At 33.7% G+C, this 144,179-nt stretch overlaps 1 pseudogene; it reads left to right on the top strand.

The window, feature by feature from the left end:
* Nucleotides 1–60,867: 60,867 nt before the first annotated feature.
* On the top strand, nucleotides 60,868–92,721 carry LOC140598431 (band 4.1-like protein 3 pseudogene; annotated as a pseudogene).
* Nucleotides 92,722–144,179: the final 51,458 nt, after the last annotated feature.

The following is a 144,179-nucleotide window of genomic DNA, read 5'->3' as shown; positions in this document are numbered from 1 at the left end:
GGAAAGGAGAGACTTTATTAAATTAAATGGCATGGCATTTAAGACATTTAAAAACTAAAGATAGAAAATAATCGTTAGGCTATGATATGTAATATAATTGCTCTGACAACATAAACAATGCAATTTTGAGTTAAAAGATATAAAATAGTTGTAAACATGCTTTCTGTGCTTAAGCAGCAAAATGATAATAGTAATAATATTAGTCACAAATGATAATAAACACAACAAACGTAATTCTAACCTCCTGTTTCCATAAAGTGTTTCATTTTTACATTTGGGACATACTTGTACTAACAAAGTAATAGTCTTTGTGCATTGAAAATTGAATGGACATCCTAATTTTATCTGGCAATCTTATTGGGGAAGGTGTATTTGTTGGAAATTCAAAGAAACATAACAAGAGAAAACATGATACTGATATGCATCCTGTTTGGGACCAAAAAAAGCAGTTAACATTTTCAGGAGGATCGGGGAAATGTGAATATGGAATAGATTTGGAAAATGAAAAAGTATTGACATGGACAAAGGTTATTGTTAACTAAAAAATATTAAGCCATATTATATAAAATGTGATATAAATTTTGTAAACTATAAATATATGTTTATATAAATACAGAAAAAGATCCTGAAAAATACACTTTTAACAGTAGTTTTCTTTGAGGGATAAGAAAATGTGGTTAATCATTTTGTTTTTATGCTTTTCCGTATTTTCTCTGCTTTTACTATGTATATGTATACACATATATACTTCTTTTGTTATGATATTTTCCATTCTCTATCTAAAAGTGTTGCATGATAAAGATATGGAGATATATTATCTGTATATGTATTTTCTGCTCAATTTCCTTTTGAACTTAAACTTCTAAAAAATAAAATGTGTTAAAAACAATATATAGGGACGCCTGGGTGGCTCAGCGGTTGGGCACCTGCCTTTGGCTCAGGTCGTGATCTCTGGATGGAGTCCCGCATCGGGCTCCCTGCGAGGAGCCTGCTTCTTCCTCTGGCTATGTCTCTGCCTCTTCTCTCAATCTGTGTCTCTCATGAATAAATAAATAAATCTTTAAAATATATATATATATATATATAAACTAATATGTAAGTAATTCTTGATTTCATGTTCTCATCATAATCCATTTTTAAAAACATCTGAATGAATTTTAAGTCAGAAATTTCAGATTTTCCTCATGAACTCCTAATTATATTTCTCTTGCCTACAGTATTTCAGACCATGCTATCACACTGTTTTATAAAAAAAAAAAAGTATGTAAATTGAAATTTAATATATTTTGAAGTTTTCTTTGGACCATAAACTTCTAAGTATTGAAATATCTTCAGAACTGAATTATCATTATGAATATTATTTTTAAAAGCTAATGAAAATATATTTCCATCTGACTAAAATGATAAAATTATAAGGGGAATATATCAGTAAATGGGCCAATGGAACTGCTTTCTTTCAGTGATTTAATGTATCTTATGGAGCATTCTACTTGCAACTAGGTTGACATTAATTCACAGAAATGCAAGCACCAATGAACAGAAAATATGGGGCTTCTAGAAGTGTAGGTCTTATAGAAAGTAATTTAATGATTATTATTGGATGTATTAATTACCACAGAATATGTTAGAGTTATTCTAGTAAATAATAAATGGAATAAAAAAAGTGAAACAAAAGGAGTGCCTGGGTGGCTCAGCTGATTTAGTGTCCAGCTCTTGGTTTGGGCTCAGGTCATGATTTCAGAGTCATGAGATTGAGCCCCATTGCTTCTGGCTCTGTGCTCATTTGGGAGTCTGCTTAGGGTTCTCTCCTTCTCCCTCTTCCCCTTTCCCAGCTCATGCATACTCTCTCTCCCACTCTCTCTCTCTAAAATAAATACTTTTTTTTTAAGTGTAGAGAAGTAGTTTGTTGAGTGAAAGCTGCTCTCGATAACTCTTATCATTGTGTACTACTTCAGATTACCCCTTAGGAGCCAGTAGAATCTTTTGTAATATTGGAGGTTGGAAAAGGCAACACCATTACATGAAAAATGTCATAAAAATTGTTTTAGTTCCCTTACTCTATCATCTCTCTATACTCAGAATATCCCAAAACAGGTAAAAATATCCCATCTCTAATGTCATGCTTCTGTTTTAACAATTATATGTTTAACACAGGAAATGATTAAGCCTCATAGTAGTTCATGTTGGCTTGGAAGAGTAGGCTTCCCAAACTGATATTTAAAGTTGTCCCTTTTTTGGGAAGGTTTTACCTCTTGAGACTAAGTTAAATCTCAGAAAGAGTGAGAAGTAAGGCCTTTTTTAGTAGGTGGAGACAGAGTTATGCCTGAGGGCCTTCTCTAGTTGAGCAATTTAGGAAAGGGTAAGTACAAATAGAAGTTGAAGATCTGAACATTGATTCCCTTAAAGCACTTCATGCTGGGATAAACTTTTTGGAAGATCTTTTTGTACTCCAGGGGTTCTCTCTAGCCCAGTTTGAAGGACACTCATAAAGAACAAAAGCAATTTAGTTGAAAAGGTGGTAGCTGGAAAGAAAACCCAGTACATAATAGAACACAAGAGAAGAGAGGATTTAAGAACATGAAAGCATCAAGGGTGGATAACTTTTTTCCAGGCATATGGGCTATGAATAGAGAATTGAAATATATTTAAGAAGAGTAGTATCAAAGGGGGCTGAGTCCACTATCCTATATCTGAAATAGAAAACCACAATGCTGAATGTATTGCTTACTATACTAATAAAGAACCATGCTCAGAAGGACAGTTCCTCTGAGCAGGGAAGCTTGCTGGGTTGGTAACAGGTGATATATTAGTGACTGGGTTTTGGTGGATTGCCTGAAATCCAAGTCAAGTTGGTGGGTATCTCCAGAAGAAGTCTCATTCAGATAAGACTGTTCTTGACTGGTTGTCACTAGTCAGAGGTGAGTTTATTGGAGAGACAAAGTCTTGATTCTCTCAAGAATCAAGGACATTGAGAATAGTACATTCAGAAGCAACGGGATAGTACAGATTGGATGGCTTGCAAAAGTATGCTCACTGAGCGAGGTGTCCTTGATCACTTAAACTGGTTTAAAATCAATTCTAGTAGATATTTGGTATCATGGCCATGGGAGAGTTTCTTGTCTAACAGCTGTCATCCTATTTTTTCGCTTCTTTGCCTCAAAACTTCTCAAAAAGAGTTGCTGTAATTCATTGTCTGATTCCTTTCCCTCAAGTTTGTCTTATAATTTACTCCGTTTGGGATTTTTTCCCATCTCCCAACACAAACGCTTTCATCAAAGTCATAGATCCTCTATGCTGTTAAGTCTAATGGTCAGTCATGAGTTCTAATCATGCTAACCTATTAGTGGCTTTTGAACAAGTGGCCACTCTTCCCTTCCCAATATTTTTCTTTTTCATTTTGCTTCTGGAGCAATATGCTCTTTTAAGTTTTTTTTTTTTTCTTCCTTAATATTCTCTTCTTCTCAGTCATCTTTGATTCTTTGTTTTCATTTTTATCCTTGGAGTCATCTAGTGCTGGTTGCTTGAAACTCTTGTTTTATTTCAATACCCACTCCTATGGTGATCTAATTCACTCCAGTGGCTTCAAATGCCTTCTATACACTTGAAATTTCTACTGAATATGACACAAGTGTCATGTATCCATGTATTCCAATTGCTCACTAAGTATTTCCTCTTGGTGACCAGTTGTGGCCTCAAAATACTCAAAAGTGCATTCCAAATATCAATCATTAAATTTCTCTGTAGCGATTTTCTACATTTTGATTATGATAACTCTTAGAAATGCTTAGGCTCCAAGTTGAGCATTATCTTTAGCTTATCTTTTCCTGAAAAATATTTGTATCCAATTCAGCAGACAATCATTTTGAAAAACAAAATCTGAAGTCCAATTACTTACCACTATCTATCCCTGGGTCTCAGTCTTTATCATCTTTGACTGTATTATTGTTGCACCTCTTAACTGCTCTTACTGGCTTTCACTACTGAACATTTTTATTCGGTCCTCTACACAGAAGTCTGAGTGATTGTTTTAAACATATTTATGGTGCCACTTCTCTGCTCAAAATCTCCAGTGATTTCCCATTTCACTCAAAGCAAAAGCTAACATCCTCACAATGGTCTAAAAGGTCCTGTCCCTGTTTTCTTCTTTGATTCCATTTACTACATCCCTCCCTCTTACCCACTCTAGCGTTGCTACACTGACATCTTTACTTTTTCTTCCATTTATCAAGAGTGCTCCTTCTCAGGATCCTTGTACATGCTGTTCCATTCACTTCCCATGATATTCTCTTGGCTTATTCACTCACATTTTTGAAATCCTTTTTTTCAGAAGTTATTTGCTCAGTGATACATCCTCAATGACCTTATGAAAAATTACTTTCTTCTTTTATTTTTATCACTTGCTGTCCTCTTGACTAGCTTATTTTTTCACCATAGAAGTTACCATCTTATGAATTCCTGTACAATTAATTTTTTCCAAGAAGGAAGATTTTTGTTTACTATGTTGACTGCTGTATCCCATGATATAGGTTATTCTTTGACAAATAATAGGCATCAAATAAGTATTTTTTGAATAATAAATTTGTGGTAAGGGAACTTTTGTTGATAATGATAATTATGTTCTTAAGATAATAAATAAAATTTAATTTATATGGTGTCAATACACAGAAAGGAGTTGAAAAGAAAGGAGAATCGTGTTAAGATTATTTATCTAGAGATATGAAAAATTGTTACATGCAGAGTACAGATAGAAGACATTAGGAAGGAGGGCCAGTCTATTTGAATCAGAGGATGGGAAAAAAGAGTGTTTATGGGCACATATAAATTTACAGATTTAGTGGCTAGATGTTAAAGCAATTTCCCATTTGAAAGTTTCTTTTGTTCTCTGTTTACTTTGGCAATATTATCATACTTTCAGAATGAGCTGGGTATTGGAAAACCAAACTTCAGAATAAAGTGTAAAATAATTGAAATAGTTGTAGAGCATAGAGAAAAGCTGAATAGGTAAAGTAGACTTTTTGAGAAGTATACAGTGATGCACATTATATATGGTAGATTGGTATGCATTATAATGAAATCAATCTACCATTTTCATTGATCCTCTGCAGAAATGTTGAATAGTCTGGGATCCCAGCTTATTTATAGTAGGATTTTGTTTGGAAGATTGTATAAGAATACAATGCGGATCCAAGAAAAATGATAAACATCTCAGTAAAGTGATAGTTAATAGATTGACCAGGGACTTCAGACTGCAGACTGGAACATAAGTTAATAGGAAGAGGAAAAAAAAGTGTAGTAGTATCAAAATCCTGTGAGTGTAGAAATTATTAAAACTTTTAGAAGTTTAGTAGTCTGGAGTGATGATTGTGGGCATGATAGGTAAATACAGAGTAGAAGAGATGAGCAGATGGAGAAAATGATAATCCCCTTTTGAGATTGGTGATTCACACAGATCAGATGTCTAGTTTGGGGACGGAGAGAGAGTCTGGGATCCAGGTTTAAAGATCATTAATCAATAATAGTGGTATATTCATTTACATATCTTTTTGGTAGATAAAATATATTTTTAAAAGTAGAGAGAAGCACAAGTGAGTGACAAGAGTTCAACATTATAGTTTTGCTTGATTGTTTTGTTTTACTTTGTTTTTAAAGAAAATAGTTCAGATTGCCAGACAGGGGTCTTGGAGCTAAGGCAAGAATGATTAAAGGCCAAAGAACTGTTTCCTCAAAATCTGAGCTATTTTTGGTTGATCAGGGGCAGCCTTCTTTTCTGGGGCTCTTGGGAAGACAAAGTCCTTACTGAGAAGATAGATTTCATTTCAAGCACGAAAAGGTTATAGAAGTAGGTGATTTTACGCTTCATTAATAAGGAACTTAAGTGTCCATAACAGAAAGAAAGGGAGACTAAGGGTTTTGGTCAGAGAAAAAGCAAGAACAAAGCAGTAAGATGAGAGGACAGAGTATAAATACTGGAGTGGAGACAGTGGGAGAGACTAAGGGAATTTGTTTGTGTTGAGACTAAGGAAATGAGCAAGAGGTTCTTGACATACTTAGCTCTTTGTCAGGCTAATATTGAACAGTGTCCTCTGGATGGTATAAATTAGTCAGCTCTAAATTCAGCTGTAGCCAAACCTCATTTCTCCTTGATCTTCGGGGATGAAAGCCAGCAGGGTATGAAGAGTGATTCTGGTGGCTACCCAGCTAGTCAGGCCTGATGAGGGATGTTTTTTTTTTTTTTTAATTTTTATTTTCATTTTTTTTTGTGCTCAGCCTTACTGTTTTGATAGTGTTTTCATAAATATATGAGGAGACTTAAGAGTTTTGGACCCTAACAAACTTACATTCTTCCTAAAGCATTAAGATAGGTATGAAGTCCCATTTACCTGGTTTCTGTTTCTACCTATGTCTGATAAAGTGGATTTAGACTGACAAAAAGTAAGCACAATCTGGATGTGAAACACAAAATCTAAAGGCATTAAAGGGAGAATTTTAAAGGATAATTTTGGAAGGGAGAACCATACAAATAGACATACTGAGCTGTATTTTTATTTTTCAACCCCAAAATATTTGTTGGCCTACAGATAATTATATTGAAAAACTGTTTATCATCATGATCATAATATAAAACCCTTGTATTTTGGTGTTTAAAATATTACAAAGTATAACATTTTTAAAATTTAGTGTATAAAAATGCATCCTTCATGTTATCACTATATAAAAAAATATTAAAAATATACAGATTAGGGACGCCTAGGTGGCTCAGTGGTTGAGCATCTGCCCCCACCCCTAACCCCCGGGGCCTGGTGCCAGAGTCCTGGGATTGAGTTCCAAATCTGGCTCCGCTTGAGGAGCCTGCCTCCCTCTGCCTCTCTCTCTCTCTCTCTCTCGTTGTCTCTCATAAATAAATAAATAAATCTAAAAAAAAAAAAAAAAAACAACTACCGATTGAAATAAGTAGTCATGCCACATTTTATGCAACCTTTTAAGTTCTGTGTTTAATATCTTCCTGAAAAAAATTTTATGAGACATTGAAATCCTTTTTTCTTCAATTTTTTTATTTTTTTTATTTTGAGTACAGCTAATTCACAATATTACATTAGAGAAAATATCAAAGTAAAATGATCTCATTTCTAGCAAATCTTTAAGATGGCTATTTTATTTATAAATAAATTATAACTATATTTTGTAGATAATTTCAAAATGTGGGATTTAAAATGTTTGTTTTAAATTATTTTTTAACAAAGTAAAATTAATCAATTTTCATCACTTTTGTATTAATCTTAGATTTTTGCATTATTATACTTAAATTTATCTGTATATAATATAAATTTATTATGTCTGGTCTTTTTTTAGAACAATTATGAAATATTTTATATCACCAATGTGTTCTGTATGTTGAGTGTGTGTGTGTGTGTGTGTGTGTTTAAGATTTTATTTATTTATTCATGAGAAGCAGAGAGAAAGAGCCAGAGACACAGGCAGAGGGAGAAGCAGGCTCCATGCAGGGAGCCAATATGGGACTTGGGATCCCGGGTCTCCAGGATCATGCCCTGCTGAAGGTGATGCTAAACCGCTGAACCACCCAGGCTGCCTGTTGAGTGCATTTTGAGTATTAGAACTTCATACCATAAACTGGATTACTGGATCCTAACAATGTGATACACTGGAAGAAATAGAAATAAAAATCAGTTTGTCGACATTCTTTTAAAAATTTTATTCCTAAAATAATAGTTTGATCTTTGGCCTCTCACCAGGAAATATCTATTCCACTCTGTTCAGTGATGCCTAATAATTCCTTATCGGGTTACAAAATGTTCCAACACTCAATTAGAATAAAAGACCCAGTAAAAATACATGCAGGAAACATAAAACATAAAAATCCTCAGTCCAGAAAGGAAAAGAGCTATTCCTTTAGTGACTAGATAGTGCTAGAGTTCTACTTAGCACCATATTGCCAACAAAGAAAATTAAAGTCCAGGGAGAAGGCATAGATGATTGGAAGAACTTAATTAAGCCTCATTTTCATTTTGTAATCAGTATAATAATATACTGCTTTCTATTGTGTATCATGAAAGATTTTTACAGATAAAGGAAAACATTTATTTCAGTGTTCCCTTCCCTGCCTTTTGATCTTATTTCTAGTAGGCATGATACCACCATAGCAATGTGCATCTTGACCCCTCAGCCTACTTATATCATCTTTGTATTAATTTGGATTAACTTCTTCTAATGGGCTTCTATCAGATATATCTCAAACTATCATTCTATTTAAATGTGGTATTCTAAGTCTCATACTTTCAAATCATGTTTTCTGTATTTAACTATATAAGCTAATTAATTGGCACTTAAAGCATACCATTGGTACTAAATGAATACCATTTATTCCATTGTGCCATATGTATTGACTATTTTTGCTTATCAAAATTCTGAAAAAGGTATCAAATAGTTTCTAGGTTTTTTTTATTTGTATTAGCTTTTATATGCTAAAGGATAACCTCCAATTTATTTAACTGGTAAAGATGTTCTTTGTATAAGAGGTATTTGATGTCTAAAAAGCCTGTAGTCTTTTATTATGGGGCATTCTGGCCATGATTTTCCCAGAAAAGAAGTTACATTTTCCAATTAGAAAGAAGAAAGAAAAAGAAGAAAGAAAGAAAGAAAGAAAGAAAGAAAGAAAGAAAGAAAGAAAGAAAGAAGAAAGAAAGAAAGAGAAAAGAAGAAAAGAAGAAAGAAAAAAGAAAAGAAAAGAAAAGAAAAAAGAAAAAAAGAAAAGAAAAGAAAAGAAAAAAGAAAGAAAAGAAAAGAAAGAAAAGAAAAGAAAAGAAAGAAAAGAAAAGAAAAGAAAAGAAAAGAAAAGAAAAGAAAAGAAAAGAAAAGAAAAGAAAAAGAAGAAATTCTAGTCCTGAAAAATTTAACCTCAGTTTTAGATCTGGAGTCCATGCTGTTTTGATGATGTCAAATCCTAGTAAAATAACTTCTTGGTGAGAAAAATGCTTATGTGTGTGCGCGCGCGTGTGTGTGTGTGCATGCATACATTTATTGCTTTTCAACTCACCACATCAATAATTCTAATGTCACAACAAAGAATCTTTGAAAGTATAAAAAGTTACTGATAAAACGATTCTTTTGTAAAGTCTTACTACGAACAAATTTTCAAGGACAATCAGGAAAACTGCATCTATAGAATTTTACTGAAAATATATGAATGTACTACACTTAACTTCTTGATTATTTCTGTTCCTGAAACATAATAAAAGTTTGAGTAATTGAAATCTAGACAGTCTAAATTACCAATTAATCTCAAAATTGGGTTATATCATTTATTCGTTCTCATTTATGCAGAGGCAAGTGCAAAATTACTTTAGCAAATCTTCCCCTTATATCAGTTTACTTGTTAATTGTCTCATAGTGTTTCTCCTTTGAAATAACTCACTTCATAATTTTTCAACAATAAGAGCTAGAAGTATATCAACAGTTATCATTACATAAATATCTATCTTAATTACAACGTTCACAATGATACTAACATCTATATTTACTTGGCATATACCATTTCCTGGGTCTTGAGCTAAATTCTTTAACTGTGTTAACTTATTTAATCCTTACCACAATCCTATGAATGGAATATTTACTATTATCTTTCTTTTATAGAAGTAAAAACTGAGTCTTAGAACATTTACATTAATCATCCTAAACTGGATAAGAAAATATTAGAATTGGGATGTAAATTCAGGTAGTTTTACTTCAGACACAAAATCACAAATACCACTCCTTCATCTTAAGCAGGCCAGTAATGTGCCATACTAAAGTGATTTTCTTAAGTTGTGTATTTTATCATATCATGAGGTATTTTTAAATTTCTCATGCCTTTTTATTTTGCTGTATATTGGTGATTTAAATAAAGCAAAATGGCATGACAGAAAGGGCTCAGATCGGACTTTAGTCTTTATTTATTTATTATTCATTCATTCATTCATTCATTCGAGAGAGAGAGAGAGGCAGAGACACAGGTGGAGGGAGAAGTAGGCTCCATGCAGGGAGCCTGATGTGGGACTCGATCCCAACACTTTGGGATCATGTCCTGGGTCAAAGGCAACCGCTGAACCGCTGAGCTACCCAGGCGTCCCCATGTTAGTCTTTTCTGATACTTTCCAGTCTTTCTGAGCTGAACTTTTCTACTTTTTTTAACCTGTTGAAAATACTATTGGCCATCCAATATTATTGGAAGAGGTGACATTACAAAACAGTTAGAAAAATAAGTTATAATCTATACATTGTATATACATACTGGTTGTTAACCTTAGGTAGGACCATTGCTCTCCAAGTTATGTGGAATAAATACATATTTAGATAATAAATAAATAGGTTGGCTGCTGTATATAAATTCACAAAATCTTAGAATTTATTTTTTCTTCATCTGCTCATTTTCCATGTTTTTTATGTTTAGCCAATAACCTCCAACCAAAGACCAAGTAAAATAATTACTATTTGATAGTTAATTACCAACATGTCGCCTCATTTTCCGAATAATTGAGTGGATGCCTTCCTGATTCTACTGGAGCTCCAGTATGTCACTCTGGAAAGTGACATTTCTCCTGCCCACCACCTGACATGAGTCAGCCTTGTGTTGTGTAAAGAGAAGGGAAAAGACAAAAAAAGAATAATATTTCTATAATTTAAATAAATAATAAATACATAAATTCTAGTGTATAGACAAAAGATGTAATTCATTTGCATTAAAACAGGCTCAACTGATCACTCAATATATTTTCCTGAGATATTTGCATTTTATCAAAGAATAAAAACTTTCACATAAAGAAGTGAATATCTAATATTGATTTTTAAGAATTGGAAAATTGACAGAACTTCTTTCCAACCAATATATTTCTTTTGAAGGGAAAGTTGTTAGACATTGGGTATTTGTGACCTTCAGATTTCCTTGACATTAAATCCTTAAGTCCGTTTTCTTACATAAAATATGATTTTTAATAAAATCCTTATTTCAAGACTGAGGAGTTCAGTGAAATAAGAATTACAGGGGTGCCTGGTTGGCTAAGCAGCTAAGTATTTGCCCTCTGCTGAGGTCGTGATCTTGGGGTTTTGGATCAGGTCCCCTATCAGGCTCCATGCTTGGGAGGAGCCTGCTTCTCTCTCTGCTTCTGCCACTCTCTCTCTCTCTCTCTCTCTCTCTGTCTCTCATGAATAAATAAAAGTAAAATCTTTAAAAAGGTCAAAGAAAAGAATTACATACAGAAAAGTATTTCAAGCTACAATTGTCTATAGGATTTCAGATAAACTACCCTGACTTATGGACATTGTTCTAAAAATTTTTGCATGCAGTAATTTAACTTGTATAATAATACTTGGAGTTAGGTTATTTTCTCATTATACAAAATGAAGAAACATGGGTACAGATGCTACTAAAATTCCTCTCAAGTTACACAGCTAGTGAGTGGCGGAGTTGGACTTACAAGCCTACGCATGTTGCATTGGGAACCACTATGCAACACTGCTTTTCACGATTTAGCATAATTATTGTTTTGTGCTGTATCACACATTTCTCTGCTACCCCTGGAACTTTTCATATTAGCCAAAGAAGTACCAGAAACCGACTGGAATTGCCTTACATGGTGGTTTTTGTTATCAAACTTTAGAGTTTCCACTCTGGAATCATCAGAAGTGCACTTATCTGTGAACAGAGAAAATAGACCTTTCCTCTTATCTGTCCTTTTAAGGCAACAAATGTGATAAGATTCCTTTTCACTAGGGCAGCTTGCTTATTTCTGTTTTTTTTTTTTTTTTTTTTTTACAAACCAAGTTAACATTTGGCAGCTATTTTACCCACTGATGACATAGCTAATTCTACAGTTTTTCTCTTCAGTAAGAAGGTATGTGAACAGCTCTTCACCAACCTAACCAAACTGTCAGTAAATAATCCCTCCCCGTGTGAAGCTCCCTGTTTAAATTGCTTTTGAAGAGTTTTATTCTCTGCACATTTTTATTTTTTAGGTAATCAACTTTTCTGAACTTAATCAGGAAATATTTTTTGTCAATTAAAAACTATAAAAGGGAATGAGAAATAATGTTTTCATCATATCAATTTTTCCCTTTAAATGCTCTCAACAATCTCAGGTCTATGTTAAATAATATTTTAGTAGCAAATGAATGTAAATAACAAGAATGTATTTTAATTTCTTATAATAGTTTTTTTTTCTTATAGTGTTCTGGAGATTTTTCTGAACATTTCCATTCATATTTATTGAATATAATGATTTTGATAATCAACAATGTGCATTATGAACCCCACTTCTACACAGTAGTAAGCTGTGCAGTTTCAGTGTTGAAGAAAGTGTGATAATATCTCGTGAAGAGATAATACATCTCTTTCCATAGTGCATCTTGTCAGAGTAACTCTAAGCAATTAAAAATAAATGGAAAAATACTGTTCTCGGGAAATATTGTTTCAGTTAGAAACAGGTACATCCATTTCACCGTTGGAAATATTGACAACAGAGTGAGGTTAGATCAGGTTTTAAAAGCCCAAATTTTTCCAAGAATAGTCCATGCATTCTATAGACTTCCATGTGTTCTAATTGCTAAGTAACTCTTCCTTTCTTTTCCATATAATTCAATCCATAAATTGATATTCTCATGCATCATTTTGCATTACAGTGCAAATTTAGGAATGTCAATGGAGTATAGTACATTAAACTGAATCTTGGACTAAGATTTGAAAGAACAAGTTTTTAGTGTTGTCTCTACAGATTTTTGTCATGTAACTCTAAGCAAGTATTTTGCATTTTAAAATCTTGTTCTGCAATAATAGATATGATTGCCTTGCCACTGTCAAAGAGTTTTTAGGGAAACAAATGAAATAAATGAATACAGATTGATGCTACAACTATTACATACGTGCAATTTATGATGATGATGAATATGATTAACATCAGGATAATGATAGTAATGATAATATGATGAAGGAAGCAATATATTTTGGTAATAAACAATCTTCAAGAAATAACCATTAAAAATGTTTATTTTAATACTTTCTGGCTTTTTCACCATAAGTTCAATGAACCATTGTAGGTAGCCTTCTGTTAAATATATGATGATTTATTCTTCGAGGACCTCTACACAATTTTGGTAAAAAATATTTAAAATCTTTAATCCTTTTCAAAATATAAAATAAAAATATTATAGTTAGAAATCTAATATTCATTAGTATGGTTTCTTTATAAAAAACACAAATATATGATTTTTGTGCACATAAATTTGCATAATTTCATCATCAATTTTATATAATTTCCCAAAATTGGGCTCACAGTTACTTGGAGTAAGACCATTCATATAAATGCAGTACAAGGCAGCCGATAACAGCAGCATGTCTTTTCAGATCTTGGTATGGTGATCTTGAGTATAATGTATACAGTCTAACTATGGTAGACCTGTCTCTATCCCAAAGCCAGTTTGAAAATAAATTGAACCAAGTTAAAAGAAAGGAATGGAAAAAATGTTTAGTCCCAAACTAAGAAAGTGATCTTTATTTACAGGCTCAATCATGAATAATAATATTTATATCAATAATAGCTAGGATGCTTTGTGTAATTTCCGTAAGATTATTTGTGTGGAAAAAAATTAAAAATTCTCTATAATATTCATCATTAATACTTCTTTTACAAGCGTACTAATAGAGTGATGTCAGTTGTGTCCCTACTTTTGAGAAAGAAACCCCCAAAGCCAGCCATATATAAAACAATGAAAAAAATTGACAAAACTGTCGGAGTCAACATCAGCAGGACCCTGGAAACTAATCAAAAGCTTTGGGAACACTTCTTCGGGAAAAACAAACAAACAAACAAACAAGCAAGCAAAAAATAGTGAATCTCATTAATAACAGTGAGTTTTGTGGTATTTTAATTTACCTTATATTCATGTTCTGCTCCCCAGCACAGGGGTGGCCTTGAAAATAACAGCCCATATCCCCAGTGCTGGTGCAGGAAGATAACTGAAGCTCATTCACAGATTGTTTTTAGGTGACATGTCTAGTGACTTCATAAAAGTCCCACTCAAAAGGTTGTCTTTATTTCACCTAACTGGAGCTTGATTCTTACTACAGCTGCTATCCAGGGACATTTGTTTAAAATGCTTATAGGCATATGTTTTCGTTTTTGCTACTGAGTCAATAGTTAATAGTTGGGGAAAATGATTAGCTCGTCAAAAAGCTTTGAAGGAAAGGCTCGGGGTGAATTGTATTGAGGAATAAAGGATCTAAAAAGCTTTGACATATTCCTGAAAAACTGGAAGAATATGCGCATGCCCAGGGCTGTGCCCATGCCTAGGAAAGACCTAAAAAGCCCTAACCTCTGATATCTGGCTGAGCGCGAGACTGCACAAGCAGAAAGTGAAGGTTAAAATAGAATTATAAACTTCTTGGTTGAGTTTTAAAGGTATGCCCTAACACATACAGAACCACTCTGCAAACCCACACACGGAATTGGGAGGTTTTTTTTTTTTTCGTCCTGGTTCAAAGCATTTAAGGAAAACTGTCCAGTCATTAGAGAAGCTAATAGAATAGAGATTTCAGTGGTTACATGTGAGAAAAAATACATATCTTATAAAATTATTCCAGAGAATTCATTAAACAAACTACAAATACAACAAGCAGCAACAGCAAGCTCTGCAGAGAAGGGAAAATAGGATTTCCAGAGCTGCCACATTATAGTATTCAGAATGTCCAGAATTCAACAAAGAGCAAGGAGATATGACCCATACATGAGAAAAAAAGTGATCAAAACAAACAGAGGAACCATAGACACGGGATTAGCTAAATAAAGACTTTAAATCAGCTGTTTTTAAGAGGTTCAAAGAGTTGAAAGAAACCTTGTCTAAAGTACTAAAAGCATACGTTAAAATATTATCTCACCAAATACAGAATATTAATAAACAGATACCAAACAGAAATTATGAAAGAAAAATTATAATTATGGAAGAAATTATTATAAAGAGATACCAAACAAAAATTGTGGAAGTGAAAGATATAATCGAAATGAAAAATTCTCCAGACTCAACTTTCTGTAAGAATGCAAACAAAAAAAAAATCATTTTACTAGAAGATAGGTCAATTGAAATGATCCAACTGAGGAAAATACAGAAATAAAAATGAACAAAACCTCACTGACCCATGGGACATCATCTAGTATATTAACGTACATAATGGGAGTCCATGAAGGAGGTCAAATAGAGAAAGAGACAGAAATGTTTGAAGAAATAATGACAAATCTTTCAAATTTGGTGAAAGATAGTCATTAATTGATACATCCAAAAATTTCAACAAACTACAAATTGAATTTTTAAAAAGTATGGCTACACAGACCATGATCATACTGATGAAGTCAAAGACAATGAGGGAAACTGGAAAGCAGTAAGAAAAAGTGATTTCTTACACGCGAGGGATCCATAGTAAGATTTACATGTGCTGTGTCATGAGAAATCATGGAGGCCAGAAGTCAATATGGAATGACATATTCAAACTGCTTGGAGGAAGAAATATCTGTGAAACCATAAATTCTATATTTGTAAAAACTTTCAAAAGTATTGAGAGTTTTTTTTTTTTTAAAGCTTTTACTAAAGCAGCAAACTGTCCAAAACTTACAGTCTGAGATTTATTTAAAGTCTTTTCTTCATTTGTGGAAACAAATAGTTTTTCTTGGAGAAAATGGCTCAGCATTTGTAGTAATGTTGCTTCATTAATACTTGACTTGATGAGAAGTTTTGCTTCTCTAGAAACAGTAGGGAGAGACAGAGAGAGAGGGAGGGAGACAGAGAGAGAGAGAGAGAAGGCAAACAAGCAAGAAAGAAAAGGCAAAGAAAAAAGCAAGAAAAAACGAAAGAGAAGGAACGATTATTTTTTATTATATTTATATAATATTATATTTTTTCTCCATTTATTAATTTCTCCTTTCTACTATATCGGCAATTTTAATACACAAACATGTTAGTATTTTTTAAAGGAGATTATTTTATTTTCAATTTTTTTAAAAAATATTTTATTTATTTGAGAGAGAGAGAGAGAGAGAAACAGAGCAGGAGCTGGGTGAGGGGCAGAGGGAGAAGCTGATCCCCTGCTGAGTAGGGAGCCAGATATGGGATGTGGGGCTCAATCCAAGGACTCAAGGATCATGACCTGAGTCAAAGGCAAACATTTACCTGCCTAACTGACTGAGCCAAGCAGGCACCCCCACATGTATTAGTATTGAATACATTGAATTGAATACATTTTACTTCAAGTAATAAAGTTATCATTCATATCACATAAATCCTCCATTTAACATCAGATTTTCTCAAAAACAAGTCATCTGTTTTATTTGTCTTCATATTTTAGCTCATATTATCTTGTCCAAATGTTTATCCAAGCAGATGTTTCTTCTCATAGTTTGAAATTTTTCATTACTGTTTTACTAATGCCCTTGACTTCTTTTCTTTTCCTTTTTTTTTTTTTAAAGATTTTATTTATTTATTCATGAGAGACACAGAGAGAGGCAGAGACACAGGCAGAAGGAGAAGCAGGCTCCATGCAGGGAGCCGGATGCAGGACTGGATCCTGGGATCCCAGGATTCTGGGATCACGCCCTGAGCCAAAGGCTCAACCACTGAGCCACCCAGGCGTCCCACCCTTGACTTATTGTCAATTTGCATATAACTCAGCCTCTCAGTAGCCTTGATATGGTTGAAACTTCATCTTTATTATTTTTTATTCTCAATTTTCTCCCTATTATAGCTCATTTGTCCCATGAATTAATATGCCAGTTTTATACATATTAACTGCAGAATCTCTATTTTTAACACAGATATCGATTAGGGAATCTGACTCATAAATAACTGCCCCTGTGAAACCTCCATTTGTGTGTCTAAAAGTATCTAAAAATTAACATGATATAAATAGAACCTTGATTTCTACATCCCAGCCCTAAGTTTGCTTCTACCCAATTCCTTCTTATATTACTAAATGCTAGATTCATCTACCCAGTTACTTAGGCTTAGATAGAATTCTTGTCATCTACCAAATAAATCATATCAAATTAATATGAAAGATCCATTACATATTTCTTAAAATATAGAATTTCCTCACCACAGCCATTGCTCTAACCTTCGTTCAGGTCACCATCCATTACCACTCGCCTGGGCAATTTTCTCCAGATCTCCGAATGCTATACCCACCTCCACGCTTTTTCTCCTATAATCCAGTCTCGGTCCATCTCCAAAAACAAGTCTAAAAGGTAATCTTAAGTACAAAATTATGCCTAATTACACCTCTAATTAAAACCCCCTAACGCTTTTATATCTAATATATCTAATGCTGTGATGTCAATTGAATTAAGAGATTGTGTGAGGACTAGAGAAAATCCTCTTTGATGTACCTTTCTTAAATTTGACAATCATGTACTTTATATATTTTAAAATCTTGTCACTACTCTCATTTAAGTTATAACAATCGAGAATATAAGAAACGTATCAAACAATGAAATGAGTTAGCACAGAGGGATATTATGGTGATAAGAATAATGTTAGCCACAAGTGCACATAAGAGATACCTGCCAAGACTACCAAGTTGATATTTCAACCAATTTTACCAGCAATTTTAGGAGGGAGATTTCTTCATGTTAGAGGGGTTTCTAGCATTTCAGAATGTGCTTGGTAAACAATTGAAAATATGTACAAAATTGTATTTACAGAAATATTTTCCAACCTGTAATGAGACTTAAATTATACTTCTACAATTCTAATAGTACTCTGATAAAATGCAAATAGCACGAATATTGTAATATTTTTAGTCACACTAACCTAGCGAATTCATGGTGAGAGATAAGGGGAAAAAAAAACATAACAAAGTAATGAGTTAAAAAAAAAGGTACAAATATCCTTTGATTGTGGCAGTGCTGAAGCAAAGCTATGGAGCAGTACGAGAGGTCTCTGTGCCTTTCACAAATATACGGAAAAAGAGGACATAGTGTATAAGGTCACCACACTGAGTTTTGTAACTTAAATCTGTAAAGAAACTGTCTTATCTTCTGGTTTTTGTGCCTGGGTTTTTTTCTTTTGTTTTGCTTTGTAGTTAAATTTATGTTATTTGTGCCTACTTGTCATAACTAAACCTAATATTCCTTTTCTGGACTGATTTTTCTCAAAAAAATCAGGAATAAACTGATTTTTAAGTCAAGTAACATACATTTAAAATTTAAAACTCAAACAAAGTTTCTAGAATTATGACCCCACCAGAGAGCTTATGGTCCAGTCCCACCTCCACTGTGCATAGTTGAGGCTCTTACTTCCCTGTTTGCTGTCCCTGTCCTATGATCACATTTAAACATTCCCCTTTTTATTTACTTACATTTATTTTTGCATTCTGACAACTCATCTCCAAGGAATATTGTTCACTTTTCTCTTGCTTATTCTTCACCAAGCCAACACCTACACTGAAGTGGTAGGTCTGTACAAATGACCAGATTTCTCATGTCACCTTCAAAATGCAAGTATTACTCTATGTCTCAGTCTTCAAGCATTTTGGCATAGCTACTATGAGAAAATGATCCTGTTATGGTTTATGGTAATGTAACTCTTTCGCCTCAGAAAGTTAAAATTACCCCTTACTACAGCACAAAAAAATAGTCATTACACTTGATGTTATAGCCACTGGAATGGAATAATTTTTTGTCTTATAAACAATAATGCGTTTTTAGGTTTTAGTATCATTACACAGCATGCTATTTGATTAATGTAAAGCAGATAAATAAATAACAAAGTGCAATGATTAAGAGAAGAGTTAAGATTAAGAGTGTATGTATAGTGTATATATATATATATATATATACATACGTTATATGTGCATGTATACATATACATGTATGTACTTATGTACTTATACATATATAATACATTTATTTGTATTTACATGTTATACATGTATTTATGTGTTACATATATAATTGTGTATACATATGTAATACACACATTTATATATCCATATATATATGTGTGTGGATATATCTGCTCATGTCTATCTCTGTCATCTAGCTATCTATTTTGTAACATTTATCTATCTATCTATCTATCTATCTATCTATCTATCTATCTATCATGTATCTATCTATCTACCTATATCTATATCTATCTATCATCTATCTATTTAGAGGGAGAGAATGTAAAGAGGGTACAATACTGGGTTAGGTTGAATGATGGCCTCATGGTTCTTGAGTTAATATAAAGATGACAAAACACACACATACATACATATACACTTAAAAAACAAAATAAACCAAAAACCTTAGGCATCTCATGCAGCACATATAGAACTGAAAATTAATTTTAAGGGGACTCTTGGGTGGCTCAGCGGTTGAGTGTCTGCCTTTGGCTCAGGGCGTGATCCTGGAGACTTGGGATCGAATCCCACATTAGACTCCCTGCATGCAGCCTGCTTCTCCCTCTCGCTGTGGCTCTGCCTCTCTTTGTGTGTATCTCATGAATAAATAAATGAAATTAAAAAAAAAAAGAAATTTAGTTTTAAAGTGCCAATTTTCTAATTTCTATGTTTCAATACAATTCTGTTTAGAGTGTATATTAATATGTTTAGGTTATTTTTAAAAATTTTTATAGGTTGAGAAACAAGGAAAAGAGTTCTATAAATGTAAATAGTTGTTTGCTCTTCTGTGAAGAATATGATTTTCTAGAGTGTAAATATCTAGTTTAAAAAAATAAACCATTCTGTAATATAAAAAGTGTTACCTTCTATTTATTAACTTTGTTGTACATAATCATAAAAGTATTAGTAATACCTTTTTTTGACTGAATTTCCCAAGCTACATTATATTTGTGATTGTTAATATCACAAAATATTACATAATTTCTAGTGTGCTGTGAACCATATTTGTCTATTTTTTATTAGAAAGTCTATTAAACTCAGTGAATCATACGTCTTTGCATAGGTTCAATTTACACTACCTGGTAGTTTTTTAAAAAATGTTATATTCAGTATCCCTGATCCAAAGTAGAAACAAAAGCCAACAAACATTTCCTGAAAATTTTCTGGCTCTGTAATGTGGTTTCTTACTGTTTTCCAAAAGAGCTAATATATTAGCATATTGATGAAAAAACTGAATTAATACATTCAATAGGGCAATTTTCATGATTTCCAGCTAGTTCATACAGGATAAGTAAAGTATAATACCTTCAGAAAATCTTAAATTTAGATTATAATGATCTATATTGAAGTGTAAAAAAATACTATATACATGCTGCACAGTCTCTATAAACATCTTTGTTTCCTAAGTAAATGATTGGCATTTGATTTTGCTAGAAAAATCCTCTAGCTTGGTAAAACACTCTTTTCCTTTAATAGTCTTTGATTGACTTTATAGGTCTATAGATTATATGCAAAAAATATATTCTCATTTGTGAACAAAAAATAAATGGAGAGGTAAATCATCATCATCAGCAGCAGCAGCATCATCAATGTACTTTCCTATACTTGAGAAATCCACATTCTGATGTAAAAGACAAACCAATGAGCAAGTAATTTTAGCAATGTGCAAGTGCCACAGAATGTTCCAAGTGGTAAGGGAGCAAAAAGAAAGAAATCTAACTTTTTTTAAAGACTTGAAGAAATTATAGTGATGCATAAATGTTGCCCGTGCAGCCTCTGTTCCTCCTCTTTTTCTCTTTATAACATATTCATATTTTCTTTGGCAGAATCAGTCATTAATCAGTAGACAATATTTATGAATTCCCTGTGGTATTGATCCTTCACACATGTCCAGCAGTGGAGACTGATTGGCAGAAGTTAATTAGTTCAAACTCATTTATCCAGCCGAAGTGATTGGTCTAGATTTATCAAATCAGAAATTTTGTTTAATCACGATAAAATCTGACCTACATCTAAATTATAGGACTTGAAAGCGGAATATGCAACTATTGTGTCTGGGGTATTTCACCTTCTGTCTTCACCTAGTTCTTTATTTGATTCTTCATGTCTAACTTCATTCATCACTCATGAAGGATGCCTTATGTCCTTCTCAAGTCAACTATTCCTTGAAATAATACAGTTTTTTATAGCACAATTAGCCTTTTTCTCTTTGCATTTGTAATTTTACATAAATTTGTTTATTTGGTTAATGACATTCACCCACAAAAACTACCACCTTTCAGTCCAGGAACTATTTCTTAAGAAGTTTTTTGTGTCCCTGTTGTATAACCTAGCACTACATAACAGGTGAACTGTAAAGAAATAGGCACATTCAGTACATCTAATTTCTGTAGGCATTGGATGTATATGTTTTTCTGTTGCGTTAATATCATTGTCTTCAATTAAGCAGATAAATCTTTCCAGCTTTTAGTTTTGGGGCAGGTGACAGCATTCTTAGATCTTTTCTCAGTTAATAAATACTGGGCCAGTGACCAGGGACATCTATTTTTCAAACTGAAGCTACCATGTGTAGTATTCCAAAATTTTAATTCATATTTTCTAATTGAGAGAAGAACTTCAATTTTCCCTGGAAAAAGTTTTCCTCATGCAAGACTATCCGCATAAGCAGAACTGACTTAGAAACCCACATATTTTGTAAATATAGTTGCCCATTTGAAAATCCTAATGTGTCCATAGAAAGCAATCTCTCTGTGTTGGCTCTCTAAGAAATAATGGAATGATAGACATATAGAACCATAGCTTACAAACCTTAATTATATTAAACTGATCTCTTTCTAAAGTAAAGGTTGTCTTCTAAATGATAAGGTTATTTTCCTCTGAAGAATTTTTGAATTTTAGGAAGAAACATTTGAGAGTGCTTAAAGGTATTTTAAAATGTTTCCCAAACCTGATGTCAAGATTGAATAAAATAACTTCATTCCTACAGCTTTAAAAACTTAACTAAATACTCAAGCACATTCAAAAGATCAGGTTTTGTAGACTTATTCAGAAAGATTCTTGAAAAAACATACATAATGGAATGATTTTTCTTCAAAACTTTATGTTTGGGAAATAATTCTCAATATGCGACTTTTTAGGAAAGGTACTCGCTACATTTTACCCTTTCAGTTGACATGTATGTGAGTTTGTATTGTTCATGCCAATAGCAACAAAATTATTTTGATTATTATTTAATTACTATTAAGCCTCACTGTCTTAAATAAACCAATGATAATACTGCTAATTGTCCACCAGTAGTTCTCCTTTTGGGTTTTAGTTGGGCAGGTGGTCATTAAGCTAGAAATACTCTTCCCAGGTTCCATTACAATTCAAGTTCTGCCCAGTAGGACGTGAGATTCTGAAATGACGTGTGCCACTTCAGTGACACGAATTTACAAGCATGTGGATGTTCTCCATATCTGTTATGTCTCACTGCTTGAATGACAACTATAGTGGGCCACTTGGAGCCAAAAATAGAAGCTAATTGCATTATGTGCCCTCAACCTGCACTGAGCTAGAGTTAGATAAACAGTTCTCTCTTTTTAAGTCATTTTCTGGTGTCTTTTCCAAGCTTCCAATTAATTAATAAAATGAAACCTCTCATATTATCTATAACTTAGTAGTGTAAAGCTGATATTAAACAATCATAAATATTTTCATTTTTTAACAGAAATATTCACAGTAGGTCATTTTATAAAAACAAGTTTTATTATAAGATTTTTAAAATGTAATTTTGCAATTTTAAATTTAATAACAATTTTATCTTGTTTATGTTTTATACTTAGCCTCATTTTATATCGAAGCATATTGTTTTGTCCTTCATGATAGTGATGTGGAATTTTCATATGTGGATTTTCTTGGGAGTAAAAAGTGGTTTAACCTAAATAATAATACTGAGTAAATAACCATATAGATGGTACATAGATATGGCAAAAATGATGAAGACAGCACGCAAATGATAGTGCAAGAAGCACTTTCAGTATGTTAATGCTTCCTAGCAGGAGGTTGTTTAAAAGAATCAGATCTGGGCAGTCCGGGTGGCTCAGTAGTTTAGCGCCACCCTCCACCTAAGTGTGATCTTGGAGACCCCGGATCAAGTCCCACGTCAGGTTCCCTGCTTGGAGCCTGCTTCTCCCTCTGCCTGTGTTTCTGCCTCTCTCTCTCTCTCTCTCTCTCTCTCTCTCTCTTTCTCTCTCTGTATCTCATGAATAAATAAAATCTTAAAAAAAAAAGAATCAGATCTATCTATATCTCTGCCAACACTGTGATTTAGACTCTGTCTTAATTTATTCTGTGGGTAATATTCTCAGATTATTATGGTGTTAGTAAATGTAATAAACATCCCAATCCAGTAAGATTGTAATGTGGACAAAAATAAAATATTGCTTTGAGACTGCAAATAAATAGTTCTTGAATAGTGAGTATTCATAAGTGTGGTGTAGAACGATGTGTTCTGATTAGCAAAATTTCCCCACAAATTCAGATTCTATTATTTATGTAATGCAACTACTACAAGAAAAACATTTCTGATGATACGTAACCCTGAAACTATAAAATCATCTTCATTTGTACATCAACTATCACTAATTCATCTCTACAAGCATAATCATTTACAGTCATGTTTAGTTAAGAAATCATCAAGAGCACCTTTAGTGGACTTATGTAAAAATCCAAAATCATGACTTGCTGTTTACTATAGAAAACAAAGTGATAAAGAAAAAAAAGAAGAAGAAAGAGAATAAAGTTGTAAGTAAAAATTTAAATGTTTCCCAAAATTTAATTATGAAATTTTAGAAAAAGGAAGTCCATAGAAATGACAAAGCTGTTTTTAATTGATACAATGATTCTGAATTTGGACACTGGCATTTGAACATAGGTGTTACAACAATTAGAATCAAAGGACTAAAATGGGTTTTCATAATATTGGTGCACCAAAGTGAAAACACACACACACACACACACACACACACACACGCACGCACAAAAAACAACCCTTCAGTAGTTCTTAGGCAGTGATAATCAGGTGAATTTAATTTTTCAGTTGGACTGACCTGTATTGTTGAAAAAGATACCCTGTAGGTTCCTTACCATTTGTTTCTTGATGATTTAGATTAAGTAAATACACATCCTTTCCTTTAGTATTTCAAGCAAGGGTAATAAAGTTCTGTTTTGCAGAACCTCTGAGCATTCTCCAGCCATTCTCTCTTTCTACTCAGGACTTGTAGTTATATGGCAACAGCAGTTACTTGACGGATACTTGCTTGGACAGGTATTGGCTAAGTCAGGCATCACTGCACATCATAATACAATTTTAACTTCGATAAAAATTTAATATTTTTACATTTCTAATTTTTTTTTATTTCATTTACTGAGTTTCCCAATTCTGCCTCCTGTTTTATTTAACAGCTTAATAAAACTTGTGAGGTTTATCCTTTGGATAGGCTTTAGGGAATAATTTCTTTGTTCCATTTTCTAAGGAAGAGCTTTACGATCCAATAAGAATTATTGCTAACCTGCATTTATTCTTAAGGGAAAGAGCATACAGCCTGATTTAATATGGAATTTAATTATCGCTAGCATTAATATGTGATGACCACTAAGAGAATAAATCTTTGGAGAAAAAAAGAAAAAAAAAAAACACAGAAGAATACTTCATTCACCTTAAAGTAATATGTAAGTTTGCAAGTGGTTGCTCAGGTAAAGCTATTGTGCCTATATTTTCCTTCTTTCTTTTTCTTTCTTTCTTTCTTTCTTTCTTCTTTCTTTCTTTCTTTCTTTCTTTCTTTCTTTCTTTCTTTCTTTCTTTCTTTTTTTGTTGTTTGTTTTAGCCCCTTTGAATGATGCTGATTTTTTTTAATCCAGCTATTCTTATTTGCTACAGCTTTATCTTATTATTGGCTAGGCCATTTTCTCCATTCCTGTTCTTACACCTTGAAATATGCCTTTGAGAATTTAAACTTTAGTTTGATATAGCATTTAGGTCACTATTCTAAGTTATATTGAATTTAATCATGGGGTCACTTGAACCAAGTAGCTTTGCTGTTTCTAATCTACTAACTGCACATTTTCTCTGAGATTGGATAGAACCAGTCCTATTAGGATTTTTGACACAGAAGGTCAATAATTCTTTCTTTCATCCATAATTTTATATTTTATTGTCCTACACTTTTCAAAAGTTTCATGGTTTTTGTGCAGAAAAAGAAATATCCTATCACTAAACTAGATTGCCCTTTATTTGGTTTTCTTTATGTTATCATGGGACTTATTCTTCTCAAATTCAAGTTTTTCACTTGGTAATTTGTCTTTTATCTTTTTAATCTATAACATGTGTATATATAATGTTACACACATAGTGCACATTCATTTCTATGCAGTTTTGAATTTGAAATCATGTGATTTAATTAATTTGGATTTTAACAAAAATGATAAGGTAAACAATTTACCGAATGCACTTTTGCTATATCTTCATGAGGTTTTAAGGGTAACAAAAATTCTGTCTTATGATGTTTTCAGTAATTTTATGTGAATATAAGTAAACCTATGTAATATTAAACAACAGTAGATTCTTTATAGTAGATTCTTTTTTAAAATTACATATTGGGTAATTGAACATATCTAAAATTTACCTTAAAACATGGAGAAGTGTTTCATAATTTCAATTAGAAAAATAACTTCCACAGTAAAAGCTGAGAAGGCAAAACCCCATGATCGAGACCAGATGGAGACACCATTTTCTTTGACTTTGGACAGATTGTCAGGCTTAATAGTAACTAGTAACTAATAGTAACTAGTGATATATTTATAGTTTACAAACTCCTTTAAACATTGCATTTGGTCTTTACAACACACTAGTTCGGAAAAAACAAATTGAGATTTAGGATGTTATATGATACATATGAATGTGGTAAAACATTTTACTAGCAAAACCATTCAATAGAATTCAGGTCTGGTTTCTTATCCTGTATGTTTTCAGTTACAGAATGCTGCCTCCTTCAAAAAAGGTTAGTGACTCTGTTTCCAAGCATATGAAAATTTTATGCTCTATTAATAATAAATGAGCAACTACCTTATAGTGTTTTTATGTAATGAATATAAAGTAAGAAATATAAACTTGATTTTAAAATTATAGAACATTTATCTTTTCAAGTTTATTTTTAAAATTGTAGTAAATGCTTCTTTAAAGGCAAATTGCCTAAATACACCAATTAAAGATAGATCTTGTCAAAATGAGTTCAACGTATATAACCCAAATATATGCCATCTACGTGAAACTTACTTCTGATATGGCATGAGCAAATTGAAAGTAAAGCGATAGGAAAAATACATATAATATTAACATTGATCATTGATCATGATTTCATATCATGAAAACAGGTTGTCTTTTAGTTTTGTTGACTGTAACTCCTAACTCGGGGAAGCGAACTAGGGGTGGTGGAAGGGGAGGAGGGCGGGTGTTGGAGGGGAATGGGTGACGGGCACTGAGGTGGACACTTGATGGGATGAGCACTGGGTGTTGTTCTGTATGTTGGTAAATTGAACACCAATAAAAATTAATTAAAAAAAATATCATGAAAACAGGGGTGGTTATATCAATATCAGATAAAGTAAATGTAGAACAAATAAAAAACCAATACAAATGGACATTACATAATAATAATAGGGTTAATCCATAAAATATATAACACTTCTAAATGAATTTGTACCAAATGACAGAGCTATGAAACATCTGAAAATTGAACTAAAAGAAGAAATAGACAAGCAGATAATTATAACGGTAGACATCCACACCCCTAGGGGTCTGAACAGCTGATAGACTAATTGGACAGAAAATCATCAAGGATCTAGAAGAATTTAGCAACACCATAAAAAGAGAGAGAGAGAGAGAGAGAGAGAGAGAGAGAGAGAATCTAATTGATATGTAGAGAATACAGATTGATTTTTATTAAACATTCGGTTGAACAGAACACACATTCCTTTCAAGTGCCAATGGGACATAGACCAGAAGAGACCATATTCTGGACCATAAAAACAAACCTCAACAAATGTAAAAAACAAAGTTACATAAAATCATGCAGAGTATGTTCTCCAACAACCATGAAAACATATAAATCTGTTACTGTAAATAACAACAAAATATCCAAACACATGGAAACTAGACAACACATATCTACATGGGCTGTGGGTTAAAGGGAAATTCTCTGGATATATATATAATATATATATATAAACCCACTGCACTAAATAGATTTGTGGAACATAGCTAAACAAGTGCTGAGAGGGAAATTCTGAACACCAAATGCCTACTGGAAAAGAATCAAATCAATAATTAAAATTCCCACCTCAAGATCCTACCAAAGAGGAGCAAAATAAATCAAGCAGAAGGATGGGAAGGAAGGATATTAAAGAGCAGAAATCACTGAAATTGGAAACAGAAATACAACAGATAAAAATCCGTAAAATAATTATATTTTTGAAAAGATTAATAACAGCGAAAAACCTCTAGCAAGGCTGACAAAAAAAAAACAAGAGATAAGACAAATTTCTATTTCCAGGTATAAGACAGAGGTATTAGTACACACCCCGCACATGACAAGAATATGGAGATACTACCAATAATGCTACACAGGTGCATTTGACAAATTAGGCAAAGTGAGACAATTTCTTGAACACAAACTATCACAAGTCACTCAATAAGAAATGGATACTGTGAATAATTTTGCGACTTCTAAGTAAATTGAGTCTTTAATAAAACACTCTGAAACAGATATTAGGAGGCCCATATGGTTTTGCAGGAGATTATGAACAAATGTTTAAAGAACAATCAGCACCAATTCTGCACAATCTCTTCCAGAAAATAGATGAGGAAGAAATAGGTCCCACTTTATATTATGATGTTGGCCAAACAAAAACACTCCAAAAACGAACAAAAACTTGCATTTTGATGTTAAACTAAAATATAAATAAATAGCAAATATTTTTAAAACTCCAAATACTTGGAAGTTTAAAAACACATATCTAGAAACTGTCTCTAGTGTCTCTTTATGATGGTGTAGGGTGAAAATTCTAGGATATCCTAAGAAATTTATGGTAATTATGTGAGAATAATAAGGACTTTTTAAAAGGACACAGACTAGGTGGTCTATATAGAAAAATCAACTGCAGTCTATAACCAGAAATAAGTACTTTGAAAATGAAATAAAACATTCACAATAGCATCACTAAACATAAAAATCTTAGGAATAAATTCAATGAAGTGGAACAAGACCTCTCCACTAAAAACTACAAGTTTCTAATAGCACAAAATATATATTTACCCTAAAGTTTGATAATTTCAGGATTATGGTTTACTCAAAAATATGAAACAAAAAAATCCACCACCATTATTATACCCCCAACACAACCTCAAAACATTCTCAACTATGTAAATACTAGATTGTGCTAAAAGCTACATGATTTTCCACAAATTCTACTTAGAGATGTAAGCTATGAAATAATAAATGAATTAAAATAAAATTTTGTGATAAGAAAATTGTAGGGGAACTGACAGTTGATATCTCCGCATCAACTTATGATTATTAAAAGTACAGAATGAAATATATTAGATGCAAAACATCATCTGAGTTTTAAAATAGTTAAAAGCAAAATTCATTAGTTAAAATGTGGACATTTCTGCTAATTCTATTTAAATTCTACATATGAATATTTTATATGATACGTATTATGGAAAACAAAAACTGAATGAACATTTTTGGAAAAAATACTCATTCCAATCTAATTCTTTCTCTCAACCTTTTTTTTTTCCATTATGTTCTGGGTTATTTTCTTAGTGGTTGCTTCAAGGCTTACTATGTACAGCTTAATTTTTCATAATCTACTTCAGATTTCTGCTAACTTAATTCCAGTGAGATTGGAAATGTTCCTCTATAGCTCTGTCCCCTGATTTCTCTTTCAGTGATATTCATGTGTTTACTTACATATGCAATTATTACATATAAATAATACACATAAATTTATATAAGTATATATACATGAATATATTTACATGTATATAGTATATATTATATATACCTTATATCTATAAATGTTACAAATTCTATAATACATAGTTAAAATACTATTTTGAATATATTCATGTCTGTTAAAGAGGTTGAAAAATAAAAGGGAATCAAGAACATATTTATAGAATTTGTTATATTTACCTTGTTTACCATTTCTGATTCTATTTATTTATTTCTTTGTGTTAAAAATAACACCTTGTGTCATTTTTTTACTCCAATCACCTCCTTATGTTATAGGTCCAATGATATAATTCTACCTATATGTTTATACAGTTCCTGTTTAAATCAATCAAAAAACAACAAATACGCATTTGTGCTGTTCTTATAAATATATAATTATCTCTAGAAGTGTTCTTTGACTTTTAAATGATTTAAATTTTCATCTGGCATACTTGCTAATAGCCTAAAACTTCCCTTTATTATTTTTTGGAGGGCAGGTATGATATGACAAATTCTTTCTGTTTCTATCTGTGAATGGATTATTTGCATTCACTGTTGGCAGGTATTTTGCTGTCTGTAAGAGTTTTGGTTGACTTTTTTTTTCTTTCTTTCAGCTTGTGGACTGTCATCCCACTGCCTTCTGATCTCTATTGCTTCTGATGAGAAACCAGGTCTTTATCTTACTGGGCTTCCTTCATACATGACAAGTAGATTTTCTCTTGTTTCTTTATTTCTTTTTTTTTTTTAAGATTTTATTTATTTATTCATGAGAGACACACAGAGAGAGGCAGAGACACAGAGGGAGAAGCAGGCTCCATGCAGGGAGCCCCACATCGGACTTGATCCAGAGACTCCAGGATCAGGCCCTGAGCCGAAGGCTGACGTTCAACCACTAAGCCACCTAGGCGTCCCCCTCTTGATGCTTTCAAGATTTTTTGTTCTTGCTGTTTTTGGCTTCCATCATGTTTACTATGATATGAGTGTGAATCATTTTGTTTTTATCCTGATGTTCACTGAGCCTGTTGGATGTGTGAATTGTTTTCCATCAGCCATTATTCTAGTGTCTGTTCTTGATCTTCCCCCCCTCTCCTTCTCGTATTTCCATATGCACATGATAGTGCATTTAAAGATGCCACACATTTCTCTAAGCCTCTCTTTATTTTTCTTCATCTATTTTCTATTTTTCATATCACTTACTTTCAATTGATCTAAATCCCAATTCACTAATTCTTCCTTGTGCCAGTTCATCTAATTTTGGCCCCTCCGACAAATTCTTAAGTCGATTATTTGTACTTTTCATGCAAGATTTTCCATTTGGCATATTCCAATTTAAAAGTATTTACAATGGTTAATTTGAAATATCTGTTAAATCTGATGTCAGATCCCTCTTACTGGCAGTTTCTATTGCCTCTTTTTTTTTTTTTTAATTTCAGTGTGTCAGGCTGCTGTTTCTTTGCATCATGTCATAAAATTTTGTTGAAAACTGGACATTTTATATAATATATTATAGAAACTCTGGATACTTATTTCCTTTTGCCATTCTTTGTGTTGTTGCTTGTTTGTTTGTTTTGTGACTTAGACTATTATGCTGAAGTCTATTTCCCCTGTAGTGGGAAGAGTGTTTTTTTTTTTTTTTCCTTTTTTTTATTACTATTATTTTTTTATTGAAGTTAGATTTGCCAGCATATAGTATAACGTCCGTGCTCATCCCGTCAAGTGCCCTCCTCAGTGCCCATCATCCAATCACCCCATCCCCCTGCCTGCCTCCCCTTCCACTACTTTTTTTCCCTTTTTTTATTATATAAGACTTTGATATTACTCGAGAAAGCAGACTTAGGTTTGCTTATGGCTTAGGTTTGAGATGGCAGTGGCTTTAGCAGAATAATATTTGACTTTCTCTTTTCCTGATCTCTGGTAAGCTGTCTACTTTATTTGATATTATACCATTGCCCCTTAGGCTCTCGTACTTCCCGCTGATTGAACTATTGACAATGCACTAGGACATAAATTGCATACTAGTCTCATCCAATTATATTTTGGCAGAAGTAGTTTTGAGGTATCCTTGAGGTTTTCACTCCAGGGGGTTCTTCTTTGCAGTCTCTTACCCTGGTTTTCTCTGGTGCACTGGATTGCTACGGTTTAACATGTTGCTCTTAATTACAGGGAGCTGGTACTTTCAAGAGTGCATTTAGGTTGCACTTTCCATGCTCTGCTTCACGTAGTCACTCCTTTGTGGAAAGCCTTTGTTTTATGAATGGTTACTTGTGCTAGGCAAATTATCTGAGGCACTATTCCAGGTTCTGGGCCTGGATTGGCCTCTGTTCCTTTTATCTTCCCTCTTTCTGCCTCTCTAGATGTGGTGTGTCACTCTATGAGTGAGCTGGGAAGAGTTCAGTCGAGGCCTCAGTATACTTGAGCTGCTTTGCCTAGGGAAAGATTTTGTCCTCTGGGTAGGGGCTGGGTGGAAGAAGGGATCCCCTGACCTCTGAGCTGCACTTAGCAAAAATGTAGCCTTTCCAACTTTGGGTTAGAAGGGATGTGAAATGCTGGAGACCTGCCACTCATGGAAAGATAAGGTAAGCCTGGATTGGAGTGTGAGGGGAGATCTAGGACTGTCTTCATTTTCTCAGACATTTCTACCCCAAGTGAAGTCTCCATCAGGCTCAGATGTTGGGATGGGAAGGGACAGAATAAAATAGGTGGTGGCTCAAAAGTCTCATTGATCACATTGGGTTTTAGTAGACTTTCTTGAAAAAAAAAAACACATTTTTTCATTAACTATATGCCCTTAGGGCAATTTCCAGAGATTTAGAATAGCTTGGTTTTTTGTTTTGCTTTTAATAATTTTTTTCATTTTGTTTTTTGAGGCGAATGGACTGGTGAACTGCTAGCTTTCAGCCTGGAAATGGAACTCAACTTTCATTTTTTTTTCTAATACATGACAAAAACAAAATCTACATTATTTGCAAAATGATGTAGTAGAGCACCAGACATTTTCAAAACCTATAAAAGCATACTCAATAAGAGGATTATTAATATGGTCAACCTTGAAAAGTACTTCCTCAATAAAACAGGATTGCTTCATACTCTGCAGTCTGTTTTTATATTTATTAAATAGCATTTCTCCATATTCTAATGTGCATATTCTTCTTGAATCCTAGCTTGCTGAAATGCTTTATCCATTATTATTATACAACTAATTGAATTCTGCTCTACAGCACATCATGACACATTCCTATTTGGCACTCTACATTGAAAATCTTGTCATAGATAAATATCTTTGGGTTAAAAAAAGAAAACAAATTGTACAATTTGATAAATAATAACTGATGACACAGCTCGAAGAATCCTCGGTATATATGTGTGAAGTAGTCATCAGTTGAGAACAGACTTGCCTCTAAAATGTATATAAATAAATCAACAATTAAGAGTGAAAAATGAAAATGTAAAATAATGTAAAAAATAAGTGACCTCATCCAGTAAAGAGTAAGGAAGATCTGGCTAAGTGCACTATAAAAAAAATGGAAAAAATACACAATATAAATTCCATTACATAGAAAATCTAAAAATCATTCAACAAATAATAGTTCATGTAAACTTTGAATAAAATCAACTGAGAAAAAAGATATAAGCTTCAGTCAATGGTTTAATAACCCTACTAAATCAAAGAACTAGTAGGGATTTGTGCAATTCTAAAGATAGATGAAGATCAAAATATAAGCTTTATAGGACTATTGTTGAATTTGATAAAGTTATAGCAATTTGAAATCTCTCCCTCAACTATGGACAGTGGGATCCATCTGTGGATACAAAGAGGTCTCAGATCAAATGCTTACCTAGCCAGCTACTTGAGAATTATCACTACCGTCTAATTATATATTTTACTACAGTATTACCCTGTTCTCAATTGTAAGCTGTTTTTTATGGCTAGAAGCCTACAAATATGTAGCATTCTTCTGGAATGTACATCTAGGTTTCAAGAAGCAATTCTTCGATAATTCCTCTCACTGTGTCAATAAGATAAAATAAGTGAGAAAAAAATAAGGGTACATATAGTTGGAAAAGAAGCATCAGGAGGGAAATATTTGTGGGTAAAATGACATTTCTGATATGTTTTAAAGAATAGATAAGATTGTTTCTTCTTGCAGCTCAGTTTTTACCTCAAATATTTTGATGCTGTGCTGCTACATGCATACGCATTAAGAATTATGTCTTCTTGGAGAACCTGCTATTTTATTTTCCTCAGCCCCTCTTACCTCTGATCATTTACCTTATTCTGAAGTCTGTTCTGTCTCAAATTAATGTAGTCACTCCCACTTTCTTTTGATTATTTTCAGTATGGTGTATATTTTTAGTTCCCTTTACTCTGAGTCCATATGTATCTTTAAAGTTGGTTTCTTATAGAAAACATACAGTTACATTTTCTTTTTTGATCCAGTCTGACAATCTGTCTTTTAATTGGTGCATTTAGACACTGACTTTAAAATCATTATTGATATAACGACATTTATATCGACCTGTGTTATTCAGGCTGCTATATTAAAAAATACCACATACTAAATAACTTAAATAACAAACATTTATTTCTACATTCCTGGAGGCTCGGAAGTCCAAGATCAAGTGCCAGAGCTACAGTGTATTGTGGCAGCCTGCTTTTTGGTTCATGGATTGCTATGTTCTGTGTCCTCACAAGCTGGAATAGGCTAGGAAGCTCTCTTTATTCTCTTTTTATAAGGGAACTAATTCCACAATTACCCTCCCCCCCCAAAACTCACATGACCCAATCACTTCCCAATGGACTCATCTCCATATATCATCACTTTGGGGGTTAGGGTTCGACAAATGAATCTGAGAGGACACAAGCATTCATCCATAGTTCTACCATATTTAGTACTGTTTTCTATTTGCTGTTCTTGTTCTTTATTTCCATTTTTTCTTTCCCACTCTTTTCTGCATTTTGTGGATTTAATTATTTATTTATTTTATTTATTTTGCATTTTGTAGTTTTAATTGAGCATGTACTATGAGTCCACTTTCTCTCCATTCTTAATATTTCAGTTATGCATTTAAGCTTTTATTAGTGGTTGTTTTGGAATCGGCAAGTTTCTGTCAAAATTCAGTTTCTGATAAGGACTCTTTAATGGTTTGCAGATGGTTTATCCTTGCATGGTCTTTTCTCTGAGTGTACATGAAGAGAGAGAAATTGAGAGAGAGAGAAAGATAGATTCTTGATTAAAAAACCAACAGTCTCATTAGGTTAGGATCACATGCTTATGATCTTATTGAAACTTAATTACCTCCTGAGCTCTACGTCTAAATATGATCACATTAAAGGTTAAGGCTTCAACATATAAATTTATGGAGGGCACAATTCAACCCATAGCATTCTAGTCCTGATCCCTCCAAATTCATGTTGTTTTCTTTGCAAAATACATTCATTCCGTTTCGACAGTCACAAAAGTCTTAACTCATTGTAGCTTCAACTGTAAAGTATAAAGTGCAAAAATTCTCTAAATATCATCTAAATCAGGCACTGGTGAGATTTGAGATACGATTCATCCACAGGCAAAATTCCTCTCCAGCTGCAAACCTATGAAATCAGACAAGTTAGGTGCTTCCAAAATAAAATGGTAGGACAGGCATAAGATATATATTCCCATTATAAAAAGGAGAACTAGAAGAAAAGAAGGGATGATGGGTCACTCTCATGCAAATCCAAAAGAAGCAAGGCAAATCAAATGGATTTTATAGATGGAAAATTATCCTCTTTGATGTTGTCCCCTTCAATGGGCAATGGGCAACACTGCCTGGGGCCTTATGTGATGTCTCCATTCCCACAATTCAGCTGGGAGTTCCCTCCCCTGTGGTGATGCTGAGCCACCCAACCCTCAAGGCTTCTGGTGGGATAGCCTGGCCTGCTGAAATGAAGCAAGAGGAGGCAGTTCTGGTAATTTCTGAATCATCTTTGGTACCATTCCCCCCTTTTCTTGAAGAATAATGCACCATTTTAGCCAAATAGCTCTATTGTCCAGGACTGTAGAATCCCAGAAGTATGAAAGCCTTCCTATCTCTGGTCCTTTTGGTCCAAACTGGTAGCATCTTGGCTGCTATAATTTTATCTCTGTTGTTGACTTATGTTGTGATGGCTGATTAGATCCATGATGTGCACTCCTACCAACCTCCATAACCAATGGTTGTTCAGTAACATTCTTAGTATTTTCTTCAGAAAAAAAACTTTCTAATTTTTTGTGGTATGGATTTTTTGCAGAAAATTTTACAAATCTTCAGATTCTGGTTCCTATTTGCTTAACAATGTCTTCAATTTATCTCTCTTTTCTCATATTTTAAAAGAAAACAGAAAGGAGAAGTAAAGCCAGACCTTCAACATGTTGACACTGGGAAAACAATATGGAGGTTTCTCAAAGAAATAAAAATAGAAATATCATAATTCCAATAATTGCGCTGCTATTTACCCAAAGAAAACATAAACATAAAAATATATGCACCTCTATGTTTATTTCAGCATTATTTACAATAGCCAAGATACGGAAGGAATGTAAATGTCCACTCATCAATGAAAGAATAAAGAAAATGTGATATATATATAATCACAATGTACTCAGCCATGAAAAGGAAAGAAATTTTGCTACTCACAAAACCATGAATAGACCTACAGGGTATTATCCCAAATGAAAAAGTCAGACAGAAACAGACAAATACTGTATGATTTCATTTATATGTGGAATCTACAGAAAAAAACAAACAACAATACTAACAATAAGAGAGAAACAGACTTATAAATACTGAGAACAAACTAATGGGTCCTGCAGGGGGGGAGAGGTGGGAGGATAGGTGACATAGGTGAAAAGGATTAAAGGATATAATCTTCCAGTTATAATATAAATAAGTTGCAAGGATGGAAAATTTAGCATAGGGAATATAGTCAATAATAGCGTAATAACTTTGTATTCTGACAGGTAACCGCACTTACTGGGGTAAGCATTTCATAATGTATATAATTTCTGAATTACTATAGTGTATACCAACAAATAATGTAAAATTATATGTCAACTGTACTTCTATTAAAAGAAGAATAAAAAGCGCATTAAGAGGTTTATTTGGGTAAATTCTTCCATTAAAAGAAGAATTATTTCTTAATTCTATAGAATTAATTAAAGAAAGAAATAATTAAAAATAAATATTTTTTTCTTTTTCTTTGACTTTCTGCAGTTTGAATGTGATATGCCTCGATTTCTTTCTTCTTTTCTTTCCTTCTGTCTTTCTTTGTTACTTTTCTGCTTGGTGTTGCCTAAGCTTCTTGAATCTACGGTCCAAGTAAGTATCTGTCATTAATTTGGGGAAACTTTCAATATTATTGCTTCACATATTTCTGCTATTCCTTTTTTTCCTCTCTGTTCTTGTTACACATATGTTACATCTTGTGTAATTGTTCCACAGTTTTTAGATATTCTATTGTTAGTGGAGGTTTGGGCTTTTTTTTTTTTTACCACTTTTTTTTTCTCTTTTTCTTCCCATTTTGGAAGTTTCTTTTGAGGTATGCTCAATTTCAGAGAGTTATTCCTCATTGCCATGTCCAGTCTATGCATGAGCCCATCAAAGACATTCTCCATTTCTGTTACAGTGTTTTAAATTCCTAGTATATCTTTTTGATTCTTTCTTAGAATTTCCATATCTCTGCTTATTTTGTCCATCTGTTCTTGCATATTGTCTACTTTATTCATGACTATCTTTAGTATATTAATCATAGTTGTTTTAAATTCCCAGTCTGATAATTCCAACATTTTTGCCATGTGTGAGTCTGATTCTGATGTTTTGTGTCTCTTCAAGCTGTTTTTGGCCTTAGTATGCTTGCATTTTTTTTTAAATTTTTTTAGAGCCAGACATGATATAGTGGGTAAAAGAAATGCAGCAAATAGGCCTTTATTTGATGGTAAAATGTAGAGAAAGGGAAAGCATTTTACAGTCCTATGACTAGGTCACTGTGTTTTGGTGAGCTTATGCCCTTCCTTGGACTTTAAATTCACAAGTGCTTTTCAGTTTCCTGCCATCCCCTCGGGTAGGACTGCATGACTAGAGTTGACAGGAATTGGGTTTTGCCTTCCTTCACGTCAGTTAAACTGACAAAACCCCAGTAATCTAGGTTTTGGTAGAACAGTTTCTTTAGAAGACCAGCCTTGTTAAAAGAACAGAATTGTCTGCTGCATTTCATAATCATTCCTTTTTTTTTTTTCTTGTGTCCTGCTGGAAGCATGAGGAGATGTTTTCTATGATAGTCTATGTGAGAACCAGTTTAGGTTTCTGTAGGTAAGACTCAGGGAAGTGTGAGAAACCCCCAGGACTCATCTTCCCTGAAGTTTTCAACTCTCAGGTTTGTCTTCACTAAACCTACAGCACTTTGTCAATTATAGTTTAGGTTTTCCTAACTCAATATTGGCTCCCGTGGAAATTTCTGCTCAGGTAACTTGTGATTCTCCGATCACCTGTCTGCCTCCAATTTTGAGGCAGCAAATTACTGTGTGACATCACTTCACTAATGGATCTAAGAAGAGCTGTTGACTTTTTAGTTTGTTCAGCTTTTTTCTTATCAAATAGGACAGAGTGATGACTCCCAAGCTTTTCACATGCTGGACCAGAAACCAGAAGTCTGGATACAATTTTAATTAGTGCTGATGGCGCATTACTTTTAGTAGGGAGATAAGTAAATAATAATAATTGAAAGCGCTCTTGTGGTGCTTAGGATGTGAAAAATTCTCCTAAGCACTTTGTGTTCCACAACAACCCCATAAGGTATTGATTTAGAAATTGAATACACAACAAAGAAACACAAGAGGAGAAAAATAAAGGTATGAATAGAGATGTGCATACTTTTCTCCAAAAATGCAGAGCACACAGAAGATAGGATTTGAACTTAAGGCAAAAACCAAAGTTGGAGATGATATTTTAAGTTTATTGTAAGTATTTGATTTAACTGAGAATAGGAAGAGACTAATATTTTTGAGCAGGGAATTTTATTTTAGAAAATCTTCGTCTAACATTAAGATCTAGGACCAAACAACCTCAAAGCCATGTATGTCCAGTGCTGCTTATATGATTCAAATAAAAAATAACAGAGAGCAGAATTGTTACTATACCACTACCATTAATTACTACTCCACATAGACTATTGCTATCACTGTCACCACTACTATTGCTAATACTAACAACAAACAATATTTATAAAAGTTTCCCATATGCAGCCATTGTCCTAAGACTTTATACATGTTACTTTATTTTATTCTGCAGTAATCCTTAAAGCAAATTTATAAATATACTTGACAACCTCAAAAATGTAGAGAATATAAAACTTGCCCAAAGTTACTCAGGAGATAAGTAGTGGAGCTGAAACAAAGAGGGACCGATGTCGCAGAATTACTTTTTAACACTGTTCCTCTGCTGAGTCCAGTCTCAGTGAGAATGAAGGAAAGATTGTTCTGGTTGGGGTTGGCTGCAGTATCCAAAACACAAAAGTATCTGGTACTTATCCTGTGTTCAGGACATATTGAGCTAAAGAGTGAATACATGAATAAACTGCATCACACATACTTTAACCTCTTTGTCAGTTTTTAAATTCTCATGATAAAGTCCTTCTACAAAAAAATATATGTATATATATTTATATATATATATAAATTATATATATATAAATATATATATAACATGTATATATATTTTATATATATAATATATATATATTAAGGCATTTTCTGTGTGACTATCAATATATTAGAATATAGAACCAATTTACATTGCCCTAAGAGGTACTTAAGAGTGTCTCTGTCCTACCTAGTGGATCACTGTGGTTCTTATCACTTTGTATCAAAGGCAGGGTTTAAAATTTAACATTTATTACTCATTTACTCATTAACAATGAAGATATTTCATTTTTTAAAAATTCTATTGCCCATGTGTATTTTTTTCATTGAGACGCCTGCTCATTTTTTTCATTCTATAGAAAATTATTTATATGATTAAGGACGTTAACCCCATATTCTTATAATACTTGTGATTTGTGATTTTTTCTTGAATATACCAATAACATTTTCCATTTCATGTATTAATTCAAATAAGTTCTACTAAATCAGCATTTTTTTCTTATTCTAAAAGTCATTTTTAAAACTACAATGCTTCTGTAGATTTTATAAAATTCATTATTGTTTTTTCCACCTATATAAATGAGGAGCATTTTAGGTATCAATTAGAGATGGTCATAATGAACCTGGTGAAGCATTGTAACAGTATAAAGAATCTCTGAAAGAATGAAAAAGAACATTATAATTTATTCTAATCCATATAAAGAGAAAGCTTTGGTAGTACTAAACAAACAAACAACAAAAGAATAAAGATTCAAAGCACTGGGGGAAAAAAATAGAGTAGGGTCTCCTAACACAGAATTTCAATATTCTTGCCATTATCAGTCTTTTTCTGATGGAGAAATTTTAAATAAAATGTCTTAACTAGGTATCTCTGCCAATAAAATTGACAAGATAGTTGCAAAGAAGCTTTCAAATCCATTGCAAAAGCAATTTATATTCAGTTTACACCCATCTACGGTTAAAGAATAACATCGGGATTTAGCTTTTTCAAAGTAGTCTTAGAATGAATTTCACCAACATTGATTTAGTCAGTACAGTAAAAGTATGCTCTTTATGATTTTTCCCCCCTCAGGTGTATATATGCTTTATATTATAGCAGAATTGGAAAAAAAATCCATATCTCTTCTACAGATATCCTCTGGCATATATGTAAGTTTGCTTAAAAAAATACCAACTAACCTTATATAATTAGCCCACCAATTTACTTGAATATATATATATAATGTTAACATTTATGAAACCTAAGACTTAGGCAAAAACAATGGAATTCCAGGATCTCCCACTGCTATAAAGTACACTTGCTTTTCCTTTTTTGAATATTTTTGTTGTCTTGGAGAAGCTTACAACATTTCATCCATGTTCTTCTCCAGTTACATTCTAGAAATATAGCAAATGATGCCTTCTTGCAGTGGCTTCCACCCGACACTGGAAAATGAGATTAAAGCTCTACCAGATGGGTAAGAAGCACTTATTTAATCTTTATTGTTAGCAGGAAATGGTGTTGATCCATCTCAGCTAGATGGTAATTGAGCTAATAGAAGATGCTGGGGGGACAAGGAATAAAAGGTGTGGGAGGACTTGAAAGTGATGTACCTATTTTATATAGAAATGAAATCCATATCATATTTTAGCTTGTGATATGTAATGATTTATAAGAAACATGCATAGCAAAGATAAATTGTATATAAATACATGTTAAATCTCTTAATATTCATTATATATGTTTATAATTTCTGTATTGGGATTGTCCAGAAAAATAAAAAACAAAATCAGTATGTAGATATACAGATTAATTTTATTTAAAAATACATTATTTTAGATTTTACCTCACCTGATTGTGGGGGCCAGCAAGTCTGAAATTTGTAAGACAGGCCATCAGGATGGAAAGTCAAACAAAAGTTTAAATTGTAGTCTTAAGTCTACAATTGGTAAAGTGGGCAGGCAGGTTGGAAATTCAGGCAAGACTTCTATGTTACAATCTTAAGGACAAATTCCTTCTTCTCAGGGAAACCTGTTTTTGTTAAGGACTTCAACTTATTGGATGGGGCCCACCCAGATTATCAAGGATAATCTTTACTTAAACAAATTATTGATGTTAATTCCATCTACAAAATCCTACCACAGCAACATCTAGTGTTTGGCCAAATAGCTAGGGACCATGACCTAGATAAGTTGACATATAAATTTAACCATCACCATTTCAGAATGTGGTAGATACCTCACCTCAAGATTTACATATGGCTGCAATTATTTATTGAATCTAATAATTTCTTAAGCATTATATATTTTAGGTACATTTGAGTGTTTGAAAGTATTTATGGCAAGTAAAAATAAGGTCTGAACTACAAAATAATTAAAAAATAATGAATTAAAACAAGATAAAATTTCAGCAGAGTAAATGCTCAGAGTGGAGGTATAAAGAACATTCTTAAATTGATGTTTCCTCAGATTTCAAAGTAACTTTCAGTTGAAAAGCCATAAATTATTTAAAGAGTAGTTAAAGATAAATCACTAAAGAGGAGCTAATGAAAGCTTAATAATTATAATAATTAATTAAACTGAAAATAACCTATAAAGTGAAGGTTTTAAACCTTTTCTGTAGAGTATTTGCCTAAAATCCAAATAAACAAAGTGCCAAATACTTAGATTACTTTTTTAATTAAGATAGAACAAATATTTAGTCATTCCTTGAGTTCACAGATAAGAACCATAAAAAGGGAGATTATTGGGAAGTGAGTGAAAATAATAATAGTTTTAGTTTGAACAAATGGGTTGACCAAAACAATTAAATTTATTCTCATTGTCATATCTTATGTTCCTAAGCTAAATTCTCAGGTGACTTGATTTCATTTAAAAAGTTTTCAAATGGTTCTCAACCTAAAGCACATTTTAAAAGGAATTGATTAAGAGAATACAGCAGTATTTTACAGAACTCAGGGGTCATCATATGTATTCCCCTGTGGAAAAACCATGTGCGGGCAAAGACAATCATTTTAAGAGAAATAGCAAATTCCACTTACTTTTTGAGAACAAATTAAATCCATTTATGAGGAAAATCCTTGAAAATCTGACAAAGGTGAGCCATCAAATATCCATACCGATGAGACAAAGTTTATGATTATTTTCCTCGTGAGAAAGAATGCCTCTCCCTTATTTTTTCTGCTTCATTTTCCTCAAACCAGCAACCACACACTATCCATTGTTGTGTTTCCAGGATTGATCAGGAACAGTGTAGACGGAGACGGAGATTACTTAAGGGACAGGAAGCCATTTCAAGCGGCATTAAAACTTGATTATGTTTTAAAATAAAAATTGCTTTATGAATTATTGAAATGTGATTTGTTTTAAATTAGATGTTGTGATTACTATTTTCATGAGTGACTACAATAATCATATCAAAATAAATTAAAACTAGATAAACGTAAACTGCCCTGTATTCAAAGCAAACTGTAAAAAAATAAAAGCAAACTCTTGGGATTTCTGTTCTCACTGTGGCTGTAGTTGGTTTTGTATTGTCAACTCTGTATTGACCTTTAGTCTAAAGGAAAATTATAATTAATATACCTTTACCCTTCTTCTTGGTACCATGATCTTAAACATGGTACTTTTTCTTGATTGATTTAAAATGTGCTGTGCAAAAGAGATGGACAATTACAATTCTATGTGTGCTCTTAAACTTGTCTTGATGCAACCACATAAAACACACAATAAAGAAAATAGGCAGGAGCTATTTTCTTCATTCAACCATACTTTTAAACTTTTACTATTGATTATTTGGTATGTGAATATTAGAATTTAGTTTAAATACAAGTTATGAAATATTTTCCTTTCTGTAGTTCTATATAAATGGCTACATGAGTTCATTTGATTTCAATAATGAAACAATGATATATATACAGACCCATTTATTGATATTTTTCCTAGAAACTTAGCTTGTTGATAGAGCCAACCTTCTTAAAAAATAAACATCATTTGAATTCAAGTGCACATTACGCCTCATACTTGCATTTAAGCTTAATTTTTGGAAATAAAATTAACAATTCCCAGAAACCAAAATGAGCATTGAAATAATGAATAAACTTGTTTTTTAAAAATTTGGGGTTTGGGTTATATTAATCACAATCCATTTTTTAGTTACTAACAATACTGAACTGAGGTACATTAAATGAAATTAGTGAAATGGTTCACCATTTCACTAACCATTTCACCACTAATTGAAATGGTTCAAATGAAACAATTGCATGTAGCTATATTTTCATACAGTCATTCTCGATCTCAAATTATTCACTGGTCAATATAGGGTCATGCAAAGATTTTCAAATTATGATACACACCCTCCTGGGGGGGGGGGCAGGAGAATATACACTGGGGCAGAATTTTGTGAGAATAACTATCCAGGTCCTTAACTTCCATGTAAACTCTTTTCTAAAACTGACTTCCAGGGGACCACACCTGTAGGCAATGCTCATTAAGTTTTTCCTTCCTATCCCTCCTATCCTAAGGTCTTCTTCCTGTTGCCCTTTCCAACTTTATAGGAAGACATACCCCTTTATCTGGAGTGCTTCTGTGGTGTATAAGGGTGGAAAATGCTAGGGTGCTAAACAAAGAACAATTTAAAATATGTATGGTTGTGGAGCTTCCTGTGATCTAACCACCACAAAGGTATGTCTTTCTTCCTTTCACAGATGACACTAGCAAGGGCAACAAAACAGCATATTTTTTTCCTCATAGAGACATTATATTGCAAAATGTGCTGAGAGTGATGACTGTTTTTATTTAATAACTTCACTTTTTCTAACCCTTGATGATCATCCCTGGGCAGGGTCCCCCCACAACAGAAGGCAAAGACAGCAAAACTAAGTATTGAGGGCAGTGGTACCTTCTGACATCCAGGTCACAGACCTGTGGCAAGTTCAAGTCTTGACTAACTGCCTTAGAATTAGAAATCAGAATCTAGATAGTTGTCTCAGCAACACACATTAGCATGTTTTTCTGAACTGAAAAATGAAAGCAGATTTTTTGGATAGAAAATCGGTCTGAATTGGCTGATTCATTTGACATTGAATTTTGCCTTTGGCAATTAGGTTACATGCCACACATTTTCTCTAAAACGGGATTAGTTAAATCTCACTTCTCAATTTTTGAGGAAACATACTTAAGCATATTGGCAAAGGTGTTTTGAAATGCAAAAATATTTTAATTGACCAAGTCCTAGAGTATCACAATGCTATAATGTGATAATGTAACTTTCTCAAATAGATGCACATATATAAATGGCTTTTCTAAAATGCACTCACATGTAATTTTAAAACTTTAAATAACAGTAATATAAACGTTATTTATACTGCATTGGTTTTTGTGAAGACTGTAAGACTAGGGTGCTGGGATAGCTCAGTTGGCTAAGTGTCCAGCTCTTGATTTCATCTTAGCTCAAGATCACAGGGTCTTGAGATCAAGCCCCATGTGGGGCTATACTCTCAATGGGGAGTCTTCTCGATATTCTCTCTCTCCCTCATTTATTCTCTCTCCCCCCACCCCCACTCATTTGCACTCTCTCTCAGATTAATAAATAAATATTAAAAAATAAAATAAAAATAAAGACTGTAAGACTAAAATATTGTCCTTGATATCACAGTAAATTAAAAGTCAACAATAAAAATATCATTTTGAATTTATAAGGAATTGTTTACAAAATCATGTCTATAATTCCTTTTATCCTTAGAATATTTGATAGCTAATTAAAATGCAATGTATTATTGTTTTCTAAAAACATATTTTGTTTATAATTCTTCCTGGTGATAATAGTCACCACAATTGCATTTTCTTCCTGAAATAATGTAAAAATGCTTCATTTGGTCAGATTTCAAAGTAATATATGAGAGGTAGAGGGAAAAAAAAAGCACATTAAAAATTCAATTCATAAAAATCCTTGGGGATCCCTGGGTGGCTCAGTGGTTTAGCATCTGCCTTTGGCCCAGGGTGTGATCCTGGAGTCCCGGGATCGAGACCCACATTGGGCTCCCTGCATGGAGCCTGCTTCTCCCTCTGCCTGTGTCTCTGCCACTCTCTCTCTCTGTGTCTTTCATGAATAAATAAATATAAATCTTAAAAAAATGTCCACAGTTTTAAAAATTCTCCCTGTCATAAGTAATCTTTATATATAATATCTCATTTTACACTTCAAATTCTGAGTTAATACTATTTTATCCTCATTTTACAAGGAAAACCTTAATTTCAATAGCAAAGGTATTTCTTTCCACCCACAAACCCTGCCCACCCAATCATTATCCTAATCTGCTTCATATGTTGAGTGGTGGTTTTACTAATCTAATTATATGTATATGTATCCCAGAGTCATGTGAATATATTCACATCATTTCATGTGAGATGTTTTGGAGATATAGCAGCTGCCTGAAAGGGACTCTGTCTAGCATATGATGAAAATAAGCCATAAAATTGCCCTCAATATTGCAGGTCTACCAAATGACACATTGATGGAGACTAGAATCCTTATTAAACAAAACTATCATTCCATTCTTTGGAACTGCATGACTTCACCACACCCCACGTTAGGAACCTGTGAGAATGATGGGAGGCAATAGATAGTGGTAGTTAAGAGTGTAGAACTGTGAAATCATAGGGCCGGGATATTAATCTTAGCATTTCAACCTACTAGCCATATGGCCTTGGAGCATAGCATTAAGTATTCTACGCTGCAGTCTCCCTGCTGGGGACTGTAATAGCATTTGTAACCTCATTGTTTTGAGAGTTAAATTAGGTCATTCATCGAAAGCACTTAGCTTAGTGATTGGATATAATAAACAGGCCCAAAATGGGTTATCAACTGAGACATTTTAGATTCATTTTCATACTGATCTTAATTTGGGGGATATTTTATTGTTAATTACCACTGTGCCTCAAATAACTAAATTGCATTTAGTTCTTATTTATTGCAAAACAAAAAAACAAAAAAGAACAAAAAACAAAACAAAACAACAAAAAAACAAAAAAACAAAAAAACCCAACCCAAAACCAAAACCAAAAAAACAACTCTTTTAAGGGAAGTGGCTTGTTTTGGATATTTTCCATGACTCTTTTTATTGGTATGATACCTATAGCTAGTTATCATGGCTAATAAGAAAAAACTGAATCAACAAATATGCTAAATCACCACTTTTTTAAATTAATATATAAGACCAAAAAAAAAGAAATTTTAGAACTGAAAAGGTTTTCTTTAATACTTTAATTAGAAATGTATATAGATCACAGCTGCTATTCATCAAGTCAGCCACACACCTGTCTACCACATTATTTTAAATCAATTTTTTGTATATTGATGTTTGCAACAAATGCATCCATCTCTCATTATAAAGCTTTTCAGTTAATGTTTTATGTTTTTTAAAAACCTACATTATATGCTACATGGCTCATTTGGCAAGAGCTACATTTTGCATTCTTAAAATGATGACTTACGCTATAGAGCTATAGAGATAAATTTATTTGGGAGAAAAATAAATGTATTTCATTATATAATATTTTGTTATGGGAAAGTTTACAGTGTGTTTAGTAGGAAACAGGTGTATATATACCTGCTCAACACTGAGTCTGAGATATCTACCTTTTAAGATTCATGTCTGATTTGTCAATAAAAGAATTCTATTTTAATAAAGTAATTGAGAATACAGTGTAAATTTTTTCTTTGCTAATTGCTTTAGTACTTAATTACCAAAGAAAACAACCTTCTTTTATTACCAATAAGTTAAACATATATATCAGGGTTCACTATTATTTTCTATTAAAATTTTTAAATTAAATCACTATATAGGCATATAGTATATGCCGCTTATCTGCTAGCACTATGAACCCCCTCATAGATGATCTGTTTAAATACACTCTTATATGACCTTAATAAATACAATTTTCTTGCTAACTTTATTTGTTTGAAAGAAAACATGCAAATAAAATAATAAATCAATTTCTTATGGGAACAATTCAATTTATTTCTCGTATATCCTTATTCTCATTTTTCATTTATAAAGGCACTTAAAATACTAATGTCACTTCTCATACAATTTGAATGATTTTTACTTAAATTAACTTTCAACTTGAAAATACCTACTTAATAAAATGTATTTATGCTCACATTCTTTGGCTTTTCAAATTAGTTCTTTTCTTTTGGCCTAGGCTCCTTTCCCACCCCAAATCTGTCTTATTTTTATGCTTATTTCATGGTGTACATTATATTAAAATAGATGTTGTTTGTTCAAAATAGCTTGCCTCTCAGTCTTCAAATTAATTTATATGTATTATATATATATAATTAAATATGTATATATGAATGAAATACTCTTTGAGGTAAAGTATATAAATAACCATGTCCTTGAAATCTTTGGCTAAAAAGAAAACACTGAAGAGGAAAATGGTGCAAGGTCATTGTGAATAATTTGGTCTAGAAAACCATTAGTACTGAAATATAATCTTTTTCCTACTAGCTAATTAAGATTTGACAGATTACTTGACTATAATGAAACTCAATTTCCTTATTCTGAAAAAGGTAAATTTGGGATCCCTGGGTGGCGCAGCGGTTTGGCGCCTGCCTTTGGCCCAGGGCGCGATCCTGGAGACCCGGGATCGAATCCCACATCAGGCTCCCGGTGCATGGAGCTTGCTTCTCCCTCTGCCTGTGTCTCTGCCTCTCTCTCTCTCTGTGACTATCATAAATAAATAAAAATTTTAAAAAAAAAGGTAAATTTAAGAAAATTAGGATAAAATATCTACTGTGATTTTATTTAAACCTACATATGATATACATATGACATATATAAAATATTCTTTTTTAAAAAATATTTATTTATTTATTTATGATAGAGGGCTTGTATTTGTGCGTAAGGATGGGGCGACAGAAGGAAGGACATTCAGACTCCATGCTGAGTGCCTGACACAGGGCTTCATCCCTGGACCCTGAGATCATGACCTGAGCCAAAACCAAGACTTGGACACTTAACTGAATAAGCCAAGCAGGTGCCCCCTATACAAAATATTCTTAGAATTCCATTGATATATTACAGATATATAGGATAGTTATTTTATCTAGAAAAAATGATTAATTGGATAAATCTAGGTTATGAAAATGTTAAATACAAAACACATTCACTCATGACCATTCGAATCTTCCTTAATTCCAGGTCCTTTTGTCTAAAAAATAAATAACTCTGCTAGGCTACATGACAGTGTCTTTGGTGATGTTACACATATTCTTTTTGGTTTTAGAGTGAAAACTGAGGCACACTTTGCCTGTTCTTCCATTTACATCCACAACCACCTTCCTCTCCCATGTTTCTTGTAACACTTTCAGCTCATGATATAATAAAATCATTTCCTTACTTTTCTTTCTCTATAGCAAAGAAACTATAAATAGGTTCAGCAAAATATGGATTTTTCAAACCTATAAATTTTGAGAGGGACATAGAAGCTAAAAATAATTTAAATTATATAATTTTAACAATGTTCATTTACTGAGAAAAAGTGGTTTTATAGCTTTGATGGACATATGGAATTTTCTGTTAAAAATAGATTCTAAAATTAAAATTATTTTTAAAATTAAAAATTAAAAAAAGTACATTTAAACCAAACAAAACAGAACTACCTAATTTAATTACCTGAACCTTTAAATGCAATAAGAATGAATATTTCTTTTAGTATCATTCACATATTATAATCAGATTCTTATAAAGTGACTTTGCAAACATCTTGAATTACTATAGTTGAAGAATGCTTTTTTAATACAGTCTTAGTAGGTTCATATTTAATAAAATCATCCGGAATCTTCAAAGTTGTAATTCTGTTGAGTTAAATTCAAATTATTGATGATTCTGTTCTTTCCTCTTTTGACCACAATATTTTTAAATGATATGTTCTGTATACACATGATGAAACAGTAACAAAACCCCTGGTGATGTTGCTAAATGGAGAATAATTTCATTTCTATTATTTTTAACATTAAATGTAGAAATATTGCTGCTCAGGTATTTTATAAGTTAATGCCATCTTAAAAAATATTTTAGAGCTCCAAAATTATTCAAATAACTTATTTATAGGGCTCCATTGAATGTTTCATGAATTGGGTTGCTGGAAAATCAGTCATTCTAGATATTAGGACATTTAGGAACAAATTATAAATTAATTTTATTGAAAGTTGGGGATTGATGAAAATTTTCTCTCCACAAGTCTAGATATTTCAAACCATGCTTAAAGAATTTCAAATTAAACATTCTGCACTTTTTGTTTATTTTATTCAATTTCTATCATTTTTAGCAATATATTTCAATATTTTTTTGTTTTTTAAATTATTTCTTTTCAATAAATATAAAAGCTCCAGATGTTGAAGTGTCAGTGATCACTTTATTAAATAATTTAATTAAGGATTTTTATCTCTAGGGGGTGCCTGGGTGGCATAGTCAGTTAAGCGTCTTCCCAGACTCCTGGATTCAGCTAGGGCGTGAACTCAGGGTGGTGAGATTAGCTGGAGTGGGGTTCCATGCTCAGCGTAGAGTCTGCTTGGAACTGTTTCTCCCTCTCCCACTGTCCTTCCCCCTTCCCTCTCTCCCTGAAATGAATAAATAAATCTTTAAAAAAAAAAAAGATTTTTTAATTCTTTCAAAAATGAGAAGGCTTAGTTAATTTTTAAAAATCAAGACAAGTTTAGGATGCTTATGCTGGTATCTAATCTAGTTCTTTAATATTTTAGGAATTCATATTATCCAAATGATAATGGGCAACAGAGAAATAAAGCAGACCATATAATGCTGAAATATATTTTTATATTTACAGCTTCATTTACAAAAGTGCCCAAGTTATATCAATCCGATAGTATAATATAAATACAATTTAAAAATTATTGGTAACTAGGGCAGCCCTGGTGGCTCAGTGGTTTAGGGCCACCTTCATCCCAGGGCCTGATCCTGGAGACCCAGGATCCATGGAGCATGGAGCCTGCTTCTCCCTCTGCCTGTGTCTCTGCCTCTCTCTCTCTCTCTCTGTGTGTCTTTCATGAATAAATAAAATCTTAAAAAAAAAATTCTTGGTAACTTAAAAATTCTATTTTGATTCAATAAATATTTCAACTCTTTTGGATACAATTGAATTTTGAGTTCCCTTCAATCAATAATAAGTGATTCTCTACTCTGTAGAATTCTTATGTAGAAAGAATATTTTTTCTAATTGTATATTGTGGTCAGCCAATGTTTTTAATACTGTAACTAAAAATAAATCAGTAAGGACATGTATCTTTAACATCAAAACTTTTTACTGCATTTATAACAGCAGTAAAATCATGTGTTTCACTTTGGTCAAAATAAAGTTCCAAATGCTTTTTTCTGATTCTATAAATAGGATGAAACATTTAAATCATTTTATCCATTTGAACCATTGAAAGAAAAAAACTGTTCTAAAATTTGTGCTACTAAACTATTTACTAAGTTCTTGTATCGAAAGAGTCAACAATTACACCCAGAACATAGAAAGCTGGAAGAATCTTTAACAACAATAGCAATAAGGACAAGATCTACAAAATCATAACTTTTTTGAGGCCAACAAAGAGCTGAGGTTGCATGGCTGTTAAGTATCCTGCAATTCATAAAAAGTAATATTAAAAGATAAACTGAGGGGTATTAAAATTTGAAGAGTTTCTTTGAGGACAATCTGTTGTAATCTGATAGTGTCAATATGTTAGTGGTTGGCAGCCCTTTGCGTACAGGGTTAGGAGAGAGACATCACAATCGAGGAAGTGCAGAAACAAAGAACAGAAATGATTTGATTGGCTACAGCTTCAAACCTAGCTGGCTCTGATTGTCCTTAGGCGTTTTGATTTCCTAACCTTGAGGCATTTAAAGGCTCAGATTTTGGTTTGTCTGTGTAGGCCACCATGGCATTGGAGTCCTATCAGTCTAATGGCCTCCTTGTTTAATTCATGTAATAGTAAGCACTTCCAAAGAGAAACAGCTTGCAAGCACTGGCTCCCAGTTGCCAGAAACACCATGCAAGTGATGGAGATGCATTAAGGTAAATTTTTAACAAATGGCAACGGGCTGAGAATGGGCTAGCTTGAAAGTGCAGGAACCCTGGCAGCCTCAGACACCAGGGGTCCTTCCTCGCAAATCTTTCTCTCGAATCTTTACTGGGAGCTCAAGAGAATGGGTGATGGGGTGCCTGGGTGGCTCAGTTGGTCGAGTGTCTGCCTTCAGCTTCAGGTCATGGTCCTGGGGTCCTGGGATCAAGCCCCATGTCGGGCTCCCTGCTCAGCGAGGAGCCTACTTCTCCCTCTGTCTTTCTCTCTCAAACAAATAAACGATCTTATAAAAAGAGAGAGAGAGAGAGAGAGAGAGAGAGAGAATGGGTGACAGTGAGGCAGGACCCTGAGGATATTTTTCCAAACACGTGTCAGTCTGAAAGAGGTGTGTGGGTGCTGCTGCGGGAAAGGCAAGAAGCTTGATGCTGATTCTTCTCCTCTCCACAACTTACAAGTGTAGCTGCTGGGGAAAGAAGAGGAAACACTGTTGTCCCCAGGACCCAAGGGAAGAATGGATGATGCAGGAGGAAAGGAAAGGACAAACAAAATAGGCCAGGAGTGGTACCTTACCAACAGAGGAGGAGAAAACCCAAGAAAACCCCAGCTCAGCATCCCAGGGCATCAGCAACTATAATGACATGAGAGTGACACTTGTCAGGATAGTCCTGCCCCACCAACGGCTAGTCAGCAGTCAGGTACCAGTGACGGCCTTCCACAGCTAGAGAAGTGGCAAGAATGTGAAAAAGACCCTCGCAGAGCCAAGGAGCTGTAGAGCCACAGGCAAAACCTGAAAGCAGAGGATGAAGCAGAAACATTGAGAAGAAGTGACTGGAAAAAAACTGCTCCCTCCTTAAAAGCTGGAATGCTGTATATCAGGGACATGTCAATTTTCATCAAAAGTATCTTCTAGAAGTGAATGGGAAAAACTCTTGTGCCCTTGGGTTAGCAAAATTTTCTAGATATGATCCCAAAGGCAAAGCCAATAAAATAAATCATTATTAAATAGTCTTCATCAATTTTTTTTTAAATGCCCTTTCATTTGCTAGTCAGTGAATAAAATGTCCAGCCACATGTAGGTCAACCTGTTTACATGGTGCACATCTGATAAAGAATTTGTATCCAGAATATAGAAAGAACTTGCAAAATCACTCTAAAGAGAAGAGAAAAACAATCCGATATAAATAAGCCAAATATCTGAACAGAGGGTACACCAATAGCTGACATAAGAATGGCAAATCAACAAATGAAAATATGATACACAGATGGCAAATCACGTGAAGAGATGCTCAACGTCTGAGTCATTATAGAAATGCAAATTGAAACCACAGTAGTACACTACAGTGCAACTTCCAGAATGGCTAAATAAGAGGACTGAGCACCCTAAGTGCTGCCGAGGTTGTGGAAGTACTGGAACTTCATACATTGCCGGTGGGAATGCAAAATGGTGCAGCTACTTTGGGAAAAAGTTCAGCAGTTTCTTAAGATTTAATCATTCTAGGATCCAGTTAATCTCCTTCTATTTGCCAAAGAGGAACGGAAGCATGTGCACGCATCCACATGCACTTACTGGGACACAAGGCAAAAAAAAAAAAAATTCATGAAACGTTCAGATCAGACTTCTCAGGCTGCATAGCCAGAATATTCAAGCTCTTTTTTTTTTTTTTTTACACATATTTCACATTTGCATCTAATGATTTCTCATATTTCCCACTGGTTGGTCATCTGTCTTGCCGCTAAATGTGTGCATCAGGTCATAGCATGAATCACATCACGAATGCCTGGTACACCAGTGATCAAGAGCAATAATACCCAATCCCACCCCCCACCCCCCAAACCAAAACTACCTGAGAGCATGTGGAGGTAGCATCATTGGACCCTTCATAGCCAACCGGTAGTTCATTTTTCCAGTGAGCACTCTGCCTGCTATCCTTGTAAGACTGACTTTAGTTGTAAAATGTGGGGAGAAGAGCAATGAGTTACTGCTGGTGTCTCCCCTGCTTACCTGAGTTTTAAAATGAGAGCTCTATTCACTGTGCGTATATCTCATGCCATCCTAACGGAGAATGTGGCAAAATTCACACTGCAAAGCAGAGTTCTAACAAACTAATTTGCAGCTTATTTTGATTAATTACTAATAAAATACTTTGTTAAGAAATGAAAATTCTAGGGCAGCCCAGGTGGCTCAGTGCTTGAGCACGTGCCTTCAGCCCAGGGCCTGATCCTGGAGACTCGGGATCGAGTCCCACATCGGGCTCCCTGCGTAGAGCCTGCTTCTCCCTCTGCCTGTGTCTCTACCTCTCTCTCTCTCTGTGTATCTCTCATGAATAAATACATAAAATCTTTTAAAAAAAGAAATGAAAATTCTAAGGCAAATGTTGGATGCCGAGACTACAGTCATGCATTGAAGGGATGCCTGACACACTGCAGCACACAGGACTCTTTCAGTGGATTTCATATCATAGACATATTTTCCCCTTCAAAGTGGTTTGCATCCTCAAATCAGAATTGCATCCTCAGACCTCAAGATTATCATGCTTGATACATAGTTTCAACTCCTTATGGATTCCAACTACTCATAGATAAGGTAACAAAAATACCCTGCGAGATTTTTAAGGAGTGCAATTAGTAAATGAATGAAAATTGTACTTCAATTATCTCTATTTTCTTTTCTGTTCTTTCTGCTCTTCTGCCTTAACTTGTGCAAGACTCTAAATTGGCCTGAATGAAAATAAATTATCATAACTTCGTGTGTTCAAGTTCCTTCTTTTTACTCTTCCATAGTGAGGATAGTAGTATGGTCTTCAAGTGGATTTAGATCACACATGAAAGATAATGTTTGTATTTAATATAATTTAAAATAAGTAAAAGTAACAATTTTTAACGAATATTAAGAACCTTCAATAACTTGAAGCATGTTTATAATCCCTAGTAATCTGAAAATTTAGCAGCAAAAGAATAGCTAAGAAAAAGCCATTAACCTTAATTTGGAACTCTGGTAAAATAGAGGGGATTAGATTTTTGAAAACATAACTCAGCACAATGTTTGTTATTAACAAATGGTAGAGAGGAATAAATATTCTAGAGATTATCTTTGATTTTGATAAATGGAATAAAAAGACACTGTTGTGAGAACTGCATATGATAATTTGTGGGAAAAATTTTTTAGAGGGATTATATTGATGTAAAGTATCAATAATCATCACACGGTTTGCGGTCCCTCATACAATTATTAGATACACTCTGAGACAGTGGCAAGTGTTCTCTGATATTCCCTCAATAAGTCCATGCAAATACTAGTTTGCTATTTAAAATTATAAACCTCTACATGCAAACTCTCCATATCTGGGCTAATAAAATATCCTGGCCTCAAATAAAGTAGTCCTTTTCTAATACAAGTCTTGCTAATGAAGTGGTGGAGGCTGGGAGGAGCAGTAGATTGCTCTGACTTTAGAAATTGTGTTTCCTTAGGATAATACTAGTTGTCAATATTTCCCATTATTTTATGTAAATTAAGAAATCTCATCCATTTCCCCTTCTGTAATATATATTTATGGGTACTTTTCTTTCTTCGTCATATATATTATATTACATAATATAATATATATAATGTAATTTGTTAAGTTCAAAATATCCTCTTACTTATTCTTTCATAAGGTAGATTTTAATTCTGTCTTCAAGCGAATATTGCTTACTTTCTTCCTATTTGATAGGTTATCAAGGTCACACTTAAATACTTGAAAGCCTTTTCTCAAAGTATTGTCTTTCCTTATTATCTTTGGTTATTATCTTTTCCCTTTCCCTTTTCTTATCTTTTTTCCCCTTAATATTTTCTGAAACTTAGTTCTGCATTCTGTTTTGGGTATTCTATGAATTTTATATTTTATCTCTTTTATGACCCTTATATACCCTTGACTTCTTTTTCCATCTTCTCCTCCAACAAACTGAAACAGCATTTTTATTACACAAGCCTTCAGCAATACTTTGCTAAAGTTTGTTTAATATGACACTGTAGACAGATTTTTTCACCTTTTATAATTAATAAATAAAATAATTTTGACTATGAGTGATGTAACAAAAATGTAAGTATAAAATATTAACATATTAAAAATTATAGGATAGGACAAATTTTTATTCTAGACTTTTGTTTATATTAAATTATGAATCTGGTTAAAAAGTAATACTCTTCTATTTACAGATTCTCCTAATTGACTACATATCCATATTTCCATTTTCTTTAACTAATTAGCAAAGATCTACTTAAAAATAGCCTTTTAAATCTCTATAAAGATACATCTATTCATTTCTCTTTTCCTTTTATTCACAAACTATATACTATTCCATAAAATAAAAGAACTTCAAAATGTGTGCATATAAATCACAAAACTAATAAAAGATACAGTAAGTGATAATAATTTAAAAGTCCAGCAGTTTTACGGGCACCGGGGTGGCTCAGTCAGTTAAGCATCTGCCTTTGGCCCAGGTCATGATCCTAGAGTCCTAGGATAAAGTTCTGCATTGGGCTTCTTGATCCTCAGGAGTCTGCTTCGCCCCTTCCCTCTGCTTCTCCTGCTTATGCTCTTTCTCTGTCAAATAAATGTAAAATCTTTAAAAAAAATAAAAGCCCAGCAATTTTATATTGATAATATGGATTGGTTCACTCAGTATTTACTTTGATCCCTTTTAAACATAACCCATAGTGCAGGAGTAGGATATAATGAATGTTAAACTACATTTCCTAGACCTTTTGCTAATTAAGATTTTAGGTGGGGCTTAGATTGACCCATCAGCTTTTGAGGAAAGATTAAGTTCCAGGTAGAAAGAAGTATCTATTTTGAAGATGCCGATTTGGAAGACAAAAGTGGTTTGGGGTGCAGCAGCTATGGTACTGATATCTTGATCTCAGTGATTGCTTCCTCTTCTTGGCAGAGGAGAATTGGTATTATAAACGGCACTTCATAGTTGTGCAACCTTAGGATCATGAGCCAGCAGATGGTACCCCCGGAAGTCCACTTCTGCAGTGGGGATTGGTAGTTGCTCTAGAGGTCCCACCTTCATGGTCATGCCATAAGGTAGCTATGGCTTTAAATAGCTAAGATGGTACTGTTGCTAACAACTAAAAGCATTAAATAATTGAATAATTGATATCAATAATAGCTACCGGCCACAGATTCTCAAGAAAACGTGAGGTTGGAATTTGCTGGTAGGTTTACAGGTATCAAAGTGAGGGAAAAATTAGTCCATTAAACTCGGTGTTTAGTTACTTAGATTATCAATGATGTGCACCTGTCACTAAATAATATAAGCTGTTAAAGGCAAGATTTGGGGCCAAATCTTTGCTGAAAAAAAATCATTAGGGGTTGTACAAGGAATGAAAAACTATGGGAAGTCTGGATTCTTTAATTAAGCAATAAAGTCATTTAAAAGAAGAAAGACAATAAACTCTACCAGTTTTTAATCCTTATCTCAAAGCAAAATCAGAAAATGAGGGCTTTTTTATGGCTAACCTAAAAGAATTATCTTATTTATTATAACAGTAGACTTGCTGTACCTGAAATCGAGATTCTAAGCCTTATTCTGTGGGCTGGTGAATTATGAGGTAGCTTCCACTTGCCAGATATCTTTAGTGGAAATAGAAAATTTATGGAAATAGATGGATCCTAATATTGTAATAATGGCATTTAATAAATGGGATGACTCAGAGTACTTTGAAATATCCAACCTCCAGCAAGGTTCTCCTGCTTGAGTAAGACAACCTTCCTCTCCAACTGATGAATCACTCAGATATTGCTTTGCAAGAGCAAGTCAGGTATTCCTAGGTCACCCTTCATTTGTTCCAGATTTAAATTAGAGGGCAGAAATCAAAATACAGAGGGCTAATTATTAAGTTGTACCTTGAATGAAAGGCTTACCTACTAGAGAGATACAAGATTTCATTATTTATTAGGGGAATCAAGAGAACAACATATGTGGGAATGGATTCTAGAACAGGAAATGACAATTTTAGAGCAGAATAAATTTTACTGATATGAGCATATATTCTAGACACATCATATGAAAACGCTATCTTGATTTTCTGAGGGTATTTCTAATGATCAAAGCAGTAGATGAAAAACAAATTTAGTGTTGGCTTCCAATAAATAAGATCGAAATGCCAGAAATTCCTTGATATAAAGTGATCACTACTGTCAGTCCCATTTTCAAGCACCCTGAATGACAAGTAAGTAAGGGACCTCAAGGAGTATATTTGGGTGTCCTCATGACCAGGAAAGAAAGATTACAATTGGAGGTTTAGATCTACGGTGATTTTTGGATGTCAGTTAATTGTTTTCATGAATTATCAGATACTTGCATAAATCAATATAGAAAATGTAGGGAGATTCATGCAGAAAAAAAACTTACAAAAATGCATCCAGGCTATGAAAATTTTTCTTTCAATATGAGTGTCTAATATCTTTGTTTCATATCTTGAAGAACATCTCAATAGTCAGGTTAACAGTATGATTTCTTGACAGAAATCATATTTCTCCAGCCATCTCAATGCCGGATCAAATGGCTCATGCAATTTTCTGTGGTGACGGGAATAGAGATTACGCACTGGATCAACAACATGATTTTTCTCTCTCATTGGTGATCAGTCAATTACTACTGCTAAGTGTCTAATCTGCTAGCTCTGACAAATGATAAATTCCCCAAATGACATGTTTCAAGGAGACTAGACCATCACTGAGTGCCAAGTTAGGTATATTCTTGGTCTTTTTCTACCAGGAGGAAGCAGTCACTTTCTCTTGTTCTTTATTTTTATTAGTGTTCCTCCCCAACACAATTCTTCCGGAAATAACAAATACGGACCTTATAAATACTTAACACACCATCCTGATCATTCCACGCCATGATGTCCCAAAGATGGGATTTATTTTATATAGAAAATGATGAGAAAATGATGAGAAAATGAGCTTCTTTGTACCCTGTGCCTCATATGAACACAAGCTCATTTTCTATATAAAATAAATCCCATCTTTGGGACACTATTGTGTGAAATAGTACTCCTTGAAATGGATTAAATGATTAAATGAAGCAACTACCATCATGGACTGGTAGCAGAGCCTCTTAAAACCTCAGTTACAGTGTCAGCACTCAAAAACATCTTGCAAGTTAGCAGTGCTGTTGTGAGATACACTATTTGTTCAAACCAACAGCTAATATAGAATGATCTTTCTTTCATAGTCAACGTATATGATTCCCAAACCAAGGACATGGGAGAGGCATCTCTCATTTATTATATTTGATAGAACTACATGAATTTTCTTGTTGTTGTTGTTTTCCATCTTTACTATTTTGGACTTAGTTTATTTGGAGGTACCCAAAGGTCTTGGTACCCAAAGGAGACGTAATTATACCAGGGTGTAAAGCAAGTTTTAGGTTTTGGAGTTGTCACTATAGTCTTGTGGCCATTTTGGACTATATATGATCATAACAGAACAGGAAGAGAAAGGGGTTGGCTTGGGAGATGGATCCTGATGATCAAGGGAAAATAATGATATTGTTGCCAAAATGGAAATGGAGGTATATTTTTGGAATTCAATTATTTCTCAAAGTGCTTCTAATTGCTTCAATTATCAATGTCCCCTGATAGATATTAATGGAGAACAGCATCATACAATGCATGCAGACCCAACGAGTGCTGCAAGGGCAAAGATTTGACTCACCTCAAGTGTTGAAGAAACAGCTTAGCATGCTGGTTGCTGGCAGAGATAATGTGGTAATGGTGGGAGGAAATGAAGACTGGCATAGGTGCTCATTATTTTTTCCTTGTTCTTTTGCATATCTATTTATATTGATTAAACTTTTTCTTTTGTTATCTCCCCTGCCCCCCCTAGGTTTTTTAATCAGGTGTGGTGTTGTTTAAATAATAATTTAGTGGATGGAGAGCTTATAAACTATCGAATGGAACTATAACTGAACCAGAGGAGAAATTACCTAAAGGTGATACAGTGACTTAGGAATTTCTGGATGCCTGTTTCCATTTATAGATGCTGCAACTGCAATGCATTATACTTGCTTTTGTTGCTGTTGTTCTTACCAGAAGCTTAAATATGGGGAAAGTGTATATGTGTATATACATATACACATATGTATATGTAATTGAATATACATTCAATTACATGTGTATATGAAAGTGTATATGAAATTGAATAAATTTCATATTTATTCAATGTGTATTGAAGTGTATATGAAGTGTATATGAAATTGAATAAATAAAGGAGTTGACTGTAGAGTGATCATGTGTTGGCTCATTAATACTGATTCCATAGCCCTTCCAGAATTTCTTCCCTCACAGAATGAATAAGTTTATAAATAACATATCCCATTGCCCTTTACAGCTAGTATTTCAGATATTATTGATCGTCTTCCAACCCTCTTCCATATACTCTTTCAAAATTAATTTTGTATTGATATACATGGAGAAAAGACAGAGAGGAATTTTTTTAAGGAATATTTTTAATGGCAGGGATCATGTTTAGGACTGATGTTGTTAACCTATTGTTTTGGTAGCTGTAGGCAGCTTTCTGATATTCTACCTCTTGACTATTGCAGAGCTTTTACGCAGTGACTTACTTATGCAGTGTAGCCCCAAGAATGTTTATTTTTATAATTCTAAAATTACAAATGTATTTGGACAATAAAGAGTTGTCTCTGTAATTAATTATGGGTTTCTCCCATTTCTACTGCTTTCAAAATTCGACACGGTAATTCTTCGTTTAGACTGAAGGAAACCTAATATAACTATCACAGGTGTCAAAAGCCAGAAATAAAAAGTATTTATCATAGCCTAAAGGCAACTCTACTGAAATAAGTAGAAACATCAGACTAGCTCTCATGGGAGTATATTCATGTTCTCTTACGTGAAGCATGTGAAGGATTACAGTTGCTCTAAGCTTTAGGAATATTTAGAAACAAAGCATGCCATGGGATATTATAGGTAGTAATAAAATAAATTATGTTAACTTCAAATTCAGAAATTATTCCAAAATTGAAAGTGACAAAGTAAAACTAAATTCTAGAGATATATGGGGGCAAAATATTGTGGATTTTCCTTATTCATTTGTACAGGTAGTAATAAAATAACTGTTTTTAGAACTATATTTATTTATTTACTTATTTTTATTTTATTTACTTTTAAAGACACATTTATTCAGCATCATGATCAGACTATTTACATTTATCAACAGCAGGGGTGCAAAAAAAAAATCTACATTAAAACTCTTTGTTGGTTTACACTTTCCACAGAACAGAAACTAAAATAACCTGTTATACAGTTAGTCACAAATACAGTCCTGGAGTTTCTGCCCATACACATGAGTATTGTCTAAAACATGTCTTCTTTGTAGCAGCGAGGCCCTGCCACCACGGTGCTTGGCTGAGTTCACAAATCTGTTGTAACCTGTAGCTTCCCTGTCACTTCTGTGGCTCTCCTCTCCTGCTAAGTTTTGTTTCCTGGCTGTAATTAAAATCTTCTGCCATTGCCATAGCTGCTGTTGCTGCTGGAACCGCCATTGCCACCTTGGTTTCGAGGTTTGGCAAAGTATTGGCCTCCACCACCATAGGGGCCAGAGCTTCTGCCTCCAAAACTTCCTCCTTTCATGGGTCCAAAATTTGAGGATTGATTGTTGTAATTGCCAAAATCATTATAGCTTCCACCATCTCTAAAGTTGCTTCCATCATTACCAAATCCATTCTAGCCATCCCCATTGCCACTGTATCTACCACCACCTTGACTGCTACTGAAGCCACCTCGACCACTGAAGTTCCCTCCACCACCAAAGTTGTCATTCCCACCAAAACCAACTCCATGACCACCACCAAAGTTTCCAGAACCACTTCGGCCTCTTTGGCTGGACGAAGCACTAGCCATCTCTTGCTTTAATAAGGCTTTCCTCACTTCACAGTTGTGGCCATTCACAGGATGGTATTTTTGGATGACAGTCTTGTCCACAGAGCCATGGTCATCAAATATCACAAAAGCAAAACCTCTCTTTTCGCCACTGCTTTGATCAGTCATGATCTCAATCACTTCGATTTTCCCATACTGTTCAAAATAATCTCTTAGATGATGTTCTTCAGTGTCTTCTTTAATGCCACCAACAAAAATCTTTTTCACAGTTAAGTGGGCACGAGGTCTTTGAGAATCTTCTCGAGATGGCCCTTTTTGGTTCCACAACTCTTCCATCCACCTTGTGTGGCCTTGCATTCATGGCTGCGTCTACCAACTCCACGGTGGCATATGTAACAAACCCAAAGCCTCTGGAGTGCTTGGTGTTTGGATCTCTCATTACCACACAGTCCATAAGCGTTCCCCATTGCCCAGAATGGCTCCTCAGACTCTCATCGGTTGTTTCAAAGCTCAAACCTCTGATGAGGAGCTTCTGCAACTGCTCAGGATCTCCGGGAAACTCTGACTTAGACATGACAGTGGTGGGAGGGGAGACTTTAGTGATGCTTACTCGGCAGTGTCCAGGGGCAGAAAAAGCTAGAACTATATTTGACACATACACACACAGGTTCTTTATTAGAAAATACAAAGGGCTTTCTACACTACTAGATTATGTAGCTTTTCAAAAGTTACTGTCGGTAATTTTTCTGCTTTAAATGGGCCTCTGTTGGTTGCCGAGCAACTTCCTAAAATGGGTTGTGAGTGGTGTGTCATCTTAGTGTGTTACAAAAATGCTACTGGCATATTGTCCCCACCTTAGCCCTCACACCATTTCAGGTAACCTTATTTTCCTTTCAAACCTCTATACAGATAGTGATCTCCAAAATTTTTCTTTTTCACTCCCTGAGGACAATTCTAAATTGGTGCATAACTTCTGAGCTCCCAAGATACCTTATTTGTAAATGTTTTATGTACTTAGCGCCGATGTGTGATCATTGCTAGTTGGTTTGTTGACTAAACTATCATGTCTAATGAGCATTTTTTAGAGCTCTTTATCTTATTATCCAGTACAGTCTCCAGCACAGGGCTGTGCTTAATCAGTGTTTACTGATGAATATTGACTGCATACATCTTCATCAGCAACCCTGATTGAACGATGCAGCAAGTAGTTTCTGTCAGTTGAGAACTACCATTAGATTTTTGTGCTCAAATCATTTATCTTATGCATTATGTCAAAGATCAACTCATCTGCATTCTAAAGCTCCTCCTTGTGAAATGTGACATCATATTATAGCTTAAGTTGCTTTAATCAGTTCAACATATCACATAATAAACTTCAGTGACATAAGAATTTGATTAGAAGAGGTAGAAGAAAGATGATAAAGATGATAAATGGCCTCGGAAGAAGGAAGGTGTCATTTTGAAAATTGATTTAGCAATGGAAGTTGAAACTTAAGGGAGCAATCCAGTCACCTAATGCGCACAGCCTATTCAGATGCAGTTTGCACAGGTGTTTTCTTATAGTGTATTCAGGTTGCTCTAACAAAATTAACAGACTGGGTGGCTTAAAAACAACAGACATTTATTTCTTGCAATTCTGGAGGCCACAAATCCATGATCAGGATACTAGCATGGTAGGAGCCAAGGCCCTCTTCTAGGTTACAGATTACATAGGGTATTCTCACATGGTAGAGGGGGATTAGTAAACTCTGTGGGACCTGTTTATAAAATCACTAAGTCTATTCATGAGGGCTCCACCTCATAACAAAAGCACCTTCTGAAGGCCCCAACTAATACTATCTCAATGGACATTAGGATTGCAATATATGAATTTGGGGGGGGGGCAAACATATTCAGACAAAAGCATGCATTTATACTAGATTAATTTAAAACTATGGTTGGGTTATGGCAACAGGGAAGAAGGAGAAGAAAAAAAGGATTGCAGACAGCTCTTCAAAGTCAGAAGGCAAGAACATTTCTCAAGGAGAATTGTCCAAATACAGCAGGACCTAGTCAGAGATGGGAAGTGTGACAAGTACTAGCTGCTAGCTGGGTTTTAAGGAGAAATGTGTCCCCACAAAACAGATAGACCATCAATGACCTATTCAAGTTGATTTATTGACTGCCGTCTTTCTTGAAATGGGGTACTGATTAAACGATATAAGTAGATGATACACATTTGAAACTCTTTATTAACAGTAAGAGTTAATTCCAATTATCACCCTATGGATGTAATGAAGCTGTTAATCTACTCTCTGTCCTACCATGATAGGTTTAGGAATAAAAATGACTCTGATATTGCAAATGGATATGATGAATACTTCAAGTACAGAGAGATTTTAGAATTTAAAAAACAACCAAAAAAAGAGGCAAAGGTTTACGTAGTTGCTGCTACTCACAGCTTTTGTCTGATCTAACAATTTAAATTTTGGGATATGATACATACCAGATAACTTTTAATTGGAAGTAGTTAAGTAACCATTTGGAATTATTAAATGTTTCCTTATTTGTTATTATCAAATATGTTGCTTATGTATGAGGTAACATTATTTGGAGCCTTCAAAGCAATATTCCTGAATTTAATTTCGACTTGAATCGCATATATGAAATCAGATACTCTCATACAGACCAAAAATGGCAATTTCTGGGTGATTGTTATATATGTATTGGTCTTAAAGGCTACGTTTGTACATTTAAAGGAGATTAGAATGACATGGAATAAACGAGATAAATGATATGTCTGTAACTAACAAAATAAAGTAATATGTGCTAAGAAAATTATGAGCACAGTTTTTCATATCCTCAAATTATTTCAGAGAACTATGAATTCTTTACACTGTTGCAGATTGTATTCATAAAACTCCTTTTTAAAAATGGGTTTTATTTTTATTAAGGAATTATTTGTGTATTTGATTTTGCTTTAATGAATTACCCAAAGAGACATTCTCACTTCTCTGGTTGCGGAATTACTTTGCCTGCAGTAGCTCTCTTAACAGTTACTATTTATATACAGAACACTGGGTGAAGTGTATAAACTCTTCATTTTAGTCATGACTTTGTTTCTAAACAGCTACTTAATACAAATCACTTGACATCTGAACAGTTCACTATCAGCAAACTAAGGCAGATGAATTATAACTTTTTTCCCCTTCTAAAATTTTATAATCATGTTAATTATACTACTGGATATTCTTTATAATTTTATTCCAACCATAGTAATACTATGAAAATCCTGATTATGCTGTTGTTGTTTTTTTCTCAGAAAGATAGGAAAGCCAGATGGAAATGAATGAATGACTGAAATATAATTAGATAACTGTAGGATATATGCCACAGGATCTGTCTCTAGATCATTTATTACAATAGAGACTGCCATTTGTATAGATCTCTTTTCCCATCTTTTGAAAAAGGAACTTAAAATCTTTGAACAAATTGAAATAAAGAATTTCACCCTGATTTCAACAAACTTGGTTTATTAGAGACTCCTCTGAGAACCTGAATGCAATACACTCTTAAAATAAAACTAATTAAATACAATTAACCTAATATTTATTTTAATGAATAAATAAGTAATTTCCTATAGCAATGTTGAAAAATGAGTACCAGATATGATTCCAATCTTATCAAGTGTCAAGATCTATTTAACTAAAAGTTACTTAAAAGGTTTATTTTGATCTTAAAATACCTAAGCCCTACCCATTATTTCTTGCATTTTAACTGACAGAGATTTATAGAATTAATATATATATATATATATTAATATTTGGCACTGCTCATGAGTCTACAGATCAACTGGATGGTTCTACTGAACTTACACAGGCTCAGATCACCTGACTAGAATCACTATTGTATTTGATAGGTCAACTCCCTAGGCTTATGCTAGGATAACTTCACTCATGTGTAGTGGTTGGCTGTCCCTTGGCTGTATTAGCTGGTATAGGCTGAGCTAACAGCATTGTTCAATAATCCAGGAATTTAATATTGGCTTATCCAAATTTAGCAAGGGTTTGAGAAAGAGTAAGTAGAAACTCAAAAGATCTTTTGGGTCTAGGCTGAAAATTGACACACCAACCACTCTCTTCCATTCTATTTTCCAAGGCAAGTCACAAGGCCAGCCTAAATTTAAGGGGTGGAAAATAGACTCCATCCCCATAACAGCTGCAGCTGCAAAGTGACATTGCGTAAGTCTTGGATATACAGCACTGATGAATTGAGGCCACTTTTTAAAGCAACTGATCATAAAGAATAGGGGAAAAATACATAGCTTGGAAATAGAACCAAATCTATCAAAGATATTAAACTATAATGAAAGATGCAATAAAGTAGTCATGGAAAATTTAAAAATATATTGTTACAATATTAAAGTTTGGAAAAATAGTTTTGTACATTAATATTACATATAGTATATATATTTTAATCATATCTATATTTATATATCCATGTCATCATAACATGAGTAATGATAATTTAAATTCTGAAGTGCCAAAAATTTATTCAAAAGACACAAAAGATTTATTGCATCTTTAAACATTGAAAAGAACGAATCCAGGCCTAACTCAATTTGAGCCTTAGCAAATCTACCCATCTCAAAATATGGAGATATTAACAAAACTTTTAAAGTTTGAAAATAGGGATCCCTGGGTGGTGCAGCAGTTTGGCACCTGCCTTTGGCCCGGGGCGCGATCCTGGAGACCCGGGATCGAATCCCACGTGGGGCTCCCGGTGCATGGAGCCTGCTTCTCCCTCTGCCTGTGTCTCTGCCTCTCTCTCTCTCTCTCTCTGTGACTATCATAAATAAATAAAAATTTTAAAAAATAAATAAATAAAGTTTGAAAATAAGTTTACAATAGGCACAAAACAGTTGACTAATTTTTAATTACAAATTTAATATCCAATTATTTTTGAAATAGGAAGCCACTCTCTCAGGTTGATAATTTTGGTTTGATGTCAAAGAGCTCTTCATAACATATAACTCAATAAAAAATTTACACATTTCTTAAACTCTTCATGCTACTCATGATAACAATTGTTTTTACTTAGAAAATAATAGCTAAAACATTGGACATTCAAAGAGTATTATTTTATATAACAGAATTAAAGCAGTTAGAAAGGGCTTCAGGAATTTTGAGTAAAACTTCTACAATGAAATAAAAATATGAAAGGATTGTGATCAATGTATTTCCTATTATTCACAGTATATTAATTTAGAATATAAAATAATTTAGTTGACTTTGAATCAAGCAATTAATTTGCGCCAGGTATTTTACTAAAATGATTACATCTAATTATTATAACAACATTTTGAATACCATTTTTAATAAGATTTAAATTTTTTTTATTTTTAAGATTTTAATTTTTTTTAATTTATTTATTCATGAGAGACACAGAGAGAGAGGCAGAAACACAAACAAAGGGAGAAGCAGGCTCCCTCTGGGGAGCCGGATGTGGGACTGGATCCCAGGACTCTGGGATCATGACCTGAGCTGAAGGCAGACACTCAACCACTGAACCACTCCAGGTGTCCAATAAGGTTGTATTTTAGAGCAGTTTTATGTTCAAAGCAAAATGAAGGTACTGAGATTTTGTATTTCCCCTCTGCCTCCACACATGCATAGGCTCCCCCATTACCAACACTCTCCACTGTAGTGGTTCATTTATTACAACTAGTGAACCTACATTAACACATCGTTATCACCCAGAGTCCTCAGGTTTTATTAGGATCCATGCTTGGTGCTGGATATACTGAGTTCGAACAAATGTATAATGACATGCATCTATCATTATAGTATCATACAGAGTCCGTTTCACTACCCTAAAAATCCTCTATGCCCCACCTATTCATCTCTCCTTCTCCCAACTCCCGGTAATCACTGGTCTTTCTAGTCTCTCCATAGTTTTGCCTCTTCAGGTGTGTCATAGTGTTGGAATTACATTATGTAACCTTTTCAGATTGGTTTCTTTCACTGAGTATCATGCATTTAAGGTTCTTACATTTCTTACATGTCTTTTTATGGCTTGATAGTGTATTCTTTTTTAGTGCTGAATAGTATTCCATTGTGTGGCTATATCACTTCTTGGCCTTTTGGCTAAGATCAAGTGTAGCACTGTATGGATATACCAGGTTTATTCACTCACCTACTGGTTGTTTTCAGGTTTGGGCAGTTATGAAGAAAGTTGGTATAACATCCACATATAGGTTGGTTTGGGGTTTCTTTTTTCTTTTCTTCTTTTTTTGGACATAGGTTTTGATTCATTTGGGTAAATACCAAGGAGTATGATTGCTGGATCATAAGATAGAGTAGGTTTAATTTTGTAAGAAGCTGCCAGTCGGTCTTCTAAGGTGGCTGTGCCATTTTGCATTCCCACTGGTATTGAATGAGAGCTCCTGTCTCCCCACATAGTCACCAGCATGTGGTTTTGTCAGAGCTCTGGATTTGAAAGTGTGTAGCAATACTTTCATTCCACTGGTGATATTAGATGCAAGGTGTCTTTTTATATGCTTATTTGCCCTTCACATATCTTCTTTAGTTATTATTATCATTTTGAAAATAAAGGATATGAAAATCAGAGTTTAAGTAGTTTGTCAAGGTGACACAGCTGAGAAAGGTTGAGAGTTAAATCCTCTATATATCATCCAATTTCAAAGCTCATGCTATTTCTACCATAATGTAGTGTTCTTTGGTCCATCCCAACTGTAATATTCCACTATTTAGAGATAATATATTTGAAAGTCCTTTCCTGAGTTTATATTAAAGTAATTAAATGACTCCTTTTTAGTAGTTTCTCAGAAAAGACTATCCAAAATATACGTTCTTATTTGATGCTTTTTCACGTATGCAAATATTGGGGACGACACTTTGGCTTCTTCCAGTATACCATTAACCAAGGGATCCCTTTACCTCCTTATTTCAAAGATAATATCCCTAAACAACTGCAAATACTTTTACTTTAATAACCCAAGATCATAAGAAACATCACACATTCAACCATCATTCAGTTATTTAATAAGTTTTAATTAGGCACTCACTGTTCACCCTTCCTTTATATACAGAAGAGACAATGAGATTAAATATGGTGGTAACATTGTGAAGAAAAAAGCAGTACTACAGATAAATGCTAATTGACTTCAAGAAAAATAAAGGCAACTACGAACTGACATATTCCTTTTATTCAAATAACAGCTACAGTTTTGAATATGAACTAAATCCAAAAGAAGTAAAAATTAGAGAGGCAGAATGAATGAATTAGTATTGTTAGTGTAGCTTATTTGTTTTTAAAATGCAGTCTAGGTAATAATAAAAAGAAAAAAGCTGAGCCAAGGAACAAAAAAGGCATTAGATCTTCATTATTATGTCTGATTGTCAGGAAAAACTAAGATGTAGGTTGAGGTCAGAGTATCCTCTTGTGTTGTGATAAGCTTTGGTCAAATTTATTACAGAAAACCAAGCTATATAACGATGTGTACTGAAGTGGAAGATTAAGAATAACCCCTAGGTGCACATGGGAATCTCCTGTACTCAAATAAGTAGGTAATAAAAGATTTTTAAAGATTTTTCTATGTATGGGAGTCAACACTCAGATTCACAGATCCTGCCAAACTTGAAAAATCAGGGTCAATGCAATTGTATTCTTTATCTTGCATCTCTATCAAGCTTTCTGTTTCAAAAAATTGTAAAAGTTACCCATGTTTTTCTAAGGGGATAAGGAACAAATCATAAAACTGGATAAACGCACAGGGCTGGAACTATCTTGCTCAACTATTTCTTTTCTTCTTTGGGATTATTTGCTTTCAAAGAGGTTGCATTCTTCTCTGCTCCTTTATTCCATTAATTTAAATTATGGTGAAAATCTACCTAAAATAAGAAGCCTATAGGTGTACAACCAACTTAGGACAAGATGAGACTGCTTAATTTGAACGTTGCATGAGAATACCCTTTGCTGCCAAAAATTTAAGTTATAAACTTGCCATTGGCAGTTAAAAAGGAAAATGCTATTTTGATCTCAATCTGCTCGAGTCCTATTTTTGCTTCTTTACACTTTAGAACTCAGAGAGAGAAGATGGCTACTATTTATTGGACTCCTTCCAAATCTACAGGTATCAGACATGTAAATTATTCACTATTTACTCTGGGTTGTTAGAGATGTAAATTTCTCCATAGCTGGGATATTAAGGAGTATCTAGGGAACTATACCTGTGAAAGAGGGAGGCAAACAGGAGTAGCCAGCAGCAGCTGAACTGTAACTCAGTACAACAGAAGCCTCATCAACATCATGGGCAGTTATACTGCTGGGATGACCCTCAAGAGATTTCCCGAACTAGCTTTTTTCATCCTTGTACCTTTCAGTTATTGGATACAGGCCCACTCTTGGGAGGAATCTTAGCCTTCAGAAAAAGAAATCATGTGGGACTAAAGAAGAAATCATGTGGTCAACCACAGTGTTCACTTACTTCATATAATCAGTTTACCCTTTCTGGAAACTGTTAGCTCCAGATTCTGGTTGGTCTCTTTGTCTGGGGAAACTCACAAGAGGATGGTTAGCAAGATGAACTACAGTCTCTGCCACTGTAGCTAGCCTGCCAGTTGCAACTGACGCATAACCTTCCATCTCTATTGCCCTTTCTATATCTTTTACTGTTTACTAGCAGTTTTAATGGCCTGGAAGGCTTACCCAGGCTCTTATTCCTGAGTATTCTTTGGCCCTGGTCACCATGCCCTACCCAGGTCTGATTGCCGCACTTGCACATTTCCATCTCACCTGGGCAGAGCACTCCAAGAGATGATCCAAGGAATCAACAGTGCCAAACCCATTCTTACCTGATCCCATTGTGAGGCCTCAGTTCTTCCTCTTTCTGATGATCAAACTTAATTTGTCCTACCAGGATGATGTCCACCCTCCTTGTCCACAGGTCTCCTGTTCCAATTGGTGGTCCTATTAAAATTGTAAAAGGAACCTTCAAACAGCCCCCATGGTAAGCAGGAGCTCTAAAACCGTAAAGCCCAGAAATGTAGGGATGAATTATCTTAGGGATCTTAGGCTGCCATAACAAAATACCACAGAATGGGTGGTTTAAACAACAAAAATTTATTTTCTTACAGCTCTTGATGGTGGCAAGTCCAAGAACAAGGTTCTGGTAAGGCTTAGTTTCTGGCGAGAACTCTTTTCCTGGCTTGCTCGAGGCGGCCTCCTTGTTTTGTGCTCACGTGACCTTACTTCAGTGATGCATGCAAAAAGGGAAAGCTAGCTCTCTGGTGTCTTTTCTCTTAAGGAAACTTATTCTATAAAATCTGGCTCCACCCTTGGGACTTTATTTAATATGATTACTTCCCTGGAGGCCCTGTGTCCAAATACTCAGTCCACACTGAGAAATGGACTTTGGTATATAAATTTTGAGGGAACAGCAACATTCAGCCTATAATACTCTCAAAGTTAGTCACTGAGAGTGTTAAGTGTGTTCGTGATCCCATGTGAGGTAAATAATCCTGTCTGTTCCAGTGGAACACAACATCTCTGCATTTTCTGATAGTAGTGATTGTCAAGACTCCATGGGCAAGAAAGACAATAGAATATATGTGGATTCTGATCAAGATGAATTGCTTCTCCTTCTGGAGTAGAAGAGAAAAAAATATATAATCAGCTTGCCACCAAGTGCTTAGGTGTTCTCTTTGAGGCACTGTGCCCAGTCAAGGGTTCAGTTGCTGGCAAGCAGGACATTCATTGGTAAAAGTAGTTACCAACCTTGTTAATGGGGACCCATGTGTGTGGTCCATAAAAAAACCCTCCATCCTGACAACATAGTCACTTTGTTTTATGTGTCCTGTGCCAATACTGGAATGGTCACTCAACAAAACTGATCTATAGGATGCCATCACTGGCATTTGGTAAGTCATCTCCCTTCAGCCAAGGCAATGCCTGAAGAGGGTGTGATCTATTAACCCTTAGCAGGCAATACTCTTGGCAGCCAGGGAAAGTATAGCTCAGTCTTGAAGGGGAAAATGTTTCTGGTGACAAACCATGTCATATCATTTATAAGCATTATTTACATGTGACTTTTTTGATTAACCACACCGTTCATTCTATTCAAAGCTTTCAAGCTAGGCATAAATTTAAATATTTTCTGATTTTGATTAATCAAGTTTCCTACTCAAAGTTATAGAATACTTAAGATTTGAGAACAGTACACATACAGTTTGTTATTTTTTTTGAAAAAAAAAGTTATTTGTACCTTTTCATGATCCATGTATGTTCCTCAAAGCACTAGCCAATCCTATGGCACATCTTGACAGTATACATCCTAATTATAGGGTGTACTCTGCTTTATATAATTCATACTTTATAAGTTAGTTGTTTATTTGAATCAGCATGTAAATGAATATGTAAAAGAAAATGATTTCTAATTATATTCAGACATCATTCAAATGACAAATGCATACATGCTTATTTAAATAAATATTTAAATTCACAAAGATTACTAAATCCAATAACTGAGTCCGGACCACTTTGTCATCCAAATCTGCAATGCTAAACTCACTTCAATTGCATAGCCATATGAGAACATTTTTATTGTTCTTTTCCTTCTGTTCTTTTCATTCTTCCTTTCTATTACCCTTCTTACCTTCCTTCCTTATTCTTATGTTTTCTTTATTCCTTCCTTTTTAAGTTTTAAATTTTCTGTAACATTTTGCAATCTGTTATCTGTTCCTGTCTTAACAAATTCCTTAAGCCTTTTCCTATAATAGTGACCTTAAATGGTCTGTGATCTATTTGTTAAAAGCCTGATGTAGCCTGTAACCAATTCTATATCACATTTAGATGAATAGGGACACCTGGGTGGCTCAGCAGTTGAGCATCTGCCCTTGGCTCAGGGCGTGATCCTGGAGTCCCGGATCGAGTCCCACATCCGGCTCCCTGCATGGAGCCTGCTTCTCCCTCTGCCTGTGTCTCTGCCTCTGTGTGTGTGTGTGTGTGTGTGTGTGTGTGTCTCATGAATAAATAAATAAAAACTTTAAAAAAAAATTAGATGAGTAAAGTATCAGTCCCTACTACTCAGATAGGAAAGCCATATAAGAATGGTCTTTGAAAAAAAAATAACAAAAGGAATGGTCTTTGTATAAAAAATTAAGATTTATTAGCACGATAAGCAGTAACTGCAGAGATTTTAGATTCTTTGGACACATGGAAAGAGGCCTGAAGCCTCGATTATAATTAAGAGCAGGGTGCCAGAACCAGTCAGTTTCGTCTAATTAAGAGTATGGGGGATTTGGGGTTTTTTAGTTGGTTGACTGTTTGACTAGTCATTTGGTTGTTTAGCTGGTTGCTTTCTGGCAAAGATGTGGTGGAAGAACCAAGAAGACACGTGGAGATTGAGAAAGCAAGGAAGAACAACATAGAGCAACATGGTGGGAGGGTAAAAGTTGATTTGAGCGAAACATCAAACAAATTTTTAAGAACAGGTGTGTGTAATATTCAACTTCATATGTAGTTGTCAAGTTATAGATCTCTTCCATGTATCCATTAAAGCTATCTACAGAGGAATGTGCCTTTTACGAAAATTACTTATTTCAGCAAAAGTGTATACATGTCCTGTTTAAAAATGTTAACTATTTATGAATCTTTCCATTAAAAAGTAAAAATGCTCTTTTCTCTCTGGACAATGGAGAATATAAAAGTAATAATGCAGGATCCCTGAGTAGCTCAGTGGTTTAGCGCTGCCTTCAGCCCAGGGTGTGATCCTGGAGACCCTGGATCGAGTCCCACATCCGGCTCCCTGCATGGAGCTTGTTTCTCCCTCTGCCTGTGTGTGTCTGTCTCTCTCTTCTCTCTCTATGTCTCTCATGAATAAATAAATACAATCTTAAAAAAATGGAATAATGCATGTAGAATACTGAGAATGGTCCTAAATTAAATTAATTCAGCAGAGGCAAGAGGTCCCCTTTTTGGTGGGACTTTGAAACCATTACCTTAAATGGTCTATGATCTATTTGTTTACAAATGTCTGAGAAGGCATGTGGCTTTCGATAATGCGTGAATGGAAGTTAAGTCAACTTTAGGTATAGCTTACAGAGAAGAATCACTTTGGCTGGAAGAAGAGTTATTTTGTTAAGATTTTTCCTATTCAGGCATTGACTTATATGACTAATAACTGTTGAGCACACATGGTCCAGGCAATATAAAGGCCACTGTGCATGCCGTGGTCAAGGAGACAGACCCAGTCTTGGTCTTCAGGAAGCTTATAATCTAGAGAAGACTGCAAGGAAACAGCAAATATGGAATAAAAAATAAGCAAAATTTGCAGCTTGTGATATATGTTACCAGGGAAATAAAAAAGTAGTGTGATTGGTAAATCAGAGTGATTTCATGCATAGGGAAAAGGAAATGCACTCTGAGAAGAAATTGGAGCAGTAGAGTGATAATATAAAGAAGCAGTCAATATTAAATTATTTAAGGGGTGTCCAGGTGGCTCAGTCGATTAAGCCTCTTACTTGGTTTTGGTTCAGGTCATGATCTCAGGGTCTTGGGATCCAGCCCGATGTCATGCTCCCTGGTCAGCAGGGAGTCTGCTTCCCCTCTGTCTCCTCTGTTCCTCTCCCTGTTTGTGCTCTCTCTCTCTCTCTCTCTCTCTCTCTCTCTCAAATAAATAAATAAAGCTTTAAAAAATAACTTGATCTGTAAAATTATTTTTGAAAATTAAAAGAGTAGCTTTGGGATAAGCAAAACATCAGGTTAAATTAAAAAAGCAAAGTTTTAAAGTAAATATTGATAGTAATCTTTTTCCTGGAGAATAAAATAAAATCACTTGGACTGAGACATAGGGAAAAGTGAGGAAAGACTATTAAGTAGGTTTAGAAGGAGCCAACAGATGCAAAGTCCAATTTAATGTAAAAAAATAAAAAAAAAATCTTCAATAATTTCTGTGGATTCAGGCTACTACTCCTGGATAATCACTGTTATAAATTTACTAAACATTATCGTTACCATTATTTGCTTTGAAAAGTTTGCTGTAGTCTGGATATGTGCTGATTTAATATCTCTAAAACTGCCTTGTTACAAAGTAACTTAAAATGTTAAATACACATAACATTCCTTTATTTTTTTTATTTTTTAGATTTCTTTATTGGAGTTCAATTTGCCAACATTTAGCATAACACCCAGTGCTAATTCCAAGTGCCCCCCTCAGTGCCCATCACCCAGTCACCCCAACCCCTCATCCGCCTCCCCTTCCACTACTCCTTGTTCATTTCCCAGAGTTAGGTGTCTCTCATGTTTTGTCACCCTCACTGATATTTTCACTCATTTTCTCTCCTTTCCCTTTATTCCCTTTCACTAATTTTTATATTTCCCAAATGAAGAGACCATATAATGTTTGTCCTTCTCCAACTGACTTATTTCACTCAAGACAATACCCTCCAGGTCCCTCCACATCAAAGCAAATAGTGGGTATTTGTCGTTTCTAATGGCTCAGTAATATTCCATTGTATACATAGACCACAGCTTCTTTATCCATCATCTTTCACTGGACGCCGAGGCTCCTTCCACAGTTTGGCTATTGTGGACATTGCTGCTAGAAACATCGGGGTGCAGGTGTCCCGACGTTTCATTGCATCTGAATCTTTGGAGTAAATCCCAGCAGTGCAATTGCTGGGTGTAGGGCAGGTCTATTTTTAACTCTTTGAGGAACCTCCACACAGTTTTCCAGAGTGGCTGCACCAGGTCATATTCCCACCAACAGTGCAAGAGGGTTCCCCTTCTCCACATCGTCGGCAACATTTGTGGTTTCCTGCCTTGTTAATTTTCCCCATTCTCACTGGTGTGAGGTGGTATCTTATTGTGGTTTTGATTTGTGTTTCCCTGATGGCAAGTGATGTGGAGCATTTTCTCATGTGCATGTTGGCCATGTCTATGTCTTCCACTGTGAGATTTCTGTTCATGTCTTTTGCCCATTTCATGACTGGATTGTTTGTTTCTTTGCTGTTGAGTTTAATAAGTTCTTTATAGACCTTGCATACTAGCCCTTTATCTGAGAGGTCATTTGCAAATATCTTCTCCCATGTGTAGGTTGTCTTTTAGTTTTGTTGACTGTTTCTTTTGCTGTGCAGAAGCTTTTTATCTTGGTGATGTCCCAATAATTCATTTTTGCTTTTGTTTTTCTTCCCTTCATGGATGTATCTTGCAAGAAGTTGTTGTGCTCACAGTCAAAAAAGGGTGTTGCCTGTGTTCTCCTCTAGGATTTTGATGGAATCTTGTCTCACATTTAGATCTTTCATCCATTCTGAGTTTATCTTTGTGTATGGTGCAAGAGAGTGGTCTAGTTTCATTCTTCTGCATGTGGATGTCCAATTTTCCCAGCACCATTTATTGAAGAGACTGTATTTTTTCCAGTGGATAGTCTTTCCTGCCTTGTCAAATATTAGTTGACCATAAAGTTGAGGGTCCACTTCTGGATTCTCTATTCTGTTCCATTGATCTATGTGTCTGTTTTTGTGCCAGGACCACACTGTCTTGATGACCACAGCTTTGTAGTACAACCTGGAATCTGGCATTGTGATGCCCCCAGCTATGGTTTTCTTTTTTAATATTCCCCTGGTGGGCAGCCCTGGTGGCACAGCGGTTTTGCTCCGCCTGCAGCCCAGGGTGGGATCCTGGAGACCCTGGATCGAGTCCCACGTCGGGCTCTCTGCATGGAGCCTGCTTCTCCCTCTGCCTGTGTCTCTGCCTCTCTCTCTCTCTGTGTCTCTATGAATAAATAAATAAAATTTAAAAAATAATAATAATATTCCCCTGGCTATTCAGGGTCTTTTCTGATTCCACACAAATCTTAAGATGATTTGTTCTAATTCTGTGCGAAAGTCCATGGTATTTTGATAGGGATTGCATTAAATGTGTAAATTGCCCTGGGTAACATTGACATTTTCAAAATATTAATTCTTCCAATCCATAAGCATGGAATATTTTTCAATCTCTTTGTGTCTTCCTCAATTTCTTTCAGAAGTGTTCCGTAGTTTTTAGGGTATAGATCCTAACCTCTTTGGTTAGGTTTATTCCTAGGTATCTTATGCTTTTGGGTGCAATTGTAAATGGGATTGACTCCTTAATTTCTCTTTCTTCAGTCTCATTGTTAGTGTATAGAAATGCCACTGACTTCTGGGCATTGATTTTGTATCCTGCCACACTGCCGAATTGCTGTATGAGTGGGATGGAGTCTTGGGGTGGAGTCTTTTGGGTTTTCTATGTACAGTATCATGTCATCTGCAAAGAGGGAAAGTTTGACTTCTTTGCCAATTTGAATGCTTTTTATTTCTTTTTGTTGCCTGATTGCTGAAGCTAGGACTTCTAGTACTATGTTGAAAACAGTGGTGAGAGTGGACATCCCTGTCCTGTTCCTGATCTTAGGGGAAAGGTTCCCAATCATAACATTCTTTTAAATGCAGATGCCATCTCATGATAAAGTTAGTGAAAACCTCATAGTTGAAAATTTTTAAATTTCATTTCTTTCATAGAAGTTTAACGACAACAGGAATTGCTCTCTCATCCTAAATATAATAAATAGAAAACTGAATGAAACATTAGAAAGAACTGTCTTCAGACTGGCCAATGTGTAGCAGAAGTTGCTGAGCCTTGAGAAGGAGTTGAAACTCCAAGAGCCCTGCCAGTCTCTCTGAATTAAAGAGACAAAGATCCTGTTTTGAAAAAGACTAGAAGCTAGATTATTCTTGGTACAGTCCCATAAAGGAGATAGCTAAACACAGAATGAGCTCCAGAAATATGAGGAGTCCACTTACATGTTAAGTACTATCTGTGCATAAAGCTAGAACTTGAAAGTCCTTAAGATCAAGGAAAGAACCACCCATGAATAAGCAGGTCAAACCATTCTCAGAGTGTGTGGGGCTAGGAAGAGTTTCTAATCCCAGCAGCAAGAAAAACAAAATCTCGTAAAGACAGGGCATTGAGTAGACACCCGCAGAGGGCCATGCCCTAGTACCCGGGCTAGGTTGGACCTAGGGTAAGAGTACTCCAGACTCACCTAATCATATGGAAAAGCAAGTCTCTAAAAGATGGAACTGATCTTCACTAATTTATGTGTGTGCAAGAACAAAGTCCATATTTTGTGAATACAACACTCAAAACACAAAATCCATGATGTATAATATCCAAACAAAAGTAGTCAGCTAGTAAAGATGCAATAAAATATAAAATATAAACAGTTAAAAAATTAATAACAATTACAAAGAAGATAAAATAGGAGAATACCTTAAAATACCTATTATAAATGTTACGACTATGCTCAGGGATGTAAAGGAAAACTTGAACAGAGTGAGGTAGAAAATAAAAGATAAGAAAGGACATGGATAGAACTTCTATATATGAAAAATAAAGTGACTTAAAGAATAAACATGGAGTGCCTGGGTGGCTCAATCAGTTCAGCACCCAACTCCTGATCTGGGCTCAGGTCATGATATCAGGGTGGTGAGATGGAACCCCTGCAAGGGGCTTTTTGCTGGGCGTGGAGCCTGCTTAAAATTTTCTCTCTCCCTCTGCCTCTGCCTCTGCCCCTTCTTTCTGAAAAACAAAAACAAAACAAAAAAACCCAAAACAACAACAACAAAAACAACAAACCCCAACCAACAACAACAACAACAAACCCCAACAACAGCAACAAAAAACCCCAAAACATCAACAGGAAAAAACAGATATTTTATTTTCTAAAAATAGTGGAAACTATAAAACCCCAAATACAAAAAGGTAAAATAACTTCATGAGAACAAACGTAAAATAAATCACTAATAGAGCAAATGGCTGAAAACAACTAATAAAAAGAATCTATTAAAGCAGTCAAACCAAAACCAAACATTATATATGGAGGAAGAAAAGATAAAAATTTTATACCCAGAACTCCATACCCAGTAAATTTTTTTTTTAAATAAAGGTAAATAAAAGAGTTTAGAGAAATGAAATCTGGGAGAATTCTTTATTAATTTACCTGTAATACTCGAATGTTTTAAAAAGTCTTTCAAGCAAAAGGAAAATAATCCCAAGTACAAATTTGTATATACACAGTTGAAGGAATAACGTCATGAATGGTAGATATGGTGTTCCCTATTTTTAATATATTTAAAAGGTAATTGACATTTATTGTGTTTAATAGTATGTTCTGGGGAGATCCCTGGATGGCTCAGTGGTTTAGCATCTGCCTTTGGCCCAATCGTGATCCTGGAGTCCCAGGATCGAGTCCCATGCCCAGCTCCCTGCATGGAGCCTGCTTCTCCCTCTGCCTGTGTCTGCCTCTCTCTCTCTGTGTCTCTCATGAACAAATAAATAAAATCTTAAAAAAAATAGTGTAATCAAAGTGAAATGAAGCCAGAAATAGCACAAAAGATAAATCATTTCCCTAAACATCAGTGACCTAAACCAAAACAATTGAATTAAAACATAATTTAATTTAATTTAAATAATATAATTCAAATATTCCTGATATCCACATTAGGAATGAAAAGGTTAATTTAATTTTTATATATTTAAGACTTTGTTTAATATTATTTCAACATGTAATCAATAAAAATCATTGATATAGTTTGCATTTTATTCTACATCATTGAAATATGCAGGGCATTTTACACTTATAGCACATATTTCAGTAATTAATTCAGCAACATTTCTAAGCTCAACAGTCACACATAGCTAGTGGCCACTATACCAAAGCATGTAAATATAAACACATTAATTAAAATACAGTCATGGGATAGTAATGATAAAAGGAAAGACCAAACAACAACAAAAATATGGCATCATGAATATGAACAGCATTGTCAGATAAAAGGGAAAAAAAGACCACACTGTTCCAATAAAGTGGTTTAAATATATACAGACACGTATAATAAAAAATGAGAAAATATATACCAGCCAAATACCAACCAAGAATGTTAGTATCAGATAAACTATACTTAAGAACAAGACATATTACTAGGGATACAGTGGATCACTTCATAATGATAAAGACTTCATCCGTCCAGAATAGCTAATGAACTAGCTTGTTTAAATATCTAATAATAGAATCTTAAATATATGATAAAGCAAAAACCAATGGAAACTTCTGAAGCTATTGTGCACATGTAAGATATTTACAAATGTGTGTGGTGCATATACACCAATTTTTCCCCGTGGGGTTTGTTTTCCATTACCATGTTGTTTGACAGAAATAGATGAAAGAATAGGTGGGAGAATGAAAGTATAATCCAAGCATATCTTCTCTAAACTGTAAATATCAATTGATGATATGAAAGTAAATAATGCCCTCAGAGATTTTTTAAAAAATCATTCTATAAATAATAAATACTACTAATAAACTATTTAAATATTAATATAATGAGAAATGACAATATTTGAAGGCTGAAAGTTGTTGTTTTACTGAAGAAACTGAAGTTATGATTCTTAGAACTTATGCAGTGGACATAGAAATGACTAGAAGCATAGACTGACATGTGCATTATATGTGGGAATTTATCACCTTTCATTGTCTCAGATAATACAAGCATGATTCATTTTGAGAGCGGAATAAGAATTTCCTCAAATGGCTTCTTACTTATAGATATATCGGGTACACTATAGTCTTCCATCAGTAACTTAAAAGGAAAATAATCAAACTTGATTACTTACAAGGAAGGTAGAGCATAAATATATGATTGCAAGTCACTGCACTCTATTTTTTTCTGATTTTCTGTGATGATAAAAATTATTGTAAATTATAATTCATTGTTTTTGATTTATCAACCTCTTTGTTTATATTGTATAGAAGTAACAACAATTTCACTGACTGCCTAATGAATCATTTTAAATTATCTAATACACTTATGGTTACAAGTATTTTAAATATTATAATGTAAAATAGATATAAAAATCAATTACAAACATTTGCCATTGAAATATTTAATATCTGAATTGAAAACCTAAAAGAGCCAGTATATTTTAATGAAATGCAGGCATAAATTGGTTGGTAGAAAATTATATTAGAGGACAGAAATACTCTGTTGCAACCTGGGCCAGTCACTGTAATAAATTATCTCATTAATCTCACAATAAATTCTTGAAGGATATACATCAATGCTCATTTTACAGGTGAATATTCTGAAGCTGAGAAAGTTTAGGTCGCTGGCACAAAATCACATTCATTTTTCCTTAGAGTAATTTTTATATATTTCAACTTTACCCTATTATCTTCAGTCAGGGTAAAGAAAGAAAACTCATGTAGTGTCAGTGAGACTGTTGGTATATTCAACAGAACAAGGTGCTAAGGCAAGAACAGCTTGGGGTGGCTGTGACTTTAAAACTTCACAACTTGGTAACAGACTGGAAATGTCCATGATAGACATTCCTCCAAAAGTTTGATGGGTAATAGTGTAAAAGAAGAGCAGAATTTCTCTCTTCCTTGATTCTAGAAAAAACAAATTGTTTACATAGTAGCATGACTATTTTTAATTTATTATATAAGTAATAGTAGTGTTATTATATATAATAATAGTGTTATTATACTATTAAATGCTAAATTTATTCATATAGTATTTGTTCATATCTTATAAGCAGAAAAATATGTCTCAATAAATACAAATTCTTTTTGTTTGCTGGGAAAAAAATACACAAAAAGCAGTCTTTGCCTACTGAATGTTCCTGCATCATTCTATTCTATGGTATCACCTTGGCTTGGAGGGCACATAACAGTTTTGTAGCAACTAGAGCCTCCCAGTTCAGCCTTAAGAAATCTCCAGTATAGTCATTCCCCTTTCTCCATGTGTATGGGGCTAAGTTCCTTTATCCTCAGTGGATGCTTGAAACTGGGAATAGTACTGAATATACATATGTGCCTGCGCGCACACACACACACACACACACACACACCAAATTGTTTTTATAGTATTAAATATATATACTATATATATAATTATTTTTCCTATGCATGCATATTTATGATAAAGTTCAACTTATAAGTTGGTCAGAGTAAGAGATTTAACAATAATTAATGATAAAATAGAGCAATTATAACAATATGGTGTAATAAAAGTCATGTGAATGTTGTCTCTGTCCCTCAAATATTGTACTGTATTCAATCTTCTTGTGATGATTTGAGATGCTAAAATGCCTACATGATGAGATGAAGTGAGGTGACATAAACATTGTGACATAATGTTAGTCTACTGTTGACCTGCTGACAATATATCAGAAGGAGGGTCATTCGCTTCCGGATGATGGCTGACCAGGTGTAACTCAAACCGTGGTTGAGGGGCAATGACCATGATTCTGAAAACTGAGGATTATTGTTGCATCAAATAAATCCAGTGAGAATGGATTCTACTGGCAGGTATAAAATCTCCACCTTGAAAAATGATTGGGATTGTATATCCTCTACTCCTTCGTTCAAACATATGCCTGAATGACCCATGTCTCAGCATGTCATTCAAACATGTATGCATCTCATTCTTGCAATGAGACACACACTCAAATGTATATAACTGTATTAATTCTTTGAAATTATGACAATGCAAAGACTATAGCTCATTGCGGCTCTACCTGGATAAATAAAAGGACTCTGGAATCTGAAAAAACATGTTTTGTGTTGTTTGTCTTATATAAAATATATGACCTCTAGCATGTTAGTTTCCCTTACTTCAAGGGGCCAATATTGTCTGATTTATTGATTTCTCTAAAAATTAAAGAATATATCTAAAAATCTTGGCTCCTAAGAAGGGTTTAAAAGTCAATTTATTTATTTCCCTTCCTCACTAGTTTTAAATTACTAATTTCACTACAAGTTGCCCTAAACAAAATATACATACCTCAGTGTCAGAAAAGTTAAAAACGAAACAAAACAAAAAAACAAAAGCCTTCAATTCCTTTTTAATAATAAAAACTATACAGAAATAGATGATTAATGTAAAACTCTGGACCAGTGTAAGTTATATAGTTCTTTCCATTGATATCCATTTCTGTTTTCAGGATGATGTGTATATACATATTTTGCTAAGAGGTCCATGTAAAGATGGAGAATATCTTCAAATAAATTTATTGACCTCCCTAAGTCAAATAGTTGCTGACTTAACACATAATTTTGTTTCCGTTACAAAATTTATACATACTGTGTTGTATATTATCAAACTGTAAAATATTAGCAGACCTTGACTAGCAGTTTTTTTTTTTTTTGACTAGCAGTTTTTTTATTGTATTTACTTAAATTGTTATTTAATTACAACATATAATCTTGAGTACAGGTGATAGTTAACTATATCTTGAAGCATTTAAATTGTCCCTGATAAAATGGTTTCTCCCTTGTAAGATGATTTCTTTGCTAATGTCATGGCTAGAATAGGGTTCAAGTTCAAATGTGTAATGCTGTCTCTTGAGTAGCCAGCCATAAGCTGTGGTTCCTTGGGCAGAGGTTTTGTTTAGTTTATGCCTGGGCCAAAAAACCAAACCAAACCAAAACCAAAACCTAATAACCAGGTTTGCTGAATGGCAGTAATAGTTATATGGGATAACTGAAATAAATAATAAAATATGACATGGAATAATGATTAATATTGCAAACCTTTCAGTGTAATACTTGAAGATATTATGTATAGAGCCTGTATCATTTTTTTTGAAGAAAATTGTCTCTCATGGTTTCTTTTTAAAAAGATAACCTAAGATTGAAATTCACAGTTGAGGTGCAAAGTCTTTCTTCTTTTAATTCCCCAAGTCCAATTCATTCCAAATAGTAAGTTCTACTGTTGCAAACTCATTTTCTTATTTCATACATGTGAAATGTAATAACACCTGAAACCGGGGTCTGGCATACATAAATCAATATTTTCAACTATAAATGTCGTTTTCCCCACAGGTTTTGCTACTTTTGATTTAAGAATCATCATGGTTCAAAGTACAGGTTTATTCCTTAGAGAAGCAGGTTATTAGCTGCAAAATAATCACCCAGATATGAATCATTGAACAACTGCCCTTTCAAGTTAGCTGTATGTTAAAGGGAAATCTATGCAATACGCCCATAAAGAAGTACTTATTTACTAGGTGCATAACTAAAGTCATTAAAGAAATCTAGCAATAGATTTAAGACATCAAATAAGCAAAATACTTTACAAGAGGCTAGAATGTTAATGTCATGATAATGTTATGCGATGTCAAGAGCAGTTAATTTTGCATTTCCAAGGGTAGGCAGCATGATCTACACTTTCCTTAAAGGCTCATTGTGAGACTTGCAATGGTTTTAATTCCCCTCTATCTCTTTATGATGACATTACACAAAAACAAAGGTGGCGACAATTCAAAAATAAAGTTATTTATTTCATCATGTTAGTGAACAGATTATCTTGGGCATGGACTCTTGTTGAAATGTTAAAACATTTAATGGCCCATATGAAGACTACTTGATAATAAAGCAAGTTGATTGTTGCTCTGAAGAGGAACATCTCTTCAGAGATGCACTTCAATTTCCAGTGCATCTAATCGTATTACTACATGTGTACATGAATCCTGACAGGTGTAGCTCATAGTCCCTTGGGTTACGAACTTTGTCCTTTGGAAGAAATATGAGATTGAGCAGGAAAGCGGTAAAATCCACTATTTTTCTCACCTGCCTTCAGAACAGCCCAATTCATTAGTGAAAAACCATCCTGTTTTTGCCCAGTACTGAGAGAACTCCTGGGGCAGAGGATTTTCATTCAGTGCTAATATAGGGAAAGTCTCAAACAAACAAGGATAACCCAATTTAGCTGATCTTATTTACTTGTATTCAGTTGGACCAGGTAGATAATGTAAGCCTGAAGGAGTTCACCTTTCTGTTCTATTTACAAATAGTAAACTTGATCGTTTTCAATGATATTATCTATTTCTCCAGGGCCCAGAGACTTTAGCAGTAGAGCATATCAACTATTTTGCATATCAAGACAGACCTATGCTCCTGCCTTACCCTATCAGACTTCCACTCCCCACTTAGAGGTACATTCAATAATGCCTCTAAAATAAAATAGGTGCCCATCATTGATAATCTAAGTATCTAAACACAGAGTTTAATGGGCTAATTTTTCCCTTACTTTGATACCTGTAAACCTAACAGCAAATTCCAACCTCAGGTTTTCTTGAGAATCTGTGGCCGGTAGCTATTATTGATATCAATTATTCAATTATTTAATGCTTTTAGTTGTTAGCAACAGTACCATCTTAGCGATTTAAAGCCATAGCTACCTTATGGCATCACCATGAAGGTGGGACCTCTAGAGCAACTACCAATCCCCACTGGAGAAATGGTCTGCCAAGTCCATTTTTTTTTTTTTTTTTAGTAAAGTGCATTTGTTTTTTTTGTTTGTTTGTTTTCTTGTATATGTTTTTCTTAAAAAAAAAAAAAGAGGAAAAAGAAAAAAAGCCTCCTCCTTTCCAGCCCCCAGTGTCCACTGGGTTTGGAGAGGTGGAGTCAGGGCCAGGTCCTAGGAGAAGGTGTGGGAGTAGAAGGCAACAGCATTGGCAGTATAGTCCATAGGGAGGAGGTGCCTGATGTGCCTGGCCCCGAGGCTGGCCCCACCCAGGGCAGACAAGTGTTGCAGCTTCATCAAGGTGCAGGGTGCCGAGGGTACTATCTGCTGGCTCATGATCCCGAGGTTGCACAACTATGAAGTGTTGCAGTTAATTTATAGTCGACTTTATTTTGCCTTCTACATCTGTAGCTATTCAAATGATCGACCTCTTTCTCTTTCACAAGCAACTTCCTCTAACAGGATATTTTCTTAGTTTTAGGCATTATATTCCACCTCTATGATTTTTGTCATATCTGATTACCAGCTATGCTGATAGTTCATTAACATTTGCCTTTGTCTCAGCTATCCTTTTTAAATTAAATTCCTTATATATGAATTAAAGCCTTAGCCAAACACAACGGTCTCACAATCTATGTTTGTTTCCCTATGAACCAAATTCAAGTCATTTGGTTAAGCTTTTGGTCTTTGGATTCTAATATAAGGTTGGAATGTCCAGTTTCATACAGCACAGAACTGTTAGAGAAGAGGGTCTCTAGTGCTGTAAGGCCCTCTGTCTTCTTTCTAAAGGGTGTTTATTTTTGGTATTCACAGCATTGTGAGTTCTGGGCTATAAAAGTCACCAAAACAAATACATGCATATCTCTGCTGACCACATATATTTGGAAAACTTAGGGAGAAAGTGAGGGGAATATTCTAAATTAATATTGACAAATAAAATAGTTTCTTAATTAGCAAACAGCTAATTAAGGGTTGGCAAGTCCCATCTCCTTTTGGTAGTTTTGTTTCTCCCTCTGAAGTCTTTCTTAATAATATGCAAATTCATTTCATCAAAGTTTTACCCATTTAGTTTTTTTTATTGTTCCTGATAAAAATGTGAGAGATTGGCAAAAGAAATGATTGAACGTCTTTTCAGAAGAATGATGGGCACTTTCTGGCAGATTCTCCAGAGATTATGATTCCACAGGGGTGTCTACTTTAGATTGATTGGCTAGTGCCTAGGCTATTTTACACCTTGTAAGGTCAAAGTTAAATTATAGTTAACTTAAACAATGGAAAATTTTCCTGCCCACAGAAAATGCAAATGATTCTTATGCACAGATATCAATTTTGCCCAGTAGAGAATATAAATCTCCATAAGTCAGATTCTCATATATACTGGTTTTAACCATTAACTGGTTTCCTCATTACAAGTTGAATAAAATACTTGGCATAAGTTCGTTATATATTTTCATTGCTGTATAAAGTTATTTAGATCAAATGTCTTTTCTCATCTTTTAAAATGAATCCCAAATGGCTGTAGAGCTGACTTTGCTGAGTTTCCAGTTTGTGTGTGTTTATGTCTGTGTGTTTTGTAATGACTGTGTGTTGGTTGTGAGTGTGTTTTCCTAATCCACCATTTAGTGATAAGCTATTTTCTATCTGTGGCAGCAGTGATTGGGGATATGGGGGTGATGGGGATTAAGTGGTCTTTTCACTGGAGAGGGAGATCAAGTCTTTAATGGATGATATAAAAGATAAAGTATTTTAGGTTTTTCATTTGTTTGGATGTTTGTTTCCCTGTGAATGAAAACCAGTTAGGACTTCCATGGTCACTGGAAAGGAGAAAGACTGAAATCTGAGCAGGTAAGTTTTTGTGTTTTCTTTTGACTATGGCTGAAATTTATAACAAGCTCTCTATATGCACGTGTATGTGATACCTGCAATTCAGGGAAGTGTTTACCTCTGCTTGGTGAGTGTGAAATATTTTCTTACTTCTAATAGATATTAATAAATGATATTGTGTGTTCTGACCCATTTGTGGAGATAAACACCTACCTAAATAAAATATTACCTAAATTAAAAGAAAGTGTAAAAAACGAAACTTTTATGCTCTAAATATTCTATACCTTTAAGAAAAAAATTTTTTTACATTAACTGCCTTCTCAGATATAGTGTAGCAACCTAAATTCATATAGGTAAGGTGAATCTTTGGGTAAATCAGACTAGCTTAATAATTTTGATTTAAAAAAGAAATATAAGAGCTTAATAACTTTTCTATGACATATCACTAATATTTAATATTATATTAATTATTATATATTACTGATGTAGAACATTATAATAATAACTATGTATTCTATATATATAGAACATACTATAAAACATAGTATATAATATTAATAATTAAATGTTATATGATATATAATTACATACCATATTCTCAGTATATATATTGTACACTAAATATAAAAATAACAATTTATAATAAGTGTGTTATACTTATATATAATAATATATAAGTATAACAGAAGCATATGTTTTAATAATCTATTAGGCATTAAATTAATCTAGAATTTTGATGCTTTTAGAAACAAACATTTATTCCATTTAGTACTCCACCATTTTTGTGGGTCAGCAATCCAGGCACAGCTCTGCTGGGTTTTATAGTTCCATATCTCACAAAAGGCTACAACCATGACTGATGTAAGAAAATAGCATAGTAGGAAGCACCAAGAATTGCTCTTTCCACCTAGACAGCAATTATACTGGCAGAAACCGTCAGAAGTTGACTATTTGGGAACTCAGAAATTTACTTGAATGCTGGCAGCTTCCAGGAGAAAACTTGGCGGCAAATTGTGGTTAATTTCCATCAATGTCAGCTTTTAGCATAGTAACCATCACCCATCCCAAGTCCTCCAACCCCTACAGGCAGCCATGCTCTAGTGTGCTTGCTGGAGACAGGTTGAGGAATAAAGACCTTGTACTCCAAGTATTGGAGTTAACTGTTCTGATAGCTGATTATGGCTTTTGATTATTAAGTGCAATTGCAGAGGCTGGCCACCATTCTTTCAGCCCTCTATTGGCTGGAATACAAAGGAGCATCATCTGTTTTTCTTTTCTTTTTTCTCTTTTTCTCCTTTTGGGAGCCAGACACTTAAGGACTCGTATGTTCAGAAGCAACCATATATATGGTGAAATTTAAAAAACAATGGCACAAGACCAAAAACATAGTCCCAGAGAAGACTTGAGATATCCTTAAGCTTTCACAGTAGGATGATTGAAGCCCCCTTTCATAAACAACAACAGCAACAACAACAACAATAACAACAACAACAACCTACCAGCCAACCAAGCAAACAACCAAACTCTGAGTAAGGATAGGAATCTAATTTCTAAAGCTACTGTATTACAGTGTCTAGATGCTTTCTTTTGAACCAAAAATCAAAGGCATATGACGAAACAGGAAAGCATGGCCCATTCAAAGGAACAAAATAAATCAACAGAAACCATCTTTAAGGAAGCCAAGACACTAGACTTACTAGACAAGACAACTTAAAAAAAAAGTTTTAAAAATGCTCAAATAACTATAGGAAGATATGAACATAGGAAAATGATATATGAACAAAATGAGAATATGAATAACTCATTCTATGAAGTCATCATTGCCTTGATTCCACAGATATAGAATTAGAAAATACATGATCTCTTGTGACTGGCTTCTTTCATGTGTTCAAGGTTCATCGATGTTTAATATATATCATCACTTCATTTCTTTTTACTGCTTAGTAATATCCCATAATGTAGATATATATCACTTGTGTTATTTCATTCATCAGTTAAAGGACAATTGGGTTGTTTCTATATTTTGGCAATTGTGAATATGCAACTATCTGACTACAGCCATGTGCAAAGTTTTATGTGGACATATATTTGCACATACTGGAATTATAAAAATGAGTGGAATTACTAGGTCACATGGTTTTGAGAACTCCCAACGCGTTTTCCAAAGAGTTTCTTTTTTTTTTTTTCATTTTTAAATTTTTATTTAAATGTAGACTATTAGTCAAATGATTGGAAAATCAATAATGAAAAATAGTGTTTTAGAGTTTTTCTCCTGGTATAGTGGCGCTTGCGCTGCAGGGGGCTGGGGACATGGCACTCCTGTGGCACCAGACTCAGCTCAAGGGGTTATCTGAGGCCATGTGGGTCGAGGGTCCTCTGTGCCCAGGCCTAGCCCCCAGCGTACTCAGGGAAGACCACTAGCCCACTCCTCAGCCTCGGTTCCTGCGGGCCCAGCTCTGCTTGAGCTCCTCTGAGGAGACACTGTCCCATATCCTGCCCCATCATAAATATGTACAAATCCCTGCACAGTCTGGGGCACCAGGCCCAGGCAGTGGTGCTTGGCACTTTTCATTTAATGTGAAATTTTACCCACCAGACCCTGCCCAGCTATCTGAAGACATCACCAGGTACTACCTCTGCCTACAACTGCGAGATGACATCGTGTCTGGAAGGCTGCCCTGCTCCTTTGTCACCCTGGCCCTGTTGGGCTCCTACACTGTCCAGTCCGAACTTGGAGACTATGATCCAGATGAATGTGGGAATGATTACATTAGTGAGTTCCGCTTTGCACCAAACCACACAAAAGAACTGGAAGATAAAGTGATCGAGCTGCACAAGAGCCACAGAGGAATGACGCCAGCAGAAGCAGAGATGCATTTCTTGGAAAATGCCAAAAAACTGTCCATGTATGGGGTTGATTTACATCATGCCAAGGATTCTGAAGGAGTAGAAATTATGTTAGGAGTTTGTGCAAGTGGTCTGTTGATATATCGTGACCGTCTGAGAATCAACAGATTTGCCTGGCCTAAGGTTCTCAAAATTTCATACAAACGGAACAACTTTTACATTAAGATCCGGCCAGGAGAGTTTGAACAATTTGAAAGCACCATTGGCTTTAAACTGCCAAACCATCGAGCTGCCAAGCGTTTATGGAAAGTATGCGTTGAACATCATACATTTTTCAGACTGTTGTTACCAGAAGCACCTCCAAAGAAATTCCTTACCTTGGGCTCCAAGTTTCGATACAGTGGCAGGACACAAGCCCAAACAAGAAGAGCCAGTGCATTGATAGATCGTCCCGCCCCCTACTTCGAACGCTCGCCCAGCAAACGCTATACCATGTCTCGCAGCTTGGATGGAGCGTCAGTGAATGAAAACCATGAAATGTACATGAAGGATTCTGTGTCTGCTGCAGAGGTTGGTACTGGCCAGTACGCCACAACAAAGGGTATCTCTCAGACCAACTTGATCACCACTGTGACTCCGGAGAAAAAGGCCGAGGAGGAGCGGGACGAGGAAGAGGACAGACGGAAAAAGGCAGAAGAAGCCACGCCGGTCACAGCAGCACGGCACGAGGGAAAGGTACATCTCCCAGGCTCCCTCTTAGGGCTTGCCTAGACCTTGAAGAACTACTTAATAATTTTGAGGCTATAAACCAGGAATGTGCTAAGACTTAGGGTAACTCGGGGCGCCTGGGTGGCTCAGTCAGTTAAGCGGCCAACTTGACCTCAGCTTGGGTCTTGATCTCAGGGTTGTGAGTTTGGGCCCCGTGTTGGGCTCCACTCTGGGTGCAGAGCCGGCTTTAAAAATAAAAAAAAAATAAAAAAAATAAAAAAAATAAAAAAGAGGCTGTGCCATTTTACATTTCAGACAGCAATGAATGGGGGTTTGAAATTCTCAAATTTCATACCAACACATATTCTATTTATTATTATAGCCATTCTAGTGGGTGTGAAGTAGTATCTTATTATGGTTTTGATTTGTATTTCTCTGATTTGAGCATCTTTTCATGTACTTATCTGCTCTTAAAATATATCCTTAGAAGAAATGTTTATTTAAATCCTTTGTCCATTTTAAAAATTAGATTGTCTTTTATTATTGAGTTGTAGGAGTACTTTATATATACTGAATACAAGTCCCTTTTGAGATATATGATTCATAATTTTTTCCCATTCTGTGGGTTGTGTTTTCACTTTTTGATAGTAGTTCATTATTTTTTGTTATTAAAAAAGGCTATTCATTTTTATGAAATCCATTTTATTTTACTTTGTCACTTGTGCTTTTGATGTTATACCTAAAAAGAATATTACTTGACCTAGGTTCACAGTATTTTCTCCTATGTTTTTCTCTAAAAATTAAAGTTTTTTTCAAGTTTTACATTTAGGCCTATGCTCCATTTTGAATTAATTTTAATAAATGCTGTGAGATAGAATTCAAACTTCATTCTTGAACATTTGATTATTCAATTGTTCCAACGCCATTTGTGGAAAATTCAATTTTCTCCCATTGAGTTTTATTGGCATCTTTGTCAAAAATCATTTCATCATAAATATAAGAGTTTATTTCTGGCCTTTCAATTCTATTCCATTGACCTACTTGTCTGTCTTTATACCAGTATCACACTAACTTGAATGCTGTAGCTTTGTAGTAATTGTGAAATTGGAAAATGTGAGTCCTCCAATTTGTTTTTTTTCCAAGATTTTTTTGCCTATTTTGGTCCATTGTATTTCTACATGAATTTTGGGATCAGCTTGTCCATTTCTGGTGGGGGAGAAAAAAGCCAGCTGGGATTTTGACAGTGATCGCATTGAATCTGAAGGCCAATTTGGGAATTACTGACAACTTAACAGTATAATATATTCTCATCATCCATAAACATGGGACAACTTTCCCTTTATTATATCTTTGAAGTTTTTGTCTACAATGTCTAACATCTGGACTAAGCAGTGTTTATAGGCTTCATTTTTTCCCCTGTGTACATCATACTTTTCTATTTTTTGTATATCTCAATTGTTACTTGAAAACTGATGTTTTTTAGATAACATATTTAGCATCCCTGGATAATAATTCCCTCAGTTCTCTCTTCCTTGGGGTTTTGTGTTCACGTTTGCTGTCTTTCTGGTCACTTACTTGTTTAGTGACTTGGCTGAATTGACTCTTGACACCTTTTCCCCCTATGGTGTAAAGCCTCTGATGCACTTATTCAGATATTTCTTGTTTTTATATTTTAGCTCTGGAATAGCTAAGCAATCTATCAATCATAGATTCTTGTCTATAAGCCCCCTTTACCAGTTAGGTTTTGGCCTTTTACCAGTCGATACATGATAGCATGGAGTCTACTTTTATAGTTCAAGGCTTTTACTGTTCTCTCCTTCTCTCTCCATTATTCTCTCCCTCTCTATTGTCGATTAGTAGACATTTCCCTGTGTGATTACTCCTGAGAAGGCAGTCTTGGTTAGACATATGGATGCAGGGATATGCGTGATTTTATTTTTAAGTCCCAGGTATTGCCCCTACCTCGGAGTGTCATAATGTTCAGCTAGTGTTCAGCAAGCTGTACTTAAACCCCTAGTGATAATGAGTCTTCTACCTTTGGGTGATTAATGTGTGTGTAGGTCAGGAATGTTATCAAGTCTGACACACCGTGCTTGTCCCCGTGTAGGTACCACCCGATGCACCTACACAGTCTTCCCAAACCCCAGTATTGGCTGGGATCCTAGGAAAAGTCTTCCAGGCTGTCACTATCTCTTAAGCTTTTAAATGTTGTTTTTTTAATATTTTTTTATTTTATTTTTTTAGCTTGTTATTACTCTTATCACAGAGCAATACTCTTTCCCCTAGACTCTCACTTAATTTTTTTTAGTATTAAATTGATTATAAATATCTTTATGTTGAGGTAAACCTAGATGTCTTCCAGACTTTTCAAACAAAATGTATTTACATTTCTACTTAGTCTTCTGCACAATCCTGCTTACTCCCCCTTTTTAGACTAGTTGATACAAAATCTAACACAGTACCTATTTCTGAGGGCTTTGTCAGCAACATATTTATTTTAACACATTTATTGTACAGTATTTATTGGTATGCCTGCAAGCCTGTTCGCTTACCAGGAGAAGGAATTACATCTTTTTCAATTTAAATGAATGAAAACTAACTCGATGAAGAATAGAGACAATAGAATCAGATTAAATACACATGCAAAAGATATGTGAAATATAACATTGAAAAGCTTCATATAATTTCATATAATCTAATTCTCTCTATATATCTAGAGAGAGAAAGAGACATAGGAGAAGGGAGATAATAAATAAATAAACTTCTATTTATCTATCCTGGCATTTAGTTAGTGTCATAAAATTTGCTAAACTGAGCCCTTCCAGGGCACCTAGAATGTATATATATTTAGTTCTTACTATTGTGATGTGATTATTTGTAGAACTCTGACATATTTGGCCATAAACTATCGAAGAATATGTATTGTTTGTTTTGGTGTTCCTGGGCACTTATTAATTATTAAAATTCATGGTAATACCATAATGCGAGCTGCTAAATAAATTAATGAATAAATTAATGAATGAATATGTTACCTATGATTACTAGTCATTTGGTGCTTTTATTTCCCACAGTATATTTAGTACTTTTATTAAAAATATTTTAACAATAAAATTATAGAAACTATCGATGTTGCATTATGACAGAAAATTATCACAAGTTAGATTATAGTAGTTTTATTTTTTTTTTTTAAGGTGCAATTCTGGTAAAGTGCATGCCTATTGGTAGGATAAAAATCACAAAAAATTTCCTGTCAATGATGAAGTAAAACCATTTAGTTGGGTGGCTAATGGACTACCTAGATTTGTTTTCTTTATTCCTAAAGAGTTATCTCCCCACAAAATAAAAATACTGAGGACTTAAAAATAACTTAAGATCATGTATTTCGGAACAATTATATTTCTAATTCACATGTAATCTGATTTTTCTTAATCCTTTTATTCAAACCTGATATTTGCTTATTCCAAATGTTATTTCCCCCTCCCACCTCTCTAGATAATTAACTTGTCTTAAGTTTTGAATTTAGATTTGAAAAATATTATTTAACATAGTTCCATATTTCAAAGTATATAAAATTTAAAAAGCATTTATAGAAGACACATTTGCCTGTCTCTTGCATGTTAAAATATCCTGATAAAAATTTTTAGTCATGTGTTTATTAAAAAAATAATAGTTAACTTAAATAATAAACATTCTAAGACTTTTCCTTAGTTTTTTTTTTAATTTTGCAATATAAAAATTGAAAAATGATAATGCAAAGTTTTACCATATGACAATTATTACAATTTGAACTAAAATTATTAGGAATAACTTTATACAGGAAATAAAAGGTGTGTATTCTTATCCTGAATTTAACATCAATAGTTATCAAGTGTTACCTTGATATATCCTTATGATTTCATAATTTTAGCTAACTAGGTTGAAGATATTTCTAGTGCATGTTTTATGTTAAGGAATGGAAAATTAATTTGCAGAATTTGCAGCATTATGTCTGTCACTGATGAATAGTGCTAAAAATGTGTATGAATATGTGTTAAGTTGAAACATTTGAAGGAACACAATACTATTGGCAAAAATAACAGATTGGATGTATTTGGTGATATGTGGTCAGAGGATCACAAACTCCCTGCCTATGAAGGTAATGGAGAGGAGGGGCTTGGTCCAAGGTGATGGATAGGAAGATCCTGAACTTACTTCCCATGGAGACACTGAGAACACCACTGTACATAAAGACATTCCCTCTGAAACAGATCTGAAAACTTGCTGAACAGCTCCTCCACGATTAATGATAAAAGGGCCACATTAAAACAGGTAGGAGAGGCAGTGATACTGTACCCCACTCCCAGAACAGCACCCCATAACTGGGAGGATTTCACTAGGCAGCAGCTTCTCCCTAAGGAGTGAGGGGTCATGTGCCCCACATCAGGCACCCCAGACCTTGGGACTTATGCATAATTGATGGAAAGGTAAATTGGTACAGCCACTGTACCATTTCTACTACTAGGTATTTATTTAAGAAAACAAAAAAACACTGATTGAAAGGATACATGCTCCTGTATGTGCACTGCAGCATCATCTACAATAGACAAGCTATGGAGACAACCTAAGTGTCTATCAATGGATGAATGGATAAAGAGGTTGAGACATATTCACGTACCTACGAGACAGCAGTTCTGCATCCAGGGATAGACTCCAAAGAATGGAGTCATGGGGGGACATGAGCTAGAAGGTTTGCAGCAGTGCTGTTCATAACAGCAAAGCCTGGGAAACCAGCTAAATGGTTATATATATATATATACCATAAAAAAGAATGAAATCTTGCCTTTTGTAACAACATAGACAAACCTTTAAGGAATTATGCTATGTGAAATAAATCAGACAGAGGAAAACAAATACCATATAATTTCACTTAAATGTGGAATCTAAAAAACAAAATAAACAAAATGGTACAAGTCACAGATACAGAACACAGAAGTTGTTGCTAGAAAGGAGGGGGTCTGGAAGATGTCAAAAGGACAATAAACTATTAAAAATTAAGAAAAAATAAAAACAAAGAGAGATGAAAGGAATCACAGGTATATTCGGGAAATAGAGGCTTTTAGCTGAATTTTCTAGAAACAGCCACAGATTAGTCAGTAGAGTATAAAAATATAAAAAAGAAGAAACTGAACAAAATATGATTTCCATAATTCTTTACTGTGATCAAGAGGAAATATATTTTTAATTTTATAAAATCTGTTTTTCCTTGTCAAAAAAATAAAGAATTGAATTTCAAAATTATTGTCCTATATATTTAGGTATTCAGTTTAACTCCTCCAGGCCTAGAGATGACAAATAGTAGACCATATGCAAAAATTTGCATGGGTCAATTCAGCTGGTAAGAGGATAATACTAAAGAAACTAGAATAAATAGCATGGAGAATCCAAAGCCTCAAGCAGAATGAGATAAAATTTTGTGTATTGGGTTCTGCCTTAAGTGCTTTGCCTGACTAATTCATATAAGAGTCATAAACATACGACATACATACTATAATCAATAGTTTAAAAATTAATAAGCTAGTATGACCAGTTTATGTAAATTACCATTATTGTAATTTATGTAGTTGTGTTGATATCCTGCATTCTTAAATACAACACTATATTCATGCTTAAATTATTTGAAGCTCTGTCACCAGTAGACAAGAATCCAATGACATCCCTTGAAATGCTTAAAACAAATGCTAAGTTGCTTAGAGTTAAAGCTTTCCTTTCCAGTTAGCTGAAGCATAAATAGTTTAAGGGAGATAGATTTAAATCTTAACCAAAGTCACAGGTAAATATACTTTCTAACTTTAATCACATCGAATCCAAATCCATAGCCTTGAAAATTTGTAGGCAATTCTTTGGGTTTTTTGAAGAGTGCAGAATTATATTCTTATTGAAAATCATAAATAACAGTTTTCTAATTAAAAGAATCTCTCTAAAATGCCTAAAACTATTTCTACATCAATATCATTATTGTCATGATCACAAGATTGATTACGAAAATATATGAGAAATTTGGTAGGCAAAGATCTGCTTTAAATCATTGTTAAAAGTCTGCTTTCTAAAAAAAAAGTCTGCTTTCTAGATTTTCAATTCTTTTCTTTCTAAAATATTTTAATAAATAAGTATCTGAACGCTACTGGGCATGCAGACAAAATAGTGTGAAGTGTATTAGCTTTTTAAAATCACTCAAAAGGATGAAATTGTAAATCACATATCTTCTTTTTCAATCCCTTAAGAAACACGTTTAAAATATTACAAATTCATTTCCACACATTTATAGAGGCGACCCTGGCATGGAGATTTGGACAGTCACACTTCTAACAGTAATGCTCATTTTTCAAGGGCTCAGAGGAGTGATATCTGCTTGGCCATTTGCACCATAGCAATGAGCAAATATCCTTTTACTGTGTAACGTTTCAGGAAATATTGTCTAATATACTTATTTTCACATCACAGATACTGTGTTTTCTACAAACAGAAGGTTGGTGGCCACCCTGCAAAGAGCAAATCTTTGGATGCCATTTTTACATCAGCATTGTTCATTTCATGTGTCTGTCATATTTTGGTGATTCTTACAATATTTCAAGCCTTTTCATAATCATTACATTGGTTATGGTAGTCTGTGATCTGTGATTATGACTTACTAAAAGCTCAGATGATGGTTAGCATTTCTTAGTAATACTTTTTAATTAAGGAATGCACCACTAATGGACTACGGTATAATGTCAACTTTTGCAAGCACTGGGAAACCAAAAAAACTGCTTGCCTCGCTTAATTGTGATATTTGCTTTATTGTGGCGATGGAAAATTAAACCCCAATATCTCCCAGGTATGCCTGTATACCCATGTGTCAATGTAAGTGTTGAACTAATACAAAATAGTTTTAATTTAGTAGTGACTCACATATTAGTCTCTACAGATAATAACAACCGAAAAATAGTAAGAAATGAAGACTTTTAAGATTGACTATCCTTATAAAGCACCATGGATTAGTTATAGGAACTGTTTAATCACAATATTTTCTTTTTTTTTTTTTAGAGCAAATTCCATGCCACTTTCTTCTAAGACAAAGCTAATGGAGAACATATAGCTTGTCATTACATACATATATTTATGTGACCCTTGAACAATGGGTTTGAACTATCAGGTCCACTTACACATAGATTTTTTTAATATAAATATTATACTACAAATATAGTACAAATGTACTTTCTCTTCCTTATGATTTTCTTAATAAATTTTCTTCTCTCTAGCTTATATTATTGTAAGAATACAGTATATAATATATGTGACATACAAAATAAATATTAATCAACTGTTTACATTTATGATAAGTCTTCTGGTCAGTAGTAGTGTATTATCAATTGCTTTTTTGAGGAGTCAAAATTTCATTATGTGAAACTGTACGGGGGTCAGTGCCCCTAACCCCTATGTTTTACACACACACACACACACACACATAGTTGAAAAGACTTTCTGGCTCAAAATTTGTATGAATTAATATGGGAAAAAAATCTATCTCTAAAAAGTGACATCTGTGTGGTTAGAGAATGCTTTTTTTTTTAAGATTTTATTTATTTATTCATGAGAGACATAGAGAGATAGAGACAGAAACATAGGTAGAGGGAGAAGCAGTTTCCCTCTGGGAATCCTGATGTGAGACTCAATCCCAGGACGCCAGGATCATGACCTGAGCTGAAGGCAGACACTCTAACACTGAGGCCCAGGCATCCCTAGAGAATGCTTTTATAGCATCTTATTCTGATGATTCTCAAGTGTTTCAATACATTGCTTCCAAAATGAGCTTTTATAACTCTCAATCTACTTATTTTTTTTTCCAATCACACCTTGCTCAAATACTAACTGTAACAATACCTAGAAGTAGCCATATAAATGATGAACTCATGCTGGTGGAAGAAGAGATTGTTAACAATTTGTTTGTTATAGTGTCTGCAAAGGCTTAGACTACATTTTGTTAATAGGCCTGAAAGGAAAAAAATATATATATATCCTTTTATTCTATCTTGTGATCCTCTCTAAGGCAAGTGAGAGGCATTAGAGGATAATCTAAATATTCATGATATCATTTCTTTCATAGAAAGGTAGTAAGAGATATTTCATTCCATGGTCATCATAGCACAACTTAATGCTAAAAAGTAACATAACAGTGGAGAGTTTTGAAATACCCAGCATGGTAATCATAAACCCTAACATATGATAAAGTGAAAAAACCTGTGAAAAAAACATTGATATGAATCTTTGCTGATTGGAAGGAGTGTAGGAAAGTGGTTGAGCATATTGACTCTGAAACTCTAATTTCTGATTAGAATCCTGGATCTGTCATAAAGTAGCTGTGTGACCTGATTTAAGTATCTCTCTGTAACTAAGTAAAAATAGGGATTATATTACTACCCATCCTCTAGACTCTTTCTGAGGATTAAATAAGCAATTAGAATAATGTCTAGTTCATTAAAATCATTAGCTATTATTCTTTTTTTCTCATATAAATAAAGTTTTTGGAGTATTTTGATTCCATAAAAATAAAACAGAAAGGTATTAAAATATATATTATTAAGAAATAAAATATTTCCAGTTATGCATCACTGTTTAGAATTTAAATACCCTCACCAATCCCAAATACAGTAAAATTCCATATCTTGAACACTGTATGTATGTGACTATAATATTACTTTGCAAAAAATTATTAATTCTGTAGGAAAAAAAATATTAATGAGATGTATTCTATGAGAGGTACCAATTCCTTTTTTCTTTTTAAGATTTTATTTATTTGTTTATTCACGAGAGACACAGAAGGAGAGGCAGAGACATCGGCAAAGGGATAAGCAGGCTCCTCCTGAGGAGCCGAATGCGGGACTCGATCCCAGAGTCCTGGGATCATGACCTGAGCTAAAGGCAGATGCTCAACCACTAAGCCACCCAGGTGCCCTTGAGGTATCAATTCTTCATCCTACCAATTTCTGTTTTTAAGCCACATCACAAGAAAATAAAGATAAATTCAGAATATCCTATTTTATAAAGTCATGAAGTACAGAAATCGCACAACCTACACAGTTACAAAGTTGGAAATTATAAGTGTATGTTCTCGTTATTATCTTTGTCTTCAGAATAAATCAAGTTTCTGCATTTTTTCTTCTCATTATTATGCTTGTCATAAGAGAGAGCAATCGGAATTATATTAATACACAAATGAATTGAACATTATAGCACCATGCTTCATAACTTTGATATGTTTCAAGTCTGTACTTGATTTTTTGCAATTTCATTATACCTTGTCACATTAACAAACCTGTAAATACTAACTCAAACACAAGACACCATTGCGAAGATATATCTTTCCTATTTTCTTATCTTTTTAGCTCACATTAGGACTCAAGTATCAAATATTAGGTTTTGACAAGGATCATATAAATCTGTAATTATAGGATGTAATGCATTATGTAGGCAAAAGGAACAAATTTTATATATTAATATGTAGTATGAGTGTCAAAATAAAACATATTTAAACTTGAAATAAAGAGAAATATAATTATAATCTTAGGAGAAGCTACCTTCCTAGAGTGTAAGGAAATATTCATGACTATTTTGTAAATTCATAAGAATTGGAGCAGACATATAAGCAATTTTTTTCACATATTATACATACAAAATGTTTTAAGTTGCAAGGAGAAAAAAATCAAATTACAATCTTTAATACAGTTGAGGAATTTCCAACTTCCTTCATGTAATTGGGTGGTCATAGAAATACCAGATGTATGTCACATTTGATTCAACATCTTCTCTCCAGTAGACTACTGTAATAAAATATGTTATGTGCAATCTAAATAAATATTTCAGATGATGTTAATGTACTTTATGACATGAGGATTCAGGATACTGAAATTTATTCCTTTTAAAAATAATGCTAAAGATTCATTTAGCTTAAATTAACACTTTAATAAATTTCAACAATCTAGTTAGTTTATGCCAGAAACAAAGGTGATTAAATAGGAGTAAAAGAGTAATTGGTACATATACCTGAACATCCTAGTGCTTCAAACATCAAAATTATACAAAGACCGATGTACATGATGTATTACCGTGATTGGATGCCGTTCCACTGATGTTTGACTAATGAAAAAATCTATACAATGATCAACCCAACTCCATAGATGAGCTCTGAGGTCATCAAGTTTCAGAGTAACTACCATAGGTAATGTAATTATAAAATTTTTCACTCTTTGGGGATGCGTGGGTGGCTCAGCAATTGGGCATCTGCCTTTGGCTCAGGGCATGATCCCAGAGTTCCAGGATCCAGCTCCTCATCCGGCTCCTTGCATGGAGGCTTCTTCTCCCTTTGCATATGTCTCTGCCTCTCTCTGTGTGTGTCTCTCACGAATAAATAAATAAAATCCTAAAAGAAAAAAAAATTCATTCTTTGAACAATGAAAGAATCAAATGGCGAAGGAATTGTCAAGGAATAGATTGTTCTACAATCAATAATAAATACAATGATATGATTAAAGTTACCTGCTACCTTATATATCACATCTAAAGTTAAGGCAAAAGCAGTTTCAAAATAACTTCTTAAAGATTGAAATATTAAACAAAATGTCTCTGATGGTATTTATTTATTTATTTATTTATTTATTTATTTATTCTTTCTTTCTTTCTTTCTTTCTTTCTTTCTTTCTTTGAGAGAGAGAGAGAGAGGGAGAGTATGAGGTGGGGTGGGGAGAGAGGGTGGAGGGAGAGGAAGAGAAATCCTTAACAGACTCCCCTCCAAGCACAGAGCCTGACATGGGGAGTCTATCCCAGGATCCTGAGGTCATGAGTTGAAATCAAAAGCCAGACACTAAACTGACCAAGCTGCCCAGGTGCCCCAGTTTCAATTTATCTTAGAAATTTAGTGAGCATTTTAGAACTCCTAGGGAGAAATAGTGAATATATATTATATTAAATAATTATCTTGTGTTTAACTGCTCATGTTCTATTTGTGGCCCCAACACATTCTTTTCAATGACTTTTTGATTAAAATACAATATGAATATTTTAGTTCAATCTACTTATTTCCATCTTAATATCTCAGAATTTACCCCACCCCAAAACAAAACAAAACAAAACAAAAATAATTTTTACTTCTTTTTTTTTTTTAATTTGTGGTTATATTCTTCTTTCTCTGAATTTGTTCTTGCACTTTTTAAAAGGCTACTTCTTGTGTACATAACAGTTATATAGAGATGAAACTTTTGTTATCTCTTCTTCTCTCAATATTTAACAAATACTTATTGAGCATCTGGTCTGTACCAGTGTACTTTCTATCTGATATTGAAACTACTTTATTTACGGATGTAATTCAGATGTTTATGAATAGGCTTCTGAAATCCAGTTTCTATTGACATAGCACTAAATTCATTAAATGGCTTAATGTTTTTTTTTCACATTTAGTATTAAGACATTTATAACAATTACAATATAAATAGGTAGATGATGGTAGATATATGATAGAAGCAGAGTGATGAAAATATAGTGATAGAGATGTAGATATACATATAGAAAAATGCACATATATAGAAAATCCCATTTAATTCTAATGTTTTATTAGTTTACAATTTACTGATTGAATTTTTGTACTAAAATTTACCAATCTTGTTTTGGTTCAATATTATGTCCTGTATACTCATGTGTATAGTTATAATTCCAAAAATATTATCAATATATGTGCTTTTTAATGCCTATACAATATAACAAATATATGAGAAGCAAAACAAAATCATAATATGACCTTTATTAACAATGAAAACAAATGAAAATTTTATTTTTATATTATTTTTTTAAATTTATTTTTATTGATGTTCAATTTGCCAACATATAGAATAACACCCAGTGCTCATCCCATCAAGTGTCCCCCTCAGTGCCCGTCACCCATTCACCCACACCCCCCGCCCTCCTCCCCTTTCACTGCCCCTTGTTCGTTTCCCAGAGTTAGGAGTCTTCATGTTCTGTCTCCCTTTCTGATATTTCCCACTCATTTTTTCTCCCTTCCCTTTTATTCCTTTTCACTATTTTTTATAGTCCCCAAATGAATGAGACCATATAATGTTTGTCCTAGCCCGATTGACTTACAAATGAAAATTTTAAACAAACTTTTAAAAAAAGTATAACATATTTACAGATACATTCATAATTCATTAGACTACAATAATTTTTGCAAAGTGTAAATACCCATGTAAGGAGCAAATAGAACACTATTTGCATCTCAGAAGAATTTCATCTCTTTACCCACCATACCCACAAATATTTCCTATCCTTATCCTGCCCACTCACTGGAAAACATCATTCTGAGTCAAGACCAAACAAACTACTTGTTTCATAATTAATAGAAAGGGATTCATACAGAATATACCTTTTTGGCCTGACTTCTGCTGTATGTAATATTTGACAGATTCATTTATAATATTCATTCTCATTATTGTGGTAAATATTGTCAAGTAGATTTACAAAGTAATAATCCCACATCATATGAGTCCAGTTGTTCCTCTCTCAAACTTGGTATTTTTTTCTTCATTTTAATTATTTAGTTGGGTGTGAATTAGAGTCTAATTGTGTGGTTAATATGAACTACCCTGGTGACTAAAGATATTAAGCCTCTTTTCCTATGCTTATTGACTGTTTGCATCAACTTTTTATTTATTTATTTTTAAAGATTTTATTTATTTATTCGTGAGAGACATAGAGAGAGATACAGAGACACAGGCAGAGGAAGAAGTAGGCTCCCTGCAGGGACCCCAATGTGGGACTCCATCCCAGGACTTCGGGATCATGTCCTGAGCCAAAGGCAGGGGCTAAACCGTTGAGCCAGCCCCGGATCCCCTCAACTCCTTTATATGGTGTCTTTTCAAGACTTTTAAAAAATATTTTCAGTTTTTCTTTTTCCTTCCCTTTTACCTACAGATTTATAAAAGTTCTTTGTACCTTCTGCATTTTTATTCATTGGATATACAAAATAGAAATACATTATCCCACCTTACATTCAAAACTTATAGTCTTATTAGTGTCATGTGATATACAGAGGTTCTCGATTATTTTCTAATTCAAATTTGCCATTAAATATTGCATTTTCTGCTCTTTTTGCATAATTTATGCCTATCCCCAATTCATGAGGATTTCCTATATTTTCTACTAACATAATATATCCTGTTTATCTTTTATATATAGATCTAGAAATCATTGCAAATTCACTGTTGTTCTGATATTGCTTTCATTTAACTAATTCATTTATTAAAGACTCACATTTCTCCACTGCATATCATGGTCCATCTTGTCATATATCAGTTGACTGCCTTTGAATGAATCTGCTTCTGATTTCCCATTATTTTCTGTTAATCTACTTCTATGTCCTTCAGCTGATACTACAGTGTCTTAATTACTGTAGATTTTAAGAGCTATTGGTATATCTGACAGTATACAGACTCCAGCTACATTCTTCAGGATTTCCTTGCTGTTTGGTCCTTTGTATTTCCATAAAATTTTAGATTCACTCAGCATAATACCCTCCAGTTCCATCCACGTTGAAGCAAATGGTGGGTATTTGTCGTTTCTAATGGCTGAGTAATATTCCATTGTATACATAAACCACATCTCCTTTATCCATTCATCTTTCGATGTATTATGCTGAGTGAAATAAGTCAATTGGAGAAGGACAAACATTATATGGTCTCATTCATTTGGGGAATATAAAAAATAGTGAAAGGGAAAAAAGGGGAAAGGAGAAAAAATGAGTGGGAAATATCAGAAAGGGAGACAGAACATGAAAGACTCCTAACTCTGGGAAACGAACTAGGGGTGATGGAAGGGGAGGTGGGCAGGGGTGGGGGTGACTGGGTGACAGGCACTGAGGGGGGCAGTTGATGGGATGAACACTGGGTGTTATGCTATATGTTGGCAAATTGAACTCCAATAAAAAGAAAGAAAGAAAGAAAGAAAGAAAGAAAGAAAGAAAGAAAGAAAGAAAGAAAGAAAAAATTTAGATTCAGCTTATCAATTTTACATCAAAAAATCTTTCTGATATTCAAATGAATTTGCAATGGACCTAGAGGTAATTTGAGGAGATGACACTTTTTTACAAATATCAAGTCATCCAACATGAACATGTTGTAATCTTCATTTATTTAAGTCTTCTATAAATTATCTCAGAAATACTTTTTTTTTTACTGTTGAGTACAGAAATTTGCCACAGCTCTAATTAGATATGTTCATAAGTATTTTATATATGTTAATATTAATAGAAATCATGTTTTGAACTTCGATTTCAATTTGTTGTTACTATATAGAAATATATTTCTGTAGTAACCTTGTATCAATAATCTTTTAAAATTTACTTATTAATATTACTTTGTATTCTTTTGATGATGTGTAAATTGAGAGGTAGTCTCATTGCACTGGAAGAAAATTGTGGCACATTGAAGTCCCCATCCGAATTTCTTGAATGTTAATACAAACTTGCATTACTGGAATGAGTCCATCTTGTTCACTAAGTATTAATTTTAATTGTATAGATGTAGTCTGTTAGCTACACAAGGTATATTGATCTTTCATTTTACTGGTTGAATTTTTTTTCATCTTTTCATTATGATATATATCATATCTCTATTCACTAGTTTGAGGATTGCTCCTTATTTTATACTTTGGAAGAATTTATGTAAAATAGATGCTACTTATTCAATAAAGCATTGTTCAGATTTTCTATTTGCTCTTGAGTCCATGTTGATAATTTGTGTTAAGTTTTCTATTTTCTTCCCCCAAAGTTATTCATAATATTCTTTACATTTTATTTATTATTTATTTATTTATTTATTTATTTATTTATCTTTTTTTTAAAATAATAAATTTATTTTTTATTGGTGTTCAATTTACCAACATACAGAATAACACCCAGTGCTCATCCCATCAAGTGCCCCCCTCAGTGCCCGTCACCCATTCACCCCCACCCCCCGCCCTCCTCCCTTTCCATCACCCCTAGTTCATTTCCCAGAGTTAGGAGTCTTTATGTTCTGTCTCCCTTTCTGATATAAATCATTTGTGAAAATCTTTCACATATTATTTTTTTCTATTCCTCTTACTATCAACCTATAACTATGCTCTCCTTTTTATTTTTGGTATTATTTATTTATTTATCTATTTATCTATCTATTTATTTAATCATGAGAGACAGAGAAAGAGAGACAGAGAGAGAGAGAGAGAGAGAGAGAGAGGCAAAGACAGGCAGAGGGAGAAGCAGGCTCCATGCAGGGAGCTCAAGGTGGGACTCATTCCCGGGTCTCCAAGATCAAGTCCTGGGTGGAAGGCAGCTCTAAACTGCTGAGCCAACTGGGCTGCGCTATTTTTGGTATTTTTATTAAATTTTAAGAATTTCAGTATAGTTAACATACAATGTTATAGTTCAGGTATACGATGTATTGATTCAACAATTCTAGTCTCTTTTTTTCTTGATAATTTTTTCTAGATGTTATCAATATTACTAGCTTTTAAAAGCAACAGCTTCTGACGGTGTCAAATTTCTTGATCGTATAATTCTTTTTTCTACTTTTATATATTTATTTATTTTCATTTTACTTTTTTGAATTTAATTATTTATTATTATAGGAAGGTATTGATACAGATAATTAGATTGTTGATTTTTAAATACAGTATAAATTTTATTCTAGGAATGCCTTTAGTTGCATCATATTGGTTTTTATGTACTCTATTTTCCTTGTCATTAATTCCCATCATGACTTCTTCTCTTTGATACATATTATTTAAGTGACTATTGTCTAATTTTCAAATATTTGGGGGTGTTCTATTTATTTTAATTCATTTCTATTTCAATTCCACTATAGCAAGCAAGATATTCTGAAGGATTTCAACATGTTTTTTAAGGTTTATTGGGATATGTTTTTTTTTATCTCATGATTTAGACCATTTTGGAATCTATTCATATGCACCTGGAAAAGTGGATTCAGAATATTTTAAATATAGAGTTCTATTTATGTCCAGTAGGTCTAATAGCTAACATGTTATCAAATTTCCTATATCCCATTGTATTACTCCTTAATGAACTGACCACTTATCAAGCTAAAATTTACTATCTAGTAATTCATTTTTCCTTATATTTACTTTACATAACTACACTAGCTTTCTTTGGCTAAGTGTTTTTTCATCCTTTTCAAAATTTTGTGTTCCCAAAGCATGTCTTTGTAAGCTTCACATTGCTGAGTTTTTCTTCTTTTTCCAGTTTGACTGCCTTAGTCTTTTGTATGAAGTATCAAATCTATTGACATATAATGTAATTACAATGTATTTGATTTTGTATCTATCATCTTTCTCTTTAATCCACCTATTAAAATTTACTTAACCTTCTATTTTTCTCGACCAGTTACATTTTATCCCATATTTCTTTCCATTAATTGCTAGGTGTATATTCATTTCTTATTATTTTAATAAATATTCAAAAGATTAAAATATGCAACTTTAAGAGTCTAATCATCAATTTTACCTCTTCCCTATTAATGCCAAAACATTAGAACATGTTGACTCCACCATGTACTATTCTCCCATTTTGCATTATAGCTCTCTCATCTTTTATCCTTGACTTTTATATTACTAATCTTATAGTTAACAACCACATACATTTATGACATATTTATTTTATTCTTTGTTCTAAATACTTTTAAAATTTCCATATCTCCATGTGGGATTATTTTCTGCCTTTTTGACAAGACCTGAACAAATAATTTCCATATATCCTTAAATCATATTACTCATAGGATACCATTTTACCATATTTGATTTTTCTTTCTATCTTCTTACTTCCCTGAAAAATTTGAAAGGAAGTTATAGTCATGAAAGTCCCTCACCATTAAATATTTCAATATGTTTTTCTTTTTGAAAGGGTGTGGGAATGGGTGCCTGGGTGGCTCAGTCCATTAAGCTACCTGCTTTTGATCTCAACTTGGGTTGTGATCTCTCAGGTTTGTGAGATGGAGCCAACCAAGCTAGTCTAGTGGGCTCTGCCCTCAGTGAGGAGCCTGCTTCTCTCTCTTTCCCTCTTCCCCTGCCCTTCCCATGTTACCTCTCTCTCTAAGTAAACAATTAATTCAAAAATAAATAAGCAAACAAATAAATAAATATAAAAAATTAAAATGGCAGGGTGATGTTTTCCCCTGCTATAACCAAGAATTCATCAATTGTCCTAATGTTGTTTGAGGTTAAATAAAATTGTGGATTATTCCTTTTTTAATCCCTTTTAATCTGGAGACATTTTTCAGTCCATTTTTTTACAATATTTATCCACTTGTAAACTCCACACCAATTATGTTGTAGAATGTTCTTTAGCTTATGTTCTTCTGACATTATTTTTAGTCAGGTCATACACTGATCATAGACATACTATAAAAGTACTGCGTGGTGGCAATTTATCACATGCTCCAAATATCAGCATATCTCTGCTTCTCTCCCTTTGTCTATCTCTGTCTTTCTCTCTCTATCTTTGTCCATATATGTAAGAGCACACACACACACACACACACACACAATGTGTTCAGAAACTGAACCTAGGTCTCTAAATCCCTGCTGTCTCTTCTTTTAGGTAGATACAGAGGGGCTTAACATCCTCAACTCTAAATGGAATGTGTAGTCTGAGTTATTTTGTGGTTTACTTAGACTAGCTTCTAGTGTATATCAAATACCAATCTGAAAATGTTTGATGACTTCAGTGATGTTCAGAGGTTAAAAGTAGAAGTCATATTTATCATTACTAAAACAAACAAATTACTCTTTAAAAAAAACATTTTGGATCAAACATGCCTATATTATGTTAGCTGCCAAGAATATATATTGAATGTGTCTTAAGATTCTAATGAATATCAAAAGTCTTGGCAGAAATCTAGCACTTCTTGAACCATTCTACATACTATATTACTGGAGGTCAAAATAAAAATAATCGAGAGGATAGAAATTTGATTCAAATAATGTTATATTTTTTATCCAGTCTTATTAGACATTAATTTGTCTCCCAACTGATAGAATTTGTTTTAATAGAGATGAATACAATATTTTTTAATACAGATCCTTAAGATGGGGAAGACCAACAAATTTAAATATCTCCTAAACTTCTCATTATGTGGGGGAAAATATCATATGATGCTTCAAGTGAGGTAATCTTCCAGATTAAACAAAAAATTATAGTTTCCAATGCTATAGTTACAATATAAAGATATGAAAAAGATATGTGTCTCACATCCTATGCATTTCTAGATTATTGGTATACACAGCTATCACATAAGGTCACTTTTTACTGTAAGTACTTGAAGGGAAAAAGACTTTATATTCTTAATAACTTTATATCAATCTGGAATGTTTTGCCAAAACGTAAACACCTCTTTTCCAAACTTAAAACTTGACTTTTTAGAGATTATTTATTTTTCCTTTATATCTTTATTTTATTATAACAGAAGCATGAATAGAAAAATGGTATATTTAATTTGTATAAAAATGGAAAGCAGAATGATAATATAAACAAAGTAAAAAAAAAGCTATAGGCCTTCAATTCAGTGATCTTTACTCTTATGAGCTGTGTGGAGAAAATAATTTTAAAAATGAATAGAATCTATTGAAAAATATAATATCTAAAATAGCAGAAGTGGGTTATCAGACTGTATATCCATGGTACAAATAAAATATGATATACCAGTTAATGAAATAATATGCAATATTTTAAAGTTACAATTTAGATGCGATTCTAAATTTTTTATACATTTGTTTATTTTTTAAGTTGGCTCCACGTCCAGTATGGAGTCCAGTGTGCGGGGCTTGAACTCATGACTCTGAGATCAAGACCTGAGCTGAAATCAAGCTTAACCAACTGAGCCACACAGGTGCCCCAATGCAATTCTAAATTTAAATGAAGTAAAACTTAAATTCTATGTGTACAAATATTTAATATAGTTAGAAGCGGAAAACTGCTTAAATGAATTCCACTTACAGAGGACTTGAGGGAATGGTTATTGCAAAAGTTCTCAGTGAATTCAGAGCAACTTGATAGTCAAGTCTGAGGAATAGCAAGAACTAGGAAAGCTCTATAGCAAACAAAAGTCAGAGTGCAGAGGTTTGGGTGGTGTTTTTTGTTTTGTTTTGTTTTTTTGTTTTGTTTTGTTTTGTTTTTCCACTCTAGTGCTCCATAAATTACTCTGCCTATCTGTTTCTTTCTGTCATGTTGACAAATGACACAGCCTATTGGAGTCCTAATTAAAAGTTCAATGGAGAAAAATATTTTGCTTATTCCCTCATATCAAGGGAATGAGCATCCTAACCACTATGGCTAAAAGGTTAGGGACAGAGTCATTGGTTACTGCTCATTCTTAGGGAATTTGGGGTTGAAGGGAATCTTTGAAAAAAGGGATATGGCAAGGAAAACCAGGATGTATTCTAATCTAACATTTTATAAAATGCCCAGAAGGGGAAATTATAAAGACAGCTTGGAGGTTGCCTAATGAGTATGATTTTAACATCAAAATTTCTGTTAATATTATACCACACTTTACAAAATCATTTTATCATTCTTTACTCTTTTAATACCCTCCGGTATATTTTTCATAGACCATATTTTAACTAATGAATGTTTTCCCTCTGTCTGAAAAACTTTGTTAATTCTTTCTGCATTTTAATAGCTCTCATTCATTTACTAGACTTAGGTACTTGCTACAAACACATACATTTAACATTAGGGGATTTTATAGATAAGTTACTGTCCCTCATATTATAGAAGCCAAGAAATGTTCTAGTTCATAATTTAAACATTACTCTAACTTCATTCAAAGTTTTGTTTGTTTTTCTGAAACTTCTTAATAGTTATTTCCTAGTTTTGTGACAACTAACACAGAGACAGTAACTGGGAAACTATTAATATTTCCTACGGCCAAAAATCAAGGGGAAGAGAATGCTAGCCAGAAAAAAACCCTGAAAGAAAGACAAATAAAAAGCTAGCTTTCTTCAGAGAAGCAGTGCCATCTGGTCATAGGCCACACACAGCTGGATTATGGGAATTTACAGGGAGAAATCGGATGAATGGATACTCTGAATGGACTCGTCACTCCATCCAGTTTCATGCTAAGCGTCTCCATTGGCCAAAAGCTATACGATGAGGAAACCTATCAATATAACAATGAATTTCTTGGCCTCTTTGAACTTAGTAAATGTAATTTATAGTTTTCTGCTCTATTATTAAGCTTTCTGATACAAGTCTATTCTATTTAAAGAATCTTTTCACAACATATATATTGCACTTCACATGCAAAAACAGTTCGTCATCAATGTCTTCATGAAACTATTGTTTCTCATTCAGGGGCACAGGCTTAATCTTAGCATTCCTCAAAGCTTATTTGTAACTTCATTTTCTCATAGTGTGAAATGTGGTTTTCACAGTCAATATTTACATATCAACTATATAGGTGTTAAAAGGTAAACGGAGGCATGTTAAGACGTTGAAGAGTTTGTTTGAGCAAAGAAATCTATTCCATCAGGCTGTGCAAAAGGGGAAGTGGTTAGGAGCTCCATGGACAGGAACTCAGAGATATTTTATAGAGAAAAGGTGGAAGTGAAGTAAGAAAATTATTGATCAGATGCAGCTTTAAGCTGTGTTTAGCTGCTTATGGTTTTCCTGAGGTTTCAATTTGGTTCCATTGAGGCATTGACAAGCTCGGATTTTGGTTTGTTTACATATTCCACCTATGGCATTAGAGTCACCTCAGTCTATTAGTCTCCTTATTTAGTTAATTTGAATCATTTAAAACAGTTTTAAAATTTCTAAGCCTTACTTCTGTGAGAAACAAATATACCAGTTTGAACCTAGTGTTTGTAATTTATAATCCTATGAATTTCCCTCTAACCACTATTTTAACTGTTCATATGTTGAATTTAAGTTTCATCCTGCTCAGCACACCTGGGTGCCCCAGTGATTAAGCCTCTGCCTTCGGCCCAGGGCATGATCCTGGAGACCTGGGATCGAGTCCCACATCGGGTTTTTTGCATGGAGCCTGCTTCTCCCTCTGCCTGTGCCTCTCTCTCTGTGTCTCTCATGAATAAATAAATAAGATATTTAAAATGTTTTATTCTGCTCAATATATTTATTAATTTTCCTTGAAGGTTGCTTTTTGATCCATAATATTTTTAAAATTATGTCTAATATTCAAATATTTTGAGCACCTCAGATATATTTTTCTTATTGATTTCTAGTTTAATCCCTTTATGATCTGAATGTACCTTTAAATAATATTGCACTGCTTCATGCCTCTGCTACAAAGAGCTCATGTTCCTCTTCCTCAGATCCATGACATAAGGATATTTTCTTAGTAGTTCCCAATATTCACTGTATGTCCCCAATATAAGATTCATGAAGTAAAAGCCTAGAAGACACTGGGGATTCTCCTCCAGAGGCTTTACTTGTGCCATTCTGCATTCAACCGGTTTCACAATTTACAATTTACCCTAGTTAAATTTTTCTAATTGCTATTTCCTAACATCCCAGGTGAACCAGGGCTTTTATCTCCCTGACTCTGCTTATGTTACATATCAATAGGTTAGCCTGTGATCATAATGAACTATTGAGTTAAAAAATAAAAAGTGCATTTTTTTGTTTGGCTGAAATTTTTGTTGGTTTATTTCTTTCAGTCTGAGATCAAAACCCTTTTCAACTCACTACAGCCTGAGTAGAAGCTGGAAGTCTGGAAGTTTATGCATATCCTTTTTAATAAATTCCTATCCAATTTCCTCAGAATTCCCTTACATATCTTTCAAGAGTCCTGACAATACGGTACTTAAAAAAAAATGGTACTTAATACATGTAGAACATAAAAATACTTTGACATGAAAAATGATATGAGAATACAAGATTTAGAATTTATAACAATCAGATAGATAATATTATCTGATGATAGAATGAGTGGAGAAACTGGAGAAATTTAGAAAAATAAGGAGACAAGTAACTAAGTGGCATGAGTTAGGCTTAAACGTGAACTAAAACTTATATCAAGCCACACGACCATTAGGGATTTAGCTAATAAGGAAGGGTTCAGGTTAAATCAAATAATTGGTAGGTAAAAACAAGCAACTGGTGTCAGTACCAGTAATATTAATTTTTGGTCAATTCAATTGTTACAGAATATTTCAGTAAACATTAGTTTCAATGTTACTAGCTTTGTAGCTAATCATGAAGATACAGCCTTGAATGGATCACTAAATGTATAAAATTCTCTAACTCATTTTATAGGTCTTCATATTTTTCATTCATTTAGTAACTTTGATTTACATTATTATCTCACAAACAACTTGAGTATAGTTAAGTAACTGACCTGAAGTAGTCTTGCCTAGTGTTTGTGTCCTGCACTAGCTGATTCTGAGGATCTCTTTTGGGTATACAGTTAATGTTTTTAGTTTGTTTAGATTCATTAAGCTAGTGTGATAAATGCACGTCAAAGGTGTTACCAATAAATGTTGCAAGTCAAAATAGACTTGCAAAATGATGATTTACTGGTATTTTGTTAGTTATTGCATTCAAGTCTTCTCCTACAAGAATTGATAAAGCCTAAATAAAATACAGTTGCTAAGAAAAATGACTTCGCTAAAAAATGGCTCCAAAGGCTATCCATCCATGATTATTTAGAAAGATTTTTTTGGTAAAACCTCCATAATGTTTTGTTAGGTATTACTGTGTCAAACGGTTTTGTTGATATTCATATAATTGATCTATGGTCCCATATAAATGTGTGTATCACATAATGGCATATATATATAATATATGTTAAAATAAGTTAAAAATATGTTATGCAAAATATGTTAAAAATAAGTTGACATCCAATTAACAGTTTTTTGTCCTTGTAATGGGAATTTTAAGATCTCTCTTAACAACTCTCAAACATACCAAACAGCAGTGCTAATATCAAATGTAAGAGAAAGAATGAAATGTGGAAAAATTATTAAACTTTGTGTGTGTGCTCTAATGGAGATGATATCCATGAAAAAATGATCTCAAGGATTAGAAATTGTAGTTTTTGCAGAGATTAGTTAAGGATTGTAAGGATCAATTTTTGGCTTTATATGAAGATTTTAACCTAGCTATGTTACTCTGAGTCTTTAAGTTCAACCAGTACTTTTTCTGTCTCAATATAATTGTGCCTCGGGAATCATGATGCTGCCACAAAGTGAAAATCAATATTTACCACTATGAGTTGTGGCTTATAATAGCAATGATTATTATAAGTTGCAGTCTATTAATAACATAGGAGTTTTCCTATCAAGAATATTAAGCAAATAATATTTAGGTAAAGTTTATACTTCATAGCAAGGAAAGCCAAGACCAGAGATGATTAGATCTAGGTACATGACAGTGTCCTGAAACAGAGCAGTCCTGCTAGAGGATGTCTGAGTCTGAGGCAAGAAGAGAAAGTTTAGGGAGATGACCAGTATGCAGGAAAGAAAATCATCAGTAAGCTATACTCTGCTGCATAGAACAGTTGGTTGAATTATAATATTGGAGGCAGATGGAAAGAAAGATGTAGATATTCTGGATAAAATTTGAAAGACAACAACTGAGTAGGTATCTAGATAAAGGTCTTATGATGAATACTGAATAAACGGAAGCTTGGCCACTAAGACGTTGTTAGTGGATTCGGAGTATATTTTGCAGGGTAAACTGTACTGAGATTGGGTTATATCAGAATAGATACAAACAAATCATGATAATAACGACTCCATTGTTACCAAATATGGGAATTAGGATTTATAATTAGGACACAAGAAGTTATCCCTAGAAATGGAATTATGTTCCATTAAAAATTCATATGTTGAAGTCCTAACCTCCAATGTGACTGTATTTGGAAATGGTCTTTTGTGAAATAATGAAAATTTAGTTGAGATCATGATGGCACAGCCCTCGTGATGGGATTAATGTCTTTATAACAAAAGAAACAGGGAAAGACGTCTCTCTCTCTCTACCATGTGAGGACAAGGAAGAAGGTGGTGAAGATCCATTAACCAGGAAATGGGCTTTCTCTCACCAGGAGGGAATTGGCTGACTCTTTGTTCTTGGACATGCTAGCCTTCATGTGAGAAGTAAATGTCTGCTGTGTGAGCCACCCGATTGATGATATTTTGTTATAGCAGCCTGCTTGGATTAAGACAGTTATAAATATACTTTAGGAATTGTGCTAATCTAAAAAAAAAAAAAAAAAAAAAGGAATTGTGCTAATCTAATTCTGAATATTTTAATTTTAGACTCAAAATTCAATAACCACAGTCAATAACCAAGGAAATATTCACATGTCTAACTGGATCCAAACAAGACTGGGATGGAGACATTTTTTTTGTCTTCTCTCTTCCCTTCTAAAAAGGAAAGAGGATTGTTTTTAAACTATTCTTCCAGGGCACAGGCAGTTATCACCTTACTTTTCTCTTTCCCAGTACTTCTTTCATTCTTTGTATATTCTTATAAGTAAAAAGTAGTTACAATGGCAGGAAGTTCAAGTTGTAGGATTTTTCTTGCTGCTTTCCAGTTCACTTTGTAAATTGATGAAAAAAATATTTTGATTCTTCCCAGAATCATGATGAAATATTATCTAGCTTATTATCTGATCTCACTGATATTTACTGAGCATTTTCTGCCAGAGGACCCTGTATCCAGGTGATAATGTGCTGGGATGGAAACCAAGTAAAGATATTTTTCTTGGTCTCTTCATTCTTGGATTCTCGTTGCACCCAGGAAACAACCATAACACTGATTAAAGGCCAGCTTTTTGTTAAGTATTCTATATTAATGATGGTGCCTGGGATTACAACTGAAGAAAAGATGTGATTTCATTTATCTTGCTGTTTTCTCAATTATTTTGTGCACATATAAAACACCTGTATTTTGTCTATGTAATTTAAACATAGATCACAGTATTTATTTTTGTCATGTAAACATAATGAGGTGTGGGACGCCTGGGTGGCTCAGGGGTTGAGCATCTGCCTTCAGCTCAGGACATGATCTCAGGGTCCTGGGATCAAGTTCCACATTGGCCTCCCCTTAAGGAGCCTGCTTCTTCTCCCTCTGCCTATATATCTGCCTTATCTTTGTGTCTCTCATGAATGAATAAATAAAATATTTTTTAAAAAGCATAATGAGGTTAGAAATTTTTAAACATTGAAAATAAAAGACGACGATCTTTCAATCACCTAATACAGTGATAGAATAAACTACAATAAAATAAAATTCTATAAATATCTTAAAAAACTAATTTAAAAACTCTTGCATATTCTGGTATATAGCTTCTTTGTTTTTACTTCTACTTTTTACTTGATAGAGTTTCTGGGCCTACTGGATAATTCTAGCCATCAATGATTGTCCTTCTGTGCAAAGGCTTCTACATTCTGGAAAATATTTATTAATTTTAGTGTTTTTGAATATGTTTTAGAAATTTTATAATGAGGATGCATTTTTATTGTATCCCTTAAAAAATCCTACTGCCTTACTTACATTATGCTTCAGTTTTGACATTTTTTTTTTCCTGAATGTTTTGCTGTCTCTGAGCATAAAGCTAAAAGAGATTATTACTGGCATTCATTTATCACAAAACCGTGTTCTTCTTGGATTTTGTTTACATTTTTATCACCTGGATGAAAAAAAAATACTTAAGTTCAAGAAGGACAGAGCCATCTCATGTCTATTTCTCTTGCTTCCCTCAAATCAACTTTTTTTTTTTCCTTTTACTGTGCTTTTGTGTGTACTCTTGCAATGCGTTTATGGCACTGGACTTTAAGCTAGATTCACACCAGACTGAGCATTGTCATTAAAATTAACTTCTGGGACTACATGGACTGGTGGCCCTTGCATAGCATGTTTCTTTCCATTAGATATCAACAGTGACTTATGGATGACTCCATTGAAAACTACTTTAGTAACTGAATGTGATGCCTGACAAGAGAGCCCTGTGTATCAGTAAACTTGAACAGTCTACCTTGAACAAGCTGATATTTTATTTATGCTGCACTCTCTTAGCTTCTCTGGGGATAGTCTTTCTCAGTTCAGTTTTCCAATTATTCCATTGATTTTGGCAGGACCAAGGTACTCAGCCTAAAAATAAATCACGTGTAGGACTTAATTTTTTTAAGATCTTTTCACCAAGCGAGAGTTGAGAACTTTTATTCATTGGATGCCAAATCAGGTAATGTTGCAGAAGCATGCTATGGTGCAGTGATATTTAGACATTGAGTATATAGAATCACCCCTGGGGCTTATTAAAACATTCCCTACCTCCAGAGATTATGATTCAGCTTGTTGTGGTAAGGTTGAGGGATACATATTTTAACATGAATTCCCAGAGGATTTTGATATAGGTTGCTGGATCAGTACTTTATAGAAAGCTAGAACACTGTAGTAAGCATGATGATGTTGGGTTAGTAAAACTCAGATTTAATCTTAGCTAGAGAGTGTCTAATATTGTAGAATTGCTATGAATGTTGAAAACATGGCATAATTATTCAATAAATGTTATTTTCCTTACATGAGCTGGTATATTGTTTAATCCAAGAAACATGCTTTAATTTAGACTGGTTAGTGAAGCTTTTTCCATTTAAATTAAATGAATCTGTGACTATAATATCTGAAAGGCTCCTCTGGCATACTTTAACAACATAGCTTTTTGGAAAAAAAAAAAAAAGAGAGATTTTACCGAGCACTAGATATATTCCTCAACATAGCACATATTATATTTATATTAATACTTCCAGCTTCTTAATTTGTGTCAATTCATTGAATTTTTATTTTTAAACATCTCAGCCTACAGATTCCACGTATACAAAATTTAACATCTTAAATTTTCTTGTTGTCTTTGAGGAAATATATCAAATAATTCTCAAAATTTAGAACACAGAACAGGTGCAGCTATCTTTTAATTGGGATACATTTGACTTGCTGTGAAGGGCAGGTTAAGCCATCTTTTCACCAGCTCCATTTGTGAGGACACGATAGTAACATGATAGTTCTTAACAGTAAGCAGAAATGATACAGTCACAAGAGGAGGGAATAATGGTGAAAAGAGAGAGAATGGTATAATACCCAAAGCCTTCTGAAAAATGCTTACCATTTTGCATATTTATATCCTCTTAATGATTTTGTGATTAATATTTTTTGTCTGGTATAGAGAATTATCAACCTAAGTACATAGTCAGCAGCCAAAACTGAAATTCCTTGTAGAGGCAATCTGTTCAATTTCATCCTGAAAAAAAGGTATTAACACCCCCCAAGATAAAATAGCATTGAAGATTAAAGTAAGAAAAGTTTCAAAACATTCTTGCACCTTTTCCAATGAAATGACAAAATTGTTTTCATTCTAGAAAGCATTTTTGACAATGTCCCATGTCTGAGGTTAATGACAATATCTTAAGGCCATGAGTCTTGAAGAGTTAAGGAACTTGAAGGAAAAAGAGAGGGAAAAATATATATGGATGAGAGGACATACTTACTTACTACAGGGAACTAAAGAATAAAAGTGAAACAGGTAATCAGGAATATGAACTACTATAAAATTCAAATAAGAAGCATATCAACACCAAAACAAATTGTAAAAATGTGCGAATGCATGCGACTACGTTTTTTTTTCAGATTATGTCCAAATAAACATTCAAATAATCACAACCAAAAGATGTGTCAAAGCTTCTCCACGCTGAACAATGGCAAATCAGTTTGCTCTTACATGAAAACATTATTATTTATTGGTTCCCTAAGTAATCACTCTTGAGATTTAGCACAAAATATGAAGGTGGAAAGTGATCTGTATACTCTAAATAAATAAATGAGCGACAATAGTGGGATAAAATGCTTCTCACTTTATATTCCTCTTATTAATGAATAATTCTCCACACTTCATCTAAAAAAGGAAATTGTTGTGTTTTGCTATTTAGCCAGTTGACAAGTTGACATCCTTATAATGTACTTTATGATTAACCTTAATCAAAATCATGATGAAGAACAGACTGAACTAAAAACAGAGAACAAAACCTTATGAAGTTAGAAACACGTAGAATACTTTAATTTTGCTTCTAGAGTTTTTCTGTTATGCTGCCACTTATCAAGCAATCATTTAAGGTCTATTTGTATCAACTAGAATTAGGTTCTTCTAGGGACCAAAGATACACTTGAGTTAACAATACTGTTTAATAACTTGAGAAGCATGCTCATTTATGTCATCTGATGAATATTTACACACTAGCACATGGAACAGAGTCATGAGAGTCAAGAGTCATGAGAAAATAAGAGCAATGAGGTGGGCAGGAATCATTCTTCAAAGTAAAGCATGTTGGTTTGGGTCTTGAACAAGGAATATAAATCTTTCCAAAGAAGATAGGAATCCTAGAACTAGGAGAGTGAGTTTGAAAATAACCAACTGCTCAAATTTTCTAAAGTGGCAGCTGTAAATTTGGAAGCGATTGGATGAAAACTGTTAGGAAATAAAACACGTTTTTTTTTTTTAGTAGAATGATTGTGTAATGACATATTACTTGAAGTAGATCATTGGTCACTTGTGGGAGGAACCAGAAGGTTTGGAGCCTAATGAAAAACTGAAGAATTACCGAAGAGATATCCAAATACGCAAACGATTCTTTTCTAGATAAAATAATAGTTACAAACCATCCATAATTTCCCCTTCATGCATTCAAGAACCTTCTCTTCTAGTTTACGTCTTGTACCTTCCCTCCAAGCATCCTTAACTCCACCAGGAGCTACATGGCCTTTGTACTGACCACCTTTTCACTGCTCTTTACCCCTTGGTATCCCTGCTCCCCAGCTTGCATTATTTACATTCTATCATCAATCACTTTCTCTTAGATACCACTTATTAGGGATCCCTGGGTGGCGCAGCGGTTTGGCGCCTGCCTTTGGCCCAGGGCGCGGTCCTGGAGACCCGGGATCGAATCCCACGTCAGGCTCCCGGTGCATGGAGCCTGCTTCTCCCTCTGCCTGTGTCTCTGCCTCTCTCTCTCTCTCTCTCTCTCTCTCTCTCTCTCTCTGTATGACTATCATAAATAAATAATAATAATAAAAAAAAGATACCACTTATTGCCTTTCTTTGGAATCCTTTGTCCTTCTCTCACTGTGAAGTATCACGTGCTAAAAACGAAGAGTTGATAAAAATTTTAAAAAGGTTTTATCTACTGATTCATGAAAGACACACAGAGAGAGGCAGAGACATGGATGGAGTGAGAGGCAGGCTCCACATGGGGAGCCTGATGCAGGACTAGATCCCAGGACCCTAGGATCATGACCTGAGACAAAGGCAGATGCTCAACCATTGAGCCACCCAGGTGCCCCCAAAGTGTTGATTAAATCCAAATCTTTCCCTACTCTGATCATGCATCAGTGGAGCAAAATGTGGCTTGAGAAAAAGATAGCACTGTAACAACTGGTACCACTTAAAAATAAAGATAAACATCAAATTAGTAAAAAAAAAATATATATATATATATTACCTTGCAATCATCTTGTACTTCACTAGTCCACTGACTCCTCTTCAACATTCCCCTTTCACATTTTCTTTATCCTCCATTCCCAGTAACTCCTCCCAAGCTTCCTTCTTTTCCAATAATCTTGTTCATGAATTCTTTGAGAAAATAGATGCATGCAGAAGAGATTTTCTAATAATATATTCTACCTCCCTGACTCATATTTAAAGTCCTCTGCATGGAAGATTCCATATCCTTTCTCCTTATCAAATATATCATTCCAGTCTGCTCCACTGGCCTTCTCCCTGTTTTCATTTTTTTTTTCCACGCTCTACTGTGTAATTCCCTCTAGTATAAAGAAAGTGAACTTCTTTCTTCAGAAAGTCTTCCTTTTCCACAATTTCCCCAATAGCTATGCTCCATTTATTAGTTCGCCATTGCACTAATATTCCTCAAAAAGATGTATATAATTGCCCTTTTGTATTTCTCTATACCTATTTATTTATTTTAATTGAGTTATAACTGATATAAAAAACACACCATTTAAAATATGCAAATAAATGCGCTTTAACACCTGTAGATGGCCATGAGACCATCAGTACAATTCGGTGTACATTTTTGGCACACTACAACATTTCTTCATGACACCTGGTCATCCTCTTCTCCTGCCCCTTCGTATCTCCACCCTCTCCACTACTCCATACCTATGCAGCCACTCCTCTCATTTTTGTTACTGTAGATTAGTTTGGATTTCCTGAAAGTTTATATAATCAAAATGTATATGATATTTTATCTTCTTTCACTCAACATAATTATTTTGAAATCAATCCATGTTAAGGCATACAAAAATAGCTCCCCCATTTTTTAGCTCACTCATTTTTAATGTTGATTAGTACTCTATTGTAAGAAAATATCACAACCTATCTCTTCTTGAGTCACTTCAAGCTTTTTGATCATTACAAATACTATTAGCATTTGTGTACATTTTTTGTGTGAAAATGTGTTTTTTTAAAGATTGATGATTGATTGATTGATTGATTGAAGTTGGGGTGGAAGGGAGAGGGAGAGAATCTGAAGCAAACCCTATGCTAACTGCAGCACGGGACAAAGGGGTAAATCTCATACTTCTGCGAGATCACAATCTGAGCCAAAACCAAGAGTCTGATGCTCAACCAACTGAGCCATCCAGGAGTCCCTGTTTTGTTTTTCTTCGGTAAATACATAAGTGTGGAATGACTAGAACATATAATAGGTGTTTGTTTGACATTTTAAATAAATGCCAACGAATTTTCCTGTGAGATACAACTTTCTAAATTTCAATTACACATGTTTAAATTGTAAGTTTTTCATATATAACTACTACTATATTGAGAGTTTCCTGTTATTCCTAGTTTATGGAGTGTTTTTATCGATATAAAGTGTTGAAACTTGCCAAATATGTTTTCCTGCATCAGTTGAGAGCTCATGTAAATATTTTCCTCCATTCTGTTAAGATATTGCATTATATGGGTTGATTTATTCTTTCTCTCACTCTCTTTTCTACCACATGTTTTCTTTCTTTCTTTCTTTCTTTCTTTCTTTCTTTCTTTCTTTCTTTCTTTCTTTTTTTTCTTCTTTCTTTCTTCCTCATATTCCAGGAATAGATGACACTTGGTCATCATATATAATACTTTATTATACTGTTGAATTTTGTTTAAGAATTTTGTTGAGAATTTTTGCATCTATATCTATCAGGTATATTAGTCTATAACATTTTTTTTCTTGTAGTTTCTGTTTATCTTTGGTATCAGAGAAAAATGCTGGCCTCATGGACTCAAGGTAGAAGTGTTGTCCCTTCTTTAATTTTTTAGAAGAATTTGAGAAGAATTGGTGTTAATTCTTTTTAAAACTTTTCATAGAATTCTCTAAAGAAATTAGCTGGTTGTAAGTTTATCTTCACTGGCAGGTTTTTGCTTACTGATTTAATCTCCTTACTTGATGGTTTCTTTAGATTTTTAAACATTATTATTTCTTATTGATTCAGTCTTCGTAAATTGTATTTTTCTAGGGATTTATCCATTGCTTCTGGGTTATCCATTCTATTGATCTACAATTCTTAATAGGTATCATGTTATTATTTCTATGGCATCCATTGTAATGTGTCCACTTTCATTTCTGATTCTAGTGACTTGAGTATTTTTTCGTAACATAGCTTCATTTTGTTAATTAAAAAAAACTCAACTCTTAGTTTTAATTTTTAAATATTTTTTCTATTCTCTGTTTAATTCTGCTCTAATCTTTTATTATTTATTTATATCCTTCCTTGTATCTTGTGAGAGTTTTCGACTTAAAAGTTATTTGTTTGCTATAATATGGACACCTTGCTTTCTTTGGTTACCATGAAATATCTTTTCCCATCATTTCACTTTCAGCCTATGTGTGTCCTGATCATTTTACTTCAATTCGTATAAAAATATTTTTGTTTTCATCTTCTCCCTCTATGTACTTTGTGTTTTACATCACAAATTATGTATTTTATGTTATGTTTTCATTAATATAGATTTGTAGTTATTTTCATGCTTTTGGGTTTTTTTTAAGGCGCCCTAAGGAAGACTAACTAAAGTTAATTTTTTTTTTAAGATTTCATTTATTTATTCATGAGAGACACACAGAGAGAGAGGGGCAGAGACACAGGCAGAGGCAGAAGCAGGCTCCTTTCAAGGACCGTATAGGGACCTTGCATGGAGCCCAACGTGGGACTCAATCCCGGTCTCCAAGGTCATGTTGTAGGCTGAAGGCAGCACTAAACCTCTGAGCCACCAGGGCTGCCCTATTTTCATGCTTTTGTCTTTTGAATTCTATACTAGAGTTAAAAGTGACGTATGCACCATTGCAAAACTATAGAATTGTATTTTGTCCAAATATTTATGTTTGCCAGAAGGCTTTTTATTTTTGTATGATTTTGTGTTTCTTTTCAGTGTCTTTTCAATTTCAACTTGAAGGACTCCCACTAGTATCTCTTATAAGGGAGGTCTGGCAGTGATGAACTCCCTCAGATTTCACTTTTTCAAAATATCTTAATTTCTCCTTCATTTTTGGAGGAAAGCTTTACCAAAATAGTATTCTTGGTTCACAGTTTTTCCCTTTTAGTACTTTTAATATATCACTCTACTCTGTTCTGTCCTGTAAGGTTTCTGCTGAGAAAAATCTGATAATCTAACAGAAGCCCTCTTGTATATGGTGAGTCTCTTTTAACTTTTGATAGTAAGGTAACAATGTATCTTGGTAGGATATCTTTAATGTTTTCTTATTTAGAATCAACTCAGGTGTTTTTTAAGATTTTGTTTGTTTGCTTATTTATTTATTTATTTGAAAGAGGGAGAGCAGGGTGATGGGTAGAGGGAAATAATCTCAAGCAGACTCCCTGACACAGGGATTGAGATCATGACCTGAGCCAAAATCAAGAGTCACATGCTAAATCATCTGAGCCACCCAGACATTCCTGAATCAACTGAGCTTTTGGATTTTTAAGTTCATTTCCTTCCTGAAACTTGGGAAGTTTTTGACAATTTTTTTCCCCCAGAAATTATGAAGTTTTCCAGTCTGGCTGTTAGTAACCTGAACCATTACCAGCCCTATGTGATGCCATTTAGCATTCCCTGTAATTCTTTCAGGTAGTTATTTCCCTGGTCTTGAATAATTTACTTGCATGCATCAGGTGATTGGTACTATGCTAAATACTTGAGCTGGATGGAGGGAGGGCTCTGCAGATGTTCGAGGTGCTCTTTCTGTGGAGCTCTCTTCTCTATGAATCACTATGTTCTTCAAACTCCAGCTGCCTTAGTTTTCTCTCACATTCATCCCCAGCTCCATAACTCAGGGAGCATGCTGAGTTCTACTATGGCCTCTCTTGTTCTCTCCTATCTCACTAACTACTCTTTCTTGTTTTTGTTTTGTTTTCCTTTTTTTTTTTTTTTTTCATGAAATTCCTAGAGGGTCTCCAAATTCCTGGAAAATCTCAGGTTCAGTTATACATCTTCTATTATATTCCAACTAAGCCTATTCCCTTGATAACTTCATTCAACTTAGTAGCTCAAGATGTCTTTTATTTGCTGACACTACTGAATATATACCCAGAAACCACACCTCTGCCCAAACTCCTAACTTCCTGCTCTACAAAGAAGTCTACCATCTCAGCATCATAATCTTTGAGACTGGACTCTTGACCCTAACTCACAAAACAGTTATCCTTTCCTTGTTCCTAGACCACTCATCACTGAGCCTTCTTCTTCGGCTGATGGCAACAACATCATTCACCCTTCTAGTTGCTTAGGCCAAAATTTTGGAAGTAATCTTATATGTCTTTTTCTCTCTCTCGCTCTCACTCCCACATCATTACAGCAGGAAATCTTGTCTATGACTTTTTAAAAGATCTATAATTTGCTCATTTCGTTCCATTTCTACAGTTACTGCTTCAAGTCACCACCCTTTGCTCATTTGGATTCATGTAATAACCTCCTATTTAACATCTCTGTTTCTGCTGTAGCTGTTATCCCACAATCTTTCATTATCATGGCAGTCAAAGTTGTCCTATTAACTCTATGCTTTCTGTGGTCTTTTCAGAATAGAAGCCAAAACTGTCAGAATGGTCTTTAGGTTGTATAATCTTTCTACCAAACTTGCTGGTCAGTCTAACCTTATCTTCTATTTCCCTCTTTCTTGCCCAGTATTCTTTAGACACTCTGGTTTCTTTACTATATCTCAAATATATCAGTTAAGCCCCCTTCTTAAGACATTTATATTGGTTGTTTTTGCTGCTTATGAACCTTTCCCTAAATACATACCTTCTTAACTCTTTTACTTTCTTCAAATACGCTCCAAAAGAAAAACTTTTAGTAGCAGGTCTGCTCAAACCCTCCCCTGGATGGAGACATTATCTTTATTGTACTAGGCAGTAAACCAGCTTGCCACTACTCTGGAGGGAGACACTCTATTTGCTAAAGCTGTCCATTATTCAAGCATCCTTGAAAAGGTAGTCTGAGACAAAGTCGTGAGGACCTCTGTCCCCAAGACATGAATAAATGTCAAATATAAGGAAAAATAGTTAACAGTAATTAATATAAAGGAATCCTTCATATTAATATAAGAAATAAGTAAAGACTTAAAAAGATTTAGAAAAGAAATATCACTGTAAATGAACAATACCTATTTAAAATGCATAATAGCATTAGCCATAAGAAAAAGAAGTATTAACAACAATAAGAAATATTCCACACCTATCAAGGTGACAAAAACTAAGTATCTGACAGCAATGTGATTTTGTAAGGAGTCATGCAACAAAAATATTTATACCCTATGGTTGGCTTTTTGTAGAAGTATAAATCAATAGAATCATTTAAAAAACTTAAAATATTTTGTAAATTTAAAATTGAGCATTTAAAAAAAATTCTATGTTTATACCCATGAAATTTCCCATATCTAAACATATTCAGATGAGGCATGTAATTGTATTCTCATAGTTAGAAAAAGAATTAAAACCACTCTAGTGTACATAAAGAAGGATAAATAATATATATCAATACATTATTTAATCTTCTTGGGCTGTAGTTACAAAATACCATAGGTTGTGTGGCTTAAATGACAGAAGTTTATTTCCTTACACCTCTGGAGAATAGAAATTCAAGCTCAAGATTTTATCTGATTTAGTTGCTGATGAAGGCTGTCTTCCTGACTTGCAGATGGCTGACTTGTCATATGTCTGCACATGCATTCCTTAATGCATTCACATAGAGAGGAAAAGGTCCATCTTGTTTTCCTTTTCTTATAAGGCCACTAGTCTTATTCAGGGTCCCATCAGATGACCTCATTTAGCCTTCATTATCTCCTAAAGACCAAATACAGCCAAATTCCAAATACAATCAGATTAGTTTTTAGGGCTTCATATGAAGGGGGGGGAGGTATTTCAGTCCATAGCACATACAGTACAGCAATAAAAATGAATGAAATAGTACTACATGGGTAAAGGTAGATGTAGCTCGCATACATCATTTTGAGAGAAATAAGCAAGTTTCAGAATAGTTCATACATTATCATTAAGATTCAATTAAAAACAGTGACTCCTGGGTGGCTCAGTCAGTTAAGGCCCCAACTCATGATTTTGGCTCAGGTCATGACCTCAGGGTTGTGAGATTGAGCTCCACGTGAGGCTCCATGCTGGGTGTGAAGCCTGCATAAGATTCTCTCTCTCCCTCTCTCTTTGTCCTCTCCCCTCTTCCCCCATGCCCCATGCACACACACTCTCTCTCTGGAGAGAGAGAAATTCAGTTAAAAACATATAAAGCTATACATATGTTGAAAGATATATACATATGTATAATAAACATCAAGCTCAGGATAGTGCTTATCTATATTGTGGAAAGAGGGAATTCTATCTAAGAGGATAATGGGACTTCACACTGTTAGTACGTGGTTATAAACAAACATTAATTAGTATTTTTTATATATTGAATTATTTTAATATAAAGCTAAGTCTGGATAGCATTGAAGTAAATATGAAAACAACTATACAGTAAAAATACATTTTCCTTCCTATGATACAAAATAACCAAGTCTTGTTATCTTTTCCTTTGCCTCAAGAACATACCAAATACCCCCACTCTTTTTTGTTTTGTTTTTAGCAAGTAAGTAACTAGAGCTTCTCTGTGTGATTGCCTAAGAACATTTTTAAAAGATGAAGATAGTTATCCAAGGGTAAAGTGGATAAACATATCCACCAACCCTCAGGTAAGAGTGGATATTAACTGATTCCATGGAAGTAGACTGAGGTGTCCTCAAGTGTAGAGAGGCTTGCCCTGTAGGGTTTAACCCCTGTAGGGTTAAAAAAAGTAGTTACTGCTAACAAAGTTTTTGCGTGAGCACAAGATCACTAAATCAATGCAAAAGTTTCCAATAGGCTTCATACAATTAGCCAGAGTCTCAACTTCAACTAATTTTGTCAGTTTTGGTCACAGGCATTTTGATAGTGATCGAGTGGGTAGAAATAGTCCTTAAATATTTACTTAAATTAAGCTTTCTTTCATCTTAATTTGGAGGGCTTCAGGATTTAATTTTATTTCAAAAAGAATACAGCGCGTGCATATTCTTTTCCACTCCAAGTTTAGGGACTAAAACTCAAAATGTAGCAACATTTTCATTTACTCAAAATAACCAAAGACATAACCTATGATTTCAGATATATCCATAGCTATTTTCCATGACCTCCTACTACATTTCCCCTGGAGAACTCATTTAATACTAAATTTACATATTATTTTAGGTGACTATATATCATCAGCTAAAAAAATACTTTGATGACTATCTCTTTTTGCATTATGCATTGAAACGTAATTTGGAAAGTGAAAACTTTTTGGAACATTCACTATGTGTCTACCCTAGACGTACTGCCCGCATACATATAGGCAACAATTCATTTTATACTTTTACAAGCCTTGATTTATCATGTTAGTTTGGGCTGAATATCTGCTGCCTCTTCTTCTCATCTCTCTTCTACTTTATATTTTACGGGCATCCATTGTGCCCTGTAAAATTCTAAAGGCACCCACTGAGTTATTGTTCTAAATAATCTCTTCTCTTTAAAATAACTTATTCATAAATACCAAAATGAAAATGTGCCCTTTTTAAAATGTAACTGATTATATTAAAAAAGGACAAAAATTAATTCTTCATCCTCTAGCTATAAAAATATGACTAAAGCACTAAGAAATGTTTTATTAACCTCCATTAATTTAGTAGTTCGCTTCTTGATAATGAGCAAAAAAATGCAATCTTGTGGAAGTTTGTGTTAAAAGAGATGTGTGAGAGAGTATATATATATATATTTTATAGATATATGTAATTATACATACAAATTAGAGTTCTGAATAATAGTACCATTACTCTACAAGATGACCGAAAAAATAAATGGTGACTGTTTTCTACTTATCAACTTCTGAGTGTCCTACGCATTTATCAAGACACACTCACTAATTTTGGAGTTAAATTGAACAATCTTTTCAAATTCCCATGAACTTTAAAAATCTATGGAAGGAATTCTTCTCTATTTAATCAAACTAATAGACCACAAGATCTCTTGGGACACAGTATGAGAAACAATGATTCAAATAATAATTATGAAAATGTATGTGATTTCTTAATAGAAGTACTTTATTAAAGATTTTGCACTAGCCCTTTATCTAATATATCATTTGCAAATATTTTCCCCCCTTCCATGGTTTGCCTTTTAGTTTTGTTGTTTCCTTTGCTGTGCAGAAGTTTTTTAGATTGATAAAGTCCCAATAGTTCATTTTTTCCTTTGTTTCCCCTCACTCTAGAGATATGTCTAGTAAGAAATTGCTGCAGCCAAGGCCAAAGAGGTTGTTGCCCGTGTTCTCCTCTAGGATTTCGATGGATTACTCTCTCACAGTTAGGTCTTTCACCCATTTTGAATTTATTTTTGTGTATGATGTAAGAAAGTGGTCCAGTTTCATTCTTCTGCATGTAACTGTCCAGTTTTTGCAACATTTGTTGAAGAGACTGTCTTTTTTCCATTGGATATTCTTTCCTGCTTTGTCAAAGAATAGTTAACCATACGGTTGAGGGTCTGTTTCTGTGTTCTCTATTCTGGGTTCTCTATCACATTGATCTATGTGTCTTTTTTTGTGTCAGTATCACACTGTCTTGATTATAGCTTTGTAATACAGCTCGAACTCTAGAATTGTGATGCCTATAGCTTTGGTTTTCTTTTTTAACATTCTTTCAGCCATTCAGGGTCTTTTCTGGTTCCATACAAATTTTAGAATTGTTTGTTCTAGCTCTGTGAAAAATACTGGTGTTATTTTAAAGAGATTGCGTTGAATATGTAGATTGCTTTAGGTAGTATAGACATTTTAACAATATTTGTTCTTCCAATCCATGAGCATTGAATGCTTTTCCATTTCTTTGTGTCCTCTTCAATTTCTTTCATACGTGTTCTGTAGTTTCCAGAGTTCAGAGAAGAAGTATAAATGGTTAAAAGACACATGAAAAAATGCTCAACATCCCTCATCATCAGGGAAATACAAATCAGAACCGCAATGAGATATCACCTCACACAGGTCAGAATGGCTAAAATTAATGACTTAGGAAAAAAACATATGCTGGTGAGAATCCAGAGAAATTGGAACACTTTTACATTGTTGTTGGGAAACAAACTGGAACAGCCACTCTGGAGAACAGTATGGAGGTTCCTCAAAAAGTTAAAAGTAGAGCTATCCTATTTATGACCCAGCAATAACACTACAAGGCTTTTATCTAGGCATAAAAAAAATTGTGATTCAAAGGGTCTCATGCCCTCCCAATGTTTATAGCAGGAATGTCCACAATACTCAAAATATGGAAAGAGCCCAGATGTCCATCAACTGATGAATGGATAAAGAGGATATGGAAGATATAGAAATATATATTACTCAATATATTTAATATATAATATATAATATACAAATATAATATATATTAATTCTATATTATATATACTATATATATAATTCAATATATATTACTCAATATTACTCTATATATATATGTATGTCTCTCTACCTATATATATAATATATATATATATTAGTCTCTCTCTCTATATATATACATATATATATATATATATATATATATATATATATCAGCCATCAAAAAGAATAGAATCTTTCCATTTGCAGGAGCTAGAGTGTATTATGCTAAGCAAAATAAGTCAAGACAAATACCGTATGATTTCACTGTGTGTGGAATTTAAGAAATAAAACAGATGAATATGGAGGAAGGGAAAGGAAAAAATAAAATAAGAGAAAAATAGAGAGGGAGGCAAACCATAAGAGACTTTTAACTCTAGGAAACAAACTGAGGGTTTCTGGAGGGGTGTGTGGGGTGGGGGGATGGGGTAACTGGTGATGGGCATTAAGAAGAGCATGTGATGTAATGAACACTGAGTGTCATATGCAACTGATGGATCACTAAATTCTACCCCTGGAACTAATAATATACTATATGTTAACTAACCTTAATTTAAATAAAATCTAAAGAAAAAAAGTACTTTATTAATCCTTATGAATAATAACATGTAAACCTCACGCACACACACAAACACACAAGTCTGATAAAAACTGTAAGGCTTTGGTGTGTTTTCCAGTGATTTCCTTTCATTTATGATTTTGTTAAGTGCCTTTTAAGAATTCATAACTGAAGTTCCCTTAAAGATACATTGTTGTGAATCTCAAAACTTAATTAGTTAAAGATTTATAAAGCTTACAGGATATAGGATAATCTTTTAAAGCTTTATATGTATATCGGCATCTAACTGTAATTGGTAATCCTTAATATCTTGGAATAACACTTTTCCTAAAATGGGTAAAAAAAGCAAGAATATTTTATGCAATTTTTCTAATCAGTATGCCTCTAAATTCTATTTTTTCCTGCATTGTCATGAACAGACTATTTATCCTGAAGCTTATAAGATACAGATAATTTATTGCCCGAATCCCACCATTTTACAATTGAAAGGAATTGCAAAATACTAATTTGTCAAATTTATATTCTTTAAAAAAATAGAAATAGCCAGACATAGTTAAAGGCAAATTTTAAAACTGGATATTCTCATTAATTAAAAATAAGATTAACAAAATACATATTCATCATATACAATGCATATGTTTATGGTGAAACTATAATTTATTATCCACTTAGGAGCTATTTTGAGAGTCTAACAGGATATTAATGATTACACTAAAATAACTGTTGCTTCGATGTGGATGGAACTGGAGGGTATTATGGTGAGTGAAATAAGTCAATCAGAGAATGACAATTCTCATATGGTTTCACTTATGCATGGACTATAATGAGAAATAGTGAAAGGGACTACAAGGAAAAGGCGGGAAACTGAGTGGGGAAAAATGAGAGAGGGAGACAAACCATGAGAGACTCCTAACTCCTGGAAACAAAGGTTTACAAAAGGGGAAGAGAGTGGAGAGATGGGGTGACTGGGTGATGGGCACTAAGGAGGGGGGAACTTGATGGGATAAGCACTGGGTGTTACACTACATGTTGGCAAATTGAATTTAAATATATATATTTTATATAAATATATAAATATATATTTTAATACAGCAAGTATGTCTACTTACAAATTTTAGTTTATATCCATATCTAGCTCTCATAGTTTATCACTATCACTGGTATATTTCCAAACTATGTTTTTTAAATTGACCTATTTTACTATTTTTATAAAGTTAGCAGACTTTTTCCTGTACATTTTACAGTTAGTACATTTAGAATTACTGATCTCTTTATTTTACTATCTCTAGACATACATTTTTAGGTGACAAATACTGTCTCTACAGGTAGCGAAGAAACTGCTGAGCTCAGATACAATTCTTTCTAATAAAGGATATTCCCAATTCTATTTTTCCCTGTTAAAATATACAAATATTTAATCTTAAATATTTTCATATGTAGTTTTGTTTCCCATTCTCACTTCTTTATGTCTATAAATTATACAAGACAAACTCACCAAATGTTTCATTTCTTTTTCACGTTCACTTGAGTGCTTTCCCAAACTTAGATGCTACATAATTATAGGCTTTCCCATTTTCATCTTATTTTAGAAAAAATTCCCATTTAAATAAAAATTACATCCAAAAATTTCTAACTTAATTTGATTTACTCCCAACCACAGTTCTAGAATTTTGCAGTTAAATCCAATATACAACTTCTTGTATGATTTAATGTTTTAGTTACTAAATTCAATAAACTAAACTTAGGTCCCTATCTTGCTTTTTTTTTTTTTTTTTTTTTTTTTGAAATACATGTTACTGTCCTTTGGTTTACCTGATTTACTTTAAATAACTTCAATTTGGCAAACAGAAGGTTTTGGAGCTTCATATATTAAATAATTAGATAAAATATTTACAGCCCTGACTGTTACAAAACATAACAAAATTTAGAAAACTCATTAACAACAATAAAAAAGTGTAGTAACATTGTAGAGAACTTAGATTGATTTACCAAGTAATTTTTCAAATTCTCAAATAGTTCTAAAATCAAACTGATGCAGGATAGCAAAGAGAGAAATTATACAGAGTATGATTATATGGAATATTTAAAAAATAAATATCAATATTTTTAAAAATGTCACTTTGGTACTTCCACTGTGGAGACAAATATAATTTTGAATTTGTCAAAGATGATGTATCTCAATCACTATAATATTGCCACTTTTTTAGTTTTAATAGTCTATTAGGTATACAACAGCCAATTCTAAGTGCATTTATTTGTTATAAGTTTTTTAATATGATAGGAGCATTACTTTTATTACACAGTGTTTGCCACCAAAACTCATTAATTTACTACTTGGAGTATCTGATAACATTGAAGTAATTTAACTGTGGAGTTTTCTCTACCAATAGGTTCAACACATTATCAGATATCACTGCAGAATCTGAACATTCACAAAAATATTGGGAAATGATCATGAACAAAACTAATTTAGGAGAACAATTTTTTGATATAAATAATAAAGTCATCTCTCTTTCACCCCCAACTGATAGAATCAGAAATCAAGATTCTATATATTAAATACTTCCATCTTGAAATCAGCATTTTGAGCTCCCAATTGCACTTACTTCTAAGAAAATATTATCTCAGCAACTTCCACTTTAATATTTATCAAACATTTTACTCCTGTACCATTATATTTGATATTTTCCTTGCATCTTCATATTACAGCTTCTCTCAAGACCACTACCAATTCCTGAAAATGACGGATGCAAAAATTGACTTTAATTGAGACTTCTTTAGAGTGTTCCAATGGGTAGAGGAACATCTTCCATTATCTTCTGGAACTCTTGGGAGGTGACAGACTTGGATTTTCATCTAATATAATATAAATATGTAGTTGGCAAGATCCAGAAAAGTAGCCCTATTTTATTCCAGGGAGTTAGAAGACTTAGCTGCCCTATGTCTTGAGACACTAGTACCAGAAGTAGGTATGGGTTTGAGAACTGGATAGTAGACTATGGTCATATTTCTATGGGGCCATGGTAATCTATAAGAAAGAAAACTGAACTAAATAACTGTTACATGACAAAAGTATCTGTGTAATGATAATATGTAATCCCTGGCCTAGTGAGTAAAAATACAGTGAGCCAATGCTTTGAGGCTCTTCTCTTCCATTGGACTTCTCACATCAAATAGACTAGTAAGATTACTGAATTTTTAGCACAATTCCATGAAGAATTAGGACTGTATTAGGATCTCGCAATCACTTGTCATTACTTTTTATCTCATATATTCTTTGCATTCTTTGTTTGTTCTTTCAATAATAAACCATATTTAAAGCAATCTTAAGTTGAAGTGGTAACTTGACTAACCCTTACACATTAGGCCAGACTGTTATACATCGGACTCATTTGACTGTGACTTCAAAGTTCTAAACTCAGAAGAGATGTGCATTACTGAGTTTCTTAGACTTGTCATTAGCAGAAGAATTGTCTGTTTGTGCTACTGGAGAATAGTTAACATTATGTACTTTAAAATTTTCCCTGTTGTCCTATTAACTGTGTATCTTTAAGTAATCTGGCCCTGATCTCTCTCACTAGAGTTTAATTTTCTTTTCCTCAACTATAGCTAATATCTTTAGCTCTCTGAAAATAACATTTTAAATGATGTATAAATACATATAGAACATTCAAAAATTGTAAGTGTCCAGACCAATGAATTTCACAAAGTGTAATAAGCTTCCAGATTAAAAATAAAAAACCAGTAGCATTGCAGAAGTCTTCCTGTCTTCATCTCTCACGTATGTTTACTTGAAATGTTATCAATCAATTCTCTGATTTTTATTTATTTATTTTTAAAAAGATTTTATTTATTCATGAGAGACACACAGAGAGAGGCAGAGGCATGGGCAGAAGGAGAAGCAGGCTCCCTGTGGGGAGCCTCATGCGGGACTCAATCCCAGGACCCCAGGATCATGACCTAAGCCAAAGGTGGATATTCAACAACTGAGCCACCCAGGTGCCCACTTCTCTGATTTTTTTTTAAGATTTTATTTATTTATTCATGAGAGACACACATAGAGAGAGAGAGAGGCAGAGACACAGGCAGAGGGAGAAGCAGGCTCCATGCAGGGGGGCCTGACCTGGGACTCGATCCTGGCCCTCCAGGATCATGCCCTGGGCTGAAGTCAGTGCTAAACCGCTGAGCCACCTGGGCTGCCCACACTTCTCTGATTTTTAACATGAAAATACACTGCTTGATTATGAACATAACATAAAGAGATAGTTGTATACTCTTTCCTGTTCATGGAAGTAATAAAGTGGAATACAGTTCTACCCAGGAATACAGTTACCATATCTGGAAAAGGAGAAAATGAATGCAAATATAAAGTAACCCACAAACATGAGAGCCACATTCATAATAATAGCATTATTACTGACCTAATTAATTGTAAAAGATTTGGCTATAAAGTGGGAGATATTCCATAATGGAAGTTAATATCTTATTATACAAATGAGGTAAAAGGAGGTGGAAATTCATGTAGGCTAACTTATTCGATAATATTATAGAAGTTAAGCTTATCAACATTTATTTTCATGTTTTCCTTTTAAATAATCCATTCATAATTAGGGTAGTAGCATGTATTATAACATTTCCAAATGTGTTACAGACCTTGGAAAGGAACTATTCAACTCTATTTTACAGAGAACTTTTCAAAAGGTTTTTACAAAACCTCTAGGTATTAAAAAATAATTCCATAAAATCTTATTTTAGAAATTATAAAGCAAAAACCACAGTATTGACATTGTAAGTGACTTTTAAAGGGCAGAAAACTTCATATCCCTCTTAGATAAAGTCTATAGTTCACATTACAAAACATCAAGAAAATGACCAGGTTAACCTTGGTTCTCAAGGTCTCTTGTTTGTTTGTTTTTATTTTCTCTTCTACTTTTATATTATACTTGTAGTTCAAACAATGAGTTTCAGGGTAACACAATAGTGTACATATCCTCAATTTAATATATTTAGAAGTCATTACTAATAGTTTTTTTTTCTTGTTTTGAAAATGTTGAAATAACCCCGAAAGCTATTGGGTTATAAAGATCATTTACTTGTCTATGTCTCAATTTATCTGATTATAAGGTGAGAACAATGTGTCCCATCTATTTTGGTCTTTGGGATTTTAAGACTTAATGAGTGCAAAAAGTTTCTAAGGACTTTACAAGAAAGTACACATATAAATAGTATTAATGACATGTCTGGTAGATAGCAATGTGAAATGTGTGAAACATTATTTCCAAATATCAAAAAAGTCAAAACATAGACTTTTATCAGCTCTTAGCACTAACCTCTAAGAAGATCAAAGACCCTTCTTTTTGCATAATAATTTCTGGAAGCTATTTAGCTCACAAATTTTAAAAGAACATGCCCAAATGATGAAAAACGGCTTGTAGCATTAAGAAAATATATAAAAGTTTAATATAGACTTAGGGAAATAATGTCAGATAACATGGTAAATAATGCTTACAAAAACAAAAACAAACAAACAAACAAAAAAACAAACTACCAAATCCCTTTTGAAACAAGATGAAAATGGAATATCTATGTCTGTCATCCACCAAAAAATAGTGTAATTTTAGAAGTGGGGAATGCAGTTAAATAATTACCCCCAATGGTCTTTTATTGTATCTTCTTTAGGAAGGAGAGTAACCTTCAAATGGAAAGAAAAATATAGAGCGTATCACAGGTGAAGAAGTCATGTTGCCCTGCATGAATTCAAATCCATAGGTCCAAGGATGTTAGAGAAGCCATCAGCAGTTACCCCCAAATGAGCTTTGGTAGTTTTTAGGCAATAATGGGAAAAGGAAGACTTTTCAGAAAACTAAATAAGCAAATTCTCCATTTTTTTAAATTAATACTCTTCCTTTATTTTAGATAGAATACTGCGAGGGTGGTTTTGAATTTCTTCAAAGACTATTCAACTCTAAGAAGTCGTCAGGCAGTTTGGAATTGGAACATATACTAGAGTCTCCCTGTCTCAATATAGTTATTTTACAGATTACAAAATCGAAATGCAGAAATTTTAGTGATTTTCTACAGTCTTTTACAAATGATACTACATTATTGTATTTGAAAATTGAGCAAAACATGCAGCCTTCCTGTTCCTTGGTTTCTCTGTAAATAAAATGGGAATAAACAAAGATCATGATTAAAATGCCCAACCTCAACTTCAAAATTTATGCATTCTAGTACATGGTTTTAGATTTTCTTTAGACTTGAGAAAACTAAGCCTGTGTCTATATGACTCAAGAGTCATACATCTGTTTATTATTTTATTTGAACTTTTATAGGTACATTGAGAAAACCATATGGTAAGTGTAGATTTTATTCTGTAGCCTACTTGCTTTTTTTTTTTTTTTTTAATGCTTTTCTGCACAGAGACATTTCCTTACTGTGCTCTTAACTCTGGAGTAGTAGCCCCAAGACCCTATTGTCCTGCCATCCCATGCTTATTTTACTGTTTTCCTCTTCCTCTGTAATCTTCCTGGAGTCCCATCTCAATTCTCTTTGCTGAAACTTTTGTCCCTTGTTTTATTTCTCTGGTGCTCCTGACAGTATTCTTTAAAACAGTCTGCTAAAGAAGCTGCAAGTAGCTGCTGTTAATATTTACTGAAGTAGGGCACTGACATTAATGCTTGTTAATTTTCTTACTGATTTCTTGAAAATGACTACGATCTTTTATCAAACAATCTTGCATGCAGCTCCACAGAGTATATATGTCAGAGATGGAAGGGAGAGTGAGGGAAATACACCAAAGTAGTGATTTTTTAAATCATAGAATCAACAGATGATCTCTTATAAAATAACTTTGAAGCAGCAACTTCCTACACCAATTAAATCAGAATCTCTGGAGGTGGGTCTCTGGTGTCCATCTTATAAGAGTTTCCAAAAAAAATCCGATATGCAGTCAAGATTGATAATTATTGTCTAAAGAAAATATCCCTTGAGATTTTCAGCACCTTCTAGGAAGGAAGGGTTAGAAATAGAACCACTCCAGGGCTTGGTAGAGGTGATTATTGCATAAGAGAGACACAAAGCCACATAAGAGAAAAACAAAGCCATCTGGTTAGAGTCTATCAATATCTCAGGTCATATACAACCAATATTAGCAGGTTTACAAAGCACTGAATTGAAAAGAAAAACAACTTCTTTTTAGCAGGCAAACCAACAGGAATGACCTCTTTCTTCTAACATCTTCACTTGTAAGTTGGCAGGAAATCTCAAAAATAAATCATCATTGAAAATAAAGATCACACTAATGAGATACAGCACACTTCCTGAACAATATTGCTAGCCTTTGAGAATTGTGACAAGGCAATGAACTTTTTTGTGATTAGAATATTTCATATATTCTAAAAGTGCTAGTGTGGCTTTTTTTTTTTAATTTAGTTGCTTCTCCCATTAAATTAGCATCTTCTCTTAATAAATAAATATCTCTGATACTAACATGTGAAACCACTGCCTAAAATGATAATGTTAGCAATATTAATAATTTTTTTAATATGTCTCCATGTCACAGTCATAGAGCTGAGTATTTTATGCATGCCAATTTACTTCTACTCTTTCATTCAGGACCACCTTGAACTGGTTTGATACAAGAAATAAAACCTAAATAGGTATGGTGGTATGCATTCTTACATCCCCCCCCCTCAAATAAAACTATAAAATGAATTTAACTGCTATTGGTTTCCCAGCCTCCTGCATAACTCAATATTTTGTATTGGAGAATGTAAGTGAATGATTGCACATGCATGTGTTAAGGATGGTGAAACAGCTTGTCAATTACAAAATGCCATAAACATTATGTCAGTTTTAAGCTAAAAAAGATGCTGAATAAAGATTTGTTTAAGAATATGTACATGTTTATATGCTAAATAGTCTAAAATGAGTTTGTGGTTTTTTGTTAATATTTGGAATTTTTCATAAATACAACTAACCAGAAAATAAGAACATTTCTTTTTCTTTGAAGACTACACCACATGTATATGCATGAGCACAGAATAATCCAAGGAGTATAATTCTAAGCAAGCACATGCTATACTTACTGATATTTAAATTATATTTAAAATTTTTCATAAATGTTTATCTTAAATTTAGTAATCATCGTGGAGAATTATATCAAAATGAAATTCTAAAATAGTTACTGCATATCAAGAGACCTATATTTTCATAAATTAAATATTTATGGAAAATAGTACACACAATAAATAACATAAAATAACACTTAACTATATACATGTCAGTCATAAACAGTAACCTCAGGGATTATGTGTCATTCACCTTTACCCCTAAAAGAAGGATGCACATAATAGGTTATTTCGGTAATTGTTCAAATAACTGAATGAAGAGATCTGGAAAGATATAATTTATGTATAGTGAAAAAAATAGCACGTCTCTATTATCATTTTTTGACTCACTATCTTTAGGTCTTGCTAAATGTTTCCCATTCTAAGCATTAGAGTCAGAAAGATATGCTTATGCCACTATCTCTACGGTGTTGGGATGACTAAATAATCGTACTGAAAGTAAACCTTTTTTTTAAAAAAAAATGTTTTATTTATTTATTTATTTTAGAGAGAGAGAGAGAGAGAGAGAGAGACAGTGTGCACAAGTAGGGAGAAGGGGCAGAGGGAGAGAGAGAGAAGCTGATTCCCTGCTGGGCAGAAAGCCCGATGCAGGGCTCCATCCCAGGCCCCTAAGATCATGACAAGAGCCAAAGGCAGCCTCTTAACCAACTGAGCCATGCAGATGCCCCAAAGGTAAACCCTTTTTGACTTTAAGCTTATGAAACCCTTTAAGAGAAAAGTAGTTTTGGGGGACAAAATGATTCATTCTCTATTTTTATATAATGTTTTTAGAATTTATTATACTGTTTTATTTTCTATCCACTAAAGTGAAGTGTAGAAGATTTTAGTAGCATTAAGTTTGACTCCCAAGATAATAATTCTTATGGAAATAACCCCATGTTACCTGAATCTTAACCCAAGGTTTCACAATGCCAATGAATGTCATTTTTATAAAATTCACTTGATTGTACAGACTGAGCTAGGGCATTTTGAAACAAGAAATCACCCTAAATTTATTTAACCAGATAGATGTATACTTTAACATTTTAAAATTATGTGATAATTGGGTGAATTAGTTCCATTAACACTGGCTGCAATAACAAATAGATACTGAAATGTGTAATGAATGGTTTGAGCACAATAAAAATTATTTCTTCATCATCTGGAGTATATAGGTGTCCCTGACATATGGGTATCTTTCCAAAATGCTGTCATTACAGGATCCAGGCTGCTGAAAACTTGTTTATCTTCAACACAAGTCTTCTGTTATTTCACTTTTAGTCCTTGGGAGAGGGGAAACAATATAATGAAACACCCCATTCTTTTAATGGGTCAATATTGAAAGTGGCCAAATCACCTTTACTTAAATCCTATTCATAATACACAGATGGTGCCCCCAGAGAAGACTGGGACATTCAGGAATTCAGATGCTTTTGGTCAAGAAGATGCTGCAAAGATGACAAAAGCTCTGGGTCAGAATAATGCTAAGTGTGTGAAAAGGAAAAAAATAGTACAGAAAAAAATAGTACAGCTGGAGCAGAATGAATAAGGAGGGAGGCGACAAGAGTTGATGTCAGAGAGGCAATGGGCAGGAATGATCCTGGGTTGGACATGTTTGTAAGGCCTGAAATGCTATTGCAATGACTCTCAGGCTGAGCGACATGGGAAACTGCAGAGCTTTTGAGCGGAAGAGTAACACTATTTACAGATTTAATTAGCACCATTGAAATAGTCTTCGTGGACAAGACCAGAAGCAAAATATAGTTGCAAATATCTGTTAGAAGATACATTTATATATGTGTTCTACATAAAAGTGTTTTAAAAGCCTACTTAAGTATGAGTTATCTCAGGGTGGATTTTTATTTGTTTGTTTGTTTGTTGTTTGCTTTGCAGCTTACAAAGTTTAGTGGTGCTGCTGTTTTTCCAACCAGTGTTTTTTTTCATTTCCTTATCAGTCAGTTTTATTTTAGTCACTGAAATGCTTTTCCTGTAAGCAGATCCACTGAAGTTCTTTAGCTGGCTCTACCTGCAGGAGCCATTTTGTTCATAACTTTCACTTATTATTTACGGTACTATAATTCATTCCAATTCACGTAACTGTTTCTTTTTTTGAACCATAGCCAAGATTTAAAACTTTAATTAATTAATTAATTAATTTTGAGGGTGGAGAGGAGCAGAGGGGGAGAATCTCCAAGCAAACTCCTCACTCAATGAGACCCATGACCCATGAGATCACAGCCTCGACTGAAACCAAGAGCCAGACACCCAAGTGACTGAGCCACTAGGTGCCCCACTTTAATTTATTATTATAACAATATTTAAATTTTGTTGAGTCAAGGCCCATGTCTACCGTGTTCCCCAGCAAATTTTATTCTGTTGCCCAGTGCAAGGATGAGAGTTTGAATTCACAATAGTAATTATCCAATTACTTAAATTTTATATCTATTAAAATCTAGCTCTTATGATTAGCTTTGATGTTAATCTAATAGTCATTAACCAATTATTAGCATCTAAGTGAGTAAACATTTACTAATTTCTAATTTATTCCCATAGACTCTATTTATGCCAAAAACTCTTCAATGAGAGAGAGATTTGTCCTGTTTCCAGACCTCTAGACTTATACTTTCTAAAATGGTGGCTACTAAGAATGTGTAGCTATTTAACCTAGAATTAGTTAAAATTAAATAAAATTAAAATTTTAGTTTTTTAACCACATGATATAGGCCACAATTCAAGGGTTTACCTCCATGTAACAAGTGACTACTATATTCAGTAGAACAGATAAAGAATATTTTCATTATTCTAGAGGGTTCTGTTGGACAGAACTACTCTAGATAGTAACAATCCTTTTTAAGTGTCCCCAGGCCTCTCTAAAGGAAATGTTAGTTATGCCACAATCTACATTTTAAGCCCAACTAGCTGTAACATGACACGTGAAAAATCGATGAATAGATTTTGTGTGATGATTTAACAAAAACAATAGGCAGATTTAATATTGTTTGGTTTCTTCTTTAAAGGTCTTACTGTGCAGCTACTTAACTGCTTATCATTCCTGAGTGATTTTCTGTTCTTTTTAGAAGAACTCCAATAAATATCATTTGTTCATTCAAATATGGTAAGAGAATTACATCATCTTCATTGAAAAATTGGCTACCAAATTGAAATGGATATATATATATATATATATATATATATATATATATATATATACGAATATATATATATGAATTCTATTTGATGGAAATTTCATTTATAAAATTCACAGCACCCATGCCCACAAAGTTCTTTTGGTAGGAGTTGCTGGCAAGAATATGAAAAGAGTTTTACTTAGAATCATAAATGATGAGGTATTTGTTAAAATACATTTTTCTGTGCATAGAAACATCTTTGGAAACACCTGTCCCTGTCGAGCTTCAAACCTTTATTGCTTGCTATGCAGACCTCCCCTTATTCCATGGTAGTTTTTGTTGAAGCTTATAGAGTTGCAAGAAATTATAAATCAAATACATTTTAAAACAGATAATTTGATGTAATTCAGTGATCTCATCTTTACTGCTTTACATTGTCACCGATCTTAATTTCCTAGCTAATCTTAAGCAGCTGGAAATGTTTAAATTATCTCTTTTGCTATATATTTTTGAAATGTATAAAGCATTAGATAGGGCTCAGTATAAAATATTGCTGTCTGAAAACAAGAGGGCAAGATTTGTGAGAAAATAAGCTTTTAAACCACTTCATTTTTAGTTATACAATGTGGAGACTGGAGCAAATGAGTAATAAAAGGCAAAACAATTGAGTCTCCTAGGGTGCTAAATTAAGAATTTATAGTCTGAATGATGTCTCTGTAACCTCATTCAATTTTCTATTATTGCAGATCTTAAACAATTATAAACACAGATGACATAGAAATTTTCACTTATAAATCTGCAAGGGTGATAAATATAACATGCAAAATTCACTTTGATAGTAATGTTAATTGGTCTAATGTTCTCAAAACAAAGAAAAATAGGGATATTTAAAGAAAGTAACATTTTGAACAAACCAAATTGGCTGGAAGAGCTAAGATATATTTTTATTTTAAAACAGATGGGCATTTACTATTTTAAAATGGTTATAACTGCAGGTGATGTTCACGTAAATAAATATTACACATTTTCTGAGAAATAGGTATATTCCCAGAGTTAAAAAAACCTATAAGACAAAAGGGATTCAAATTTAATATTTTTGTAATGACACACAATAAAAACTGTTTCATTAAAAAATACTAGCCTTTGACATACGGGTAATTCAATGCTTTCCCTATCGAAAGAACTTAATTGTTGCTTTCCTTTTCAAAGAATCTGCTTTGAAATCTACTTAAAATTATACCAGAATGGGAGGGGGGAGCAATATGTCTAAGTTATATAGAACAGTAATAATTACAGAGGTAGATCTTTTGTTATATGTTTATTTATCCTACTAATAAATAAAATCAGCTTCAATTGATACATTACACAGGCTTATTGGCCTAAGGACTAAGGGAAATTTTGAAGAAATAATTGTTTCCTTGAGTTATATTTGTCTACTAGTCTTTAGTCCTTTTTTCTCCCCCCCATTTTGATTATATCCAGAAGTAAGGGGCCTTTTGCTCTATAATGGAACTCTACCTGAGCAAAACCCAAGCATTGCATGTGTTAAAATATGTCCTGTGATCTAATATGGCATTTTAGACTCCTCATATGGGAAATCACATTAAAATAAAATGTATTACTCTTTTATTAGTACATCCCAATAAGAGATGGATTTTTGTTAAAGAGATAATAAAGTCATGGATATTTTTAGTGCATTTTTATGGTGTTCCTTAGGTGAACAATTATGTCAATATAACTTAGATGTTTGTTTGTTTGTTTCCAATATTGTATATGTATGCCTAGCATTTATTTTTGAGGATATCAATGAAATATAAAGTAAAATCTTGAATGAAAGACATAGAAATGGCTAAATAAAAAAAAAAGGCAATTATGTTATCAATTGGAGTTGAATTGAAATACTTCAAATGTTTCTGTGTAAATTTGCATCATCTCAAAACTAAGATTCAGTTCACTTTTCTAACTTCAAATATAAAGACTAGATTAAAGCTTATAATGTATACTATTACACATACTTTTCTATAGGTGTAATGTATTAGTTGCAATTTAATTTTAAAAGTAATAATTTAGGGACAACAGACATTTTAAGGGTGGTATATACATACATATATGTGTATATGTATTTATATTTATAAAATATAAATATATATTATATAAATATATGTAAATTATATATGTGAAATATAAATATATGAATTTATATAAAATATAGATATAAATATGAAATATGTATAAAATCAGTTATTTTTATATTATCTAGAAAATCCCTTATTACTATATACAGATAGGTAATCAATGTTAGTGAATTAATAAATTTAATTATCTTTGAAATCATATTAATTAATAAGCCAAATGTAAATTGCCATTTTACAAAGTATAGAAGAGTACATGAAAGTGTTATGTGAAATATATTCCTTTTAGTAGAAAAAAAAAAAGATCATTTTAATCATTAAATAACTTTTAAAATGAAGGCAAAATATTGGTAAATTTAATAGTAGGTCTAGATATAAAATGATTCATCTTTTTGTAGCTAATTCAATTTAAGCATAATCCATTACTATATCTAAAGAGACAAAAGATTTTAAAATGTCTAAAAATTAGCTTGGAAGTTACTATTTGGAAATATAGACTCTTTTCTCAAGGAGAAATGTTTTTAGCCTGGGACCTTCACCTTCTAAAAACACGTTATTAAATTTTAGTTCACAGGACAGAAACCCCCAAACCGATTTTAAAAGCCTGCAAAGACAGATAAGGCAAGGTCGGCTGTGCAACTCTTTAGTCCTAATATATTTAGAGCATTTTCTACAATATTTTTAAATTAACTTGGATAATTGAATGTTTTCCTATCACAAAGACAGAGTCCAAGGTATGTGTGTAGGAGAGAGAGAAGTGGGATAATGCACTAAAACATGTTATGCTTAATATATTTAATCTTATGTTTATGTACATCAATATACAAATATCTTTCAACGTCCTATGCTTTAAAAATTCAATAATTAAAAACCCTCTTTCAAATTGAGTGCAAATGCAACATTTAGGTAAAGAAGTTTTTAAATGTAACAATTTTAGAATTGATATTCTAACTCTTAATTTATTAGGAAAAAAGCATATTAAACTATAATTATCTCAGGATATTTTTGAAAGACATGTCTAGGTATTCATCTCTCATGTTAATAAACACATGACTCTGAGTTCTTAGTTGACTAAATCATCTGTGTGAGTTCTCTTATTGTCTCTACAAGACAGTATGAATCTCTGCAGGTATTGTTAACCCTTCAGATCTAACCTGCCCATCTCCGCACACATATTTATGTATACACATATAAATGTAATACCTACAAGCATATGTACATATTAAGGCAAGTCACATATTCATGTGGCATTTAAAATTCACTGTGAAGGATGCCTGGGTGGCTCAGCGGTTGAGGGCCTGCCTTCGGCTGAGGGCATGATCCTGGAGTCCAGGGATTGAGTCCCACATCAGGCTCCCTGCATGGAACCAGCTTCTCTGTGCCTCTCTTTCTCTCAATGTGTGTGTCTCTCATGAATAAATAAATAAATAAAATATTTAAAAAAAAAAACCTAAAATTCAATGTGAAATAGAGAAATGTATTTTATATTTTTTCATAGACTTATCATTTATTAAAGATTTTCAGGTTAGCTATTATAAATTTTCATTTCACTATTACATCTTTACAACTATCTAGGAATAAATCCTCCCATTCTTGATGTCCAAAGTAGACAGCCCATAGATTAGATTTGATTCCTGTGCATTTCTTTTCCAACTACACCCATATTTACTATTGAATGTTTAGAAAGCTACTGCCACACTTCTAAGTCTCTGTACCTGGCTAAGACATTTAAGTCCATTTAGAGAGAAAATAATTTATAATGCTGAATTTATCATTAAAAACTTTGATGTTGATAGAAAAAAATAAAATGTTTTAACTAGAATTTAGACTCTCAGAATTTCTCTTTTTAAGTTTGACTACGTACTGGTAGTATACTCTAAAATCTTTCTTCCTAAATCTTGTTTACTTTATTCTCCAAAAAGAAACTATAAATTTTTGGAGTAAACAAAACT

This window comes from Vulpes vulpes, chromosome 4 (assembly GCF_048418805.1).
Source record: "Vulpes vulpes isolate BD-2025 chromosome 4, VulVul3, whole genome shotgun sequence".
Taxonomy (NCBI): domain Eukaryota; kingdom Metazoa; phylum Chordata; class Mammalia; order Carnivora; family Canidae; genus Vulpes; species Vulpes vulpes.
Note: the sequence above shows the minus strand (reverse complement) of the source record. Positions and strands in the feature narration are given on the sequence as shown.